Source organism: Euleptes europaea, chromosome 3 (assembly GCF_029931775.1).
Source record: "Euleptes europaea isolate rEulEur1 chromosome 3, rEulEur1.hap1, whole genome shotgun sequence".
NCBI classification, from domain to species: domain Eukaryota; kingdom Metazoa; phylum Chordata; class Lepidosauria; order Squamata; family Sphaerodactylidae; genus Euleptes; species Euleptes europaea.
The window spans coordinates 117,954,428-118,098,606 of NC_079314.1; the positions used below are offsets into that span (position 1 = coordinate 117,954,428).

Consider the following 144,179-nt stretch of genomic DNA (forward strand, 5'->3'; position numbering starts at 1 on the left):
ACAACCTATGCATCTCAAAGGCACAAATCTGTTTTTTTTTCCTTTTACGGGAAGGATGGTGGATTTAACCAGCAGTGAATGACAACGTTGCTAGAGTTAAGTACCGCAGTAACGGCTCTTAAAATATCCTCCCTCCTTTAGCTATTTCATCTCAAATACTTACAAGGAGGGGGCCTTTAACCTTTACCACAAGTCTTCCCCCCCACCACACGCCTGGTGGGAATCTTTTCCCTCCTCCCTCCTGAAATCGGAAAGGGTCCTGATGGAATCTCTTTCCAGGACCCCTTTTGGATCACCAAGAGATCTCTCCCCACCCTCAGCCCGAATCCAATCAACAGGGCAATGGACAGAAATGCACAGGACCACTCCACACGCATTTTCAAGCATCGGCAGCTAAACATCGATCGGTGGCTGCCAGATCCCAAAACTTGTTCTTGCGGTCATAACTAGAATAGCTCCTCCTTCGTTGCAGGCTCTCTTTGGGGTTCCTGGTCTGGTATTTTGAATAGGGGAGGGATGCAATCTGGAGGAGTCCAGATTGGGGGTTGGGGAGGAGCAGAGGGAAATAAAAATTAAAGCTACAACCCCATCCCCCAGCCATATCCAGGGTTTTGAACACTCTGGACCCAACCAGAGTCGAAAGGGGACTCCACATCCTGTTAAATAACAGCAGTCTGGTTCATTCCCCACTTTGGAGAGTTCACCAGGTCCTGCCAGCCTGTTCTTTGTGATCCAGCAGGGCTAGAAACTTGGTTCTCATTGGGAGCCACCCCCCACCCCGCAAAAAACCCCCAAAACCCCAGCCTGAGCTCCTTCACTTCACTGGGACCACCGCAATACGATTTCTGAACATCTGTGCCCAATACACTCAGAACTGCTTGTACGGATCTCGAAAAGCAACAATTTTGCGTTCAGGTGGCCCAATTCTGCTTGCCTTGCTTAATGCTTAAATAGAGGCACTGTCTTGGGGGAAAGAACACACATATATATGCACATACAATTTTGCGTAGAAAGCTGGCGGGAGTGCTCTGTTTTCTTTCTCTTTTAAACAAGGTTTGGGCCAAGGCAGATGCCCAGTGTGAGACCCTCGGCTCTTACGGAAACGACGCTCCCCCCCTTGCTATGTCGGCACTTGCGGCTGCAATTTCAGTTTTCCATATTTTTTTTGCTTAGTGTGAAGTTAACGCTCTCTCTCTCTCTTGCTCTGTTTCTCTTTTTGTAATTATAAATGTGTGTCCTCTTCCTCCTCCAGATCCTCTTTCGTCAGGCTGTCCATGGGGACGATCCAGCTGTCCCCCAGCTCCCCGTTCAGGTTGACCTTTTTCTCCTGCATCTCCGACGAGGTCTCCATCACCTCCAGGGTGGGGTTGTCGTGGTAGCCGTTCTCCATGGTTTGGAGCTCTTCCGTCAGACGTTGCTGTAAAACGGGAGGAGAAAGAGGATGGAGGCCGAGCCCAGAAAGGAATAATCGAATCATAAGAGTTGGAAGGGACCCATGGGGTCATCTAGTCCATAAAAGATAAAGGTAGTCCCCTGTGTAAGTACTGGGTCATTCCTGACCCATGGGGTGACGTTACATCCCTATGTTTAATAGGCAGACTATGTTTACCATTGCCTTCCCCAGTCATCTTCCCTTTACCCCCAGCAAGCTGGGTACTCATTTTATTGACCTTGGAAGGATGGAAGGCTGAGTCAACCTTGAGCCGGCTACCTGAAACCGACTTCCGTCGGGATCGAACTCAGGTCGTGGGCAGAGCTTGGACAGCAGTACTGCAGCTTACCACTCTGCACCATAGGGCTCTCTCGTCTAGTCCAACCCCTTACTTAATTAACAACTACCTCCCCTCACACCTCCAGTGACCCCTGCTCTATGCCCAGAAGATGGGAAAGAAAACCCCTGCAAGATCCCTGGCCAAAAATTCCTTCCAGCCCCCAAAGTGGCAATTGGCATTACCCTGGGCATGTAAGGAAGGGCCACGAGAGCCAAACACTGACACAACCCTTCCTGCCCTCCCTCTCATGATCTGCTTAAGTTCACAGAATCAGCACTGCTGACAGATGGCCATCGAGCCTTTGCTTAAAAACCTATTAAACTTAAAAACCTTTCCACATTCCTCTGGTACTCTTCCAAAAACAGGCTGACCAATGACCACCAACTACAACCTGAGGCAACCCCTATCTTTAAAACTTACGTGCAGGAGACCCCGATTATAACACCACCCACATCCTCAAGAAAGGTATATGAACCAGCAACCTCTGGGGGGGAAAAATCTCTTGTCCAACTCTTCTTCATCCCCGGGCAACATTAAAGAAGAAGAAGAGTTTGCTTTTATATGCCGACTTTCTCTACCACTTAAAGAAGAATCAAACCGGCTTACAATCACCTTCCCTTCCCCTCCCCACAACAGACACCCTGTGAGGTGGGTGGGGCTGAGAGAGTGTGACTAGCCCAGGTCACCCAGCCGGCTTCATGCGAAGGAGTGGGGAAACAAATCCGGTTCACCAGATTAGCCTCCGCCGCACATGTGGAGGAGTGGGGAATTGAACCTGGTTCTCCAGATTAGACTCCACCGTGCCAAACCGTTGCTCTTAACCACTACACCACGCTGGCTCTCTTGAACCTTTCCCCTTCCCTTCTCTGTTTCCTCCCTGTAGGCTGCTCGGGGCATGACCCTGTTTTTTCTTATTGGTGGCACTGTACGGACACCCTGACCCAAACCGGGCTCCCTGGTGAGCTAGCCCTCTGCACGTTTCGACAGGCGTTCAAATGATGACACAGCAGATTCTCACCGACTCGCTGTGGGAGAGAGGGTCGAAATCCGCGTTCTGAGCTGCTCCCCCTCCTGGTTAAGGCAGCTCTGAAAGTAACACAGGTGAAGCTGCCTTATACTGAACCAGACCATCGGTCCATCAAGATCAGTATTGTCTACTCTGACTGGCAGCGGCTCTCCCGGGCCTCAGGCAGAGGTCTTTCACATCATCTACTGCCTGCTCCTTTCAACTGGAGACGCCGGGGATTGAACCTGGGACCTTCTGCATGCCAAGCATATCCCCGTGAGCTGCCTTCTACTGAGTCAAACCATGGTTCCATCAAGGTCAGTATAATCTACTCAAGACTGGCAGCAGGTTTCCGGGATCTCAGGTGGAGGCCTTTCACATCACCTACTGCCTGGGCTTTTCAGCTGGAGATGCCGGGGATTGAACCTGGCACCTTCTGCATGCCAAGCAGATGCTCTACCACTGAGCCACGGCCCCTCTCCATGGCTCTCCAGGGTCTCACAGGCAGGGGTCTTTCCCATCATCTACTTGCCTGGTCCCTTTAAGTGGAGATGCCTGGGATTGAACCTGGCACCTTCTGCATGCCAAGCAGATGCTCTACCACTGAGCCACAGCCCCTCGCCCTAATGGAACTCCCACATAAAGCGGCCTTATACTGAATCAGACCACTTGTCCAACAGGGCCAGTACTGCCTACTCAGACTGGCAGCGGCTTTCCAGAGTCTCCGGCAGAGTGGTCTTTCCCATCACCTACTGCCTGGTCCGCTCCTTGCAACTGGAGAAGCTGGGGATTGAACCCGGGACCTTCTGCACAAAAAAATGGAGGACCTACCACTAAGCCATAGCCCCCCTACCTAAATTAAGCCCCAAAGGAACCTGTGCGTTTGTTGACTTCTTCACCATGTAATGTTACTCCAGCCCGGCAGAGATGTGGACAAGATTAAAAATGCCTCGTCTCCGGCACGAAGTTCCATTTGCGCACCACTGCAGGTACGGCGCTCTAAGGGCGCTCACTTTAAAGAGGGGAAAGCGGCCCTGTGCATGCAGAGGGTAACCCCCTCCCCCCTTGGCCCAAAGCCCTTTGTATGCACAAGCGCCCTCTAAATCTAATGGCTAAGGTTTTGATCGCTTGGAAATAAGCAAAGTTGCTGAGCTCAGCGAACAGAAAACTCTGTGGTGCTTCTGCCCTCTGGTGGCCATGTCAAGTAAGGCACCCAAAACGTCCAGAAAAAATAAACAAAAATTCAATGCCAAAGGTTATAAAATCTAAAAATTATGTAGTTACAAAATATGTCTATATTTATTTCAGGATAAAATCTAATACCACATATAACACATATAGGGCCCTGCAAAAACCTACCAAATTGACATGCTCATATAACACTACCAAATTGACATGCTCATATAACACTGTGGCTCAGTAGTAGAGCATCTGCTTGGCATGCAGAAAGTCCCAGGTTCAATCCCCGGCATCTCCAGTTAAAGGGACCAGGCAAGTAGGTGATGTGAAAGACCTCTACTTGAGACCCTGGAGAGCCGCTGCCGGTCTGAGTAGACAATACTGACTTTGATGGACCAAAGGCCTGATTCAAGCTTCATGTGTGTGACATAAACTCAATTAAACCATAAGCGTTTCCGCCATACAACCTTCTCCAATGGTCTAAGCAATCAACATTCCAGGCTCAAAGATATACATACATAGATTTTAAAAAATCTTTATGCCTATGCGTGCGTTGTTTTTGCAAGATAACAATTAAAATATGTAACTTAAAAACTTCTTCCTCCGTTTTAGGCTTCCGTGCACAAGGAAAACTAATCCTCGCGTGCGTGTCTCCCTCTTAAATGAGGGGATGTAACACTGCAGCCATAAATACAATTATCAATTTAGTCAAGAAATAGTCGCGAAGTCTGGAATAGTAATCAAGAAATACAAATTTTGTACTTACATCATAAATTTTAGATTGTATAACCTTTAGTCTTGGATGTTTATTTGTTTTTTTCTTGACCTTTTGGGTACTTAATTCTGTTGTTGGTGAACTTCAAGTAAAGCAGTAGCTGGCTCGGAAGCAAAGGGGGGAAGGTCCTGTGGTTCGGCGAGGCCCTGGCTGATTTGTCTCTGGCCAAATGGGGCGAAGGCAGGAAGGCGTGGAAACAGGGACAGACCCTTTCCTGCCTCGTCCAAAGGTCTGCCGCGTCCCCATCTGCCTTGACCTCTTTCCTGCTCTAGTCCCAATGGATCAACCCCTTCGGCTTCCTTACCGCTCCTGTCTCTGTGATGTTCTCTGTTGTCGGAAGCCGAAGAATTAATCCTGCCGGCGCTGCCCTTTCTCTGCTTTCTCCCCGCTCTGTATGGCTTCCTCTGATTTCTAGCCTCAGCTCCTCTGTTATCCTCGCTACCCCCACCCTGCCTCTGGGTGACCTTCTCGGCAAACCCTGAAAATACCCCCCAAAGCCTTTGAACATAAAAAAATGCTTTGGGATACGAGAAAGAGTTCCCTGCCCATTCTCAATGGCTGGCAGACACTTGGCTCTAGGAAGCTGCCTTCCACTGAATCAGGAAATCTGAACTGTAAGATCTTTCCCAAATGGTATGAATATATCACCGCAATTTAAGAAGGATGTTGACCAGCTGGAACATATCCAGAGGAGGGCCACAAAGATGGTGAGGGGTCTGGAGACCAAGTCCTATGAGGAAAGCTTGAAGAACTTGGGTATGCTTAGCCTGGAGAAGAGAGAACTGAGAGGTGATATGATAGCCATCTTCAAGTATTTGAAGGGCTGAGTTATGCAGAGTTGTTTTCTGTTGCCCCAGATGGCCGGACCAAAGCCAATGGGTTGAAATTAAATCAAAAGAGTTTCCGGCCAAACATTAGGAAGAACTTCCTGACATTTAGAGGGGTTCCTCATTGGAACAAGTTTCCTCGGGAGGTGGTGGGCTCTCCTTTTTTGGAGGTTTTAAAGCAGAGGCTCGATAGCCATCTGTCAGCAATGCTGATTCTGTGAACTTAAGCAACCCTTCCTGCCCTCCCTCTCATGATCTGCTTAAGAACGAAGCGGGTGAACCCAGCATTTGTTTATAACCTCCCCATTATTAAAATAAACCACGGTTTCATATTATGTATGAATTGAGCTGGCACCAACACCCTAGCAGTTACAATACGGTTCCGTTCCTGGACTGAGGCACAGAACATGCTGAATCGGACGATATGGCGCCCCAGTGGAGGCCTAGAAGGCATACGGCATGCTCTTTTGCAAACACATATGGAGGTGAGTTACCTGGTCCTTCCTTTGAGAAATGCGCTGGTGGCAACAGCCGTAGATGGCAGCCGCCAGGAGGAGAGACGCCGCCATGCAGACGATGGTGATGATCAAGGGCATACTGAACCGGTCCTCACTATCGATATCCGCATACTGGCCGGCGTAGCTGACGTTCAGTCCAAGCTGCAGCGGAGGGGGGGGGGGGGAAGAAGAAGAGTTGGTTTTTATATGCCAATTTTCTCTATCACTTAAGGGAGACTCAAACTGGCTTGCAATCACCTTCCCTTCCGCCCCCCACAACTGACACCCTGCGAAGTAGGTGGAGCTGAGAGAGCTGTGACTAGCTTGAGGTCACCCAGCTGGCTTCGTGTGTAGGAGTGGGGAAACAAATCCAGTTCACCAGATTAGCCTCCGCCGCTCATGTGGAGGAGTGGGGAATCAAACCCGGTTCTCCAGATCAGAGTCCACCGCTCCAAACCACCGCTCTTAACCACCACACCACTCTGGCTCTCAAGCGAGGTGGTGAAACGGCTGGGGGTGTCCTTGCAAGGGGAACAGAGGACCCGCTGGAGGGGTTACTGTTTATCACTGCACCCTGCGGGCTAGTCAGCAGTCTGGCCTTGGTTCCTTTTGTCTTTTCTGTGGTTATCCAAACCATGGTAATCCCAGAACTGCACTAGAACCGCTGGCGATCTGGGCGAGCAGTACAGGTTATGCTAATTCAGCCCCTGTGCATACATGGTCTAGTTTGGCATACTTTATTCCGCTTCTGCAGCTCATGGGAAGGCGTAAACTGTTACCCAAGGCCCGAAAAACCCTTTGGCCCCTGGAAAGTCTGCTCAGTGCCACCTGACCGCCTCTGAGTCTTGCTTGCAACGTGTTAACTGACTGAGTCACAAGAACTCTCCCAGTATCATTTGGCCACAATCGCCATGAGGACCTACCTTGTTCTCTATGCCTCGGCCGGGGCCCTCAGCCTTACACAAGAACATGAGAAAGGACCTGCTGGATCAGACCCAGGTCCATCAAGTCCAGCTGTCTGCTCACACAGAGGCCAACCAGGTGCCTCTAGGAAGCCCCCAAACTAGACGACTGCAGCAGCAGCATCCTGCCTGTGTTCCACAGCACCTAATGTAATAGGCACGCTCGTCTGATCCTGGAGAGAACAGGTATGCATCATGACTAGTATTCATTAGGACTAGTAGCCATGGATAGCCCCATCCTCCATAAGAACATAGGAAAAGCCACGCTGGATCAGACCCAGGTCCATCAAGTCCAGCCATCTGTCCACACAGTGGCCAACCAGGTGCCTCTAGGAAGCCCACAAAGAAGATGACTGCAGCAGCACCATCCTGCCTGTGTTCCACAGCACCTAACAGAATAGGCATGCTCCTCTGATCCTGGAGAGAATAGGTGTGCATCTTGACTAGTAGCCATGGATAGCTCTATCCTCCATGAACATGTCCACTCTCCTCTTAAAGCCTTTCAAGTTGGCAGCCATCACCACATCCTGGGGCAGGGAGTTCCACTATTGAACTATGCGTTGTGTGAAGAAATACTTCCTTGTCTCTGTTGTGAATCTCTCACCCTCCAGCTTCAGCAGATGACCCCGCGTTCTGGTATAATGAGGGAGAAGCCTTTCAGTGACCGGGAGGGACTCCAGCACAGGCTAAGATCCATCAGTCCTTCTGAGGTCCATTGGGAACTATCTGAAGGAAGGCCCTCGATCTCCCCTCACTTTCCCCCAGCACTTTAAAGCCGACGGTCGACAAGTCCCACATATCCGCTCCGTTTATCTTCCAGTATCCTTCCCAAAAGTGTCATTGGGGCAGGAGGAACGTCGGCTGATGCCGTGACCCCCAACCTTTTTGAGCCTGCGGGCACCTTTGGAATCCTGACACCACGTGGTGGGCACAGCCCCAAAAACAGCTGGCAAAAATTGCTGCCGCAGGAGGTGGAACCAGCCACAAAAGGGCCGCTGCAGCTGGCCTTCAGTCCCATGGCGAAGATCCTTGTGTTGTGGTGGCAGCTGCTGCCAAAGCAAAATTGTGGTGGTGAAGAGTGGTGGTTTGGAGCAGTTGACTCTATCTGGAGAACCGGGTTTGATTCCCCCACCCCTCCACATGAAGCCAGCTGGGTGACCTTGGGCTAGTCACAGCTCTCTTAGCGCTCTCTCAGCCCCACCTACCTCACAGGGTGTCTGCTGTGGGGAGGGAAGGCGATTGTAAGCCGGTTTGATTCTTCCTTAAGTGGTAGAGAAAGTCGGCATGTAAAAACCAACTCTTCTTCTTTAAAAACCTGCCTGGCTGATCAAATCTCCAATGGCCAATCAGAAGCCTCTAAAAACACCTGGCAGGTGCCAGGAAAGTTGTCGGCCGGCACTATGTCACCCATGGGCACCACCCTGGAGAGATTGGTCTAGATATTTTAAAGGGCAGAAATCATGCAAGTATTATTCTCTTACCTTTTTCAATTCTCCTTCCTTTATTTTCAGAGATTCAAACAGCTCATCAGCCTCAGAATTTACTAATGGGAAAAGCAAAGGGTGGGGGGAAGAGAAAGTTACTACGTCAAAGGATCCCACAGACGTAAAAGGCCTTCCTAAGAATCACAGAATCCTGGAAGGGACCACCAGGGTCATCTAGTCCAACCCCCTGCACAATGCAGGAAATTCACAACTACCCTAGTAACCCCTACTCCATTCCCAGAAGATGGTGGGGGGGGACCTTCCTGGATCCCTGGCCAATCTTACCCAAGATGGGCAAGAACACAGCCAGTTATTACAACAAAAAGAACCCTAAAAATACTCTTAAACAATAAATAAGTGACCAGCCAGACCCTAATGCTTGGGTGATCGTAATATTACACTCAAAGAGGGATCCAGTCCATACCAAATCATAGAAACATAGAAGGGACCTCCAAAGTCATCTAGTCCAACCCTCTACACAAAGCAGGAAATGCACAGCTACCTCCGTCCATACCCACAGTGACCCCTACTCCATGCAACAAAAACCCTCCAGGACCCCTGGACAATCTGGATCCCAAAGAGGTGATCAGCATTACCCTGGGCATGTAGGAAAGAGCCACGAGAGCAAAGCACTGATGGAACTCTTCATGCCCTTCCTCCCAAGGTCTGCCTGAGTTCAGAGTCAGCATTGCTGACAGATGGCCGTCTAGCCATAGGTGTAAACTATTGGGGGGGGGGCTGAGGGGCTCCAGCCCCCCTGAACTTGGCCAGGGGGGGCTGAGCCCTCCCGGGCAACCAGTGCCCAAATGAGGGGCTCAGTTACAGTGGCAGCTGGGGAATCAAACCTGGCTCTCCAGATCAGAGCCCACCGTTCCAAACCACTGCTCCTAACCACTACACCACGCTGCCTGATTGTGTGGTGAGCCGCCCTGAGCCCGGCTTGCCAGGGAGGGCGGGATACAAGAGCAATAAATAAATAAATAAATAAATTTCATAGTATAGTTGAGTTCTTTCCCACCCAACCTTTGGGTACCCAGGGAGCCCTGATTGGCCATCTAGAAGCCTATATGGTATCACCAAGGCTGCCGGGATGGTGGGGAATGACGCTAGATCCTGGGAGGAGACCATAGCCCTGGTAACTTTTTGAGGGCTCAGTGGTAGAGTATCTGCTTGGCATGCAGAAGGTCCCAGGTTCAGTCCCCGGCATCTCCAGTTAAAGGGACCAGGCAAGTAGGGGATGTGAAAGTCCTCTGCCTGAGACCCTGGAGAGCTGCTGCCAGTCTGAGTAGACAATACTGACTTTGATGGACCGAGGGGTCTGATTCAGTATAAGGCAGCTTCGTGTGTTCATGTGAGGGCGCAGCTCATGGGAAGTTCTGTGCAAACGGTTGCAGGGCCCAGATCTGAAGTTCTTGGCTTCAGCCCTCACGGCTCCTGAGGATCGACCTAACACTTACTCTGCACAGACGCACCGACGATAGCCAAGGCGTTGGGGTTGCCGGTGACGGGGGCCAGCCTCACCAGGCAGTGGTCTCGGCTCCGGTTGAAGTTGGGTTTCAGAGTTTTGCAGATCATGTTGAGCAGCGGTTCTTCCAGGGAGCTCTTTATGAAACTGTCCTGCAGGGAGCAGAAGGTTAATCAACGTAAGGGTTTTGTGGGCTGCAGTCTGATGTGCCGTTACAACTCCTGAGGAGATACCCTGGGGCACACCCTGGGTATGTTAAGGGAAAATGATAACTTTCAAATGACAGAAATGTGCTGGTTCATGCAAGGGGCTCCGTATATGAGGGACCACCTCTCCTGGTAGAAGAAGAAGAAGAATTCATGTGCCTTCTCATAGTGTGATGAGCTCCGCAGGAGGGCGCATATAGATATTAATGTCCTTACTATAAGGCACCTAGACTAAAAATTATTAATCCGCTATTAGTTAGGATTTCGGGTGAAACTGATAAAATTAAATTGGACTACTTGCTGTCAGATAAGAACTCTCAGACATTGCGCCAAGTTGCCAGATTTTGTGTTTCGATAAGTAGGATCCAGAAAACTATAGTTGCAGCAGATTGTAAAAGGTCTTAAATGTTTTTTTAAAAAAGGACACATTTTAAATTTATCTCCATAAGCTAAGTTTTGTGCAATTGGACTGGTTTTTATAATTGTTTGTAATGCTGTTCAACGCCCGTAGTAAAGATGACTGATTGATATTAAATAACATCGGGGATAGAATCGACCCGAGGAACCCAACAACGCAGGGGTTGCCTGATCGAAACCTCGTCCCCGATGGCTACCCTCCGGCTGCGTCCCCAGAGGAAGGAGATAAACCGCACAAGGGCAGTGCCACAAAACCCCAGGGAGGCTGGGCGGCGGACCAACACGGGATGGTCAACAGCATCAAATAGTAATCCAAGAGAGATGGAAGTTGTTCTATCAATATTACTGATTTCATTATGTTTATCTTACAATGAAATTAGAGCTTATAGTCTTAGAGCTTATTAGATATTAGAGCTTATAGGCAGCAGGAAAAGAGGAAGACCCAACAAGAGATGGATTGACTCAATAAAGGAAGCCACGGCCTTCAATTTGCAAGATCTGAGCAAGGCTGTCAAAGATAGGACATTTTGGAGGACTTTCATTCATAGGGTCGCCATGAGTCGGAAGCGACTTGACGGCACTTAACACACACACACAGTCTTAAATCATATTGTAAATGTCCACTTGCGATTTTACATATATAGGTATGTCCCGTTGTGTTATTATGTTTATCCCAACCCAGTTTGGTTACAACTGAGTTTGTGCATTAAGAAGAGAAGGAAAGTGTAGATTGTAAAAAGCATGAGATCGCCGGAGACAAATGGATCACAATATACATTCACAGGTGGAGACCTGCCCTAAAGCAAGATATAGCTGATACTGATCCAAATGTAACCCTCGCCGTGGCAGAATTTTTATCTATGTTTTTTTTTAATGATACCTCTTTTTAACTGTACTGTTTAGATATTATATTTTTGTATGTTTGGGTATTTGTGTATTATGGAATTTGTTTTGCTCATGACCTGTCGGTCCATGAGCATAAAGAATGGAATAAAGGAGTAAGAGAAGAAAAGAAGACAGGACAAGAAATGTTGAAAACATCTGATATTATTTTTAATAGGTAGTTTTTAATGTATTAGTCAGTTTACCACAACATATTCTGGGTGCCGAGGAAGGGGAAAAAAGAAGAAGAAATTTTGAACGTATTGTATAAAATCCGTTTTTACCTTTTCCTAAATTTCCCCCTCCCCTTTTCTTTTTGAATTGTCTTTTTCAAAACGCTGCCTGTCCTCATCAAGATGGATCTGCAGGTCGTCCCCGAGGGCTACGAGGACCGTCTCATCCCAAAGTCCGGCCTGAAGCCAGACTGGAACGGATTAAGTGCCGAGGCTTCATCCGGGAAGGTCTGGAGCTGACTGGCGACGGCTCTCTCAATTACCTTTCCCAGAAAAGGAAGACTGGGTACCGAGCGGTAATTGGCCCGGTATTGTATTACAATTGTAGATGGTAATCTGCTCAGGACTGTCTCTCTTTGTTATTCTGTCAAGTGTTATGCACTTAAATAAGAGTTGTTCAACAGGGGAATCGGATACCTAGGGAGGCGGTGAGCTCCCCCTCACTGGCAGTCTTCAAGCAAAGGCTGGACAAGCACTTGTCAGGGATGCTCTAGGCCAGATGTTCCAGAGTCATGGAGCACTTTTCAGGAGAGAAATTCGTCACGGAGCGCTAATTTTCACCTAGCACCTATATCAGGGGTGGGGAACGTCAGGCCCGGGGGCCATATAAGGCCCGCGAAATAATTTGGTCTGGCCCTTCATGGGTCCTAGCAGATCTCTAGCTCAGAAGGATGCTGTTCTGCCTGAATCTCTTGGGCCCAGCTGGGGACAACAGAGCGAGTCGCTCTATGTGGCAGACACTCAGAGCCGTCTCCAGTCGTGCCTCTTGGCTAAATGTTTGACCAAATATAGCAGGCAACTTTTTAAGTTGATAATTTTGTATGGCCCGTGAATGATGTTACAAATATCCAAATGGCCCTTGGCAGAAAAAAGGCTCCCCACCCCTGACCTATATACTAAACCGGACGACTGTAGTATTTTTCTTTCCAACCTCTTCACGGAGCACTAGGAGATGTTTCGAGGAACACCAAATGCTCCATGGAGCACAGTTTGGGAACCGCTGCTCTAGGCTGATCCTGCATTAAGCAGGGGGTTGGTCTAGATGGCCTCTATGGCACCTTCCAACTCGATGATTCTGTGAGTCTAAATGGTGCTGTATTGTGTGTGGTGATGACGACGACGACTCCACCTGCATCTCTTAAGATTTTCATTTTGGCCAGCCAAAATGAGGGGCGGCAGAGCATATGTGGACTGAGCGAACCCTGTTACTGCTTGCGCCACACCTGTTATCACAGCAAACTGTTCCCGATCGTAGGAGCCGATTTCCTCACCTCCCCTGCTGACGTGATTTCTGGGCTGAGAGCGTTCAGAGAGAACTGGGACTGGCCCAAGGTCACCCAGCAGGCTCCCTGTGGAGGAGTGGGGGAACCGAACCCGGTTCTCCAGATTAGAGTCCGCCACTCAAGTGGGGGAACCAAACCCGGTTCACCAGATTAGAGTCCGCCACTCTTAACCGCTACGCCATGGCTCTCAGTTTGGCTTGCAATTGGCCATTTGGAAATGTGATCGGCTCTGCAGATTTTTTTTAAAAACGTTGCATTGACAGCAGCTGCCCCCAAGGATTTTCGCTGTGTGACCGACGAGAAGCCATTTTTCGTGGCCGGCTCCGCCTTCGCCAGCAGCCATTATGAGCCCTTTGTAGCCCCACCTGCCCTGACCTGGATGGCCCAGGCTAGCCTGATCTCGTCAGATCTCAGAAACTAAGCAGGGTCAGCCCTGGTTAGTATTTGGATGGGAGACCACCAAGGAAGTCCAGGGTTGCTGTGCAGAGGAAGGCACTGGCAACCCACCTCTGTTAGTCTCTTGCCATGAAACCCCCCCAAAAAGGGGTCACCATAAGTCGGCTGCGACTTGAAGGCACGTTACACACACACAGCCCCACCTACCACAACTGTGCCAGAATTTCAAAGGCGCCCGCAGGCCCAAAAAGCTTAGGGCTCCCCGATCCAGAAATCAACCACCTCTGCCCTCGAACATGTACCAGAAACATCTGCAGCGTGCTGCACGACCGGTCCAGATGGGTTAAAGTCAACAAGATGCACGTTCGACAAACCATAGCCTGAGGTCAGACTTTGAGGCTAAGCCATCTAACAGCAGTGTGCTGCCCCAAAGTCATCTCTTCTTCTTTTTTTTTAAAAAAACCCTCCTGAAACACAACAGGCTGGCTACACACTCAGGCGTCCCTTCGAGGTTTTATCGCAAAGCTGCAGCTTGGAGAGTTCCAGGAATAGCAGGTCACAAAGGGATTTGCCATGGAGCCGGGCAGGGGGGAGGACTTGCTTCCCGCCCCCCAAAGGCTGGATTCCCCCAAAAAAGAACTATGCAAGCAGGCGTGGCCGCCCTCCTGCTCAGGGAACAATAAACCAGATGTGCCGTCTCTTCCTCTGGCTGCACAACAATGTCTTGCGCTTCCAGGGAGCCTCGATTTTTGAACCTCTCCCGCTGAGATGATACGAGGCGGCTCGTTTTATATTGCATGGAAATTGGAAGGGGAGGTTCTGAGAATTGGACTATAGCAAGCATGCAAGTTTTCAGAGGGTTCACAGCACCTCACACACATGCGCCTGGCAAAATATTAAGATCCCCCCCCCCGCTTATCCTTCTCCAAGAAGCCCATAGGAACGTAAGAAAGGCCCTGCTGGATCACACCAGCATAGTTGACTTGTGGAACTCCCTGCCCCAGGATGTGCTGATGGCTGCCAACTTGGAAGGCTTTAAGAGAGGAGTGGACATGTTCATGGAGGAGAGGGGGTATTCACGACTACTAGTAAAAATGGATACTAGTCATGATGCATACCCATTCTCACCAGGATCAGATGAGCAATGCCTATTTTATTAGGTGCTGTGGAGCACAGGCAGGATGGTGCTGCTGCAGCCGTCTTGTTTGTGGGCTTCCTAGCAGCCCCTGGTTGGCCACTGTGTGAACAGACTGCTGGACTTGATGGGACTTGGTCTGATCCAGCATGGCCTTTCTTATGTTCTTACGGGATCCCATGACCCCTCCTCTGAATTTCCCAATGCTGAGAAGAGGAAACAGCTTTATATTCAGGGACAAAACGCACGCAGAAAGGTAATGTTGGGAGTGGGTAAACTCCTGTTTGCGCACTAGGGTTGCCAGGTCCAGGTTGGGAAACTCCTGGAGATTTGGGGATGGAGCCTGGGGAGGGCAGGGACCTCAGTGGAGACAATGCTATGGAGTCCACCTAGGCTTACCAGGTCTCACAGATCCACCGGTGGGAGATTTTCTTTGGTGCGCGATGCACACGCGAGCCTGGCATGATGCAGCGATGTGGACGCGCTATCATTCTCTGCCGAAACTCTGTGGTTTCCATGGAGTTTCGGCAGAGGCTGCTAGAGCGCCTGCGCCACTTCCAGGTAAAATCAAAAGGGATGTGGACGCGTCGCACGGGCGCACATGCACGCGTTGCCCACCGGCCCTCAGGTGGTTGGTGGGCAGCCCGGTGGATTGGCAGGATTTTACCTGCCACCACCGGGCACTTGGCAACCCTAAGTCTACCCTCCAAAGGAGCTGCAATTCTGGGGGGATCCCCAGGTCCCATCAGGAGGCCGGCATCCCTACGGGGCACTCTCCTACACCTACGGTTTTGATCATTTCCAAAAGGCACAGATCTGCTCCACCATGCGCTTCGGCCCTTCCCCGTGCTCATTGGCAGCTGCAAAGGCCTTGCCTCCCCCCAGGAGAGGTGGGGTCCATCAGCTGAATGCATTTATGCAGAAAGAGCTTCCCTCCCCAATCTTCTTCCCCAGGGATCCCTGGTCTCTCCCAGTTTTGTCTAAACGTTTGCAAAAAGGCTCTCTGGAGGCAGGGAGGAGGTGGGCAGGATGCAGAAACCGGGCAGGAAGTCGTGTTCTCCGGGCACAGAATAGGAGGCGGTTCGAAATTGTTAGACGGTTAACTGGACAGTGGAAACGGGGCGGGGTGGGTGGGATGGAGCCGATCCTGAGCATTGCCCTGTTGCTCTTACCCACAACATGAGGTCAAAACTGGACAGTGGAAATGGGGCGGGGTGGGTGGGACAGAGCCGATCCCGAGCATTGCCCTGTTGCTCTTACCCACAACACGCAGTCAAAACTGGACAGTGGAAATGGGGCAGGGTGGGTGGGACGGAGCCGATCCTGAGCATTACCCTGTTGCTCTTACCCACAACACGCAGTCAAAATTCAATCAATCAATCGAGCTTCATTTCGGTACAATATCAGCTCTGCATAAAAATCAAAGTTAGGTTAAAATAATAAAACAAAATAATAAAAGTTGATGATTTGGGGAGGGATGATTTGAAGAAGAGGTGGAAAGGTCTTCTATGGGGAACGGTTTTCAATTAGCCGTTTACGAATCCTACTAGACCGGAGGCAGAATTTGGCTACTTGAATGGTCATCTCCCGAGAGGAGTCTGCTAAGAGAAGGGAAACTTTAGCTTCTTCCGATCTCCCAGGAAAGGATGACAACATGGGGATAACATACTGCGATCTTATGTCGCTGTAGAAGGGACATGGCAGCAAAACATGTTCTGTTGTTTCCACTTTCTCTGTTTTGCACGGGCATAGTCGTTGGTGAAAGGGAGTACGGAGATACCTGCCTTCCAAGAGAGCTGAAGGTAAGGAATTGACACGTCAGTCAAAATTCAACTTGTAGTGTAGGATTTGGGTTGACATTTGTACAGGGAGAACATGGAGGAATTGAGGGGGGGGGGAAACAGACCGCGGGCCTCCTTTTCCCTCTCAAAGGCATGTTAATTAATTAATTGAATTCATTTCTATCCCGGCTTTCTCCCCAGTGGGGACCCGAAGCGGCTCACAGCATTCTCCCGTTCTCCATGTTCTCCTCCCAACACCCCTGTGAGGTAGGTTAGGCCGAGAGAGTGTGACTGGCCCAAGGTCACCCTAGGGCTGCCGACCTCCAGGTAGTATAATTATCACAAAAATCCACCTCTGGTGCTGGAATAATTATTGGGAGATAATACAGCACTCTTGCTCAGTATTATTCATAAAAATAAAAGATTTTTCAGCACAAACTTTATCTGTTATATTTCAATAAGTTCAAAACGCGGCAGTGTTATATCCCCTTTGCCGGGGACATAAAGTGCAATTTGCACTGGTATGCACCTATCGCAATCTACTAAGGAAACTGACATGCGCTACTTGAAGTGCATGAGTGAATGAAACTGACACGCCATTGCTGCGGAGCCTCCAGACCAGAACTCTTAACTATAAGAATTAGAACGGGCAGATTGGAATAGCAACCAAATAGTTTTGTTTGTGTTATATTTGGCTTTATTTGGTCTATATTATTGAAAGTGTGATTTGAACACTGCTGCGTTTTGAACTTATTGAAATATAACAGATAAAAGTTTGTGATGAAAAATCTTTTATTTTATGAATAATATTGAGCAAGAGTGCTGTATTATCTCCAGGTAGTAGCTGGAGAGCTCCCGCTATTACAACTCATCTCCAGCTGACGGAGATCCGTCTCCCTGGAGAAAATGGCCGCTTTGGCCATGGGACTCTATGGCATTGAAGTCTCTCCTCTCCCCGGGCCCCACCCCAAAAGCCTCCCGCCGGTGGCGAAGAGGGACCTGGCAACTATAGGTCACCCAGCAAGCTTCCATGGCACAAGCGGGGATTCGAACCTGGATCTCCCAGATACTCGCCTGACACTCTTAACCACTGCACACACACACCGGCTCTTTTAAAAGACCTTATCTAATGCATTTTTATCCCACCCTTCTCCCAAGGAGCTCAGGGTGGCATACACGGCTCTCCCACCTTCCCTACTTTGCCCATCACAACAACCCTGCAAAGTAGTTCTCTTACAAAGGAATTTTAAAGGGAGATTGGAAAGAGAAACTGCTGAATTACAGTTGATATTCAAACTAAAGTCAATGCATTTACCTGGGCTGAATAAAGACCTTGCATTCATGGCCCATGACCAATGCTGATTTCTCCTCACCCATCTCTCCCCTGGACATCACAGACTCTTCTGCATACCACACCTAATCCCATCACGCCTGCTATTCACATTGACATACTGTTAACATTTACATGCTGATGCTTGTCTGAATTCACTCTCCTCTACTTAAAGACAGATGGATTCACATTCTAGCTGTATCTGAAGAAGTGAGCTGTGGCTCACGAAAGCTCCTACCCTGCCAGCAAACATTTTTGTTAGTCTTTAAGGTGCTACTGGACTCTGGCCCTTTTTGACTCCTGCAAAGTAGGTTAGTCTGAGAGAGAGCGACTGGTCACCCAGCAAGCTCCACAGCAGAACGGGGAATCTGAACCCGGGTCTCCCCTCTCTTCTTTTATTCATTTTGAATACGTCTATGCCGCCTCTTCAGAAACCTGCTCGAGGCTCTCCTATCCCAACTCCCTAAGCATGACGCCAAGCACCACGCCAGACTACGGCACACGGAGAATACTCTCGAGTAACTGGTCCACGGCTTTGCCACCTAAGGCCGGATCCATGCATGCTGTGGGACGAGGAGGAAAAGACCGCCCCGTTTCAGGCGGCAGGTTAGGGATGCATTTCTTTTCTTTTAAAAAGTTATATTTTAAAGCTCACAACGAACGACACATAAAAAAGCAACAAAACGAATTACAGTTGTTTCATTTTATTCATTTGTACCCTGCCTCTCTTCCCAATGGGGACCCAAAGCGGCTTACGTTTATTCTCCTCTCCTCCATTTTATCCACACAACTACCCTTTGAGGTAGGTTAGACTAAGAGAGAGCGAGAGGCCCACGGTCACCCAGCGAGCTTTCATGGCACGGGTGGGAATTCGAACCTGGGTCTCCCCAATCCTAGTCTAACACTCCAACCACTACACAACACTGGTTCTCATAGCAGGACCAAAAAAAGTATAAAAGATTGCCATGACGCAAGACAAATAATTTATTATTTATTGACCATTAATACACCTCCTTCTTCCCTGATGGGACCCAAAGCAGCTTATATCACTCTCCTCTGTTTTATCATCACAACAGCCCTGTCAGGTATATTAGGCTGAGAGTGTGGCCCAAAATCTGCAATGGAAGCTTTCTGGGTGAGAGGGGATTCGAACCTGGGTCTCCCAGATTCTGGTCCGACACTCTTAACCACCACACCAGCGACGTGGGTACATGTGACATTATGCATGTGGTTTTTTTTGGTTTTGCCTTTGTAGTATATAAAACTGATTCAGAAAACATACATCTGGGGGGAGAATCGGAGTAAAAGCAAATTCTCTGCACGCGAAAGGAAACAGAGGGAATATGCACCAACTTCGGTCTCTTCCAGCATCTCCTGACCTGACCTGACCAGCCAGCGTGGTGTAGTGGTTAGGAGCGGGAGACTCTAATCTGGAGAACCGGGTTCGATTCCTCACTCCTCCACATGAGCGGAGGACTCCAATCTGGAGAAGCGGGTTCGATTCCTCACTCCTCCACATGAGCGGAGGACTCCAATCTGGAGAACCGGGTACGATTCCTCACTCCTCCACATGAGCGGCAGACTCCAATCTGAAAAACCGGGTTTGATTCCCCACTCCTCCAAATGAAGCCTGCTGGGCAACCTTGGGCCAGTCACAGTTCTCTCTGAACTCTCTCAGCCCCACCTACCTCCCACGGTGTCTGTTGCGGGGTGAGGAAGGGAAGGAGACTGAAAGTCACTTTGATTCTCCTTCAAAGGTAGAGAAAGTAGGCATGTGAAAACCTCCTCGGCGACTTTCCATTACTATTGACCATCATCGGCTTCCCTTTCCTTGCACCCCCCCCCCCAACACGCCCCGTCGGCCTTTCAAGCGTTTGCACATTCGTTGGCTCGAGTTAACAGGCTCTGACAATCTGAGCTCATCTCGGTTCCCACATGGGTGGGAATCTAAAACTAACATCCCCACCAGGATGAGGTAATGGCACTTGAGTCAACAAAGCGAGCCCCAAACCGCCGCGCACGAGGGGGGGAGAGAGGAAAACTCCCCCCCCCCCGGCGTGCTCAGAAGTCGGCTCTCGCACCGGCTGGAGCCGTGGGCTGGTGCGAGTTCCCAGGGTCCGATCGGGTTTGCAAGCGAAAGGGCAGGAAGCCCAGCCAGGGAAAAAAGAAACCCGAGATCATCCGAGGGTCATGCGAACATCGCCTGTGGCAGGATAGGCTTTTTCGAAAGAAATGTTCGCAGGTGACGGGTATTTACAGGGGGGACTGGCTGGTGGGGAAAGGTCCGGTCCCCCGAGACTCATTCTCCCCTGTAACCTGCTGCCGCGTTCCAGACTTGGGGAACCACGAGGGGTTTGTTGAGCCTGGAGAGGAGAAGACTGAGCGGTGATATGATAACCATCTTCAACACACACACTGCATCCATGGTACACCCAAATCAACCAAGCCCCAAAAGCAGAGGACTGAAATAGTTGATAACACTATAAAAGAACCCGCAATTTAAGAAGGATGTAGACAAGCTGGAACGTGTCCAGAGGTGGGCAACCAAGATGGTGAGGGGTCTGGAGACCAAGTCCAGTGAGGAAAGGCTGAAGGAGCTGGGTATGTTCAGACCGGAGAGGAGAAGACTGAGAGAGGATATGATAACCATCTTCAAGGACTTGAAGGGCTGTCATGTAGAGGAGGGTGCCAAGTTGTTTTCTGTTGCCCCAGAAGGTCGGACCAGAACCAATGGATTGGTATTAAATCAAAAGAGTTTCCATCTATACATTAGGAAGAATTTTCTAACAGTTAAGAGCGGTTCCTCAGGGGAACAGGCTCCCTCGGGAGGTGGTGAGCTCTCCTTCCCTGGAGGTTTTTAAGAAGAGGTTAGATGGCCATCTGTCAGCAATGCTGATTCTATGACCTTAGGCAGATGATGAGAGGGAGGGCATCTTGACCATCTTCTGGACATGGAGTAGGGGTCACTGGGGGTGTGGTGGGAGGGAGGTAGTTGTGAATTTCCTGCATTGTGCAGGAGGTTGGACTAGATGACCCTGGTGGTCCCTTCCAACTCTACGATTCTGTGATTCTAAAGCTTGGTAAAGAGGGACAGTTTGTGGAAAGAAGTTATGGGATGGGGAAGGATGAAGCACCTCCCACCCACTCATTCTCTCCCACAGATTTCCCCTTCCAGCATGTGTGGCAGTGGTTAGAGTATTGTATTAGGACCGGAGAGCACTGAATTAAAAATCCGACTGGGAGGGTTGTCAACTGGGGAGGGGGGGTTGGAGATCTCCCAAAGTAGCAGAGTTGGGATCTTAACTCATGTCTCCTGCATCCAGCTCACTAACCCCTTCATCACTACCTCACCAGTGTGGTGTAGTGGTTAGAGTGTCGGGCTAGGATCTGGGAGACCCAAGTTCGAATCCCCACTCTGCCACAGAAACTTGCTGGGCGACCTTGGGCCAGTGACACTCTCGGCTTAGCCTACCTCACAGGGTTGTTGGGAGGATAAAATGGAGGCGAGGAGAACCATATAAGCTGCTTTGGGTCCCCATTGGGGGAATAAGGCAGGGCACAAATGGATTTAATTAAAGAATTAATGGCCTCCGAAAAAAGCAGGAGATAAATAAAGTAAATAAAAACTCTCAAGCTGCAGCTAAACTGTGCTATCTCTGTCTTTCTCTAGCCCCCAGGTCTACCAATCCTCCAGGCACTCTTGAAACATGGAATTTCCCTGCCCATAGGTGAGGTCATATCCTTAGCTCCTCCTCTTCTTGTCAGGTGACTGTAAAGGTAAAGGTCCCCTGTGTGCAAGCACCGGGTCACTCCTGACCCATGGGGTGACGTCACATCCTGACGTTTCCAAGGCAGACTTTGTTTGCGGGGTGGTTTGCCAGTGCCTTCCCCAGTCATCTTCCCTTTACCCCCAGCAAGCTGGGTCCTCATTTTACCGACCTCAGAAGGACGAGTCAACCTTGAGCTGGCTACCTGAAACCGACTTCCGTCGGGATCGAACTCAGGTCGTGGGCAGAGCTTGGACTGCAGTACTGCAGCTTAACACTCTGCGCCACGGGGCTCCTCAGGTGACTCTAATGGGATGTAATTTCCCATTTTGCAGACTGGGCATTAAAGCTGAGTCTAGGAAGGCTGAAGGCCCCCAGGCTAGAGCCCAGGCTCAATTTATTCCCTTCCCTCCCAGAGACAGGGCTTCTGCTGTCTGACACAGGCAGCAATTCCACCGGTGCAGCTTCCATGGCCGTTTTGCTGCGGGGCGGGGTGAAAAAAACAGTCACTGCGATTAGGGCAAGAGCTGTGAGAGGCGGGAAGGCAGCTCCGGCAGATGGCACGGCTCAGGAATGTAATTAGCATTTGCCGCTAGCAGCCTTTCAGATAATTAGTGAGCATCTAAGAAAATCAGAGCGGCCGAATTCCTGACTCGGCTGTTGGAGGGAACGATATCACAGCTGCCCGAAATGGTCGGAAGGACCAGAAGGACCAGAAGATGCCAAGCACCGAGATCCGCTCGTTCAGAGCCGAGAGACAGCCTCCCCCGTTCTCCAAAACGGCCAGGCGGATGGTTCCACAACCCGTTCCCGCTGCTGCGCATCTTTGCCTGTCATTTACCATCCTGCGGTACATCCGTCGGAGCTAGGGTTGCCAACCTCCAGGTAGTAGCAGGAGATCTCCTGCTATTACAACTGATCTCCAGCCGATAGAGATCAGTTCCCCTGGAGAAAAATGGCCGCTTTGGCAATTGGACTCTATGGCAGTGAAGTCCCTCCCTTCCCCAAACCCCACCCTCCTCAGGCTCTGCCCCAAAAACCTCACGCCTGTGGTGAAGAGGGACCTGTCAACCCTAGTCTGAGCGCATCAGTCCAAGCACTTCGTGGAGAGAGGCTTTATGCATGTGTGTATGCACATGCCCTGACTTGGATAGCCCAGGCTAGCCCAATCTCTTCAGATCTTATGAGCTAAGCTAAGTCGACCCTGGCAAGTATTTGGACGGGAGACCTCCAAGGAATACCAAGGTTGAGACGCGGAGGCATAAGAACACAGGAGCATAAGGAAAGCCCTGCTAGATCAGACCAAGGTCAATCAAGTCCAGCGGTCTGTTCCCACGCAGTGGCCAACCAGGTGCCTCTAGGAAGCCCACAAACAAGACGACAGCAGCAGCACCATCCTGCCTGTGTTCCACAGCACCTCATATAATAGGCATGCTCATAAGAACATAAGAAAAGCCTTGCTGGATCAGAATAAGTCCCATCAAGTCCAGCAGTCTGTTCACACAGTGGCCAACCAGGGGCCTCTAGGAAGCCACTAACAAGACGACTGCAGCAGCACCTCCTGCCTGTGCTCCACAGCACCTAATACAATAGGCATGCTGCTCTGATCCCAGAGAGAATAGGTAGGCACTGGCAAACCACCTCTGAACGTCTCTTGCCTTGAAAACCCCATGGGGTGGCATAAAGTGCTGTCAAATTGCAGCTGACTTGTGGCAACCCCAGCCAGGGGCTTTCAAGGCAAGGGAAAGTCAGTGGGGGTTTGGCATTGCCTTCCTCTGCAGAATTTTCCTTGGTGGTCGCCCACCCAAACACCAACCCCACTTCGCTTCCGTGATCTGACGAGACTGGGCTATATCATGCTGTTTTCTCTCCTGTTTTATACATAACAACCATTAAATGACCAATCCCAGCAGCAGCAGCAGCAGCAGGAGGAGGAGGAGGAGGAGGAGGAGAAGAAGAAGAATTATTTCTCTGCCACTTAAGGCAGAATCAAACCAGCTTACAATCACCTTCCCTTCCCCTCCCCACAGCAGTGAGGTAGGTGGGGCTGAGAGAGCTGTAAGAGAGCTGTGACTAGCCCAAGGTCACCCAGCTGGCTTCGTGTGGAGGAGTGGGGAAACCAACCCGGTTCACCAGATTAGCCTCCGCCACTCGTATGGAGGAGTGGGGAATCAAAGCCGGTTCTCCAGATCAGAGTCCACCGCTCTTAACCACTACATCACGCTGGCAGGAGGAAAGGCTGAACTCTAACACACACAACACCCCTGCAAATTTCACTCCCGGCCATTGGAACCACTTTCCCTGTTATTTCCGAGGAGCGCAGCACTGCTCATATGGGCCAGAGGGTGGCAGTAGCGGGCAACCAAGGATGCCGCAGAGCTTCTTATGGTCCAGGCTCACTGCAGCCAAAACATGGTACAGGCTAACCGGATATCATCAGATCTTGCAAGCTAAGCAGGGTCGGCCCTGGTTAGTACTTGGATGGGAGACCACCAAGGAAGTCCAGGGTTGCTACGCAGAGGCAGGCAATGGCAAACCACCTCTTTTTGTCTCTTGCCTTTCAGGGGTTGCCATAAGTCGGCTGCGACTTGACGGCACTTTCCATCACGACTCTTGCTGTCCACGGCGCTGCACATTACATTAGAGCAGTGGTTCCCAAACCTTTCAGGCCACCGCCCCCTTGGTTCCACAAACTCAACCCTACCCTATCCTATAAGCAGCTTTATTCAAAATAGGGGTTTGCACGACTCACTAAAGAATAACAATAAAATTTTTGAAACAGTAACAATTAATTACACATCTATTCAACATCAAATTAAAACTTTTTAGTTGAAATGTATTTAACAAACTTGATCCAGTGGTACTAGCTCTTCAAAGTCTGGAAAAAAATTCCGATAGTTTCCACCAAATTTGCCAGCATGGTGCCACAGCTTGATCTATTGTAAATTAGTGAACAACACAGTTGAAGGGCCCCCACCTCTACTGCCCCCCTGCTGCCCCCTTGCCTCTTAGTGCCCCCCTAGGTAATCCCACTGCCCCCCAGGGGGTGATACTGCCCACTTTGGGAACCATTTCTTTCTTTCTTTCTTTCTTTCTTTCTTTCTTTTCTTTCTTTTCTTTCTTTCTTTCTTTCTTTCTTTTTCTTTCTTTCTTTCTTTCTTTCTTTCTTTCTTTCTTTCTTTCTTTCTTTCTTTCTTTCTTCCTTCCTTCCTTTCTTCCTTCCTTTCTTCCTTCCTTCCTTCCTTCCTTTCTTCCTTCCTTCCTCTCCTTCCATCTTTCTTTCCTTTCCTCTGTCTCCTTCCATCTTTCTTTGTCTCTCTTTTCATCCTCCTTCCTTCCTTTCTTTCTTAGAATATTTCCATGCCATCTCTTTAGTCCAGCTCAAGGCAGTTTACAATTAAAAACCACAGTGTAAAGCCACGAGCCATTAAAAAAAACACAAGCAATTAGACTTAGACATCAACGGCCACTACACGTCACAGCGGTTTGGACAAAGGAGACCCTGGTTTGGACAAAGGAGACCCTGGTTGCAATAAGAACACAGGAGCATAAGGAAAGCCCTGCTGGATCAGACCAAGGTCCATCAAGTCCAGCAGTCTGTTCACACGGTGGCCAGCCAGGTGCCTCTAGGAAGCCCGCAAACAAGACTACTGCAGAAGAACCATCCTGCCTGTTTTCCACAGCACCTAATATAATAGGTATGCTCCTCTGATCCTGGAGAGAATAATAAGCATCATGACTAGTACCATGGATAGCCCTCTCTTCCATGCGAATGTCCACTCCCCTCTTAAGCCGTCCAAGTTGGCAGCCATCACCACATCCTGGGGCAGGGAGTTCCACAATTTAACTGTGTGTTGTGTGAAGAAATATTTCATTTTATCTGTTTGGAATCTCCCACCCTCCAGCTTCAACAGATGACCCCGCGTTCTGGTATGATGAGAGAGGGAGAAAAGCTTCTCCCTGCTCACTCTTTCCATCCTATGCATGATTTTATAGACCTCTGTCATATCTCCCCTTACCCGCCTTCTTTCCAAGCTGAACAGCCCTAAGCGTTTCAACAGCTCCTCATAGGGCAGTCGCTCTAGACCCTTGATCATTTTGGTTGCTCTTTTCTGCTTCTCCTTCTGTGGGAGCCCAAATCTCCTGGCCATTCCTGAACAAGTTGCAGTTTCTCAGTTACGACTGAGGGCAACTTGGGGAGACGAATGCGGTAAAAATGATTTGCATGCAGCCGGCACACTGTGGTGGTTCAAAACCCCTGAGCCATACACGTAAAATACGAATTATAAGTGTTTTCCTTTACAAAGGTGCAACAAAAACCCTTCTAAGAACAGAAGGGGGGACCAGCTGTCACCCTTCGCGATGTACTTACACACGGCGTGGACTGGTTGAGAGTCAGAACGACGGCCTGGCTTGTCGAGGGGATCGCCTCCTCACACACGAACTGAAAAGGCAAAAGAGGTTCAAAATGCAGAGCGAATTGTCTACTGGATGTCAAAACCCCATCCACATCTGTAAAGCTGGGCTGAAATTCATCCCGTTCTCTCCTTGTTTTCAAGCGTCTCATCCCTGGCGCTTTCAACTTGAAACCCCCCCCCCCTTTCCCATTTTTCTTTCTCCCTCACGGGAACAGAACTCTTGATGAGCTCTGACTCTCGAAAGCGTGTCGCCCCGAAAATCTTGCTGGTCTCTAAGGTGCTGCTGGACTTGAATCCCCTCAGATCCCATAGGGTAAAAAAGTTGGACAACACACAGACTGCATACATGATACACCCATCCAACCAAACCCCAAAAGCAAAGGACTGAAATAGTTGATAACACTATAAAAGAAAGCACAATTTAAGAAGGATGTAGACAAGCTGGAACGTGTCCAGAGGAGGGCAACCAAGATGGCAAGGAGACCAAGTCCTGTGAGGAAAGGTTGAAGGAGCTGGGGATGTTTAGCCTGGAGAGGAGAAGACTGAGAGGGGATATGATAACCATCTTCAAGTACTTGGAGGGCTGTCATAGAGAGGAGGGTGCCGAGTTGTTTTCTGTTGCCCTAGGAGGTCGGACCAGAACCAACAGGTTGAAATTAAATCAAAAGAGTTTCCGTCCGGACATTAGGAAGAACTTTCTAAAGGCTAGAGCGGTTCCTCGGTGGAACAGGCTTCCTTGGGAGGTGGTGAGCTCTCCTTTCCTGGAGGTTTTTAAGCAGAGGCTAGATGGCCACGACTCTCAATTTGCAAGATCTGAGCAAGGATAGGACACTTTGGAGGACGTTGATTCATAGGGTCGCCATGAGTCGGAAACGACTTGACGGCACTTAACACACACAGAGATGGCCGTCTGTCAGCAATGCTGATTCTGTGGCCGTTAGCGGATGATGAGAGGGAGGGCATCTTGGCCATCTTCTGTGCATGGAGTAGGGGTCACTGGGGGTTTGTGTGGAGGAGGTAGTTGTGAAATTCCTGCATTGTGCAGGGGGTTGGACTAGATGACCCTGGTGGTCCCTTCCAACTCTATGATTCTATGATTTCTTTAAAAACCAAAACCCACAGCTGTGCTTTACCTGAGTCTGGGTCAGAAGCCACGTATGATTGCCTTGGTCACCAGGAGGTGGGCCGCCCTGGGTTGGGCGGGCCTCGGTAGCCGTCGTTACGACCGTGGCCCCTGGGCTCAAGGTTGCGGGTTGGGAACCCTTGTCGTGCGATTGGTGGACTGTAGCCCCGGCCGTTCCTTCAGGTTTTGCGCTTGTGCTCGCCTGTGGGACCTCAGATGGCGTATTTTGCCTCGCCGTGGTTGGTGCCACGGATCCCCCCAAGCTGCTGGCAGACTGTCCGCTTGCCGTGGTGACGCTGTCCTGGTTGACAGCGACGCCTCCGGGAGTCGTTGCGCTGGATCCTTGAGTCGGGGCTGAACGCGCTGTCGTTTTCTCTTAAAAAAGGGACAAAAAGAAAGAAAAAAACAAACCAATATTTTAAGAAGTTCTGTTCCCCCCTTCCAGCCACGCATTTTTTAAAAATTAGTTATTTATTAAACAATACAATAGAAACATAAGAACATAAGAAAGGCCCTGCTGGATCAGGCCAAGGCCCATCAAGTCCAGCAGTCTGTCCTCACAGGGGCCAACCAGGTGCCTCTAGGAAGCCCACAAGCAAGACCACTGCAGCAGCACCATCCTGCCCTTGTTCCACCGCACCCAAAATAATAGGCATGCTCCTCTGATCCTGGAGAGAATTAATAATTCCCCATTCCCCAAAGCCTGCAAGTAAGTGGCAAAAAAAAACACAAGGCAAATCCATTCACAAATCTCTGTCTGGCACCTGGTATGCCCCCAGGGGTCCACGTAGTTCAGTATCCTGCTTCTGTAATGCCAGCTACATGCCTTGTCCCTTCATCACCAACACCTGACAACCAGTGGTACACTGCCTCTAACAGTGGAGGTTCCCTTTGCCACCCTGTGGATAATATCTGCTTGGCAGTTCAATTAATTTGTCTAATCATTTTTTTTTTTAATCTAGCAGCTGCCAAGACATCTTGTGACCCTGGAGACCAGGGCGGGTAAGAGAGTTTCCAAGCCCTGGGAGAATAATTAACTTGTGGAATTTGCTGTCACAAGATATAAGGATGTCTTTCGGCTTAGCTAGCTTTAAAAGGAGATTAGACAGATTCCTGAGAAAGGGCAGATGGGTATTCACCGTGCTAGCAAAATGGAACTTCCATGGCTTAAGGCAGTATACCTCTGGAAACCTGTTGCAGGTGGGGGAAAAGAGAGAGGCTTGTGATCTTCATACCCTGCACATGGGCTTTCCAGGAGGCAATGTGGCTGGCCTTGGCTGGGAACAGGAGCTGGAGGGTGAGATTCAAAACAGATAAAAGGAAGTCTTTCTTCACACAACGCAGAGTTAAATTGTGGAACTCCCTGCTTAGGGTTACCAGCTCTAGGTTGGGAATTACTGGGAGATTTTGGGGGTGGAGCCTGAAGAGGGCAGGGTATGGAGAGGGGAGGGACTTCAGTGCCATAGAGTCCAATGGCCACAGCGGCCATGGTCTCCAGGGGAACTGATCTCTGTCGGCTGGAGATCAGTTGTAATAGCGGGAGGTCTCCAGCCCCCACCTAGAGGTTGGCAACCCTATCCCTGCCCCAGGATGTGGGGATGGCTGCCAACTTGGAAGGCTTTAAGAGGGAAGCGGACATGTTCATGAAGGAGAGGGGTATTCATAAAAGGTAAAAATGGATACTAGTCATGATGCATCCCTATTCTCTGCAGGATCAGACGAGTGTGCTGAATATATTAGGTGCTGTGGGACACAGGCAGGTTGGTGCTGCTGCAGTCATCTTGTTTGGGGGCTTCCTAGAGGCACCTGGTTGGCTGCTGTGTGAACAGACTGCTGGACTTGATGGGCCTGGATCTGATCCAGCAGGGCCTCTCTTATGTCCTTATGTTCTAAAGCAGTGGTTCCCAATCTTTTTTTGACCAGGGACCACTAGGACTTTTTTGTTCGGTGCAGGGACCCCAAGATTCAAAATAAAAATTCAGAGAATTTGAAAATAAACTTTAATCATAACTGTTAGTTAAACATTAAACTTAGAATAATATTTGAATATATATTTTTATAACAGAGAACTTTTAATTGAAAATATTAATTTATTATGGGTTTATAACTTTGTTTCGCGGACCTTAATTTAGTTCTCGCGGACTGCTGGGGTTCCACGGACCCCTGGTTGGGAACCAGTGTTCTGAAGCATTTAGTCAATCAATAAACCTTTAATGGCATATCCAATATTACAAAGAGGGGGAAAAAACCCAATATAAATACACTATCAGCTAGAAAAAGCTAAAACAAACATAAAATCATAACACAGAGTTTCCCAAATTTTTCATTGTTAACACATCGACTAAGAAATTGGCCACCGCCACAGGGATCTCTACTGTTGTATCGTTCAATAAATTTGACATTTTATTTTATTAGGAAGATAATATTTAGAATGTATCCAAGTATTTAACCATTTCTTCCTAGCGGACGCGTATAGTGAGCAATCTAGCAATATGTGCTCGATTGAGTCCAAAGAGTTAGAGCCACATTCCCATTTCCGTTCATGTTTAGGAATATTTTGAAACCTTCCATATAACAACTTCGATGGGAAGGCATTTACTCGCGCAAGAAAAAAAACTCTGCGGTGGCTAGGACTATCAAGATGGTATAGATAATGGGGGATACATCCCGCAACCTTCTTAAGTTTTAGTATAGCTGATGAACAGACAGGGGGTTGAGACGGCTGTATTTTTTGAAGTTCAATATCTAAAAGCCTCCGTTTAATTGTCTTAAAAATATAAACTTGCGAGGAGAAAGTTAACTCCTCCAGGGAGCATTTAATCAAACACCTGAACCCGGTGAAAATTAGCATATTTGCACATTAGATTAGAATGTGTAATGAGAGTTCTTGAGGGTTTTTTTAAATTAGTTTCCATGGGCTTGGCATATGTTGGGCCCCTAACTAGAAGAAGCAGGAGTATTGCATAATCGACACAAAGACCCGAAGTCGTCGGAGGGGTGACAGCGACTGAAACAGCCATGCACAAAAGGCCTACCTTGAAGGAGTCTCCGAGTAGTTTACAATCACCTTCCCTTCCTCTCCGCCCAACCGGCACCTTGCGAGGTTTGTGGGGCTGAGAGTTCAGGGGGAACTGTGACTGGCCCTAGGTCACCCAACAGGCTTCATGTGGAGGAGCGGGGAATCGAACCCGCGGTTCTCCAGATTAGAGTCCACCACTCTGAAACCACTACGCCAAGCTGGGATCTAGGAGAGCACGTATGATTCTCCCAGCACTGAACCACAGGAGCTGGGTATATTTAGCCTGAAGAGAAGACTGAGAGGGGACATGATAACCATCTTCAAGTACTTGAAGGGCTGCCATAGAGAGGAGGGTGCCGAGTTGTTTTCTTTTGCCCCAGATGGTCGGACCAGAACTAACGGGTTGAAATTAAATCAAAAGAGTTTCCATCTAGACATTAGGAAGAATTTTCTAGCACTTGGAGCGGTTCCTCAGTGGAACAGGCTTCCTCGGGAGGTGGTAAGCTCCCCTTCCCTGGAGGTTTTTAAGAAGAGGTTAGATGGCCATCTGTCAGCAATGCTGATTCTGTGACCTTGGGCAGATCATGAGTGCATCTTGGCCATCTTCTGGGCCTAGAGTAGGGGTCACTGGGGGTGTGTGTGGTGGGGGAGGCAGTTGTGAATTTCCTGCATTGTGCAGGGGGTTGGACTAGATGACCCTGGTGGTCCCTTCCAACTCTATGATTCTATTTTTCCAGGAACGAATGTATAGCATGTTTCTCCATTTCCAAATGTTCCCTAAAGTAATACCTGTGGGGGTTTTAGATGTCTTCGGGGCTGGAGTGATATTTGTCGCTCCCGCAGCTGAAGTACTGAGAGATGACGTCGTCTCCTTTGAACCATCAGTGGGTGAAGGGGCGCCTGGTGTTTGCGGTGGCGGCGTGGCAGTTACACTGGTGGTGGGCAGAGAGACGGGACCGGGGGCGGTGGTGATCTTGGCTGACGCAGTGGTCTTCGCCGTGCCGACCCCCGTGGGCGATGTCGCCGGAGCGTTTGAGGCCTTGGTGGGTCCATCTGTCGATGTGGGTGTTTGTCTGGACGCCCCTGTTGGCACGCTGGTTTGGGTGGGCTTGAGGGAAGGCGCTGCGGGAGGTACCTTGGTTCCTGGCGTGGTGGCAGCGGACGGGGAGGATGAAGCGCTGGCTTTTGTCACTCCAGAAGATGTTGTTGTTGCACCCGTTCCCACCGTAGGAGACCCTTTCGCTGTAGTGGCGGAGGCCGTGGTGGTATCAGCGTGCCCTAAAGAGACAGATACATAGGAGCTGGAAGTGATTAAAAATAAATAGGACTACAAACTGCCAGATGAAAGGAAACTGTGAAAGAATATGAGTTTTAAAAACTCTTTAGAATTGTTTGGAAGAAGGAGGCAAGGCGAATCTCATGTGGAAGGTTTCTGGGGATGCTACCAAGAAGGCCAAGCTGGTCTCTTTCTGGGATGGAACCCAATGCAAGGTTACATACGGCTAGTCAGTAGTAAGTTAATAAACATTACTCTGCCCAGTTGGACATCCTCGTGAAACAATGCCGTATTATTCCCTTTTGACTGCTGTGCCCTGTGCTGTCAATGTGGGGGATTCGAACCCAGGTCTCCATTTTTGTGGACTTTATTTATACCCCGCCTTGCTCCCCGTTGGGGGGCCCGCACCAGCTTGCATCTTTCAACTCTCCTCCAGCGCATCCTCTCAACAACTCTGTGAAATAGGTGAGGCTGAGAGGGTGTGACTGGCCCATGGTCGCCCAGCGAACTTCCATGGGAGAGCAGAGACTCGAACCTAGGACTCCCAGATCCTAGCCTGACACTCCAACCACTACGCCACGCTGGCTCTCCATTGGTCCCCATCCGTCACGTCTGCAATTTAAAAAATTCATTCTAAACCTATAAGGGAAGCCAAATTAAGAACTAAGCCCCTCAGGGGAGGGACTGTGGCTGGGTGACATGCAGAAGGTCCCAGGTTCAATCCCCGGCATCTCCAGTTAAAGGGACTAGGCAAATACGTCATGTGAAAGACCTCTGCCTGAGACCCTGGAGAGCCGCTGCCGGTCTGAGTAGACAATACTGACTTGGATGGGCAAAGGGTCTGAGTCAGTAGAAGGCAGCTTCATGTGTTCACGTGTTCATAAGAAAAGCCACGCTGGATCAGACCAAGGCCCATCAAGTCCAGCAGTGGCCAACCAGGGTTGCTACGCAGAGGCCTTGAAAACCCCTTGAGGGGTCGCCATTAAGTTGGCTGCGACTTGACGGCACTTTCTACCACCATCCTTGCTGTCCATGGCGCTGCTGCACCTCACCTTAGAGTCATTTCAAGGACTGCAAGCTAAATATGTATTTCTTTCTTTCTTATTTAGAATATTTCCACGCCACCTCTTCAGAGTCCTGCTCAAGGCAGTTTACAATTAAAAACCACAGCATGAAGCGACGAGCCATTTAAAAAACACAAGCAATTAGACATCAACGGCCACTACACGGCCACCATGTCATAGTGGTTTGGACAAAGGAGACTCTGGTTGACATAAGAACATAAGAAAGGCCCTCTGGATAAGACCCAGGCCCATCAAGTCCAGCAGTCTGTTCACACAGGGGCCAACCAGGTGCCTCTAGGAAGCCCCCAAACAAGATGACTGCAGCAGCATTATCCTGCCAGTGTTCCCCAGCACCTAATATATTTGGCATGCTCCTTGATCCTGGAGAGACTAGGGATGCATCATGACCAGTATCCATTTTTACTCTCTCCTCCATGAACATGCCCACTCCCCTCTTAAAGCCTCCAGTCCACCAGTCTGTTCACACAGGGGCCAACCAGGTGCCTCTAGGAAGCCCCCAAACAAGACAACTGCAGAAGCACCATCCCGCCTGTGTTTCACAGCACCTCATATATTCGGCATGCTCCTCTGATCCTGCAGAGAAGAGGGATGCATCATGGACTAGTATTCATAAGAACATAAGAAAGGCCCTGCTGGATCAGACCAAGATCCATCAAGTCCAGCGGTCTGTTCACACAGTGGCCAACCTGGTGCCTCTAGGAAGCCCACAAACAAGACGACGGCAGCAGCACCATCCTGCCTGTGCTCCACAGCACCTGAACACATGAAGCTGCCTTCTACTGAATCAGACCCTTGGTCCATCAAAGTCAGTATTGTCTACTCAAACCGGCAGCGGCTCTCCAGGGTCCCAGGCAGAGGTCTTTCCCATCACCTACTTGCCTAGTCCCTTTAACTGGAGATGCCGGGGCTTGAACCTGGGACCATGCTCCTCTGATACTGTAGAGAACAGAAAATGTGTCATGGCCAGTATCCATTTTGACTAGTAGCCATGGATAGCCCTCTCCTCCACGCACAGGTCCACTCCCCTCTTCAAGCCTTCCAAGTTCTAGCAGAGAGAGCGAACAAGGCCCAGGACTGAGGTCGGTTTGCGGGAATAAGTGTAGACTTTTATCTATTCAGGGCCATCCTGGCCGGTTAGAACGGCACCGGAGCCAAGAAAGGACCATCCCTTCCCTTCCTCCTCCACCTTCGTCTGAGCTTCAGAGGGCCCTGCCTGCGGGTTCACTCCTCGCCCGAGTCCCTTTATTTCCTGCCGAGAGGAGTCGCTTTCCCTTCCAGCCACCTCGGTGACACAGCTCGGCTTGGCGCGGGATCTATTAATAGCGAGAAAGGGAAATGCCAAAGAATAACTTCGGAAACGGAGGGAGAGACCGGCCGGGTGGACCCTACTGAGCCCTCTCGCGGCGGCGCTGGCGCGGAGCCATGATAGCGCAGGAGAATGGCGGGGAGGAAAGCGATTCGGCTGAGCGCAGGGGGGGACCAGAGCCTGACTTGGAAATCCCCGCTTCCCCTCGGCAGCCTCTTCTGACTAAGTGGGGGCGAGGGGTTAATTTCATCAAAGGGAGTCGGAAACCCCACCGGGGCATTCAGGGCAAGAGGCTTGTTCCATTATAAGAGGCGATCTCTGGATATAAGGCCTTTGGGTTGCCAACTCATAACATAAGAAACGTAAGAAAAGCCCTGCTGGATCGGACCCAGGCCCATCAAGTCCAGCAGTCTGTTCCTACAGGGGCCAACCAGGTGCCTCTAGGAAGCCCACAAACAAGACGACTGCAGCAGCATTGTCCTGCCTGCGCTCCACAGCACCTCATACAATAGGCATGCTCCTCTGATCCTGGAGAGAATAGGTGTGCATCGTGACTAGTATCCATTTTAACTAGTAGCCATGAATACCCCCTCTCCTCCATGACCATGTCCACTCCCCTTTTCAAGCCTTCCAAGTTTGCAGCCATCGCCACATCCTGGGGCAGGGAGTTCCACAATTTAACTACGCATTGTGTGAAGAAATATTTCCTTTTGTTTGGAATCTCTCACCCTCCAGCTTCAGCGGATGACCCCGCATTGTGGTATTATGAGAGAGGGAGAAAAGCTTCTCCCTGTCCATTCTCTCCATACCATGCATAATTTTATAGACCTCTATCAGGTCTCCCCTTAACTGCCTTCTTTCCAAGCTAAACAGCCCTAAGCATTTCTAATTCCTGGAGATTTGGGGGTAGATCCTGGGGAAGCCGGCGTTTGGGGAAGGGAGAGACCTCTATGGGAGATAACGCCATAGAGTCCATCCTCCAAAGCAGCCATTTTCTCCAGGGACACTTATCACTGTCATCTGGAGATCAGTTGTAAGTCTGGGAGATCTCCAGGCCCCACCTGGAGGTTGGCAACCCTGGTGCCAGCAAAGGTGTCTGCACGCACCATGGGGACCCCTGCTCTTAACAACAGAAGCAGAAAGCAGCAGCCTAGAGAGAAACAGCTCTCTTTGAGCTTGAGTGAGTAAGCCCAGCCACAGAGGGGACATTCAACTAGGTTGCCAGTTCTGGGTTGGAAAACACCTGGAGATTTTTGATGTGGGGCTGAGGAGGGCGGGGCTTGGAGAGGGGAGGGGCTTCAATGCCACAGAGTCCAATTGCCAATGCAGCCACTTTCTCCAAGGGAACTGATCTCTATCGGCTGGAGATCAGATGTACTAGTGGGACATCAGCCACCATCTGGAGGTTGGCAACCCTATGACCAACCCCCTCCAAGGTCATCGGAGAAAATTGGGAGTTTCCAAGTGCCAGTAGGGGAGGGCAGGAAGCAGCCCGGGCGCTTTCCCATTGTGCCTGGATGCCGCTCCTGCTGAGAGCCCCCCTTCCCCAAGGAGCTTTTATGCAAAATGTTAATTGTTATCCGATTCCCGCAAGCTACTTTGGAGGGCAAATGTGGCTGAAAACTCAGATATAAATAAACACGCCCCAATGAAAAGGGGTTGTCCCCACTGCAAAGTGGTGGATCAATCAACCCTGGAATAAATGCCCCCTTCCCACCCGAGCCCTGAAATGTACGGTTGCCAACCTCCAGGTGGAGCCTGGAGCTCTTCTGGGAACACAGCTGTTCTCCAGACGACAGAGATCAGCTCCTCTGGACAAAACGGCTGCTCCAGAGGGTGGACTCTATGCCGTTTTACCTTGCCAAGCTCCCTGCCCTCCCCAGGCTCCATCCCCAAATATCCAGGGCATTCTGAAGCCGGGAGCTGGCAATCCTACTCTGCGGTACTCCCTGCTAGGGTTGCCAACCTCCTGGTACTAGCTGGAGTTCTCCTGCTATTACAACTGACCTCCAGCTGATAGACCAGTTCACCAGGAAAATGGCCGTTTTGGCAATTGGACTCTATGGCATTGAAGTCCCTCCCCTCGCCAAACCCCACCCTCCTCAGGCTCTGTCCCAAAAACCTCCTGCCAGTGGTGAAGAGGGACCTGGCGACCCTACTCCCTGCCGATGGGAGCATAACTTTGGTCAAAGCCATTCCTGAAAAGCAGTTCTTCTCCAAAATCTTCCAGGGTGATGGGTAAAAGCTCTGGCCTCTGGGTCCAAAATGTTAACAGCATGTCGCTGCATGAGCCTAAGGTTAACGCAATAAAAACACATGCCCTGCAGCTTCTATCCACGATCACGAACAAACCCGAACGCCGCACGCTGCCTTGGAGTCGGCGGTCCTCACCCGGCCCGGAAGACGCTTCCAGATAAACCCGTTCCTATTTTATGCCAAAGGAGGAGAGGACGCCGCGAGCCTTCTCCCTCCGCTTTCCTCCCTGCCAGTCGATTCAGCTCTTATCACCCCTAGGCAGATGGGGCTGGCGTAATAAAAGGGTCCCGAGATGTCACGCTTGACGAGATGGCCCCGGGCGGTGGAGAGCACTGATGGATGGCTTGACGGGACACTGAAGAGGGGATCGATGGTTGCCAAACGAAACGGGGAAGAAAAGCACTGGTAGGCCTGGAAACCGTGGGGTCTGTTAGTGGGGCAGGACACAGGGTGTGGGGATGCCAGCCGCCCAACCTCTTATAAAATGCCCCATCCTTCTTGGACACAGCCCCAACTCTGTCTTATAGGTGAGGAAGAAGAAGAGTTGGTTTTTATACCCTGCTTTTCTCTACCTTTAAGGAGTCTCAAAGCAGCTTACAATAGCCTTCCCTTCCCCTCCCCACAACAGACACCTTGTGAGACAGGTGGGGCTGAGAGAGTTCGGAGAGAGCTGTGACTGGCTAAAGGTCACCCAGAAAGCAGCATGTGGAGGAGTGGGGAATCGAACCCGGCTCTCCAGATTACAGTCCACCGCTCTTAACCACTACACCCCGCAGAAGGTGAGAGTACGTGTCTGAGAGCATGTGCCCGAGGTCTTCCAGAGATAGGGTGCCAAACTCCACTTGAAGAAGAGAGCCAGCATGGTGTAGTGGTTAAGAGCAATGGTTTGGAGTGGTGGACTCTAATCTGGAGGACCAGGTTGGTTTCCCCACTCCTCCACATGAATCCAGCTGGGAGACCTTGGGCTAGTCACACTCTCTCCGCCCCACCTACCTCCCAGGGTGTCTGTTGTGGGGAGGGAAAGGCGATTGGGAGCCGGTTTGATTCTTCCTTGTGGTAGAGAAAGTTGGCATATAAAAAACAACTTTTTCTTCTTTTCATACCCAGATTGTCTCTGCCTTTAAGTCTCTACCCAGATTGTCTCTACCCAGATCAGATTCCCTGTGAGGTAGGTGGGGTTGAGAGAGTTCGGAGAGAAATGTGACTGGCCCGAGGTCACCCAGCTGGCTTCATGTGGAGGAGCAGGGAATCAAACCCAGTTCTCCGGAGTAGAAGCCGCCTCTCTTAACCACTACGCCATGCTGGACAGAATATAAAGCTGTAAAAAGCAGCCATGAAACCTCACTGGAGTCTCGGAGTCAGTTCTGGAGCTGATCTTCGCTAGAAGAGCCCTGTGGGAGCAGAAGAGAAGTCCATCATGCCCTCCACCCAGTTTCAGCGACACGATTTATTTATTTAATTCATTTATACCCCGCCTTCCTCCTCAATGGGGACCCAAAGCGGTCAGCCTGACTGGCCCAAGGTCACCCAGTGAGTGGGGATTCGAACCCAGGCCTCCCCGATATGAGTCCGACGCCCTTAAGCATTACGCCAAGTGTCTTACGTGGTGAAGATTAACAAATGGAATTGGTTAAACGGACAGGCCTTATGGATATGGATTGTATTTGATAATAAATTTACTAGTAATATTTCATTGAATTGGTGTTAGGGAGGAAGGGAGAATTTAAAATGAATTGAATTTCTTAATGGAAGTAACTAATGCTACTTTGTTCTACTAATCCTTTTATTATTATATTCTTTTCTTTGATTTTATTATATTATAAGATAGAATTAATTCCTAACCCTTTTTTCTGGTTTCTTTTTGTTCTCTTTTTTGTTATAGTAAGGGATAGATAAATAATGGAAATAAATATGAGGATTAGAAGTTTTATGCAAAAGATTATACAAATATATTTTGAGATGGAGGAGGGTGTAGGGGAAGTTAACGAATGATTGAATGTAACAATCTTGGCGAATGTTTTTTTTTATCTATCCTGATGTTTACTGTTTATTTGTATTGCTGAAATATGTGGTTAATAGTTTAGAAAAATAAAAAAAATGTATTCTAAAAAAAAAAAAAGCATTACGCCAAGCTGGTGCTAGTGGGGGGACCTTAAAACTTACTTCTGCTTCTCTCTTAAATATTAGAATACAGTGAAAAAAATATTAGAATAAGAGACAGCGTAGGGTAGTAGCCAGGGTGTACGTCTAGGACAGTGATGGCGAACCTTTCAGAGACTGAGTGCCCAAACTGCAACCCAAAACCCACTTATTTATCACCGAGTGCCAGTGTGGCAATTTAACCTGAATACCACCCCCAGAGGGGGCCCAGAGGGAGAGGCTAGGGTTGCCAAGTTCCTCTTTGTCATGAGTGGGAGGTTTTTGGGGTGGTACCTGAGAAGGGCAGGGTTTGGGGAAGGACTTCAGTGCCATAGAGTCCAATTGCCAAAGTGGCATTTTTTTTCCAGGGGAACTGATCTCTATTGGTTGGAGATCACTTGTAATAGCAGGAGATCTCCAGCTAGTACCTGGAGATTGGCAACTAGTTGCTTAGTGTTTTCTCTCTACATATCAAGACAAATGGAAAGGTGTTTGGAGGATGGCTTGTGGGCATTTCAAAGGTGGAAAAGGACTGCACGCCCCTCCGCCCGCACTGACCCAGAGGGTGCCGAAGAAGCCGCTGGAGGGAAAGAAGGAAGGAAGGAAAGAAGGGAAGGGAGGGGGAAAGGGAAGGGAGGGAGGGAGAGAAAGAAAGAAAAAGAGAGAGAAAGGGAGAAAGAAATGGAGCGAGGGAGAGAAAGAAAAGTAGGGAAAGAAAAGGACGGAGAAAGAAAGAGGCCACTCAAGCATGGGAGGTTTTGCCTTGGATTTGCCACTCTCCAGATGCACATTTTCCCCCATCCGGGGCAGGGCAGAGCCGGAAAGGCCAGCGGCTTGGAGGAACCGCACGTGCCGGCAGAGAGGGCTACGCGTGCCGGAAGTGGCACCCGTGCCATAGGTTCGCCAACACGGGTCTAGGATCTGGGAGACCGGGGTTTATATTGTCGCTCCACCGAGAATGCCACATTTGATTTACTTGTCGTGCAAAGAAGAACATTCACTGGAACGGGTGGTGAGGGGGAGCTCTCCTTTGGCGTGGAAGCCGAACACGTTTTCTTCCCGCGGAAAAAGGTGCGTTGGGAATCCGCCCGCTGTTGGACAACACAGCTCAGAGAACGGGGAACAACTGAAAGCCCGGGAGAGTGAAAACAACACGAAAATATTTTTCCCCCATCTGTAGGACTGGAGCAGAGACATCGATACACCTTCACCCTGGACGTATTTCCATTGAAGCCGGGAGGGGAAAAACCTACCCAAAGCTTCCGCTAGGATGGACACGGAAAGAAATGACTCGCTCCGCTCGGGAAATGAGGGAGGAATTGCTGGACAGGAAGACGAGGGGATGCGATCCAAAAACGGAGGCTCTGCTAAGCTGCACGGGGCCGACGGCTGCGAAACTTCATTCCATAAAGCCTATCCGTCTATCTCTCATAAGAACATAAGACCCCAAGAAATGCCATGCTGGATCAGACCAAGGCCCGTCAAGTCCAGCACTCTGTTCCCACAGTGGCCAACCAGGTGCCTCTAGGAAGCCCCCAAAAAAGACGACTGCAGCAGCACCATCCTGCCTGTGTTGAGAACCTAAGAAAAGCTATGCTGGATCAGACCCAGGTCCATCAAGTCCAGCAGTCTGTTCACACAGTGGCCAACCAGGTGCCTCTAGGAAGCCCACAAGCAAGACGATTGCAGAAGCACCATCCTGCCTGTGTTCCACAGCACCTCAAATAATAGGCATGCTCCTCTGGTCCTGGAGAGAATGGGTATGCTTCATGGCTAATCCCCTCTTCCATTTTATCCTCACAACAATCCTGTGAGGTAGGTTAGGCTGAGAGAGTGGGACTGGCCCAAGGCCACCCAACGAGCTTCCATGGAATGAGTGGGGACTCGAACCTGGGCCTCCCAGGTACGAGTCCCACGCTGCCAGACTCCAGTTTGCTTTATATTTAAGGCATTGTGTGGACACCAAATGAATTCCAGGGCTCAGTGCTTGAGACTCTAAAATCGGAGACTGAGAAAGGGGTGTTAACAGCTAGTATTTAATTAGCAAGTAAAAATATGAACACATGAAGCTGCCTTATACTGAATCAGGCCGTTGGTCCATCAAAGTCAGTATCGTCTACTCAGACCGGCAGCGGCTCTCCAGGGTCTCAGGCTGAGGTCTTTCTCGTCACCTACTTGTCTGGTTCCTTTAACTCACTGGTTCCCAACCGGGAGTCCACGGACCCCCGGAGGTCCGCGAGAACTAAATTAAGGTCCGCGAAACAAAGTTATAAACCCATAATAATATAATCTTTTCAATTAAAAGTTCTCTATTATAAAAAAAAAATTCAAATATTATTCCAAGTTTAATGTTTAACTAACAGTTATGATTAAAGTTTATTTTCAAATTCTCTGAATTTTTATTTTGGACCTTGGGGTCCCTGCACCGAACAAAAAAGTCCTAGTGGTCCCTGGTCAAAAAAAGGTTGGGAACCACTGCTTTAACTGGAGCTGCCGGGGATTGAACCTGGGGACCTTCTGCATGCCGAGCAGATGCTCTACCACTGAGCCACAGCCTCTCCCACCCCAAACACTTTGATTATTTTTTTTAAAAAAAAAAGACGATGAAGCACAGGTAGGGAAACATCTTTAAACATTTCGAGCGGCTGTCAAAGTCCATCCTGCGTCTCCGCAAACCTGAACTTTGTTTCGGGTAATTTTAAAAAGCCTGGCAAAAAAAAAAAGAGAGAGAAAAGAACAGGAAGGTAACAGCGGCTCTTTGTTCCGCGCAGCCAGTGGTCCGGCCTCTGTAATTAACAGAGACGCTGCCCGCCTTCGGTGGGCCGAAAATAGTGGGGTCCGTGTGGCCGTGCAGGGAAGACGCCGCGTTCTAATTCCCCGGTCGGTTTGACGTCTATAGAGAGCTGAACAGTGCCCCACTGTGAATGGGGTTTGCTCCTCCTGAAAGATGCAAGAAGCTCTCAGGGGTACATGGCAAAGGTATGCGTTCCGATCGCCACTGCGCAAGCCGGAACGACTCCAAGCGAGCTCACGGGTAGGGTTCCCAACTTCCAGGCGGGACCTGGAGTTCTCCTGGAATTAGAGCTGATTTCTAGGCTACAGAGATCAGTTCCCTCGGACACACAATGGCAATGGCAATGTCAAAAGCAAGTAAATGGCATTAACAGGTGTGATTGGGTTAGGTGTGATATGCAGAGGGTTAGTAGGCGTTGAGGAATTAGCACTGGTAAATGAGACAGGAATCCCAGCTCTCTGTTCAGTCCAGGAGAATGCATCGTCTTGCGCTTCATTATTAGTTGTAATTCAGCAGTCTCTCTAATCTCCCTTTGAAATCCCTTTGTAAGAGAACTGCTGCTCTTAAATCAGCAACTGAATGTTTGAATGTTGTAAGTCGCTGGGACACCCACATGAACACATGAAGCTGCCTTATACTGAATTAGACCCTTGGTCCATCAAAGTCAGTATTATCTGCTCAGACCGGCAGCGGCTCTCCAGGGCCTCAGGCAGGGGTCTTTCCCATCACCTACTTGCCTAGTCCCTTAAACTGGAGATGCCGGGGATTGAACCCAGGACCTTCAGCATGCCAAGCAGATGCTCTACCACTGAGCCACGGCCCCTCCCCTCTGGTTGAGTGGTGACTAAAAAAATCGAATACATTTTTTTAAAAATTAAAATATATTTATAATGAAGCCTTCCTCTACAAATGGCGAGGAATACTTTTCACTTCCCATCGCATGTTCTCATATTGAGAGCTAGCATGGTGTCGTGGTTAAGAGCGGTGGTTTGGAGCGGTGGAGTCTGATCTGGAGAACCGGGTTTGATCCCCCACTCCTCCCCATGAGCGGTGGATGCTAATCTGGTGAACTGGGTTGGTTTCCCCACTCCTACACTGGAAGCCAGCTAGGGGACCTTGGGCAAGTCACAGCTCTCTTCGAGCTCTCTCAGCCCCACCTACCTCACAGGGTGTCTGCTGTGGGAGGGGAAGGGAAGGTGATTGTAAGAGGGTTGGTTCTCCCTTAAGTGGTAGAGAAAGTCGGCATATAAAAACCAACTCTTCTTCTTTCTTCTTCTTTCTTCCTCTTCCTCTTCTCATGGGAGCTTTGGTCAAAACAAACAACGGTCTTTATCCAGTTACGCCGCAAAATGGCTTTTATTATCATGACAGCTAGCAACGTTTTGGCCCGGAAGGTCTTTAAATAGATCTGAATAAGAGGGAAGGCAGGCTGGGCCCTTCCTTTCCTAAAGCCATAGTCACTGAGAAGAATGGGACAATCTCCTGCCAAAACCGTCCAGGATTTTGTGGGTCGGTGGAAGATTTGCTGTAAATGGCTCCTTCAAGAGATACACTTGGCAGGGTTAATGGGACCGTGGAAGAGGCTCCATCACAAATGGTCAGGTTGCCAACCTCCAAGTGAGACCTAGGGATCTCTTGGAATTACAACTGATCTCCAGATGACGGAGATCAGTTCCCCTGGAGAAAATGGCGGCTTTGGGAGGTGGGCTCTATGTCATCAAACCCCTCTGAGGACCTTCCCTTCCCCTCCTCAAACCCCAACCTCCTCAGGTTTCATCCCCCAAATCTCCAGCTCAAGCTGGAGTTGGCAACGGCAATAAGAAGAAGAGTTGGTTTTTCTATGCCAACTTTCTCTGTTGTGGATGTGCATGTAGGGCAGTGGTTCCCCACCTTTTTTTGACCAGGGACCACTAGGACTTTTTTGTTCGGTGCAGGGACCCCAAGGTTCAAAATAAAAATACAGAGAATTTGAAAATAAACTTTAATCATAACTGTTAGAATAATATTTGAATATATATTTTTATAATAGAGAACTTTTAGTTGAAAAGATTAATTTATTATGGGTTTATAACTTTGTTTCGCGGACCTTAATTTAGTTCTCGCGGACCCCTGGGGGTCCACGGACCCCCGGTTGGGAACCAGTTATGTAGGGGAAGGGAAGGTTTGATTCTGCCTTAAGCCGGTTTGATTCTGCCTTAAGTGGTAGAGAAAGTTGGCATATCAAAACCAACTCTTCATCATCATCACCAATAATTTGTTTTAAGAGAAGGAAGCAAAAAGCTGTGCTTTTCATAGGGCGGCAAGCCAGCCCAACCGATTCAAAACCAGTAGATTAATCAACTAAAAACTTCAGTAGAAGGAAGCAAAAAGCGGTGCTTTTCATAGGGCTGCAAGCCAGCCCAACCGATTCAAAACCAGTAGATTAATCAACTAAAAACTTCAGTAGAAGGAAGCAAAAAGCGGTGCTTTTCATAGGGCTGCAAGCCAGCCCAACCGATTCAAAACCAGTAGATTAATCAACCAAAAACTTCAGTTGATTAAATGGCCATAAGACGATGTTAGTCTGCTTCTGGCCTATTTTGTTTGCTTCCACGCTGTCAATTTAGAGTTGGTTTTCAGGCATGTCCTGGTAATAGGGGACAAGGAAGTAACAGAAGACGGCCTCTCCTCGTAAAAATAAAGGATAGCTTTTCTAGATTAAGTGGGACAGTTGTCTCCAGAGGACGGCCGCGTAAAGACGGTTAAGTAAAACTCACATTTATTTTTGTTTCACTGACTCAACCAACCCCTTAAAGACCAGCGGACGATTCTGTTCGGGCACCGAGAAGCCTTTTAAAGCGTCCCAACAAATTAAAATTTATTACTAGGCAATGCTTGCTGTGGTCCTTGTAAGCAGTCGTAGTGGGGAAGGGGGTGGAAGAAAAAAGATCTGGACATTTTCTCCCCAGCCCCAAATCTCTCCTCTAGGATGCCATAAATTCTCAGGGGCTTAAGGAGCTGGTTTCCCCATCCCCCTCTGGTTTTCTTCCTCCTGGACACAGGTCCCAATATCCTGAACACTCAGCCACGGAGGGGGTGCACATCTTTTTTTAAAAAAATGTACAAACCTCTTTCTGCATTCTTTGTATGTGCCTTGAGTAGGTAGAAAACTTTTCTTTACAGGTAGGATGGTTTCACTACTTTCAAAACTGGCACTCCCCATTACTGTTACTTCAAATTAAGAACAATAATGAGGTTTATCCCATTATTTGTCCCAGGTTATTTGTCCCAGATTTTATAGTCTTTGGTAAGGAAGGAAAAGAGATGAAGGTTTCATTCAACGCATTTCATTATCTACTGCATTCTACCCATTTCGGTTCCCAAACACAAACTGCCTTAGGGCCAAACACACTGTGCGCCGGGAGATTCACGATTAGGGTGGCCAGGTGGCTTGGATTGGCAGGCCATTGCCCACCAATCCATCGGCAGGCTCGCAGCGGGGATTGGCCGCATGTGACGCAATTGCACCACTTCGAGGTTTGCCCCCGGAAATGCCGCATCACGACGGGATGCTTTAGCATTCAAGCCCCCAAATCGTCACCCCAGTCTCGCCCTAAAAACCTCCCACTGGAGGAGAGGGGGGACGGACCTGGCAGCCCTATCCACGATTGAAGTTCCCAGTGAAGTGCTCCTGCATTATTATATTAGTAGCCAACGATAATAACACAGTAGGAGGTTGATGGTTCAAAGCAGTCTGTTTATTAGGCTCAATCTACACACCGGGTGAGGATTGCCCCAAATGCGCAGGACAACTCACACACACGAACAAAGGATTGCAAGAACCTTTATCACTTCTGGTCAGGGGTGCTACAATTGCATAGATTCAATGCACATTGGGTGTCTACTCCAATATCTCATTAGAATATCCTATAGATATTGCCCGAGGCGGTCTTTAAGCAAGCACTTGGTCTTGTGATCCCCATTCCTAACAGTGAAGTAGTCAAAAAGGGCAAGAGTCCAGTAGCCCTTTTTGACTACTGCAAACAGACTAACACGGCTACCCACTGTGAATTATCTAACAGTGAAGGTAAGACACTGTTTTTCTCTACTGGGGAAAGCCCGTACCAGGCAAGTATGTAACTGTTGGCTTCTTATAGTTGTGGATGCCAACGTTCCCAAAGCTTCCATGTGTGTGCAGAATATATGTGTGCCTGAGGCTATGCTCTATACCTGAGCATAGCACCTCATAAACCTATGAGTGTTCGTACATGTGAAAGAATATATGTTTTCCCATAAATGAAGTTTATAGGCACTTCACCAGTAGGGTTGCCAACCACCAGGTACGAGCTGGAGATCTCCTGCTATTACAATGGATCTCCAGCCAATAGAGATCAGTTCACCTGGAGAAAATGGCCACTTTGGCAACTGGACTCTATGGCACTTTGGCAACTGGACTCTATGGCAACTGGACTCTATGGCCCTCCTTCCTCAGGGCTCCGCCCCAAAATCTCCAGCTGGTGGCGAAGAGGGACCTGGCAACCCTAGTCCCCAGTGATATTAAAAAAAAAATTTTTTCCAGACATGCAGAGGTAACGCCATCATGTGGCATCAGGTCCATTTAACCCAGTACCGTCTATGGCACTGTAAGAACGTAGGAAGAGCCCAGCTGGATCAGACCAGTGGTCCATCTGCTCCAGCATCCTGTCTCACACAGTGGTCAACCACTCCCTCTGGAGGTCCAACAACAGGGCACAGAGGCCGAGGCCCTGATGCTGCCTCCTGGCACTGGCATTCCGAGGTTGACTGCCTCCGAACGTGGAGGTTCCATTTAGTCACCATGGCTAGTAGCCACTGTCAGGCCTCTCCTGCATTAATCTATCTAATCCCCTTTTAAAGCCATCTGTGCCTGTGGCCCTCAGTACATCCTCTGGCAGCGAATTCCACATTTTAATCACTCATTGTGTAAAAAAATATTTCCTTTTGTCCATCCTGAATCTACTGCCGGTCAGCTTCGTTGGGTGCCCTCGAGTTCCAGCGTTTTGGGAGAGGGGGGAAAAGTTCTCTTTCTCAACTCTCTCCACCCCGTGCATAATTTTTATAAACCTCTATAAACTTCTTAGTCATCTCTACACCAGCGTGGTGTAGTGGTTAAGGGAGGTGGACTCTAAACTGGGTCCGATTCCTCGCTCCCCCACATGAAGCCTGCTGGGTGACCTTGGGCTAGCCACAGTTCTCTCAGAGCTTTCTCAGCCCCACCTACCTCACAAGGTGTCTGTTGTGGGGTTAAGGGAGGTGGTTAAGGGAGGTGGACTCTAATCTGGGTCCGATTCCTCGCTCCCCCACATGAAGCCTGCTGGGTGACCTTGGGCTAGTCACAGTTCTCTCAGAACTTTCTCAGCCTCACCTACCTCACAAGGTGTCTGTTGTGGGGTTGAGGGAGGTGGTTAAGGGAGGTGGACTCTAATCTGGGTCCGTTTCCTCGCTCCCCCACATGAAGCCTGCTGGGTGACCTTGGGCTAGTCACAGTTCTCTCAGAACTTTCTCAGCCTCACCTACCTCACAAGGTGTCTGTTGTGGGGTTAAGGGAGGTGATTAAGGGAGGTGGACTCTAATCTGGGTCCGATTCCTCGCTCCCCCACATGAAGCCTGCTGGGTGACCTTGGGCTAGTCACAGTTCTCTCAGAACTTTCTCAGCCCCACCTACCTCACAAGGTGTCTGTTGTGGGGAGAGGAAGGGAAGGCGATCGTAAGCTGCTTTGAGACTCCTTAAAGGTAGAGAAAATCGTTAAAAACCAACACCTGGAAAGTCCCAGGCTCTTCATCCTTTCCTCATAGAGAAGGCGCTCCAACCCCTAACTGGCTTAATGGCCCTCTTTATGGGATGTTGGGTGTTTCCCAGCCCTGCAAGCAGAGATCTGTTCAACCGGAGAGGCTGTGGATTCATTGAACCGAGAATTTTTGGCCTATGCCCCATTGACGTGCCCCTTGCTATAATCAGGCTGGAGTCCATGAGTCATGGCTCACAGCTAAATTGAGGGGTGGGATCAGGTTTAAGAAAGAATCTAAGCAATTCAGCTCCGGGGATGTCCGAATCTGGTTCCCACAGCTCCTGCACAACCGTGGAATGTCGACACAGTACCTTTGGGGTATTTCCTGTCTAAAGCTTGGAGGAATGCAAGGCAATCAACAGGCTGGGGGTGGAGAGAAGCTATGCCGGAACAGCAAAATTCAGCCAAGCCCTGTTATGCTACTGGAAAAAGCACCTCTGATCAAGTTTGCAACTGGAAGAAGAAGAAAAAGAAGAAGAAAAAAAAAGAAAAAAAGAAAAAAAGAAGAAAAAGTAGAAAAGGAAGAAAAAGAAGAAGAGTTGGTTTTTATATTCCGACTTTTGTAGGCCATTTATTCATGGAAGGTTTTGCCTTGGAGTTGCCACTCTTTAGATGCACTTTCCCCCCATTCATATTCTCAAAACTCAACAATAAGCCCCCATGCAGAGTTTTGAGAATTCGGATGGGGGAAATGTGCATCTATAGAGTGGCAAATCCAAGGCATGAATAAAGGGCCGTACCACTTAAGGAAGAATCAAACTGGCTTACAAGCACCTTCCCTTCCCCGTCCCACAACAGATGCCCTGTGAGGTAGGTGGGGCTGAGAGAGTGTGACCAGCCCAAGGTCACCCAGCTGGTTTCATGTGGGGAAACAAATCTAGTTCACTAGATTAACCTCTGCCGCTCATGTGGAGGAGTGGGGAATCAAACCCGGTTCTCTAGATCAGAGTCCACAGCTCTAAACCACCGATCTTCACCACTACACCAAGCTGGCTGGAGGTACATTACAGCCCTGACCTGGATAGCCCAGGCTAGCCTGATCTCATCAGACCTCAGAAGCTAAGCAGGGACGGCCCTGGTTAGTACTTGGATGGGAGACCTCCAAGGAATACAAGGGGCGTGGCACAGGGGCAGGCAATGGCAAACCACCTCCGAACGTCTCTTGCCTTGAAAACCGTACGGGGTCACCATAAGCAGGCTGTGACTTGACCCCAGGGTGGATGGGAGGTACATCTGTTGCAATATAAATCCCAAGAGAGTTTAACATCTAATGTAAAAGTTGCACATAATTCCAGGAGTGCATAGTCATTAGGAGGGGTGCAGTTTTGGGGGGCATATGAATGCCCTTAAGCGGATGATGAGGGGGAGGGCATCTTGGCCATCTTCTGGGCGTGGAGTAGGGGTTACTGGGGTTGTGGAGGGGAGGTAGTTGTGAATTTCCTGCATTGTGCAGGGGGTTGGACTAGATGACCCTGGTGGTCCCTTCCAACTCTGTGATGCTATGCGCACACACAAAACACTCCAAGCAGCTCAGAACACAAAGGAAAAGTGCATTTCCCAGAACAACCAGAAAATGTGTTCCATTAATAAGAGACACGTATTGTCCAAAACATATTTAGCCTAAGGGCAGACAAGCCACAAGGTTTGTGTGTATGCGCACACAGGAGTGCATAGTCATTAGGAGGGGTGCAGTTGGGGGGGGGCACATGCATACGCACAAACACACCACACTTTCTTGGGTGAACAATCCAGCCAGACAAGCCAAGCGTGCTCAGAACACACAGGAATGGTGCATTTCCCAGCACAGCTGGAAAATGCTTTCCGTTAATAAGAGACGCAGGCTGTCCAAAATGCATTTGGCCTAAGGGCAGATAAGACACAAGGTCAGATAAATAGGTGTCTGGTTTAGACAGGGTGATGTTGACAGGCTAGAATGCAGGAAGAGGCCCACAACACCAGATCCAAAGTGCACCTCGGCCAGCATCCCATTGTGTTCCAAGAGGTCTCTCCAAGAGGAAGGAGAAGCAGCCATCACCACATCCTGGGGCAAGGAGTTCCACAATTTAACTGGGAGTTGTGTGAAGAAAATCTCCTTTTATCTGTTTTGAATATCTCACCCTCCAGCTTAAGCAGATGACCCCATGTCCCAGTATTATGAGAGAGGGGAAAAGCTTCTCCCTGTCCCCTCTCTCCATACCATGCATAATTTTATAGACCTCTATCATATCTCCCCTTTACCACCTTCTTTCTAAGCTAAACAGCGGTAAGCGTTGTAACCCCCTTTGGGATCTCATAACATCTTGGGCACCATTGGTGTACCTGTGTGTGCATAGGTACAAATCATGCTGTCTCTAGCCTGTCATTTTCAAAGCATGCATCCACAGCCACAAGCTCACCAGCACCCTTCAATGTCACGCTTCGCTCAGATCCCAGCATCTGCTAGGTCAGAATACCAGCCTACCTCACAGGGTTGTTGTAACAATGGCTGCGATAAAGTGGATGTGTTTTGAACCAGCGTGTAGTGGTTAAAGGGTCAGACTACGATCTGGGAAACCCCGGTTCAAATCCCCACCCTCTCATGGAAGTTTGCTGGGCGACCTTGGGGCAGTCACACTCTCAGTCTAACCTACCTCACAGGGTTGTTGTAAGGACACGAAAGCTATGTAAGTAGGGTTTGCCAGACGTGGGTGAAATACCTGGAGATTTGAGTGGTGGAGGCTGGGGAGGGCAGAGATTGGGGAGGGGAGGGACCTCAGCAGGGTATAATGCCATAGAGTTCACCCTCCAAAGCAGCCATTTTCTCCAGGAGAACTGACCTTGGTCGCCTGGAGATCAATTGTAATAGCGGGAGGTCTCCAGGTGCCACCTGGAGGTTGGCAACCCTAGATGAAACCCACTTTGGGTCCCCATTTGGGAGAAGAAAAAGAGTTGGTTCTTATACCCTACTTTTCTCTACCTTTAAGGAGTCTTACCATCACCTTCCTTTCCTCTCCCCACAACAGACACCTCGTGAGGTAGGTGGGGCTAAGAGAGCTCTAAGAGAGCCGTGACTAGCCTAAGGTCATCCAGCTGGCTTCATGTGTAGGAGTGGGGAATTTAATCTGGTTCCCCAGATTAGAGTCCGCCACTCGTGTGGAGGAGTGCGAAATCGAACCCTGTTCTCCAGATTGGCGTCCGCCGCTCTTAACCAATACACCACGCTGGGATATAAATACAGGAAATAAAAGGAAATAAACGAATACTTGCAATTCACCGTGTAAATGTGGTGTGTTATAATTAGGACAAACCATGCCCGGTTTGGCCAGGGAAGGCATAATCTTCATTTGCTGGGATCAATGTGAAAATCTGTGCATCCTCCAAGGTTATTTGGCTATTTCTCAGTCCACCCAGAAACTCCACTCTCTCCTGCCAAAGCGGTCTCTTGCCTTTCTCTCTCTCGCACTCATCCCATTACCAGAAAAGCAATAATCTGAACCCCCTAGAAGCCAATTAGTTCATAAAAGGTTTCACGGGCTCCTCTCCATGGCGTGGGAACCGATAACGGGAAACACACCGCAGCTTGGGAATTGCTCGTTCGTTCCTGTTGTGATGTTCTGGGCTGAGAAAGCGATAAGCCTTTCCAAGAGGGCACCCTGAGCCCAGATCAAAGGAAAAAAAACCCCCAAAAAAACCCTCCCATTAAAAAAATAAATCACAAAATCACAAATATATTTTTAAAAGGAAGGAGCCCGGCTGGTCATTAGTTTCATAGCCTTCTTACAGGCCAGACGCCTAAAGGGCTGAAGAGGAAATCGGCTTAAGAGCTTTGCAAAGCCGGAGGCAAATGAAGTCCCCCAGAAGACAGAGGGGCTTCTTCCAACTCTCTCAATATTTCTCTCTCTCTCGCCCTCCCTCTCTCATACACACACACACAAACGAGAAGAAAGGGGGGAGATACCTGAAAAAGAAATCCTCGGAAAAGAAAAGGGGGAAAGCTTATGCTGTCTGCTTGAACACAGATGCAAACGTACCCGTCCAACGTTTTCTTCAGCTGGGGTGTACTTCGGAAGTGCTTCCAAAGAAGAAGAAAAGGTGGTTTTTATATGCCGACCTTCTCTACCACTTAAGGAAGAATCAAACCGTCTGACAATCGCCTTCCCTCCCGCTCCCAACAGACACCCTGTGAGGTAGGTGGGGCTGAGAGAGCCGTGACCGGCCCAAGGTCACCCAGCTGGCTTCATGTGGAGGAGTGGGGAAAATCCAGTTCACCAGATTAGCGTCCGCCGCTCACGTGGAGGAGCGGGGAATCAGCCCCGGCTCTCCAGATCAGAGTCCACTGCTCCAAACCACCGCTCTGAACCACTACACCACGCTGGCTCTGCATGACTCGTCTGGGAGCTGGAGGCCAAACCAGATGGGCTGCATGCATAACCAAAACAAAGCCCAAAGCAGTCAGAGGCCTTGCATAAAACAGCCTTGCATAAAAAGCTTACAAGTTAAAATGCTCCAAAGTGTGATACAGTGCGTAAAGGGCTTACATTCTCTGCCAATCAAATGGCCGGATCATGCCCCAGGGCATTTAGTTTCAGAGGCACTGCTCTCTTTTTCAGTCGATCACGCTAGTCTTCAAGACTGCTGATAAAAACATGCCAGGATTTTTTTAAAAAAATTAAATTTAAATTTAATTAAAAAAATTAAACCAGGATTTTTTTTACAAAAAATGTGTGTGTGCGTTAAGTGCCATCAAGTCGCTTCCGACTCATGGCGACCCTATGAATGAAAGTCCTCCAAAACGTCCTATCCTTAACAGCCTTGCTCAGATCTTGCAAACTGAGGGCCGTGGCTTCCTTGATAGAGTCACTCCATCTCTTGTTGGGTCTTCCTCTTTTCCTGCTGCCTTCCACTTTTCCTAGCATTTTTAAAAAATAAGGTAAGGTAAGGGTCCCCTGTGCAAGCACCAGGTCATTCCTGACCCATGGGGTGACATCACATCCCGACGTTTCCAAGGCAGACTTTGTTTGTGGGGTGGTTTGCCAGTGCCTTCCCCAGTCGTCTTCCCTTTACCCCCAGAAAGCTGGGTACTCATTTGACCGACCTCGGAAGGATGGAAGGCTGAGTCAACCTTGAGCCGGCTACCTGAAACCGACTTCCGTTGGGATCGAACTCAGGTCGTGAGCAGAGCTTGGACTGCAGTACTGCAGCTTAACACTCTGAGCCACGGGGCTCCTCTTTTAAAAAATACAACCCCCAAATTCACAATGCTCAACAGCAACAAAACAAATCAAAATTAAAATGTACCCAAGTTGGAAAAAAAGAACGCACAGCCCGTTAAGTGCCTGGCTCCCAGGTACCGTGGTAACTTTCCCAGAAATGTGCTATATTTTTCGTTGCACAAAGAACAAATCTTTGCGAGATGGCCATTTTTATATGGAAGAGCACTGGAGGGACCAGACACTTTGCAATTCATAATTACACGTGGGATACACACCAACTGATATGTACACACCAGAGATTCCACTCAAGTCAATCCAATATTTCTCTTGCCTTCCACAGTGCCTGTTTAGCTGTACATCAGAATCCTTTGTGTTGTTTCATGTTTACTTATATGTGCTTTGCTGTGCTTTCAGAAATGAGACCGAGAACTTTGACAGAGCCTGCTCCAATGCATTATTACCGTAGGTCATGTGAACGGGAGAAACAGCTTTCCAAATAAATCACAGAGAAACAATGAAAAGCTAAGCAAGGTATCCAGGATATGGAAGGTTCTCCTCTTATTGAAGAAGAAGAAGAGTTGGATTTATATGCTGACTTTCTCTACCACTTAAGTAGTCAAAAAGGGCAAGAGTCCAGTAGCACCTTAAAGACTAACAAAAATATTTTCTGGTAGGGTATGAGCTCATACCCTACCAGAAAATATTTTTGTTAGTCTTTAAGGTGCTACTGGACTCTTGCCCTTTTTGACTACTGCAAACAGACTAACACGGCTACCCACTGTGAATTATCTACCACTTAAGGGAGACTCAAACCGGCTTACAATGGACGAGACAATCACCTTCCCTTCTCCTCCCCACAACAGACACCCGTGAGGTAGGTGGGACTGAGAGAGCTCCAACAAAGCTGTAACTTGCTCAAGGTCACCCAGCTGGCTTTGTGTGTAGGAGTGGGGAAACCAACCCAGTTCACCAGATTAGCCTTCGCTGCTCATGTGGAGGAGTGGGGGAATCAAACCTGGTTCTCCAGATCAGACTCCACCACTCCAGACCACTGCTCTTAACCACGGGAGGGAGTATCAATATGTAGGGTATTGGGAGGGAGTATCAATATGTAGGGTTGCCAGATCCCTCTCTGCTACTGGCGGGAGGTTTTGCACGTGGAGCCTGAGGAGGGCAGGGTTTGGGGAGGGACTTCAATGCCATAGAGTCCAATTGCCAAAGCGGTCATTTCTCCAGGGGAACTGATCTCTATCAGCTGGAGATCAGTTGTAATAGCAGGAGATCTCCAGTTAGTACCTGGGGGCTGGCAACCCTATCAATCTGTTATCAATGTATTATCAATATCCAACATGGCCAGACAATGTTTGGGGCTCAGATAGGAGGACGAGAGAACTGGGTAGGTTGTCCTAAGGTTTTCTTGGAGGAAAGTGATGAAAAACGGTTGCTGTTAGAACAGCAAGGAAATGAAAAGCTTGAAACACACAGGTCTAGAAACCTTAGCTAACCTTTAGAGGCTCCTTTACAGATCTACCCTTTGGGCAGGACTTCCTTCCTTCCAGGGCCAAACCAAAACAAAGCGCGCATCAATAAACTGTCCGTTAAATTACTGCTGATCCTCGTCTCCGTGGCCACCGATCAATGGTGCCTAGAGAGAGTTTCCTGAAGAGCAAATCCTTCCCAACTTAAGTGAAAACTTGCAAGCAATGAGCCTGAGCCTGAGCAAAGCGGGATTTGGGGAGGGAAGGGACTTCAATGCCAGAGAGTCCAATGGCCCAAGCGGCCATTTTCTCCAGGTGAAATGATCTCTATCAGCTGGAGATCAGTTGTAACAGCAGGATATCTCCAGCTAGTACTTGGAGGTTTAGGCACACAAAAATTAGCAAGCTGTGAATTAATTAGCAAACAAAAAAACAGCTTCAAACTGCAAAACATTACAAGTTTGTATTAACAACACATAAACATGTTTATTTTTGCCTTATATTTAGTGAGCCCCTGAGGAAGCCTGGGATAAGCTGAAACAGAAAGTGAACCGGACTTCTGTAGAACTGACTTATTACCTTACCTCTTGGAGAAAAAAAGATGCTCTCAAGCCCAGGATTGTAGATATTCCCTGCGGTGGCTTTAATTGTATATAGTATGTACTTGGTTGGACATTGTCCACGTTTGGTGTACCATATGTATGGTGCATGTTTATGTGTTGTTAATACAAACTTGTACTGTTTTGCAGTTTGAAGCTGTTTTTTTGTTTGCTAAGTACTTGGAGGTTGGCAACCCTATCTCTAGACCAGAAGTGTCAAACATACGGCCCACATCCACTCCCACAGTCTACAACTGGGATAGGTATGACCACTGAAGAAGGCCATTTGGCCGAAACGCGTTTGGTTTGGCCAAAGTCTAATTTTGTGATTTTATGTCTATTTGAGTTGTATGCTTTCATGAGCATGTTGGTTTGGTAGGCTGTTACAGGGCCTTATAAATGTTATTGATTTTAGCCTGTAATAAATAGATACATATTCTGTATTGGCCTAATCTTTATATGGTATAACCTTTGGATGTTGATTTTTTCTTGACCTTTGGGTACTTAATTTAATTACATTTACGTCATATCCAAATGAGTTTGACACCCCAATTGTTCAACCTTGATCTGTGCAGGCGTATGACCACTCAGGGCAAAAATGCATGGTCGCTTTAGCCTCCTTTATTCCCTGTTTCAGCCAGGATTCAGCCAGGATCAAAAGCACGTTCAGCGAAATGCATGAGTTCGATCCTGGCTGAAACAGGGAATAAAGGAGGCTAAAGTGGCTATGCGTTTTCGCCCTCAGAAGGAGAAAGAAAAACAGGGCTACACCAAGCAACATGCCAGCAACTTTACCGCACTTTCCACCACTATTAATGTGTGTCAACCCTGACCTGGATGGGCCAGGATAGCCCAATCTTGGTAGCTAAGTAGAGTTGGCCCTGGTTAGTACTTGGATGGGACACCACCAAGGAAATCCTGGGTCACCACACAGAGGCAGGCAACAGGAAACTTCCTCTGTTTGTCTCTTGCCTTGAAAACCCTCCTGCATTGCGATAACTTGGCTGTGACTGGACTGCATTTTCCACCACCATTATAACATATGTCAATCTTGATCTGGACGGGCCAGGGCAGCCCGATCTCGTGAGATCACAGAAGCTAAGCAGGGCCGGCCCTGGTTACTACTTGGATAGGAGACCACCGTGGAAGTCCAGGGTTGCTCCGCAGAGGTAGGCAATGGCAAAGAAGGGCTGTCATATAGAGGAGGGTGCCGAGTTGTTTTCTGTTGCCCCAGAAGGTCGGGCCAGAACCAGTGGGTTGAAATTAAATCAAAAGAGTCTCCGTCTAGACATTAGGAAGAAATTTCTAAGAGTTAGAGCGGTTCCTCTGTGGACCAGGCTTCCTCGGGAGGTGATGGGCTCTCCTTCCCTGGAGGTTTTTAAGAAAAGGTTAGATGGCCATCTGTCAGCAATGCTGATTCTATGACCTTAGGCAGTTCATGAGAAGGAGGGCATCTTGGCCATCTTCTGGGCATGGAGTAGGGGTCACTGAGTGTGTGTGGGGTAGTTGTGAATTTCCTGCATTGTGCAGGGGGTTGGACTAGATGACCCTGGTGGTCCCTTCCAACTCTATGATTCTTTGATTCTAAATCGCCTCTTAACATCTCTCGCCTTGAGAGGTTGCCATAAGTCGGCCGCAACTTGACGGCACTCTCCACCATCCACCAGAGTGTGAGGGGGCGGGGTGGGAGGACAAAATGACTGGACGTCCAGGAAAGTCTCTCCAGGACAGATTGATTTTTTGCATCAATGAACACAGTGGCGGGCCTCCTTTCCCCTGTCGACAGAAGCTGGAGCGTAGCATCCCTCCACCCACCGGGGTTAGTGATCCACTCATAATTGCGAGCGTACTCAACTGAGTCATTCTGTTTTGAAACGGGGCCCTGAAATTATTTACAGACGAGTCAACAGTCACGCAGGAAGCGTCATGTACAGGCACATGTGCATGAGCGAGACAGAGAGACTAGAGACAGTCAACATTTAAAAAGTGTCATACAATCCAGTGATCTGATGTAAAGCTTTCATAGAATCATAGAATCATGACTTGGAAGAGACCACCCAGGACATCTAGTCCAACCCCCTGCACAATGCAGGAAATCCACAACTACCTCCCCCCCTCACACCCCCAGTGACCCCTACTCCATACCCAGAAGGTGGCCAAGATGCCCTCCCTCTCATCATCTGCCTAAGGTCATAGAATCAGCACTGCTGACAGATGGCCCTCTAGCCTCTGCTTCAAAACCTCTAGGGAAGGAGAGCTCCCGAGGAAGCCTGTTCCACTGAGGAACCGCTCTAACTGTTAGAAAGTTCTTCCTAATGTCTAGATGGAAACTCTTTTGATTTAATTTCAAGCCGTTGGTTCTGGTCCGGCCTTCTGGGGCAACAGGAAACAACTCAGCACCCTCCTCTATATGACATCCCTTCAAGTACTTGAAGATGGTCATCATATCCCCTCTCAGTCTTCTCCTCTTCAGGCTAAACATACCCAGCTCCTTCAGCCTTTCCTCATAGGACTTGGTCTCCAGACTCCTCACCATCTTTGTTGCCCTCCTCTGGGCACGTTTCAGCTTGTCTACATCTTTCTTAAATTGCGGTGCCCAAAACTGAACACAATACTCTAGGTGAGTCTAACCAAAGCAGAGTAAAGAGATACCATCACTTTGTGTGATCTGGACTCTACATTTCTGTTGATACAGCCTACAGGCCAAGATCGCATTTGCTTTTTTAGCTACCGCATCACACTGCTGACTCATGTTCAGTGTTTGGTCGACTAAGACCCCAAGATCCTTTTCACACACACTACTGCTAAGACAAGCCTCCCCCATCCTATAATTATGCATTTGATTTTTCCTACCTAAATGGCCTAGGAACCAGGTCCCCCACCGGACTACCTTCACCCATATGTGCCTTAGCTCTTCTGCTGGGGGCACTCTCTGTGTGCCCACAGTATTGGAAGTGAGAGGACATACTAGATAGTCTGGAAGCGGGAGGCTGTGCCTCCATGGCAGAGCATCTGCTTGGCATGCAGAAGGTCCCAGGTTCAATCCCTGGCATTCCCCTAGTAGGTGAAGTGAAAGACCTCTGCCTGAGACCCTGGAGAGCTGCTGCTAGTCAGGGAAGACAATACTGACCTTGAGAGGCCAATGGTCTAAGGCAGCTTCATTGGGGAGGGGCTGAGGCTGAGTAGAAGAGCCTCTACACAGCATGCAGAAGGTCCCAGGTTCAATCCCCGGCATCTCCATCTCAAAGGGCCAGGAGGTAGATGATGAGAAAGACCCCTGCCTGAGACCCTGGAGAGTCACTGCCAGTCTGAGTAGACAATACTGACTTTGATGGACCAAGGGTCTGATTCAGTAGAAGGCATGCGTTCATATGACAGTTCCATTTATGGGAGGGGCCATGGCTCAAGGGTAGAGCATCTGCTCGGTATGCAGAAGGTCTCTGGTTCAATCCCCAGCCTACATAAGTCAAGACAGTTTACCCAACATAGAAGTATAGTTTACAGAAATGTCAAGAATTTGTCGATTCTGGCCTTCTAGCATCAATTGTTAGGGTCGCCAAGTGCCAGGTGGTGGTGGGCAAACCCCCACCAATCCACCTGGCTGCCCACCGACAGCTGAGGGTCGGCGGGCAACGTGTGCATGCGTGCCTGCCCACCACGTCACTTATGGTTTACGCCCGGAAGTGCCGCACTGCAACGGGCATTTCACCACTTAAATGTCCGGTTTGAGTGGTAAAAGGCCCCTTGTGATGCGGCGCTTCCGGGTGTAAATGCATCGCCAGGGGCCTTTTACCACTCAAACTGGAAGTTTAAGTGGTAAAATGCCCGCTGTGACGCAACACTTCCGGGTGTAAACTGCGATCACGTTGGCGTGGCTGCGCGCGCAATCTCTCCCTCACCTCCACCTAAAAACCTCCCGCTGGAGGAGAGGCGGGACCTGGCTACCCTATTAATTGTTCTACTGCTCTCTATTAAACCTTTATATGTTAAACTAAATCATGGGAATATATATATCCGTTTCTTACCGCCTGGCCCGCACCGGTCGTTTTTCTCAAGACGAAGCCAGCTGGGTGGCCTTGGGCTAGTCACACTCTCTCAGCCCCACCTACCTCACAGGGTGTCTGTGGTGGGGAGGGGAAGGGAAGGTGATTGTAAGCCGGTTTGAGTCTCCCTTAAGTGGCAGAGAAAGTCGGCATATAAAAACCAACTCCTCTTCTTTACGAATGACTGATTTTTCAAATGTTGCTAGCTTCTTTGGGCCTTTAAGGATAAGCCAAGTTCCACTTAAGAAAAAAATAAAACCGAAAGGCCCGAAGGTCACATTTATTTAAAATTCTCCACTTCCTTTGATTCAGGTCTACCCTGGGAGAGGCTTTTTCCTCACCTTCCTGCTCTTTAGATTGCAAAGAAAACTCCCTTCCGATTTGGCTGCAGAGGCAAACCTGTCTGAAGTCGGTTCCCCCCCTTCCTTCCCAAAATAAAATGGGCCAAACCAAGAGGTTTAAAAAGTCCTCTGGTCGATAAGAGCCACTGAAAACCACACATCGGATCCTTTGATCTCGCCGCACCTTTGGCCTCCGCGGGACCCTGCGGACAGCTCCCTCTGGCAACTGGCAGGATAACCCGAGGCGCAGACTCGATACCCCAAAAGAGTATTGCTCTGAGAGGGGACAGGATAACCCTCTTCAAGTACTTGAAGGGCTGTCATATAGGGGATGGTACCGAGTTGTTTTCTGTTGCCCCAGAAGGTCGGACCAGAACCAACAGGATGAAATTAAATCAAAAGAGTTTCCGTCTAGACCCCTGGTTCCCAACCAGGGGTCCGTGGACCCCCAGGGGTCCACGAGAACTAAATTAAGGTCCGCGAAACAAAGTTATAAACCTATAATAAATTAATATTTTCAATTAAAAGTTCTCTATTATAAAAACATATATTCAAATATTATTCTAAGTTTAATGTTTAACTAACAGTTATGATTAAAGTTTATTTTCAAATTCTCGGAATTTTTATTTTGAACCTTGGGGTCCCTGCACCGAACAAAGAAGTCCTAGTGGTCCCTGGTCAAAAAAAGGTTGGGAACCACTGGTCCAGACATTAGGAAGAATTTTCTAAGCGTTAGAGCGGTTACTCAGCGGAGCAGGCTTCCTCGGGAGGTGGTAAACTCTCCTTCCCTGGAGGTTTTTAAGAAGAGGATAGATGGCCATCTGTCAGCAATGCTGATTCTATGACCTTAGGCAGTTCATGAGAGGAGGGCACCTTGGCCATCTTCTGGGCATGGAGTAGGGGTCACTGGGAATGTGTGGGGAGAGATAGCTGTGAAATTCCTGCATTGTGCAGGGGGTTGGACTAGATGACCCTGGTGGTCCCTCCCAACTCTATGATTCTATGATAATCTCAAACTAACGACAAAAACTCCATCCCGCCAACCAATAAGTCACATCCTTAGAAATTGGACTGGATAAACAAAATGCTGGAACTAGCAGAAATGGCTAAACTTACAGCATTAGTAAATCTAAAGGAAAACACAGAATTTATGGGAGAATGGGAGGCATGGGCAATATATTGTGAAAATGAATTAAAGCTGGGAAGGCTTAAAGGTTATATTTTGATCTAATTCAAACGAGAGAAGTAGAAATATTATTAAAGATATTGATTTGGATTAAAAGAATTAAATTAAAAGAATTAAAAGAATTGTAATTAAATTGATATAAGAAATATATTATAATGAATTAGAATTTAAATGAAAAGGGGACAATTAAGTTATCAAATAGATAGGGGAGGGAAGAGGGGAAGTCAATGAAACACTAGCATTAATTAGTTATTTGGTTAAGAAAAATAATGTTTATATCATATAACAATGTTATTGAATGATGCAAATTATTGTGATATGAAAAAAAAAATTAATTTTTTTTTGGCCCTGAGCAGTTTTATTCCCTTTTGCTTGAAGTACATCCTAGGTGACGGAGTGTCCGAGCAGCTAACCGAATCTGCATGGTCAATCCAATCTCCAATGGCTGATAAGAAGACCTTCTTATTCTGTGATTCTAAGACCTGCTGGGTAAAAGCCTACCTGTCCCCACCCGTTTTCTAAAAGATGGGCACCATGAAAAGGGTCCGTGTGCACCATGCTGACCATGGGCATCACACTGGGGAACTCTGGGTAAGGGGCACTGGGGTGGGGGCTAATGCTGGACATTCTTCCAGAAAAGGTTGCATGGTAGCAAAGGCCCAATTTTGCAAAAAGCAGAAGGCACAGTTCAACATTTCCACGCCTGGGCTCATTGTACAGCTTGCACACAGCTGTTTATGACGTTGTGTGTCTTCACCGTTGGCAGATCACGGGCACGGTGGATAACGAAAGCATCCGTTTTGCACACAGAAGGTCCCCGGCTCAATCCCCACCATTTCCTGTTGCACGGAGCAGGTGATGAGAGCCAGTGTGGTGTAGTGGTTAAGAGCGGTGGTTTGGAGCAGTGGACTTTGATCTAGAGAACCGGGTTTGAAAGCACTCTAACCCCTACAAGACACTGGTTCTCTTGCAACCACTTCTGTAAGGTTATTGGGCTTGGCTTTGATGGGAGAGATCTGGGTTCAAATCCCCACTGTGTCATGAAACTCGGTGCGGCAACCTTGGCCAGGTCACCGTTTCTCTGCCTAGCATGCCTCGCAGGGTGGTTGTGAGGAAGGGGTGGGAGGGGAAGGGAGTTCCCCTGAGCTCCTCCACAGAAAGGATGGGAGAAAATGTTATCAACGAGGATTACCATGATAATGCAATGCAAAGTACTTTTAAACTGCCAAAGGCACTTTAGTCCTGCTAAGTACTATTATCTGGCTTGTAAAAATACCAATCTCTTTGCTCAAGTATATATCCAAGAGCATGGCTTCCATCATTAGGAAGCACTCATATTCTGAACACTGAAGAATCCGTGCACATTTTAATGAGCTGAATAAGTTTGCAGAGCATAAACGTAAAAGGAGGGTAGGTTTTCCATACCAAAAGGAAAACAAACTTTTAAAATCAAGTATCACCACTGCAACCCTTTCCAGTTTGAAGAAGTAGAATAGAATCATGGCAGGGACTTCCAGGGTCATCTAGTCCAACCCCCTGCACAAGGCTGGAAATTCACAACTACCTCCCCCCCACACCCCCAGTGACCCCAACTCCATGCCCAGAAGATGGCCCAGATGCCCTCTCTCTCACGATCTGCCTAAGGTCATAGGATCAGCATTGCTGACAGATAGCCATCTAGCCTCTGCTTAAAAACCTCCAGGGAAGGAGCGCATACCACCTCCCGAGGAAGCCTGTTCCACTGAGGAACCAGAAGAAGAGTTGGTTTTTATATGCCGACTCTCTCTACCGTTTAAGGAGAATCAAACCGGCTTACAATCTCCTTCCCTTCCTCTCCCCACAACAGACGCCTTGTGAGGTAGGTGGGGCTGAGAGAGTTCGGAGAGCTGTGACTAGCCCAAGGTCACCCAGCAGGCTTCGTGTGGAGGAGCAGGGAATCCAACCCGGTTCATCAGATTAGAGTCCGCCGCTCCTGTGGAGGAGTGGGGAATCGAACCCAGTTCTACAGATTAGAGTCCACCGCTCTTAACCACTACACCACGCTGGTGAGTGCTTCTTTGCTCCGACTGAGTAAAAGCGATCTGCTCTTGGAAACAGATCTGCAATCTAGGACCCTTCTTGGACTCCCCCTCTCTCCACAAAACAGGTCACCTTTGCCTAGTCACAAAGTCCTCTTTCCCTGCATCCCTTAGCAACCAGCGCTGGCAAAACCCGACATCCTCCGGCTCACAAAGCCCGTGGCAATCAAGTGGCAACCCAGGCCAGCCGCCCTCCGAGGACGCACCGTTCCACAAGCATATTGCAAACTGCCAACGGACGGGTTTTTACCGGAAGGCCGATTCCTCCGGGAGGTTAATTACAGGCAACTTGATCGGCGGCCGAAGGCAAAATTGCAACCTAGGAGGGACAGAAGCGGGCAAGGTCGGCGCGGCCGCCTGTCTCCTTCCAGAAGACGCCGTCTTTTGCAGGCCGGGGATGTTCCGGCTCGCTGGCTGGCAGCGGGGCTCGAGAGAGCCGAGATGCCCTCCCGAGGATTAGCTAACCTTTGCTCCTGCTCCGGGCATGGACACCCAGAGGCCTGGCAGAATTAATTGACATTCTCTCGGCTGCCTGCAGGATTGTGCCATGGGGCTTTGTGTCCTACCGCGGGCGTTCTCCGGGCTGCCGGGGATTTCGCTCGGGGGCGCCTGGACAGCGCGCTCAAGCATCTGGACGGCGTACCAAAGGAATCCAAAATTCAATCTGCAACTGTGCACAATCGGAGGCCCACCGCAAAAAGAGAAACAGCTTAGAACTGCCACTTATTTTGGCATGGATCCTAGGTCTTCAGCAGCAGCTGGACAAATGGCATCTTATCCTCGGATGGGAATACAGTGATGGGAAGGCTTCGCCAGTGGAATTTCTGCCTCTGCCCTGTGTTGATGACATGCCGGGTTTATTTTCTTCGTTTATATCCTGCCACACACACATGCCCCAGTGAGGACCCAAAGTGGCTTCCATTGTGCTCCTCTCCTCCATTTCATTTGTGCTAGTCATCCCAGGAGGAAGCAAAGATAGTTGTGCTGCATGTAAGAGATTGGATTGGTGTTGTGTGAGAACTGCAGAGCAAGTTGTAGAGAAGGCAGTTAAGGGGAGGCATGATAGAGGTCTATAAAATTATGCATGGTATGGAGAGAGTGGACAGGGAGGAGCTTTTCTCCCTCTCTCACAATACTAGAACGTGGGGTCATCTGAAGCTGGAGAGTGAGAGATTCAAAACCGATAAAAGGAAGTAATTCTTCACACACTGCATAGTTAAATTGTGGAACTCCCTGCCCCAGGATGTGGTGATGGCTGCCAACTTGGAAGGCTTTAAAAGGAGAGTGGACGTGTTCATGGAGGATAGGGGTATTCATGGCTACTAGTAAAAATGGATACTAGTCTCATAGGAGCATGCCTATTATATTCGGTGCTGTGGAACACAGGCAGGATGGTGCTGCTGCAGTTGTCTTCTTTGTGGGCTTCCTAGTTGGCCACCTGGTTGGCCACTGTGTGAACAGACTGCTGGACTTGATGGGCCTTGGTCTGATCCAGCAGGGCCTTTCTTATGTTTTTCCCTTGAGGACAGGGCGCCCAGGAAGACAGAGAAAGAGGCAGCCGCTGTAGCCATGCTGAGTATTGTGATGGGTGCATGGCGCATGCGCACCAGAGGTCCACAGTGACCAGGCTGCACCCACGCGCCATTGGATATTGCGCTCTCCTAGCCCCGAAAATGATCATTTGAAACTGGATTTCCCAATGTGGACAAGCCAATCTAGTTGCCAAGGATTGCTACTGTCATAGGCGGCCAATGCAATTCTGGGCTGCATCAATAGGAGTGTTGTGTCTAGATCTCTGGTTCCCAACAGGGGGTCCGTGGACCCCAGGGGTCCGCGAGAACTAAATTAAGGTCCACGAAACAAAGTTATAAACCCATAATAAATTAATATTTTCAATTAAAAGTTCTCTATTATAAAAATATATATTCAAATATTATTCTAAGTTTAATGTTTAACTAACAGTTATGATTAAAGTTTATTTTCAAATTCTCGGAATTTTTACTTTGAACCTTGGGGTCCCTGCACCGAACAAAAAAGTCCTAGTGGTCCCTGGTCAAAAAAAGGTTGGGAACCACTGGTCTAGATCAAGGGAAGTAATACTACCACTGTATTCTGCACTGGTCAGGCCTCACTTGGAATACTGTGTCCAGTTTTGGGCTCCACAATTTAAGAAGGATGTTGGCAAATTGGCGCGTGTCCAGAGGAGGGTGACCAGAATGGTCAAAGGTCTGGAATCCATGCCCTATGAGACTTAGGGAGCTGGGTTTGTTTAGTCTGGAGAAGAGAAGGTTGAGGGGAGACATGATAGCCATGTTTAAATATTTGAAGGGATGTCATGTTGATGAGGGAACTAGCTTGTTTTCAGCTGCTCCAGAGACTAGGACAAGGAGTAATGGATTTAAACTAAGAGAGAAGCGATTCCACCTAAACGTTAGGAAGAACTTTCTGACGGCGAGGGCGATTCGATGGTGGAATGCGCTGCCTCGGAGGGTGGTGGAGTCCCCGTCTTTGGAGGTCTTTAAGCAGAGGTTGGATGGACATCTGTCGGGAGCGCTTTGGTTGTGGGATCCTACATGGCAGGGGGTTGGACGGGATGGCCCTTGTGGTCTCTTCCAACCTTGTGTGATGTTGTGATTTTGTAAACTATGGGGGGGCTGAGGGGCTCTAGGAAGGGAGTGAGAGTGAAAATGTTCTAGATGGAAGACCTGTGACTCACAAAAGCTCATACCCTGCCAGAAATTTTGTTAGCCTTAAGGTGCTACTTGACTCTTGCTCTTTTCTACCGCTACAAAAACTACAGAGTTCTTCTGGATCACACCCAAGGTCGATTCAGGGCAGTATACCAACAGAGGCCAGCCAGCGGCTTCAAGGAAGCCCACCAGCAGGGGAAGGGGATGGAAGCATTGCTCCCCCATCGCTTATTACCGGCACCTGATGACACACTGCCCCTGAAGCTGGAGGCTCTACTTCACCATCGTGGCTAAGAGTTGCCGTTGATATTCCTTCACAAATTTATCCCCACTTTTTAAAAGAAACACTAAGCTAACCACCAGAAGTACATCCTGTAATATCTACCCTTACATTTAACCCTCTTTAAAAGAGGCAGCAACAACAAACAACCGCTCCTTGAAGAGCCTTTGTGACGCTACAGAGAAGGGAGCGCCCTCCCAACAGGAAATCCTTGCGATTCTGTTCAGCACAATTCCCCGCATGGGTAGCCAGAAAGAAAGAAAAAGCTGCAACTTTTACAGGACCAAAAACACACGAATTGTGGAGGGGAAAGTCATCCCGCATGCAAGAACAAAAGCGGAGGTCAGATTCTTTTTTAGGGGAGCTATCACGCAGAGGCAGGCAATGGCAAACCACCTCTGAATGCCTCTTGCCTTGAAAACCCTACGGGGTGGCCATAAGTCGGCTGCGACTAGACAGCACCGCACACACACACATCTTGATCCCAGACCGGGATGGCCCAGGCTAGCCTGAAATCGTCAGACCTCAGAAACGAAACAGGGTTAGCCCCGGTGTGTACCTGGATGGGAGACCACCATGGAAGACCAGGGTTGCTTTGCAGAGGCAGGCAATGGTGAACCATCTCCGTACACCTCTTGCCTTGAAAACCCTACGGAGTCACCGTAATTCAGCTGCGACTTGACGCTTTTAGGCTCTGACCTGGCTGGCCTGATCTCGTCAGATCTCAGAAGCTAAGAAGGGTCATTCCTTGGATGGGAGACCACCCAAGAAGACCAGGGTTGCTTTGCAGAGGCAAATAACCTCATTTTGTCTCTTGCCTTGAAATCCCCACCGGGTCTCCATAAGTTGGCTACAACTTGACGGCACTTTCCGCCCCATTATGGCTTATGGTTATTTCAACTATAAACCAAAGCAGAATCAGTGTTGTACAAACTCTGTGTGTGTTAAGTGCTGTCAAGTCGTTTCCGACTCATGGTGACCCTATGAATGAAAGTCCTCCAAAATGTCCTATCCTTGACAGCCTTGCTCAGATCTTGCAAATTAAGGGCTGTGGCTTCCTTTATTGAGTCAGTCCATCTACACATAATAAAAAAATAACAACACTAGGCTATTGTAATATTATGTGCTACTTCTACAAATATTTCTATCAAACATGTCTACACATCATAGAATATAAAGTATTCATTTCATATAACATTCACAATTGCACAATACCCAACCCTCCAACGGAGGTAAAAGCAAACCCGAGAGTTCAACAGGTACGGTAAGTAAATGAGCCTGCTACATTTTCTTCCTTCTTAGGAACAGAGTGCCAGGTAGGTCAGGTAAGTATAATAATCCAACAATCTTCAAAGACCCAGGGCAAGAGGTAGATCAAGAAGACGAGCTTTCCAGAATGTTATATGGAATTGTGAATGTTATATGGATACTGTGGGATGCCAAAAAAATAAATCAGGGGGTTACAGATCTAATCAAGCCTGAACTGACCCTAGAAGCTAAAATGACTAAACTGAGGCTGTTGTACTTTGGTCACATTATGAGAATACAAGAGTCACTGGAAAAGACAGTCATGCTAGGAAAAGTTGAGGGCAGCAGGAAAAGAGGAAGGCCCAACATGAGATGGACGGACTCAATAAAGGAAGCCACAGCCCTCAATTTGCAAGATCTGAGTGGGGCTGTCGAAGATAGGACGTTTTGGAGGACATTGATTTGTGGGGTTGCCATGAGTCGGAAGCGACTTGACAGCACTTAACACACACACACACAATGGAATGAATACTTTATATTCTATTATGTGTAGTCAAGTTTGATAGAAATTTTTGTAAAAATCGCACATAATATTACAATAGCCTAGTGTTGTTATTTTTGATTAGTTATTTCAGTCATTTCTGAAACACATCCTTGTTTATCTTCTAACCCTATCTGTACACTATTTATCACACTCACCTTGTGGCAATGAGTTCCACAGGTTAAATATATGCTCTGTGAAGTTGCAATTAGTTGTAATTTAAAGGTAAAGGTAGTTCCCTGTGCAAGCACCAGGGAGGGGCCATGGCTCAGTGGTAGAGCCTCAATGGCATGCAGAAGGTCCCAGATTCAATCCCCAGCATCTCCAGTTAAAGGGACAAGGCAAGTAGGTGATGTGAAAGACCTCTGCCTGAGGCCCTGGAAAGCCACTGCCAGCCCAGGTAGCCAATTCTGACGCAGACACCAGTGGCCTGATCTAAGGCAGCTTCATGGGGGGGGGGTATGGTTCTGTGGTAGAGCATCTCCTTGGCATAAAGAGGGTCCCAGGTTCAATCCCCGGCATCTCCATTTAAAAAGACCAGGCAATGTGAAAGACCTTGGCTTGAGAACATTTATGTTCTTATATTGTGGAACTCCCTGCCCCAGGAGTCAGTGATGGCAGCCAATTTAGAAGGCTTAGAAAATAAGAACATTAGAAAGGCCCTGCTGGATCAGACCAAGGCCCATCAAATCCAGCAGTCTGTTCACACAGTGGCCAACCAGATGCCTCTAGGAAGCCCCCAAACAAGACGACGGCAGCATCATTATCCTGCCAGTGTTCCCCAGCACCTAATATATTTGGCATGCTCCTTGATCCTGGAGAGACTAGGGATGCATCATGACCAGTATCCATTTTTACTAGCAGCCATGAATAGTCCTCTCTCTCCTCCATGAACATGTCCACTCCCCTCTTAAAGCCTCCCAGGTTGGCAGCCATCACCACATCCTGGATTGGCCACTATGTGAACTGAACTGATGGGCCTTAGTCTGATCCAGCAAGGCTTTTCTTATGTTCTTATGAGACCCTGGAGAGCTGCATCCAATCTGAGTAGACAATACTGACCTAGGGACCAGTGGTCTGATCTAAGGTAGTTTCATTGGGGAGGGGCTGTGCCTCAGTGGAACAGCCTCTAGGTCCCAGGTTCAATCCCCAGCATCTCCAGTTAAAGGGACCAGGCAGCGGGTGATGTGAAAGTCCTATGCCTGAGACCCTGGAGCACGTGAAGCTGCTGGACTGAGTAGACAATACTGATCTTGATGGACCAAGGGTCTGATTCAGTAGAATGCAGCTTCATGTGGTCATGGAGGTTCCCTCACTGCCAACATCTTCCCAGGATCCCCTTCTCCAAATCTGAAGCCAGCGCTGGTATAAGCTAGGGGCTTATAAGTCTTCAATGCCATAGAGTCCAATGGCCAAAGCAGCCATTTTCTCGAGGTGAACCAATCTCTAAATGCTTGAGATCAGTTGTAAAAGCAGGAGATCTCCAGCAACTACCTGGAGGTTGACAACCTTACTCAAATGGGGATTTTTAAAGGCGTCATACAAACAGTCTGATGGTAGCCTTGTGTGAGAAACCCCCGTGCAGAGGGATGATTTCTCACCTGCCAGGAACACAGTTAGGGACACATTCACCTTTCTCCCGGGAGGCATAAAATGCAAAGGAAGCTTCCATACAGATCTAGAGCGGCAATTATTCTATCTGAGCTATTAAAATCGACACACGCCTCAGGCTCATTGGAAACGTGCCTTGGAATAATGAACGCGTCATCTGGGGAAACGGGACGCGCACCCTCCGGAGAGCAAGACTGAACAGAGAGATCAGAATCCTTGGCTCGGTGCGGTTTGCGGTGATGAGATCTGTGTATGTGGGCAACCGTGATGGATTTGTTAAAGCGAGAGGATTAGATGGCTATCTAGGGAAAAGATCAACATGGGATGGCTAGTTTATGGAAAAGGATCTCTGGGTGGTGGAATTTAGAATAGAATCATAGAGTTGGAAGGGTACGCCAGGGTCATCTAGTCCAACCCCCTGCACAATGCAGGAAATTCACAACTACCTCCCTCCCACACACCCCAGTGACCCCTACTCCATGCCCAGAAGATGGCCAAGATGCCCTCCCTCATCATCTGCTTAAGGTCATAGAATCAGCATTGCTGACAGATGGCCACCTAGCCTCTTCTTAAAAACCTCCAGGGAAGGAGAGCTCACCACCTCCAGAGGAAGCCTGCTCCACTGAGGAACCGCTCTAACTGCTAGAAAATTCTTCCTAATGTTTATACAGAAACTCTTTTGATTTAATACCAATCCATTGGTTCTGGTCCGACCTCCTGGGGCAACAGAAAACAACTCTGCACCCTCCTCTCTATGACAGCCCTTCAAGTCCTTGAAGATGGTTATCATATCCCCTCTCAGGCTAAATTTCTATCATTAAGGACTGGAACAGACGGACAGAAGTGGTTTGCCATTGCCTGCCTCCGCATGGCAACCCTGGACTTCCTTGGTGGTCTCCCATCCAAACACAAACCAGGGCCTGCCCTGCTTAGCTTCCAAGATCTGACAAAACCTGGTTAGCCTGGGCCGTCGAGGTCAGGGCATTCTAATCCTACCGACGCCCCAAACCAACATTGCAAAGAAAGACAAAAATGAGGGCTGTACGTTTATTGCATCGCTGAAGGTGGAAACAGATACTAGACCGCAGTAAGAACCTGGATTAGACTGAATAAATCTGCATAGCAAAAATACTCTTAACCGATGAGAGCCCACCGGCTTTGGTGGAGAACTCTGAACCGGATGGCGATGAACTAAAAACCCAGTCTGCTGAGCCAGAGCGGAGGAGGAGGAGGAGGAGAGTTGGTTTTTATATGTCGGCTTTCTCTACCACTTAAGGAAGAATCAAACTGGTTTATAATCCCCTTCCCTTCCCCTCCCCATCACAGACACCCTGTGAGGTAGGTGGGGCTGAGAGAGCTCTAAGAGAGCTGTGACTAGCCCAAGGTCACCCAGCTGGCTTCATGTGGAGGAGTGGGGAAACAAATCCAGCTCACCAGATTAGAGTCTGCTGCTCCTGTGGAGAAGTGGGGAATCAAACCCGGTTCTCTGGTTTACTGAAGAAGAGTTGGTTTTTATATGCCGACTTTCTCTACCTTTTGATGAGAATCAAACCGGCTTATGACCTCCTTCCCTTCCCCTCCCCACAACAGACACCCTGTGTGGTAGGTGGGGCTGAGAGAGCTCTAAGAGAGCTGTGACTGGCCCAAGGTCACCTGGTAGGCTTCATGTGTAGGAGCGGGGAAACCAACCCGGTTCTCCAGATTAGAGTCCACGACTCTTAACCACCGCTCTTCACCACTACACCATGCTGGCTGACTGGAGTGTCACACTATGACTCAGAGACACAGGATCCAACCTCCCCTCTGCCACGAAGCTCCCTGGGTGATGTGGGCCTGGCGGCCTTTTTCTGCCTAACCTACCTCACAGGATTGTTGTGAAGATACAATGGAGAAGGGGAAAGAACCCTGTGTACCACCCTGAGCTTCTAGGTGGAATAAAAATGCACAGCTGGATCGCTCCGGATTTGCCTTCTGGGATACGTCCCAGACTTATCACAACAAGCACAAATGATCTTCAGGACAATTATCTTGCAGACATCTGAAATGCCTCCATCTCGTCTCCTGCCTCCTCCTGCAGCTCAGCCTCCCATTTCCAAAGCCCTGATCCAAGCAAACTCCGCCCAGCATAAGCAAAAGACAGCATCAAGTTACCACTTTTACAATTGTGGTGTTTTTTTTTGTGTTATTATATAATAGTGTGGAAGACACATAAGAACATAAGAAAATAACATAAGAAAGGCCCTGCTGGATCAGACCCAGGCCCATCAAGTCCAGCACTCTGTTCACACCGTGGCCAACAAGGTGCCTCTAGGAAGCCCCCAAACAAGACGACTGCAGCAGCACCATCCGGCCTGTGTTCCACAGCACCTAATACAATAGGCATGCTGCTCTGATCATGGAGAGAATAGGGATGCTGCATAACTAGTAGCCATTTTAACTAGCCATGAATACGCCTCTCCTCCATGAACATGTCCACTCCCCGCTTAAAGCCTTCCAAGTTGGCAGCCATCACCCCATCCTGGGGCAGGGAGTTCCACAATTTAACTATGCGTTGTGTGTATCACAGAATCGTAGAGTTGGATGGGACCACCAGGGTCATCTAGTCCAACCCCCTGCACAATGCAGGAATTTCACAACTATCTCCCCCACACACCCCCAAGTGACCCCTACTCCATGCCCAGAAGGTGGCCAAGATGCCCTCCCGCTCATCATCTGCTTAAGGCCATAGAATCGGCATTGCTGACAGATGGCCATCTAACCCCTTCTTTAAAACCTCCAAGGAAGGAGAGCTCACCACCTCCCGAGGAAGCCTGTTCCACTGAGGAACCGCTCCAACTGTTAGAAAATTCTTCCTAATGTCTAGACGGAAACTCTTTTGATTTCATTTCAAAATTAACTGATTTAAGAAATACTTCCTTTTATCAGTTTTGAATCTCTCACCCTCCAGCTTCAGCAGATGACCCCGTGTTCTAGTATAACGGGAGAGGTGAGGGAGGAAGAAACCCAAATGTACTCCGGGATCTCAGCAATTCAATATGGCCCAAGGAAAAACTAGGTCACTCTTCTTGGAGAAAACAGGAGGTTAAGAGGCAGATTCAGCATAGAACACACAATTCACTGGAGATGGGCAATTTGTATGAGGGTACATTTTTAAAAAATATGTGTAATCTGTGCTGCAAACTTTTTTGCAGAGAGAAGGACGGACAGCACAGGCCCTCTTCGAAAGAAAAGGGACCATTTCTGGAAGAAACTGCGAAGCACGGCAGATGGATTGAGAATGAAGGATTAAAACCATCTGGGTTGCCCAAGCCTGTCCAGTGCACCTCTTATGCTCAGGAATGTTCAGAGTGCTTCACAGATCTTAGTCCTTTGTACAACAACCTTGTAAGGTATGGGATTAGAATTATCCAAGTACTAAAGATTCCAGGGACCAAGACATAGAGACAGCAGCAGGCGTTAAGACTATTTAGCAAGTTCATGGCAGGGGTAAGATTTTTTTAAAATGAAAATGTTTCCTCTTTTTTAATTGAATTAAATATACTTTCATTTGTGCCATTAATGGCAGGGGTATGATCTGAACCCACAACACACTGTGGTGGTTTGGAGCGGTGGACTCTGATCTGGAGAACCGGGTTTGATTCCCCACTCCTCCACATGAGCGGCGGAGGCTAATCTGGTGAACTGGATTTGTTTCCCCACTCCTACACTATGAAGCCAGCTGGGCTAGTCACACTCTCTCAGCCCCACCTACCTCACAGGGTGTCTGTGGTGGGGAGGGGGAGGGAAGGTGATTGTAAGCCGGTTTGATTCTCCCTTAAGTGGTAGAGAAAGTCGGCATATAAAAAATTCCGGCATACCCCATTTCATTCATGTCTATTGATAGACTTCGATATTGATGTTTTGTTATTTTGACTAATTTTGGAATACCTGGAACGATCTTATATGCCAATAAAGGTTTTTGAATCTGAATTTGATATAAAACCCAACTCTTTTCTTCTTCCGCTCCCTCCACATCCCACTTTCCTCAGCACCAAAGGAGAATGCAGAGGTTTCTCTCCTGCCATGCCTACGTGTCTTTGACCACCCCCTTTCCAGCTCTCAGCAAAGGGCATAAACATGCTTGGCACACAGCTGCAGTACCCCCCTCTCCCCGTGACTGGTTGGCACAAGATGAAGCTGGCAGCCGAGACTGTTCGGAGACAGAACAAACAGACGGTGGTGGATCGCTCAGCTCGAGGCCGGCAGCTGGACCCTGCGAGCAGCTGCTGACCGGAGGCTGAGAAGGACACGCACAAACAGACTTCCAGAAACTCTGCCCCAGAAGCGATCCTCAAAAGGCAAGCCCTTCTGGGAGTTGCGCGAACGTGACAGTCATACGGACAAAGAGGAAAGGTGCCAAGTTCGGCAGATGCTCGGAAGCGCCCTCCTTTTAATGTTCTGAATCCTACTGAGCATGCACACTACCCAGTCAACGAACAGTGTCAGGCACCCATTCTCGTTCTTGGCAGTCCACAAAAAGAAAAGTAAACTGACCAGGTTCTCATTTTGGTATCTGAGAGATGGTGTGATGCATCATATCATAGCAACAAAGAGTTGGAAGGGACCACCAGGGTCATCTAGTCCAACCCCCTGCACAAGGCAGGAAATTCGCAACGACCTCCTCCCCACAACCCCAGTGACCCCTACTCCATGCCCAGAAGATGGCCAAGTTGCCCTCCGTCTCATGATCTGCCTAAGGTCATAGAATCAGCATTGCTGTCAGATGGCCATCTAGCCTCTGCTAAAAAACCTCCAGGGAAGGAGCGTTTACCACCTCCCGAGGAAGCCTGTTCCACTGCGGAACCGCTCTGTTAGAAAACAGAGGATAGAATGTTGGACAAGGATCTGGGGAGACCCGAGTTCGAATCCTCACTTCTATCACGAAAGCTCTCTGGGTGACCTTAGGCCCATCGCAAGCTCTCGGCCTGGCCTACCTGACCGGGTGGCAGTTGTGAGAAAATGGAGGAGGGAAGAATGATGCTCCAAAAGCCACATTAAATCCCAACTGGGGAGAAAAAGTGGGGTACAAGTAAATAAATAACTGCAAAAGCATGCATGCCGTTTGCGAGACTCGCCATCTAAACCTGGGGTGGCAGAGCTCCTTTATCAGACCACTCTCTCCAGGCACTCCCCCCCCCCACTCCCTGTTTATTTCATTCGCTTTTCAAACCAGTGCTCAAAGTGGATTATCATCTCAATGCGCGAGCATGGCAGCTAAAAAGAAAAAGGGCGGACGCCACAAAGCTCACATGTATCGTTGCCAAAAAGTCTGTTTCTATGATGCACTTTCAGTCTACTTTCAATGCACTTTAACAATAGTTTGCAACTGGATTTTGCCGTTTCACACAGTAAAATCCAGCTGCAAAGTGCACTGAAAATGCATTATTCAGGATGTGTGAAAGCACCCCCCAGGCTCAGTTCCTCACTCCACCATTAAACTCATTGGGTGACCTTGGAACTGTTATTTTCTCTTTGTCCTACCTCACAGGATTGTTGTGAGGATAAAATGGAGGCAGGAGATCTCTCAATTCCTTGGAAGCAGGGTGGGTCTAAATATCATTCCACAGGGGCATGGAGAGTTTTAGCACATTCTTTTAGAATAGTTTTAGCATTGTGTTTTAGAATAGTTAATTGTGGAACTCCCTGCCCCAGGATGTGGTGATGCCTACCATCTTGGAAGGCTTTAAGAGGGGAGTGGACATGTTCATGGAGGAGAGGGGTACTCATGGCTACTACTCATGATGCATCCCTATTCTCTCCAGGATCAGAGAAGCATGCCAAATATACGGTATTAAGTACTGTGGAACACAGGCAGGATGCTGCTGCAGTTGTCTTGAAGGTGGCCTTCCTAGAGGCACCTGGTTGGCCCCTGTGTGAACAGACTGCTGGACTTGATGGGTCTCGGTCTGATCCAGCTGGGCTTTCCTTATAGTCTTATGTTTTCTCAGAGCTGTGCTTTTAGGTTAAAAATAAATAAATAGGAATCAATTAGAAGAGATACTTAGGGCTTTTCTTCATTCTCAGTTCCCTTGCTTGCAAGTTCTAGTTTCTTTGGGAGCCCCCCCACTTTTCTGCACGTGTTTTGCTCAATTCAATATCACTGAGGTTTATGTCCAGCATAAAAACTTGCAGTTTAAAACAGCAGGAAGTTGTGCTGGACATAAACCTGTTGATATCAAATTGACCACTAGAGGGAGCAAAATACACACAGAACTGAACACCGCCCCCCTCCCCGGGAAACAGGAATTTACAAACAAGGAACTTGAGAACGCGGGAAAGCCGTAAGACAACCAAAGCTAAGCATGGTGTAGTAGTAAATTTCCATATACGATTTGGGGGACATGGATGCAGATCGGCACCGTACTGGGAAATCGCCAGGCTGACTTTGGTCAGTCGCCTTCTCTCAGTCTAACCCACTTCACAGGGTTCTTGTGAGGGTAAAATGGAAGAAAGTAGAATCACGTATGCTGCCTAGGAGGTAGGGCAGGGCAAAAACATATAAAGTAAATACGTAACTGCCCGGGGTGCCCTGTAATGACAATCAAAATATAAGAATAATCAGTAACAATTTGCAAACCCCCCAATTAGGGTTGACCCTTTTCACCACCAGGTGTCAGAGATCAGTTCCCCTGGAGAAAACGGCCTCTTTGGCCATTGGACTATCAAGTTGATCCATCAAGTGCAGTCTACCACTGCTTCTGTTGGATGTATTCACAGACTCAGGCTAAGGCAAGGTTTGCTTGCATCTCAGGTAGGGTTGCCAACCTCCAGGTGGTGGCTCAAGATCCCCTACTATTGCAACCTATCTCTAGCCGATAGAAATCTGTTCCCCTGGAGAAAATGGCAGCTTTTGTAATTGGACTATGGCATTGCAGCCCCTCTCCTCCCCAAACCCCACCCTCCTCAGGCTACACCCCAAAAAACCTCCCACCGGGGCCGGAGAGGGACCTGGCAACCCTACTGAGACCACCCCCCATCTGTTAGGCCTGTTTGTGGTCTAAGAAAATTCAGTAAAAACTGCACCCTTGTGCTCCGGGACCTGTTCTCCATTAAAATGCAAATTTTGGAGCTTTCCGGGACCTCCCACTCCTTGAGGAACAATTAATTAATTCAGCTTTCCAACAGCCCTGCTGGATCCCATCTTAGAGCAGGGAAGAGCTGTGAGCCTTAACTAAGACGTTAAGGTAAAGGCATTAAAGCGGGCAATGAAGAAACCAGAGGGACTCGGCTTCCCTTTTGTGCTTTGGAGAAGTTCGTGCATGCGTCTAGGGGTAAGTCACAGACTGTTCAAGCGTGCAGGGAGGAAAGTGAAAGGTCGGTTTGACTGGGCGGTGTGTAAGGAGGAAGATGGGAAAACTGTTGGCCCGGGATGAATCTTCAAGGTCACGTCATTTGGATTAATTACTCCTTTGTACTCTTTATCGCTAGTCTCATAATGAAAAGTAATCCGGAGTGATTTATCTATTGGATTCTACACACACACACACACACACTAACTAACTTCCAATTCAGGTTTCGGTATGAAGTGGGGATTCTACACTATGTGTGGAGGGGAGGGAATTCGCTTGAACACGGAGGAATGTCTACCCGGAAGGGGAGACTTTGGCTGTTACCGCACTTGTATTCCCAGCGATGTATTAAGAGTTTGAAAATGTTATAAAAAATACTGTTCGCACTTTCGATGTATTCCCACCGATGTATTAAGAGTTTGAAAACGTTATAAAAAACACTGTTCGCACTTTGTTTGGCCCCTTTAGCTGTGAAGACGTCTTCCAACCATTTATAAGCCGTGGTATCCAAAAACCCTTTTAAAGCGATGTTTTTTATTAACATTTTCAATGTGCGGTACAATACAAAGTGCGGTAGCCCCCATTCTTGTGCTTTAAAATGTGCCCCACTACTGTTGTGGGGCAGGCGTGGGTGAGAGAAAACACTGTTTAATTAAAACTAAGCTTGGTGGGCACCAGAGACGGGGCCTTCTCGTCCATGGCCCCCAGACCGTTCCCCCAGCGGGAACATTTTTAGGCCTTGGGGTTAAGTAGAAGTTTGAAAGTGGGAAAACTGTGTCAGAAACAATGCATGTAGGGTTTCTGTTTTATGGAGATGAGCTGTAATTCCAAAAGATCGCCATCCCCCCACCGGGAGACTCACAACCCTAGCTCTTATCGGTCGCTCTGCCCCAAACACGTCTTCGCAAGTTTTAAAATATTGTTTTTAACTTTGTATCGCTTATATCCAGGATGACCAACCTCCAGGTTCTAGCTGGAGATCTCCAGTTAAAGGGACCAGGCAAGTAGGGGATGGGAAAGACCCCTGCCTGAGACCCTGGAGAGCCACGGAGAGGGGCTGTGGCTCAGTGGTAGAGCATCTGCTTGGCATGCAGAAGGTCCCAGGTTCAATCCCCGGCATCTCCAGTTAAAGGGACCAGGAAAGTAGGTGACATGAAAGACCTCTGCCTGAGACCCTGGAGCACTGCTGCCGGTCTGAGCAGACAATACTGACTTTGATGGACCGAGGGTCTGATTCAGTAGAAGGCAGCTTCTCGTGTGTTCAAAAGTAAAGCAAAGAGCACTTTACGAGATCCTTAAGAATATCAGCTAATTTTTTTTTGTTGGGGAGGGGGAAGAGGAGAGGTTTTCTAGAGGGGCGGCGAGCCTCTGCCGCACCCTTTTGCGCTGGAGCAGTGGTTCCCAACCTTTTTTTGACCAGGGACCACTAGGACTTTTTAGTTCGGTGCAGGGACCCCAAGGTTCAAAATAAAAATTCAGAGAATTTTAAAATAAACTTTAATCATAACTGTTAGATAAACATTGAACTTAGAATAATATTTGAATATATATATATTTATAATAGAGAACTTTTAATTGAAAAAAATTATTATGGGTTTATAACTTTCTTTCACGGACCTTAATTTAGTTCTCGCGGACCCCTGGGGGTCCACAGACCCCTGGTTGGGAACCAGTGCGCTGGAGCAAAGGCCTGCGGGTTTCACCGAGGACGTCGCATCAACGCAAACAGCGGCTATGCACATGCGGCAATCTGTATTAATCTGTCTGTCTGTCTGGAACGCTTCCACTGAGTGGCTTCTCTCTGCAGCGGATTCCGCCTGCGTCAACAGATGGCCCCGCTTTGTGAAAACAAGCGAGGGACAGAAAAAGAGAAGGGCTGGCGATGTCTTCTTTGCACCCCCAGGCCAAAAAAAACCCCACTTCACACACAGGGTGTCCTTAGGACTGCAGCCCCCCCCCCCACACTCCCCAGAAGATTTGCCTGACTTTTACAGCTTGGCAGAAAAACAGATCCTCCAGCAGGCAGCAATAAGGGACACCTGTTGAATTTCTGCCTTTTGCATAACTGAAAAAGAACATTGTAAGTCCTCGTCTATTGCTTTGCCCTTCCCTTCCCCGGTTCCTTTTTACCAAGGTCATAGCACTTTCAAGCTTATGCCTAACCCTGCGGACTAGAAGCTCAAATTAAAAAAAGACAAAAAAAGAAATAGTCCAATTGTGCTGGAAGCTCAGAATCCCCCAAGAGCCACAGATGGCCTTTGGTTAATTCCTAATTGATAATTGCACCCATCTGTCTGCCCTGTTAGGTCACAGTAAAAGAAAGTTGAAAGTCATCCAGGTTACTTTGTGGCTGTACAGGGATTCAAACCAGGGCCTTCCAGCTCCTAAGCTAATACTCTAATCGCATACGTTATTAGTTACAATATTCATGAGACTCTAGAAAATAGGTTAGAAGAAGAAGAGTTGGTTTTTATATGCCGACTTTCTCTACCACTTAAGGGAGAATCAAACCGGCTTACAATCACCTTCCCTTCCCCTGCCCACAACAGACACCCTGGGAGGTAGGTGAGGCTGAGAGAGCTGTGACTAGCCCAAGGTCACCCAGCTGGCTTCATGTGTAGGAGTGGGGAAACCAACCTGGTTCACCACATTAGCATCCGCCACTCATGTGGAGGAGTGGGGAATCAAACCCGGTTCTCCAGATTAAAGTCCACCGCTCCAAACCACCGCTCTTGACCACTACACCACACTGCCTCTCAACTGGTCTGTATGCTGTCAGAAAATCTCCCCCAGGAGATCCAAACTATTTTTTACTGTGCCTGTACTCAGCTCACGATAAACATTTTTAAAAAGCCATAAAAGAATCCCACAATTATTTAGTTTGTACTTGGATGGGAGACCACCAAGGAAGACCAGGGCCTTTATGCAGAGGCAGGCAATGGCAAACCACCTCTGTTCATCTCTTGCCTTGACCTGGATAGACCAGGCTAGCCCAATCTCATCAGATCTTGGAAGCTAAGGAGGATTGACCATGGTTAGTACTTGGGTGGGAGACCACCAAGGAAGCCCAGGGTCGCTACGCAGAGGCAAGCAATGGCTGTTTAGCTTGGAAAGAAGGCGGCTGAGGGGAGACATGATAGAGGTCTATGGAATGGAGAGAGTGGACAGGGAGAAGCTTTTCTCCCTCTCTCATAATACTAGGATGTGGGGTCATCTGCTGAAGCTGGAGGGTGACAGATTCCAAACAGATAAAGGGAAGTATTTCTTCACACAAACGCATAGTTAAATTGTGGAACTCCCTGCCGCAGGATGTGGTGATGGCTGCCAACTTGGAAGGCTTTAAGAGGGGAGTGGACATGTTCGTGGAGGAGAGGGCTATCCACGGCTACTAGTAAAAATGGCTACTGGTCATGATGCATCCCTATTCTCTCCAGGATTAGAGGAGCAGGCCTATTATATCAGGTGCCGTGGAACACAGGCAGGATAATGCTGCTGCAGTCATCTTGTTTGTGGGCTTCCTAGAGGCCCCTGGTTGGCCACTGGTGTGAACATACTGCTGGAGTTGATGGGCCTTGGTCTGATCCAGCAGGGCTTTTCTTATACCTATTCTCTCCAACATCAGAGGAGCATGCCATTTACATTACATGCTTTGGAGCACAGGCGGGAAGCTGCTGCTGCAGTCGTCTTGCTTGTGGGCTTCCTAGAGGCACCTGGTTGGCCACTGTGTGAACAGACTGCTGGACTTGATGGTCCTGGCTCTGATCCAGCAGGGCTTTTCTTATGTTCTTATACCTATTCTCTCCAACATCAGAGGAGCATGCCATTTACATTACATGCTTTGGAGCACAGGCGGGACAATGCTGCTGCAGTCGTCTTGTTTGTGGGCTTCCTGGAGGCACCTGGTTGGCCAATGTGTGAACAGACTGCTGGACTTGATGGGCCTGGGTCTGACCCAGCAAGGCCTTTCTTATGTTCTTATGCCTCTGTTTGTCTCTTGCCTTGAAAACCTTAGGGGGTTGCCCTGAGTCAGCTGCGACTGGTCGGCCCTTTCCGCACACAAGAAATGTGAAGCTATTTTCACCCCTGCTTTAAAAACCGACCCTATTGCATGCCCCGCCCCCAGCACCCTGTAGTTACCAAGCATGCTGGAACTCATAGGGGAAAAAAACCCAAGTCCACCCATCCAAGGTCACCCAGGACCATGGAAGAAAGAACAAAGAGCCTCCATAACAAGCCACACGGCCGTCCTTCTTCACATTCTCATCGAAAAATTGTGGTGGCCGCGAAGTGTGTTCAGAGAATGAAAAGCTCTATTGTTGTTGGTCGAAACCCCAGGTATGTCTTCCAGTTGCTCTTGAGCGGCTACTTAAGGGAACAGGTGCTTAGCAACGTGCCGGGAGAGGCTGTGGCTCAGTGGGAGAGCTCCTGCCTCGCACCCAGAAGGTCCCCGGTTCAATCCCAGGCATTTGCACTTAAAAGGGAAAAAAAAGAATCTCAGATAGCAAGGCCCTTTCTCTGCCTGAGCCATCTGCAGTCAGAACAGCCTGAACCAAAGGTACGAAGACGCTTCAAACATGCAAACGGATCAATGCGGAAGATCTGGCTCTGAATTAAGATGGCTCTTAGGTGTGCATGGAGCCATAGCTCAAAGCAAGACAGCGCCAGATTAAGAACATAAGGCCATGCTGGATCAGACCAAGGTCCATCAAGTCCAGCAATCCTGGGCAGGGAGTTCCACAATTTAATTATGTGTTGTTTGAAGAAATGCTTCCTTTTATCTGTTTTTTGAATCTCTTGCCCTCCAGGTTCAGCAGATGAACATAACATAAGAACAAAAGAAAAGCCCTGATGGATCAGACCAAGGCCCATCAAGTCCAGCAGTCTGTTCACACCAGGAAGCCCACAAACAAGACGACTGCAGCAGCGTTATCTTGCCTCTGTTCCAAAGCACCTCATACAATAGGCCTGCTCCTCTGATCCTGGAGAGAATTAGGCATGCATCGTGACTAGCATTCATTTTGACTAGCAGCCATGGATAGCCCTCTCCTCCATGAACATGTCCACTCCCCTCTTACCTTCTAAACTGGCAGCCATCACCACATCCTGCATTACCTTCTAAACTGGCAGCCAGCACCACAACCCCACCCTCCCCAGGCTCCGCTCCCCAAATCTCCAGGTATTTCTCAACCTAGAGCTGGCCACCCTAGCCCTCTGTCCCCCCAAACTTTCCCAAAGCACAGTCCATTTAAGAGGGAGCCGGTGTATATTGTTGGACCTGGATCCCATGTTTATTAACTTCTGTATTCCTCCTGCCCTTATAAAGATCACCATCATAGGTATTTTCCCTAACCTATAAGTTACCATTTCTAATGCGAGCATTAAAGTCGCCTAACAATATTATTTGTGCCTTGGGATATTTAATGTCAAGTTCATAGCTGTAATTTTCCAAGTCACGCCAACGGTTCTCATAACAAAAGGTTGAAGGAACTGGGTATGTCGGTTCTTGTAGGTTATCCGGGCTGTGTGACCGTGGTCTTGGTATTTTCTTTCCTGACGTTTCGCCAGCAGCTGTGGCCGGCATTGTCAGAGGAGTAACACTGAAGGATAGCCTACAAGAACCGATGAACTCTGACCGTGAAAGCCTTTGACAATATTTTGAGCTGGGTATGTTTAGCCTGAAGAGGAGAAGACTGAGAGAGGACATGATAACCATCTTCAAGTCCTTGAAGGGCTGTCATAGAGAGGAGGGTGCCGAGTTGTTTTCTGTTGCCCCAGAAGGCCGGACCAGAACCAACAGGTTGAAATTAAATCAAAAAAGTTTCCGTCTAGACATTAGGAAGAATTTTCTAACAGTTAGAGCAGTTCCTCAGTGGAGCAGGCTTCCTTGGGAGGTGGTAAGCTCTCCTTCCCTGGAGGTTTTTAAGAAGAGGTTAGATGGCCATCTGTCAGCAATGCTGATTCTATTCTATGATCTCAGAGACCCAGGTTCGAATCCCTGCTCTGCTATGGAAGCTCACTGGGTGACCTTGGGCCAGTCACACCCTCTCAGCCCAATCTATCTCACAGGAACACCGTTGTGGAGATACAAGGGAAAAAGAGGAGAACACTGCAAGCTTCTTTGGGTTCCCACTGAGGGCCAAACGTGGGGTACAAACGAATTAAATCAACAAATTTACCGCCAATCCTATCTGCATAACTCTTGCCTAGATTCTGGTTCTTAGACACTAAATAGTATCTCAGAAAGGCAGCACAGAGATGGGGCCAGACAGGAGAGGCCAGGTTCAAAAGAGCCCCTGGCGCAAATCCAGCCCCATAGCGCAACCCACAAATCTCTTAAGCAGCTGCTTGCCATTGAACAGGGCTGAACACCAGCAACATCTTCAGCATAACCGACGTGAGGTTTGCAACCAGCAATTTTTGGATCCTTCTGTCTCCCACAACATGCAAAGCGCCAGATGGTCACAATCTCATTGTGTAGCAAAAAGGGGAAGGAAAAAAGTTGAGATCGTCTCAAGGGCGATGAAAGGCACCGAGTCGCGCGATCCTGGCCACAGCAGAGAGGAGGTCCTCAGACATCTGCAGAGCAGTAACTTAAGGAAAACCGCCAGCACCCTGAACACATGAAGCTGCCTTATACTGAATCAGACTGTCGGCCCATCAAGCTCAGTCTATTATAACTGGCAGGGCCTCTCCAGGGTCTTAGGTGGAGGTCTTTCCCATCACCTCCGACCAGATCCTTTTAACTGGAGATGCCCGGGACTGAACCTGGGACCTTCTGCATGCAAAGTAGAGACTCTTCCACTAAACCATGGTGCTTCCCCATGAAGCTGCCTTATACTGAATCAGATCATCGCTCCCTCAAGGCCAGTACTGTCTACTCAGACTGGCAGTGGCTCGCCAGGGTTTCAGGTGGAGGTGTGAGGGGCTGTGGCTCAGCGGCAGAGCATCTGCTTGGCATGCAGAAGGTCCCAGGTTCAATCCCCGGCATCTCCAGTTAAAGGGACTAGGCAAGTAGGTGATGGGAAAGACCCCTGCCTAAGACCCTGGAGAGCCGCTGCCGGACTGAGTAGACAATACTGACTTTGATGGACCAAGGGTCTGATTCAGTATAAGGCAACTTCATGTGTTCATGTGTCTTTCACATGACCTACTACCTGATCCATTTAACTGGAGATGCCAGGGATTGAATCTGGGGACTTATTGCATGCCAAGCAAATGCACTACCACTGAGCCATGGCCACTCCCTATGAAGCTGCCTTATACTGAATCAGACCCTTGGTCCATCAAGGTCAGTGTTGTCTACTCAGACCAGCAGCAGCTCTCCAAGGTCTCAGGCAGGGGTCTTTCATGTTACCCACTTGCCTGGTCTTTTTAACTGGAGATGCTGGGGATTGAACTTGGGACCTTCTGCATGCAAAGCAGATGCTCTACAAGCCGAACCATGGTCCCTCCCTTAAGCAGTACCGGCACACCCTAACTCATATCATCTGGCTTATAATGTGTCAAAGGTACAGCAAACTAGAGTGGATTTTCACATGCACTTGAAGTTTAAAAACCTTTTTGCCAATACGTCCCAACAGTCCTTTTAAAGTATCCCATCTGACTATCAGCTAGTCCAATTTGGTTGTTTTAAACAGCCAACACATTTGGGTAAATTTAAAAAATAACCCAACTTTCTGAAAACAAATTAAAGGCAGTCATGTAGACTAGAAGGAAGTGCGCTGCTCACATGTCCGAGGAGAAATTTGATGGATTGTGTGTCGTTGGGGGGAAAAAAAGACACTTGTTGGATAATTCCCACTTGCCAAGATCCCAAAGCCAGCCAGCTAAAACCTTGCCATAGTTCCAGATGTGCCTGAGCAGGTTGCACTTACTCGGAGGGTGATGTGAGAGGCACTCAGCACATTCTCAGAAGCACCCTTTTTATTATTGTTAAATATTCCTTTGCTGAGCTGCGGCAGGCTGAACTCATGCAAAACCTCGATTACAACCCCCTAAGGGATTTCTGCTAGGCAAGAACTGCATGAAGCGAAACGTGGGATCAGACCTTTTCCACACTCTCAGATCCACAAACTAGGGCGCCACCTCACCCTGCCAAGGCTTGAGAGGAGAGCAACCGTTCTGCAACCCACACAGGGATTTGGACCCAGAACTCCAGGGCCAACAATCCCCACCACTATTTTAAAAACAATCTGGATCTCTCCTTTGCCAGTTGCTCCGCACCAGTCCAGGATGGGCTTCTAACCATACCCGCTTCTACAACCTCCTGGGGCTCCAACCTAGGGTTGCCAGATATGGGGTGGGGCATTCCTGGAGATTTGAGGGTGCAATCTGGGGAGGAAAAAGTTTGAGGAAGGAAGGGATCTCAGAGGGGGATAATGCTATACAGTCCCCCTTTCCAAAGCAGGCATTCTCTCCAGGGGAATTGATCTCTGTTGTCTGGAAATCAACAGCAATCCTGAGAGATCTCCAGCTCCCACATGGAGGTTGGCAACTTTACATACTCTCCAGGGGAACTGACATCTGTCATCTGTCAATCAGTTGTAATCCAGCTCCCACCGAGAGGTTGGCACCCCACCAGTGGGGCTTGCCTGGGCACCTCCCGCAGATCTACCACTGAGCTACGGCCCCTCTCTTTGGCTCTCCAGGGTCTCAGGCAGGGGTCTTTCCCATCACCTACTTGCTTAGCCCCTTTAACTGGGGATGCGGGGAATCGAACCTGGGACCTTCTGCATGCCCATCACCTCCTTGCCTAGTCCCTTTCACTGGAGACGCCAGGGACTGAACCTGGGACCTTCTGCACGCCAAGCAGACGCTCTACCACCGAGCCACAGCCCCTCTGCAAAGCTCTCCAGGGTCTCAGGCTTTCCCATCACCTGTTTGCCTAGTTAGTCACTTTAAGTGGAGGTGCCGGGGATTGAACCTGGGACCTTCCGCACCCAAGCAGACACTCTATCACCGAGCCACGGCCCCTCTCCATGGCTCCCAAAGCAGGGGTCTTTCCCATCACCTACTTGCCTCGTCCGGAATGCCAAGCAGTCTTTCCCATCACCGATACTCGCCCGGTCCCTTTAACTGGAGATGCCGGGGATTGAACCTGGGACCTTCTGCATGCCAAGCAGACGCTCTACCACTGAGCCACGGCCCCTCTCCATGGCTCTCCAGGGTCTCAGGCTGGGGTCTTTCCCATCACCTACTTGCCTCGTCCGGCATGCCGAGCAGACGCTCTACCACTGAGCCACAGCCCCTCTCCTTGGCTCTCAGGAAGAGGTCTTTCACATCATCTCCTTGCCTAGTCCCTTTAACTGGAGCTGCCGGGGATTGAACCTGGGACCTTCTGCATGCCAAGCTGGTGCTCTACCACTGAGCCATGGCCCTTCTCCCTGGCTCTCCAGGGTCTCAGGCTGGGGTCTTTCCCATCACCTCCTCGCCTGGTCCCTTGAACTGGAGCTGCCGGGGCTCGAACCTGGGACCTTCCGCACGCCGAGCGGACGCTCCCCCACTGAGCCAGCGCTCCTGCCCGGCCGCCCCCCATCCCCGGGCCAACTTACCCCCGCGGCTCAGCACGCCGAGAAGCACGGCCAGCAGCAGCAGCGGCGGGATGGGCGAGCGCATGGCGCACGGCTGGCGGGGGGCCGGCGAGAGCCTTCCTCCTCCTCCTCCTCCTCCTCCTCCTCCTCTGCACCAAAGGCGCGCTCCGGAGCCGGGGCCACGCCGAGCGCCTCTCCCGGCGCCGGGATCGAGCCCCCACGCCGCCTTTGTCCGGAGGGAGGGAGGGAGGGAGGGAGGAGACCCGGGACAGCTCAGCGGCGCTCCTCCGCCCGCCCGGCCTCCGCTCCGGGCCCCCGCCGGGCCGCTCGCCTCCTCGCCACGGGGGTCCGCCACCGGAGCCCACCGCCGCCTTTGCGCATGGGTGCCGCTGCCGCCGACTGCAGCCCCGCGAGCGGCGTCCAGGTACGGGTGGGAAGGGAGGGGAGGGGGCGGGGACGCCGGGCGGGGGGCTGCCACCCGATTGGTCCTCGGCTCCGCCGCCGCCCCCGGGACTGGCCAGCCCGGATCTGGAGCCGCGATTGGCCCGGCCGCCTGCACGTCTCCCGGGCTCCCGCCCCCCCTGGTCCCCACCCCCCTGGCCCCTCTGGAGAGGATCAGAGGGTTGCCAACTCCCGCCTGGGGAATTCCTGGAGGAGGGGGCTGGGGAGGGCGGGGTTTGAGGAGGGGCTAGTGCCTCAGTGGCAGAGCCTCTGCTTGGCATGCAGAAGGTCCCAGGTCCAATCCCCGGCATCTCCAGCTAAGCAAGGAGGTGATGGGAAAGACCCCTGCCTGAGACCCTGGAGAGACATGGAGAGGGGCCATGGCGCAGTGGTAGAGCATCTGCTTGGCATGCAGGAGGTCCCAGGTTCAATCCCCGGCATCTCCAGTTAAAAGGACAAGAGGCAGGTAGGTGATGTGAAAGACCCCTGCCTGAGACCCTGGAGAGACATGGAGAAGGAGGGGCCTGGGGAGGGCGGGGTTTGAGGAGGGGCTAGTGCCTCAGTGGTAGAGCATCTTCCTGGCATGCAGAAGGTCCCAGGTTCAATCTCCAGCCTCTCCAGCTAAGCAAGGAGGTGATGGGAAAGGACCCTGGAGAGACATGGAGGAGGAGGGGCCTGGGGAGGGCGGGGTTTGAGGAGGGGCTAGTGCCTCAGAGGTAGAGCATCTTCCTGGCATGCAGAAGGTCCCAGGTTCAATCTCCAGCATCTCCAGTTAAAAGGACAAGAGGCAGGTAGGTGATGTGAAAGACCCCTGCCTGAGACCCTGGAGAGCCGCTGCCGGTCTGAGTAGACAAAACTGACCTTGATGGACCGATGGCCGGATTCAGTAGAAGGCAGCTTCGCGTGTGTTTGTGTGTTATTTTGGGGAGGGGCTGTGGCTCAGTGATAGATCCTCTGCTTGGCATGCAGAAGGTCCCAGGTTCAATCCCCGGCATCTCCAGTGAAAGGGACAAGGCAAGTAGGTGATGTGAAAGATCTCTGCCTGAGACCCTGGAAAGCTGCTGCCCATCTGAGTAGGCAATAGTGACTTAGGGAGGGGTTGTGGCTCAGTGGTAGAGCATCTGCTAGGCATGCAGAAGGCTCCAGGTTCATCTCATCTCACCTTTATTGGCATAGACGGTCCCAGGTTCAATCCCCAGCATCCCCAGTTAAAGGGACTAGACAAGTAGGTGATGTGAGAGACCTCAGCCTGAGACCCTGGAGAGCCATGGAGATGGGCTGTGGCTCGGTGGAAGAGCATCTGCTTGGCATGCAGAAGGTCACAGGTTCAATCTCCAGAGTCCCCATTTAAAGGGAATAGGCAAGCAGGTGAAGTGAAAGACCACAGAAGGTCCCAGATTCAATTCCCCGGCATCTCCCATTGAAAAGACCAGGGAAGAGGTAATGTCAGTAATTCTGATTCTATGACCTTAGGCAGATCATGAGAGGGAGGGCATCTTGGCCATCTTCTGGGCATGGAGTAGGGGTCACTGGGAAGAAGAAGAAGAGTTGGTTTTTATATGCCAACTTTCTATATCACTTTAGGAAGAATCAAACCGGCTTAGAATCACCTTCCCTTCCTCTCCCCACAACAGACACCCTGCGAGGTAGGTGGGGCTGAGAGAGCTGCGACTAGCCCAAGGTCACCCAGCTGTCTTCATATGGAGGAGTGGGGAAACCATCCTGGTTCACCAGATTAGCCTCCGCTGCTCATGTGGAGGAGTGGGGGAATCAAACCCGGCTCTCCAGATCGGAGTCCACCGCTCCAAACCACTGCTCTTAACCACTACACCACACTGGCTACCTGCCCCCATCCACTTCCTAAAAACACTTGATGGGCACCAGAAAAGGTGTTGATGGGCGCCATGGTTAGGGATCCCTGCCCTACAGGGTTCCATGAGTTGGCCATGACTTGATGGCACTTTCCACCACCACCGTGATGTGGAAGAGGGCCACTCCTTCTAAGTAATTAGTGTCTTAACCCGCAAGCTGCCTCGTGCTTCTTTCTTATCTCAGAGCAGTGCGGTTACGGGGAGCTTTTTAGCAGCATGCAAATTTATTCAAATGGGATTGAGTTATTATCACCGTCACTGTTGTTCAGTCAATCAATCTCCCTTTAGTGCAGGAACGAGGCTTGGAAATATACTCATATATCAAATGTATCCAAGCATTAGAGACACGGAAAACCCCATCTATCATTTTTGTTTGGCATTTCTAAAGTCTACCAGCACACGGCTCCAATTTCAAAGTGAGTTCTGGTTAATAATAAGGCCCGGCAGTTCACCGAGTACACAAAGACCAGTCTCTGTCCGAAGAAGAAGAAGAAGAGTTGGTTTTTATACCCCGATTTTCTCTACCTTTGAGGAGTCTCAAACCAGCTTACAATTGCCTTCCCTTCCTCTCCCTACAACAGACACCTTGTGAGGTAGGTGGGGCTGAGAGAGTTCAGAGAGAGCTGTGACTAGCCCAAGGTCACCCAGCAGGCTTCATGTGGAGGAGTGGGGAACCAAACCCGGTTCTCCAGATTAGTTTCTGGTTGGCCATTGGAGATTTGACTGGCTGTGCAGATTTTCTCAAATGTTGCTTTGGTAGCAGCTGCCACCACAGCACAAGGGTCTGCACTGTGTGACAGAAGGTCAGCTGCGGCTGCCATTTTGTGGCTGGCTCTGACTCCTGTGGCACCCCTCTTGTGGCTACACCCACCATGCTATGTCAGGATTTCAAATGTGCCTGCAGGCTCAAAATGGTTAGGGACCCCTCCCCCCATAGAGAGACATGGAATTACTCAAGGTCCTAGACAGCTCACGCTAACATGGGGATTTCCTGTCTAGAACCCTGTGAGGTAGATGGGGCTGAGACAGTGTGACTCGCCCAAGGTCACCTAGCTGGCTTCATGCATAGGAGTCGGGAAGCAAATCCAGTCCACCAGATTAGCCTCCACAGCTCATGTGGAGGAGTGGGGAATCAAACCCAGTTCTCCAGAGTAGAGTCCACTGCTCCTAACCACTGCTCTTAACCACTACACCATGCTTGGATGTGACACTCCTTGCTCAAGGAAACTAGGGTACAGCTTGGACTTCATCGCTTGCACCTGCACACAAAAACTCAGCATGGCTCTGGCTCTCGTTGGAGCAACGTCTCTGCCTCAGAGCTGTCCAAGGTCCTGCAGCCTGTTTCTGATTGAGCCCAAACAGGCACTAACTCAACTTGTCTAGCTGCTTTCATCTGTTAGGGCCCTTTCCTTGAAGACTTTGTCTCTGCCCCCTATGCCTTCCCATAGCCCTAACATAGTCCTAGATAGGAATCCACCAGGAAGCCATATTTAAGCCATATTTTTATACGGATGATATAAAAAATGATTAACCAATTAGATGCAGGTGCTGGATTCCCCTGAAGAATAAAAGACTATCCCAACATCCAAACTAGAAATGGCCACCTAAGAGGCAAGGTTTGGGCCAATAAATTGATCTACAATGATAAGAACATAAGAAAAGCCCTGCTGGATCAGACCAAGGCCCATCAAGTCCAGCAGTATGTTCACCCAGTGAACACATGAAGCTACCCTTGGTCCATCATTGTCTACTCAGACGAGCAGCGGCTCTCCCGGGTCTCAGGCAGAGGTCTTTCACAGCACCTACTTGCCTAGTCCCTTTAACTGGAGATGCCGGGGATTGAACCAACCAGGTGCCTCCAGGAAGCCCACAAACAAGATGACTGCAGCAGCATTATCCTGCCTGTGTTAAGAACATAAGAAAAGCCCTGCTGGATCAGACCAAGGTCCATCAAGTCCAGCAGTCTGTTCACACAGTGGCCAATCAAGTCCTCTAGGAAGCCCAAAAACAAGACAACTGCAGCAGCATCCTGCTTGTGTTCCACAGCACCTAATATAACAGGCATGCTCCTCTGATCCTGGAGAGAACAGGGATGCATCATGACTAGCATTCATTTTTACTATCGGCCATGGATAACTCTCTCCTCTATGAACATGTCTGATCCCCTCTTAAAGCCTTCCAAGCTGGCAGCTATCACCACATCCTGGGGCAGGGAGTTCCGCAGTTTAACTTTGTGTTGTGTGAATGATGGGTGGGATGGATGAGGAACTACCAAAGGGATCTCATTCATGTGTCAGATGGAGGTGAGAGGGAGGCCATGTCGATATTTTACCCCAGGTGCCAAAATGTCGACAGCTGATCCTTCATGAGTGAACTGGGAGGGAAGTGGTTACCCCTTGACACCACTTCATACCATCCTTGCCCTTTTCACCATGAAAAAAGTTGAAATGTCACTTTTCTAACAAAGCCAGGTTTCTGTACGTGAACCATGTTTGTTTACCACTGGAGCACTGAAGTCTCCTGACATCTGCAGACAGCCGTCAAGACTTGCTCTGGGAACAGTTGTTTAAAAAGGGCAAAAACGAGTCATCCGTCAAATCCCTCAGACTTGTGGTGGCACAAGCTGACGTTTTGTTCCTCTGGAGAAGAACCTGGAAATCATCTTTAGAATCATAGAGTTGGAAGGGACCACCAGGGTCATCTAGTCCAACCCCCTGCACAATGCAGGAATTTCACAACTACCTCCCCCACACACAAGCCCAATGACCCCCTACTCCATGCCCACAAGATGGCCAAGGTGCCCTCCCTCTCATGATCTGCTTAAGGTTATAGAATCAGCATTGCTGACAGATGGCCGTCTAGCCTCTGTTTAAAAACCTCCAGGGAAGGAGCACTTACCATCTCCCGAGGAAGCCTGTTCCACTCTGAACAGAGGAACCACTCTGTTAGAAAACTAACAGTTCTTCGTAAAAATCCTTCAATGGTCGTTTCCTTGGCTTGGGCTGATCACCTTTGCTTGAATGGATGTCAGAAGGATGCAATGCTTGGAGAGCTCCAGCCAACTATGGCCATTTATGCATGGGTACTTTCACTCACGTTCGCCCCTTGTCTGACTCGGTCATTCCTTGGAGTTTTGCATGGCTTTTCTGTTCATTAGAGATGACCTCGCAGCCAGCCCTCATAAATCCCGGGACTTCCTGTTACTCTTTTAACCCGATTCTTCCCTCTCCCCTGAGCTCAGCCTGGGTGAAATCCCCATGCATAAGGCAAAGCACAGGACACAGAAGCTTGGTTTCTCTCACAGCCAATTACAAAGCAGCGTGTAAAGAGGCGGTGATTCAAATGCTTCCTGCTTCCTCGGAGCTCTTTCTGAGCAAAAGACAGACTTTTTAAAACCGACTTGAATTTCTCCCCCCCCCCTTCCTTTCAGATTGCTCAGTTTTTTGTTCTTAAAATGCTTTTTAATGCCGCAAATGGGTTTGGGGGGGATTTTCTCTCACAGTGAGCGCTGCGAAGTAAGCCAATTACAAAGCAGGATTTCAAGGGGCGGGGACTTGATTTGAGCTTGGAGACTGCTGGTACAGAGATTCCCAACAGGAAAGTGTGGGTCCAGCCAGCAACGAACCTCAAGTAAAACCCCCATGCATAAATGGCCCATGTTAATTTAGTCCTTCCTCAGTGTGACAGGTTGTGGCCTGGCTGGGACAGTCCAGGAAGTGCTGAATGTTTCTTATGAAGAAGCAATGGTTTCACCCCCCATCTGAAGAAATCTGGATTATCCTGTTGGATGAGCTAGCCTTGGAGATAGACAGTGGAATGTAATCTTCTTAATGCTCCTGGCTCCCTTGGTAGCTTCCAAGACCATCAAAAGTTCCTTCTGGTTGTGCTGGGAATTGGAGTCACTATCAGACCTATGACCTATATACTGTGGTACTGGGGAACATTGTTCCACCCCATAGAATTTGTCTTCTGGGGTGACACAAGGTGCTGTTTTGTCTCCTGAGCTTTTTTAGCATACATAAAACTGCTGGGAGAGAAAGGTAGGCCTTCCGATCTGCCCAGTTTTACCTGCCCTTTACCAGCTCAGAGCAGGGTAGATGGTTCATCCCCTATTCTATCGTACCAAGAACCCTGTGAGGTAGATCAGGTTCAGAGAGAGATTGTGACACACCCGAGGTAACCGAGTGAGCTTCCATCTGGGAAGCTGGAAGCAGGAGCGGTGGAGGGCGTGCCGGCAGGTGAGCAGGGAAGGGCACACAGGTGGCAGAAGAAGTGCATGGGTGGGGGCCAGTGATAGTAGGCCCTGGTAGCTGCCCCACCTCAGACGATGCTGTTGCCTTACCGCCTGTCCTCCTCTCCTTCCCTCCCTCCCTCTCCTTACTCTCTCCATCCCTTTCCCTCTCTCTCCATCCCTCCCTCTCTCCTTCCACCCTCCCTCTCTTCCCTCCCTTTCTCTCCCTCCCTCTCGCCTTTTCTTTCTCTCCCTCCCCTCTTCCTCCTTTTCCCTCTCTCCCTCCCTCCCTTTCTCCCTCTCCCTCTCTCCCTTTCCCTCTCTCTCCATCCCTCCCTCTCCCCTTTCTCCCTCTATCTCCATCCCTCTCTTCTTCTCCCTCCCTCTCCTCTCTCCCTACTCATTCTCCCTCCCTCCTCCCTCCCTCTTCCTCTCCTCTCTCCCTACTCATTCTCTCTCCCTTCCCCTTTCCCTCTCTCCTCATCCCTCCCTCCTTCCTCCCTCTCTCCACCCCTCTCTCCCTCTCCATCCCTCCTTCTCCCTCTCTCCTCCCTCCCTCTTCCTCTCCTCTCTCCCTACTCATTCTCTCTCCCTCCCCCTTTCCCTCTCTCCCTATCCCTCCCTTCCTCCTTCCTCCCTCTCTCCACCCCTCTCTCCCTCTCCATCCCTCCTTCTTCCTCCCTCTTCCTCTCCTCTCTCCCTACTCATTCTCTATCCCTCCCTTCCTCCTCCCTCCCTCTCTCCCCATCCCTCTCTCTCTCCATCCCTACTTCTCTCCCTCCCCTCCTGCCTCTCTCTCGCCCTCTCCAAACCTCCTTCCCTCCTTCTCCCCCTCTCTCCTCCCCCCTCACCTCCCCATAATGTCCTTGACAAATCCCCCTTTAGCCTCTTTACAATATCTACCATCAGGTGCAGAGCGGTTCGTTCCTTCAGAAGTGGTTAGCAAGATGATAGCACACCGTGTAATTCCAAGAAGCCGCTCACTCCGGCAATAGACACGCAACGCACACTTGTACTCTGAGTTCATTAACTGTGTGGCAGTTCCACCTTTAGCGCTGTGCTAGAAGAGATTACCAAATTCCAGCGGGGTAGCTTCATCGGCCTCTTGCAACAAACAGAAAAGAAGAATCTCGGGGAGGGCAAAACGTGTCCAAGAATAAACCTTATGCCATAAATCTGCGAGTCATTAATATGCCAGGAGGCTTGTTTTCTTTTCTAAATGGGATTAGAATTTGCATCCACCCTTAAAAAAAAAAAAAGGGATAATGAATAAAATCAGCTGGTAATAATAAAATACTATTACCAGCTGCTGCTGGTGAATAAGCATCAATGTTTGTTACCTGGGAATCTTTTGCAGGCTACACTGTTTACATTATTGAACAGGCTTATCTGAGTCCCCTAAAAGCTCAGAAATGAAAGTATACACAGAGCTCTACAATAAGATACATAAAATGCCGAGATGAGAAACCGTGTAGAATCTCATTTCCCGGCCCTTTGGAGCTGTGGCAGGGCAGGGTACGGCTCCAATAAATACACAATTTGCTCTGCATCTTTTCTGTCGAAGTATTTCTAGCGTAAGATCCAGGTCATGTAGCTCCGGTTCTGTGCATACGTGCCGTCAAGTCGCAACCGACTTATGGCGACCCCAGCAAAGGGCTTTCAAGGCAAGTGAGAAGCAGAGGTGGTTTCCCATTTCCTCTGTCTGCAGAGTCTTCCTTGGTAGTCCACGTACTGACTCAGCTTCGCTTCTGAGATCTGACGAGATTGGGCTATACCATGCTGCCTTTCCTATAGCTTCAGTTACCAGATAAGCAAGGAACCCTCCATGCGATCATTAAAAACAAAACAAGAAGAAGAGTTGGTTTTGAGATGCTGACTTTCTCTACCACTTAAGGAAGAATCAAACCAGCTTACAATCACCTTCCCTTTCCCTCCCCACAACAGACACCCTGTGAAGCAGGTGGGGCTGAGAGAGCTGTGACTAGCTCGAGGTCACCCAGCTGGCCTTATGTGTAGGAGTGCGGAAACCAACCCGGTTCACCAGATTAGCGTCCGCCGCTCACGTGGAGGAGTGGGGAATCGAACCCGATTCTCCAGATCAGAGTCCACTGCTCCAAACCACCGCTCTTAACCACTACACCATGCTGGCTCAAAAAAAAAAAAAAAAAACACACCTTGGGATTTTTGAACTCCACCTATTCTTTCTTTATCTAAGTTTCTGTTATCATCTTGGAAATTAACTGCATTGTCCACTTTGATGATTATCCTGACATATACATTATTTATTTAGGAACTGCCTATGCCTTCTCTCCTGAGAAACTAAGTTGGAAGGCCTTACAGAGTAAAACATAATATAAAAATAAAATGGCATAAAAGTAGGGTTGCCAACCTCCAGGTACTTAAGAACATAAGAAAGGCCCTGCTGGATCAAACCAAGGCCCATGAAGTCCAGCAGTCTGTTCACACAGTGGCTAACCAGGTACTATCTGGAGATCTCCTGCTATTACGACTGATCTCCAGCCAATAGAGATCAGTTCTCCTGGAGAAAATGGCCGCTTTGGCAATTGGACTCTATGGCATTGAAGTCCCTCCCCTCCCCAAACCCCACCCTCCTCAGGCTCCGCCCCAAAAACTTCCCGCTGGTGGCAAAGGGGGACCTGGCAACCCTATATAAAAGTTGTTAACAATTAAAAACCCAGCCTTGAAAATCCTCTTTTTTTCATTTTTAACTTTCTCATATTTTCTTCTCTCATTGCAATACTTACTTTGTTTCCAGCCGCTCGCCGCATTTCCCTAACTGGTTCAAGCCATTCAGGACGATTTCTTTCTTTCCCCCTTTTCCCCCTTCCCTGTAGTTTTCCTTCCCTCCTACCTTGAACTAGTCTATAATTTCTTAAAATCTGCCCTGCCAATTTCCTCTTCTTCATACCCTGGGGGACGTCTCCTCTGTCTCCTGTCTGTTTCTTTCTCTCCAGTTTGCCTTCTGCGTCATCTCTGATGTTGCGTTTCCAAAACTCCCTTTCCTTTCCTTGGGTTATTCAGTGCAATTTGTTTAAAGTCCTTTTCCTGCTGATTGTCTCATCTGGACACAGCGTGGTGTGGTGGTTAAGAGCGGAGGTTTGGAGCGGTGGACTCTGATCTGGAGAACCGGGTTCGATTCCCCACTCCTCCACATGACCGGCGGAGGCTAATCTGGTGAACTGGATTTGTTTCCCCACTCCTACACACAAAGCCAGCTGGGGGACCTTGGGCTAGTCACAGTTCTCTCAGCCCCACCCGCCCCACAGGGTGTCTGTTGTGGGGAGGGGAAGGGAAGGAAATTGTAAGCCAGTTTGATTCTCCCTTAAGTGGTAGAGAAAGTCGGCATTTAAAACCCAACTCTCCTCCTCCTCCTTCTTAACCTGAAAGAAGGAAAGAGCAAGAGAGAATGAAGATAACAGGAGTTTGCAATGTCCCACCCAGAGCCATCTGCATTTGGCAATCCAGGGTGGCACCAGACAGGTCAAAGGAAAAAAAAATCCTGTACCTTTTGCAAGGTTTGAGTCCTGAGGCCAGACCCAGATCCAGGCATGGCTCACTGGACTCTCTGTCTGGGCTTTCCAGTAATCTCGTGCTATTGAATGTCATCACCCCGCCTCTTAGAGCGGCAGGACCCAAAGTAATAACGTTTGGAATTCAAACGTGGGATTAAGGGCGGAAGATGATCACAAGGGCAGCGACTTTTTGGCTAGCTACCTCTGCAGCCAGCAGAAGGATGGAGAACGGGGACTGTGCACGAGGCTGAGATGACCTTAGGGTTAGAATCATAGAGTTGGAAGGGTCCATACAGGCCATCTAGTCCAACCCCATGCTCAATGAGGATTCCTGACAAGTGTTTGTCCAGCCTCTCCTTAAAGACTGCCAGTGAGGGGGAGCTCACCACCTCCCTGGGTAGCTGATATCACTGTTGAACAACTCTGACTGTTACAAATTTTCCCCTAATATCCAGCCGGTACATTTGGCCTGCAATTTAAACCCGTTATTATGAGTCCTATCCTCTGCTGCCAACAGGAACAGCTCCCTGCGCTCCTCCAAGCGACAGCCCTTCAAATACTTCAAGAGAGCAATCGTGTCCCCCCTCAACCTCCTCTTCTCCAGATGAAACATTCCCAACTCCCTCAGCCTATCCTCGTAGGGCTCGGTCTCCAGGCCCCTGATCATCCTCGTTGCTCTTCCTCTGCACCCGCTCGCATTCTGTCCACATCCTTTTGGAATTGAGGCCTCCAGAATGGCACACAATACTCCAGGTACGGCCTGACCAATGCAGTGTATAGCAGAACTATGACATCTTGGGATTTGGATGTGATGCCTCAGGACACATAGTTAAATTGTGGAACTCCCTGCCCCAGGATGTGGTGATGGCTGCCAGCTTGGAAGGCTTTAAGAGGGGAGTGGACATGTTCATGGAGGAGAGGGGTATTCATGGCTATTAGTTAGAATGGATACTAGTCATGCTGCATGCCTATTCTCTCTAGTTTCAGAAGAGCGTGCCTATTATTTTGGGTGTGGTGGAACACAAGCAGGATGGTGCTGCTGCAGTCGTCTTGTTGGTGGCTTTCTGGAGGCACCTGGTGGGCCACTGTGTGAACAGACTGCTGGACTTGATGGGCCTTGGTCTGGTTGGCCACTGTGTGAACAGACTGCTGGACTTGATGGGCCTTGGTCTGATCCAGCAGGGCCTTTCTTATGTTCTTATGATGCACCTCAAGATCGCATTAGCCTTTTTTTGTCGTTGCGTCACACTGGCTGCTCATATTTAACTTATGGTCCACCTGAACCCCAAGATCTTGTTCACTCACACTGCTACCCAGAAGCGTATTCCCCCATCCAGTATGCATGTTCCTCATATTTATTACCCAGATGTAGAACCTGACACTTATCCTTGTTGAATTGCATCTTGTTCACATCCACCCACTTTTCGAGTGTATTCAGATCTCGTCGAATGCTATCTATGTCTTCTGGGTTGCCAGATCTCCCCTGGCCACCAGCGGGAGATTCTGGGTAGGGTTGCCTCAACCAGGATGGGAAACCCCTGGAGATTTGAAGGTGAAGCCTGGAGAGTACAAGGACCTCAGTGGGTTACAATGCCAGAGAATCCACCCTCCAAAGCACCCATTTTCTCCAAGGCAAATGATCTCTATAGTATGTGTGTGTGTGTGTGTGTGTAAAGTGCCTTCAAGTCACAGCTGACTTATGGCGACCCCTTTTGGGGTTTTCACGGCAAGAGACTAACATAGGTGGTTTGCCAGTGCCTTCCTCTGCACAGCAACCCTGGTATTCCTTGGTGGTCTCCCATCCAAATACTAACCAGGGCCGACCCTGCTTAGCTTCTGAGATCTGACGAGATCAGGCTAACCTGGGCCATCCAGGTCAGGGCTCTCTATAGTATGGAGATGAGCAATTCTGGAGGATCTCCAGGTCCCACCAGGAGGCTGGCATCCCTGGATGATCAAATCTAGGTCAGGAGTGGCTGGGCATTCATCTTTTAGCTAATTCAAAGATATTCTTAATAAGAATAACATTCTAGGTTAACGATTGCTCATAGCTAAAGTTACTATATTTGAAATATCTACTCCATCGACATGATAAAGATACTATTAAGAAGCTATAACATCTATCTTAATATAGGTTTCTCCATATCAATATTTTACTTTATCATCGTAATTGCTTTGCCTGATCATAATAAAGTCCTCATTTTCTTTGCAATTCCCCCAGGGGTCTTTTGTTCAACAGTTTTACTGCACTCTAGATGCACATTTCCCCCATCTGAATTCTCAAAACTCTACATAGGGGCTTATTTTTGAGTGTTGAGAATTCGGATGGGGAAAATGCACATCTAGAGAGCGGCAAATCCCAGGGAAAACCTCCCGTGCATAAATGGCCGATGAGATCAGGCTAGCCTGGGCCATCCAGGTCAGGGCGTGTCTGTTTACCCATCTCCATTTCCCAGTTTCGGTCCCTGGGAAATTGCTGTCCTGACTTTGCCTTTGAGGGATTTTTTTTTTTTTAATGTAAGGAGCACCTGCTTTCCTTCCACTGTGTTAGTAAACTGACTACAATGAGAAGCCTGTTATGGTCACATTGCTGACATGTTCGGCCTCAGAAGCCAGTGCCTCCCGGGGAATTGCAGGGGAACAGAATTCCTCAAAGCTAAGCTTGCCCGTGTTTCAGTCGGACCCCCCCCCCCCAAAAAAGCCGTGCCTATAATGGAAGAGGAAATCCAGACCTGTGAGCAGGTGATAAAATTGATCTAAATGAGATGATCGAGCCACAGTTAAAGGCCCGACTGGTAAAAAGTTGGCAGCACTACCCAGAACAAGCTTGCTCGAAAATGCAATATCTGTGAAGTGCAATACAGCGAAGTGAAATAAAACGAGGTATTGTCTACTCAGGCGGGCAGCAGCTCACCAGGGCCTAAGGTAGAGGTCATTCACTTCACCTACTATCTGGTCCTTTTAACTGGAGATGCTGGGGATTGAACCAGGGACCTTCTGTACGACCAAGCAGAGGCTTCTAACACTGAGCCTATGAAGTCCATCACTGAAAGTAACTGAATAATAGAAGAGCAACTTCATGTTTTCTGGGAGAGCCGGCATGGTGTAGTGGTTAAGAACAGTGGTTTGGAGTGGTGGACTCTGATCTGGAGAACTGGGCTGGTTTCCCCACTCCGGCACATGAAGCCAGCTGGGTGACCTTGGGCCAGTCACACTCTCTCAGCCCCACCTACCTCACAGGGTGTCTGTTGTGGGGAGGGGAAGGGCAGGCGATTGTAAGGTGCTTTGATTCTTCCTTAAGTGGTAGAGAAAGTCGGCATATAAAAACCAACTCTTTTCTTCTTCGGCTCCCTCCACATCCCGCCAACCTCCAGGTCCGCCCCCCCCCCCAGAGTTCTCCTAGAATTACAACCATCTCCAGACTACAGAGATCAGTTCCCCTGGAGAAAATGGCTACTTTGGAGGGTGAAGAAGAAAAAGAGTTGGTTTTTATACCCCAATTTTCTCTACCTTTTAAGGAAACTCAAACGGGCTTACAATTGCCTTCCCTTCCTCTCCCCACAACAGACACCTTGCGAGGTAGGTGAGTGAGGCTGAGAGAGTTCGGAGAGAACTGTGGTTGGCTCAAGGTCTCCCAGCAGCCTTCACGTGGACCAGCGGGGAAACCAAACTTGGTTCACCCGATCAGAGTCCGCCTGCATGTGTAGGAGTGGGGAATCAAATCCGGTTCTCCAGATTCCACTGATCTTAACCACTGCACCACGCTGAACTCTATGGCATTATACGCTGCTGAGGTCCCTTCCCAGGCTGCACCCCCCAAATCTCCAGGGATTTCTCAACTCAGAGCTGGCAACTATACTTTGAAGTCAATTGGAAATAGGGTTGCCAGGTTCCTCTTCACCACCTGTGGGAGGTTTTTGGAGGTGGAGCCTTAGAAGGGCGGGGTTTGGGGAGGGGAGGGACTTCAATGCCATAGAGTACAATTGCCAAAGCGGCCATTTCCTCCAGGTGAACTGATCTCTATTGGCAGGAGATCAGTTGTAATAGCAGGGCATCTCCAGCGAGTACCTGGAGGTTGGCAACCCTAACTTGTAACTAGGGATGCCATCTCCGGGTTGAGAAATACCTGCAGATTTTGTGGGCGGACCCTGAGGAGGGCGGGGTTAGGGGAGGGGAGGGACTTCAATGCTATAGAGTCCAAATTGCCAAAGTGGCCATTTTCTACAGGGGAACTGATTTCTGTTGGTGGGAGATCACTTGTAATAGCGAGAGATCTCCAGCTACCACCAGGAGGTTGGCAACCCTAGTGGAAACCCAAGTTTATTCAAGGCCTGGAAGATCCCGACAAGAGAGGAACAGGGCCGGTCTTAGCCCTGGGGCATCTCAGACAGCTGCCCTGGGCCTCCGGACCACCCACAGCTCTGCCTCCACAGGGAGGGGACAGAAGCCACCTGCAACTGTGCTTTTCCCCTCCCCGGGGGCTCAGGCAGCAGCTGGTTGGTGCATGAACACACCTGCTCACCACGGCCTCGGGAAGACACAGGCCGGCTTGACAGCTGCCCTCCCCGGGAGCTCAGGCAGTGCCATCCGCCACGCGTGCATGCCTACCTTAAGAATGGTAAATATTTGCCCGAATCAATATGGATTTAAAATAATTCTCAGCTCTGGTCCAAATGAGTTCCAACCTCTAAGGGTGGCCAGGTCATCCTTGGTCTCTGGTGGGGGGTGGGGGTGGTAGGGTTGCCCGCTCCAGTTTGGGAAACTCCTGGAGATTTGGGGGTGGAGCCTAGGGAGGGCAGGGTTTGGGGTGGGGAGGGAGCTAGGGTTGCTAACCTCCAGGTACTAGACAAGAAACCTATGTTGTATATACAATAATTGTGATAAACAACCACACACGCGGCTTGTAATAAACGTCAATTTTAGCGACCGAGAAGATAAATGTAACAAAAGCACAACAAATGAACAATGAATCAATAAGCAATAAATGAAAAAACCCCAAGAGGGGTAATATCACCCAAGTCTGGAGAAGGTAAGTCGGGTAGAAAAGGGTTGCGTCACCCTATAAACTAAAGTCCAATGGAGTGAAGGTTGCGTCACCTCAAGACGGTAAATCCAACACGGAATACTGGTGGATTAAGTTCATCCAATATAATTATTTTCCTTCCCAAGCGTTGAAAATTTGATAAATCCAACTGAATGGATAATACGTTGTTCAAGCCGGGAGCAGAAGAAAACGAAAGCAAAAGAAGAGACGAGCCCTCTAGATCTGTGGTCGTTTCGCAAAGTGGAGCTTCTTCAGTCAGTTTTTCTCATTATGAATGTTATCTGGGCGTAAGCCTCTGTAATAACATGCACATAAGTATATACACAGTCTAACATTAATTTCTAACAAAAAGCCATTATAACTGTACTAAAAAGTATTATTTCTTACCAGAAGTGGAGTGAGTAAGACCCGCCTGGGTTCTCTGTGTAGGACGTTTGTAGGTCTCTGTGTAGACACGTGTAGGACGTTTGCTAATTAAATGCTAGTACCGGCAGAGACCAGCTGTGTTAGATTATGGGCACTCTTAAAGTTACAAAAAACACGCCAAATCAAACTCATTGTTAAGGCCAGCCGGTGCCAAGGTTTTAAATAAAAATATCATTTTCATTTCTTGCCTGTGGAGTATTTTATTAATATCTTGAAGCTTGTGTGGTTGTGGTTTATATTTCCATAGGACAAAAAAATCCGATGTCGTCGGCGGAATGTCCTTTTTTAAGGAAATGTCCTGTTAAAGGGGCGTCCAAAGTCTTCGAGCGGACGCGCACCCTATGTTCCCCGATCCTCAGTTTTGATTGTCTAGATGTGGACCCAATATAAATTAAAGAACATGGACAAGAAACTGCGTACATGACATTGGAGGAGGAACACTTGCTGAAATTTTTTTAGCTTGTATTTAAAATTAAACGCGGTAGAACTGATCTCCTTGACTGGGAGGCTTAATGAGCAAACCGAACACCCTCCGCACTTGTAATGTCCTGTGACCTTACTGTCAGGCTTCTTTGGAGAAAATTCAGTTTTAACTAGATAGTTGCCAAATGACTTGGTCTTTCTGAGCCCAAAAAGTGGTAATTGTTGATGTACCAGGTTGATGTACCAGGTTGTCAACAATTACCACTTTTTTTAAAAAAAACAACAACACAATTAATTTGGATGATAATTCACAGTGGGTCTGAAGTGATCTGAAGCAGTGAGCTGTAGCTCACAAAAGCTCATACCCTGCCAGAAAATATTTTTGTTAGTCTTTAAGGTGCTACTGGACTCTTGCTCTTTTCTACTAATTTGGATGATACATTGATAACTTTTGTGGATGGTATAGCAGTAAAAAGCTGGCTAAATTGACAAGTAATTCACCTATATGTGCTTCTTTATCACATGGTGGTTGTGCTTTACCACCTGGAGGTTGGCAACCCTAGAAGGATCCTTAACCCCCCCCCCAATATAGGGTTGCCAACCTCCAGGGACTAGCTGGCGATCTCCTGCTATGACAACTGATCTCCAGCCGATAGAGATCAGTTCCCCTGGAGAAAATTTCCGCTTTGGCCACTGGACTCTATGGCGTTGAAGTCCCTCCCCTCTCCGAACCCCGCCCTCCTCAGGCTCCACCCCCAAAACCTCCCGCTGGTGGCAAAGAGGGACCTGGCAACCCTACGTATGACCCCATGCTGATTCTCAGCTCTGCTGTCAGCAGTGAATACCTGCTTGTTTATACTGTGGATTGCACACAAAATAATAAAACGAGAATCATCAATGCACAACCCAAAAACCCAGTTTTCCGGAATGTGTGAGCTTAACAGCTCTGCATTGCCTTTCGCACACGCTGGTCGGATTAGTTGAATAAGAGAGGCGCAATGTGCATCTCAAACACAGCTGTATTGTCGCTTCTTCATTGGGCTGGTCTCATTTTACCGTCTGACCTCATACGTTGGGCTTTATATGTTGAAAGGCGTCCGGGCTCAAACGTGGCAGGGGCTAGGATTCCCTGTGGGACTAAAATTCCCTATGGTGAGAAGACGACGACGATGAAGGAATCAAACTGGCTTATAATCATCTTCCTTTCCCCTCCCCACAATGGACACCCTGTGATGTAGGTGGGGCTGCGAGTAGGGTTCCCAACCTCCAGGTACTATCTGGAGATCTCCTGCTATTACAACCGATCTCCAGCCGACAGAGATCAGATCACCTGGAGAAAACGGCCGCTTTGGCCATTGGACCCTATGGCATTGAAGTCCCTCCCCTCCCCAAACCCCACCCTCCTCAGGCTCTGCCCCCAAAATCTCCTGGTAATTCTCAACACGGAGTGGGCAACCCTAGCTACGAGAGCTCTAAGAGAGCTGTGACTAGCCCAAGGTCACCCAGCTGGCTTCATATGGGGAATCAAACCCAGTTCTCCAGATTAGAGTCCACCGCTCCAAACCACCACTACACCACAGATTAGGGCCACAGATGGATACGGTTGATGCAGTCAATGGAATCCAGAGGAGGAGCTCTTTCTGGTCTCTGCCATTGTAAGTTAAAGGTTGGAGGTTTGCATGTTTGAAAACTTCCTCTTGGAAGGGAAAAAAGTCTTTCTACCACCACAACAAGAACATTTTAGGGTAGGGGGGTCCCTAAACCTTTTGAGCCTGAAGGCACTTTTGGATTGGAATTCTGACATAGCGTGGTGGGCACCACAAAAAAAAATATGGTTGCCATAGGAGGTGGAGCCAGCCACAAAATGGCTGCCACTGGTTATTTTCAGTCATACAGTGATAGGGTTGCCAGCTCCGGGTTGGGAAATACCTGGAGCTTTTGGGGGTGGAGTCTGAGACGGGTGGGTTTTGCAGAGGGGAAAAACTTCAGTGCCAAAGAGTCCAATTGCCAAAGTGGCCATTTGCTCCAGGGGGACTGATTTCTATCGCCCGGAGATCCAGTTGTAATAGCAAGAGATCTCCAGCCACCACCTGGAGGTTGGAGCAACCCAAAACAGCACTATAACACTATAAAGCAAATAAGTGAATTTTATAAAGTGCAAAGTGAATAAATATATACAGTGGGAGTACAAACAGATACAAAATTTACAATAACAATCCAATAAGTATGACTTATCAAGAGGATGCCAAGGATCCTGATTCAACAGGTAAGTTCAAGTAATCAACCAATTAAGGTATCATTTGATATTAGAATTTTTTGAATCATTCAAATTCTTTTTAGGTTGCAATTATTGGAACAAAGCCACAGGAAAAAGATGTCAGACGTGTTGTCTAGATCGGGACCACGTTTCGCATATGGCTTCTTCGGTGACCTGTATCTGTGTATCAAAAATGCATGTATTCAACTAATAAATCAACATTTATAATAGACATTAAAACATTATTTAATCAATAATAAAAAGACTGCAAGCATAAATATTCTTACCAATAATAGATATAAGTATAAGTGCCTTAGTAGGTGTTGTCTCATAGGGACCGCAAAGATTTGTATCCAGGTCTCCAAAAGGACAGAATAGTCAAGGAAAGATAAGGATGGTATTTAAAAGTAAAAAGGATTTGGCTCTTAAATGATCGCAGCTGTAGCAGACAGGCTCAGAAAAAACTCAGAAAAAAGGGTTCTTAAAGTGATGCTATCCTAAAAAACAGGAATAATCTAATTCATTGTTTAGACCATTGGGAGACAATGTTCCCATAAGGAAAATAAGTTTAGTCTCCAACAGATGAAGCCAATTTCTCATGGATTGTAAAATACTGCGATGGGTTACTTGGCATGGTGCTTTGATTATTTTAATATATGCCTTAGGATTATTGAATTATTTAATGCATCGCTTTGAATCGTGGCTGATCCCCCATGGAAGCGAATGAATGAATTTGTTCCGTGTGGAACAAATTGCTCTCAATCTCCGCTGCAAAGCAAACAGTCCTTGCTTCGACAGCCCAGGTAGAGAACCTTGCCTGCGTGTTGCCATGGTTTAGAAATAACCCCATTCGAAGAGCCGTGCGGTCGCCCCAATCCTCCGTCCCTCACCCGACTGAATAGGCATCTCTCGTTCAAGGTCAGCGCCAATGGAAAGTTTTCTCTGAGCGGTGAAAAATTATATTCTTCCCCACGACAAAGGCCCGGTTCCAATGCTATACCCAACGCTGCACGATGCCAAGGCCTTTTGGGGAATAAAACAACAACATGGCTTTTCTTTTCCTTTTCACCAACGAACGGGCAAGCCGACCTGTCAACGGTGGCTCTTTGGGTGTGAATGGAGGGGTGGTGGTGGTGGTGGTGGAAACAGGGACAGGCTGTTTTTTGTTTGGTTTTTCATTTGAATTGTTTTATGGAAGTATGCAAAGTATTACAGAATGTGCCAAAATATACAAAAAAAAAAATAGTACACAAAAAAGAAAGAAAGTGAAGGGAAAAAAAGAAAAGAAAAAGTGAAATATAAAACAATACAAAAACTGACTTCCCGCTCTCCTCATACAAAACAGAATGTTATAGATATTATTTCTTTTGTGAATAACTTTGATTTTATCTGTTTTTACTTTAATTATTATTTAGTTATTTTCATCTTAGCCTACAGTTTAGTAAGTTTAGGTTCTAAAACCAAAGGTCATTTTTTTATCCCTAAAACACTGGTTTATATATATTGACCATACGTTCCAGTCTTTATCAAAGTTGGAAATCCAGCTATCTTTTATATATTTACTTAACTTGGCTATCCTGGCCAACTCCATAACTTTCTGATGCCATTCATGCAATGTGGGTACTTCTTCTATTCTCCATTTTTTGCCTATATGATTCTTGCCGCTGTTGTTCAATCTCTAAAGCTATCTCCCAACTGTTTTTCTAATGCCCCCACCCCGCACCTTTAGGGGCAGGCTGTTGAACATTCAGTAGTTCTCTTGGGGATCTCCCAAAGACGCCCACCCAGCGGAGAGGACTCCCTCCTCCTCCAACGGCACATGGGTTTCCATGCCTTTCTTCCTTTCTTCTGTGGTGCGCCTCCAAAATGCCAGAGGGTTTCCAGGGTAACACCTTCAGCCCCAGGCCCTGGTTAGATCCTTTTTGAATCTTGACAGCCCACCGGAGGAATTTGGCGATTTGTTTTCAGGATAAAAGCTGCCAGCTTTCCTGCATTCTTCTCTGGTTTCTCTCGGGTGGCACCCTCCCCACCCGTCATAACGCAAGCATGCGGGGTTGTGAGAAACAGGCAACTGCCCTTAGAAGTTTGGAATGTGGCTATTCAGGAGACCAAAGACAATGAGTCCTAAGACATTAGGAGACCGATCCTGCAAACGGTTTGGCTGCCGAAGTGCCATCTATAGGGTTGCCAACCTCCAGGTGGTGAAGGAAAATAACAAGCACTGATGGCTACTGGAAACATCAATAAGACTTTTTATAATTCAGTCATAAAAATCAAACCTTATACAGTGAAACAGAAGCAAGCAAAGTCCCGTGGTGAAAATAAATTCCGCCGGGTGAGGTCTCCCGGTTGCCAAGTTCCAGGTGAAGGCTGGAGAACCGTTCACTGGGGCGGCACTAGCGGCATGCCGAGCCGCAGATGAAACAGGTACTGCAGGCAAAAGTAGTTGCAGATCGATGTTGGCTGTATGTAGCCAAAGAATTTTGAGCCAAAACTTGATTTTAAAGTATATTGTAAGAAAAATTAGGGCTAAATTGCCCTTTACTTTGAGGAGAATTTCCTTAAAATATTTTAAGCCCGAAATAGGATTCCGGTATTTTCCTATTTCGCTGATGCTTTGTCCATCGGGCTTAAGGAGGCTTGAGCAAGTATATTTGACTCAAATGCCAGTGAATAATATCACATCTGTCATGAGGAAGGCTTGTAGCGTTCTAGACCTCCTGCTAGTACAACGGATTCTCCAGCCGATAGAGATCAGTCCCCTTAGAGAAAATGGCCACTTTGGCAATTGGACTCCATGGCATTGAAGTCCCTCCCCTCCTCAAACCCCGCCCTCCTCAGGCTCCGCCCCTAAAACCTCCTGTTTTCCCGCTCCTACGCATGAAGCCAGCTGGGTGACCTTGGGCTAGTCACACTCTCTCAGCCCCACCTATCTCACCGGGTGTCTGTTGTGAGGAGGGGAAGGGCTGTTCGAAGGTGGAATGTGCTGCCTCGGAGGGTGGTGGAGTCCCCGTCTTTGGAGGTCTTTAAGCAGAGGCTGGATGGCCATTTGCCGGGAGTGCTTTAATTGTGGGATCCTGCATGGTGGGGGGAGGGTTGGGGTCACTGGGGATGTGGGGGGGAGGTAGTTTCCTCCATTGGGCAGGGGGTTGGACTAGATGACCCTGGTGGTCCCTTCCAACTCTATCATTCTATGATTTAAAGTGACCCTGTAGGGTTTCGAAGGCTTTGGAGGTTAGAGTCTTTGGCATTATACCCATTGAGGCCTTCCCTCCTCAAAACCTATTCAGGATCCACCCAACATTTCTAGGAATTTCCCAACCCAGAATTGGGCAACCCTACATGTGTGTGTCTGTGTGGGTCCAAGGATTACTTTGAGGGAACTGCCGTTGCTTTGTAGACTAGGGTTTCTCTGAGCATCTGTCTGTCCTGCTCAGCTTGAGAATTTGAACGTAAAGAGACACAAAAGGGCCTGGCAAGGCATCATGGTAGAGAGAGGAACAATTTGGACAACCCACCAAGCTTTCCCCTCTAGGAATGTCTAAGCTTTCAGAGATCTGAGCAAGCTAATCGCTCCATGCCCCCACCTTTCTCCTTAACTGACCCTCAGCCACTCTAAACATCCCATCCCTTTCGGGGAATGTTTACTCCTCATCGGGCCATGCTTTTACAATGTGTTTGTTTGTTTTCCTTTTGGTTAATTTTCAAAGTGGCATTTTTTTTCCTGCATACCTGAGGACATTCCCTGAGTAGGTAGAGATCTCTTCCATACATGCAGCCTGGTTTCGCTTTACCACACAAGGAGGTCGTGCTGTTTGGCCCAAAGAACAAAGCTAAACTGCAGCTGCAGCATGGTGGTGTAGTGGTTAAGACTCTAATCTGGAGATGGACTCTAATCGGGAGAACCGGGTTTGATCCCCCACTCCTCCACATGAGTGGGGACTCTAATCTGGTGAACTGGGTTTGTTTCCCTACTCCTACGCATGAAGCCTGCTGGGTGACCTTGAGCTAGTCACAGTTCTCTCCGAACTGTCTAAACCCTATCTACCTCTCAAGATGTCTGTTGAGGGGAGAGGAAGAGAAGGCACCCTGTCAGCTTTCTAGATGATTGAGGATTTGAACCCAAGCCCTAGGCTAACATTCTCCCACAGCAACCCAGCTCAGTGGTAGAGTGTTTGCCACAGGTAATAATTTATCATATAACTTTCAAGTCTCCGAAAACCCATCACCTGCCTCCACCCATGGTCTTTTCTGAGTGTAAGAGTCTACAGTCTGAAAACTCTCCCTTGGTAACTGTGTGCTTGAAAGAGTTCACGCTGAGCTCATAAAATCATAGAATAGCATCATAGAATCATAGAGTTGGAAGGGATCACCAGGGTCATCTAGTCCAACCCCCTGCACAATGCAGGGACTATACAACTAGCTCCCACCCACTAGATGGAAACTCTTTTGATTTAATTTCAACCCGTTGGTTCTGGTCTGACCTTCTGGGGCAACAGAAAACAACTCAGCACCATCCTCTATATGACAGCCCTTCAAGTACTTGAAGGTGGTTATCATACCCCCCCCCCCAGTCTTCTCCTCTTCAGGCTAAACATACCCAGCTCTTTCAGCCTTTCCTCATAGGACTTGGTCTCTGGACCCCTCACCATCTTTGTTGTCTTCCTCTGGACACGTTTCAGCTTGTCTGCATCCTTCTTAAATTGCGGTGCCCAAAACTGAACACAGTACTCTAGGTGAGGTCTAACCAGAGAGCAGAGTAAAGCAATACCATTAGAGTTAGAGCAGGGACCATCTGTGAGGTCTCCGTTAGTGTGATTACTATATTGTGGGAACCAGGCTTAGCTTGGTATCCAACTGTGCCTTTGGTTTTCTGTATATGTCCCATCCTGCTTGTTTCCCCCCCAGTAGAGTCCTCGTACCTTCCCCTGTAAGTTCCTGCTACTCACCTTATGCTTCCCAAATAAACCAGCCTCTTAGAATAACCTGTCTGGACGTTTGGTGATTGGGATTCAACAGGTGAACTCAGACCTTACACCATCCTCTCTATGACAGCCCTTCGAGTACTTGCAAGCTCCTTGTAATGAGTGAAAACACCATTAACGTCAGGGAACGGGGTAAGAAGCTGGATAGCTGGAGGTCCCATTTCAGAGGTTTTCTGCCCATTCAAAGCACTCCTTAAGTTGTTGATATACAGGATATGGAGATATAATGAGATTTTCCTTCTAGCAACAGAGACCTCAGCAGAGAGCAGTGTAGGTAGGTGCTTTTCCCTGCTGTGACCTCAGCAAGCACAAAGGTTGGAGCCAGTCCAATCCCATTCCCATTTTCCTGTAATTTCCCTTGATTGTTGCCTTTAAAAAGTAACACCGACAGAATGCTACCCCACAGCGGTCTCATTCCCTTGAGCCTGCCTTTTCCCAGAAAAAATTCTCATCTGGACTTCGTTCTTGTCCCTTGACCGAAGAGAACTCTTCAGTGCAGTTTTCGGCAGGCCCCAGCTGCTCTGATTGTTAGTGGTAGAAGAAACTGTCCTACACCTCTACGCAGTTTGCGCCAAAGACTTACGCGAGCTAGCAAAATGGCAGAAAGCTGGGCTGGGTTGTGCCTGGGCCTGGCGGTGCCTCTCTGAGCATTTCGGGAGCCCTCAACGAGGCAAGACGAAGACGGTGAATCTCGATCCATCTGCCAAATGCCAATCGCAGATTGCGTGGCCTCAATTGGCCTCAGGGCTGAGCAGGGAAAGGGGCAATTCAACCTCCACTCAGTTTCACTGCTCAAAACCAGCTTTCTGTTAGAGTGGTGTAGTGATTCTTCTTCTTCTTCTTCCTCTTCCTCTTCCATCGCTCCCATCGCAGAACACACACCTAGCATTGATAAATGGCAGCCTATTCATGCAGGGCTGCAATTCTCGTTTATATCGCAAAGCTTTCCATGCCTTGAAAACATTACATCAATGAAGCTGACCCCCTTTTGCCCGTTTTCCTCCCCCCCAATGGTTAATTGTGGTCCTCATTTAGTAATCTTGTTTTTGAACGCAAGCCAAGGGGAAAGGGATGCTAATCAACATCCTGCCGCACAAAGTATTTTTAAATAGGGGTGATTAATTTAGAGTTCAATGTCTACATGTCAGCCTCATCAGTATTAATGGGAAACACAAAGACATCAGCGGGCAGAGCTGGGCTCCGCTTAATCCCATGAGCCGGACGAGATAAGCACAAATTATAGCCTGCTTGGTTATGGCATGGCATCTTAAATGCCTGGTGACGTGGCAACCTTTACTTCGGTGCCTGCTCGCAAGCTGCCGGCGTGAATCACAAAAACGAGCAGGCCTGTAAAATGCAAAGCTTACAAGCATGAGAGCCAGCGTGGTGTAGCGGTTAAGAGTGGTGGTTTGGAGCAGTGGACTCTGATCTGGAGAACCGGGTTTGATTCCCCATTCCTCCTCATGAGCGGTGGGCGCTAATCTGGTGATCCGGGTTGGTTTCCCCACTCCTACACATGAAGCCAGCTGGGTGACCTTGAGTTAGTCACAGCTCTCTTAGAGCTCTCTCAGTCTCACTTACCTCATGCTGTGGGGAGGGGAAGGGAAGGTGATTGTAAGCCAGTTTGATTCTCCCTTAAGTGGTAAAGTCGGCATATAAAAACCAATGAGAAAGGGTTAGGCTTGCCGACTCTGGGTTGGGAAATAGCTAGACATTTTGGGTGTGGAGCTTTAGGAGAACAGGGTTTGGGGAGGAGAGGCTCCTCAGTGGGGTATAATACCCACAAAAAGGCCCTGCTGGATCAGACCAAGATCCATCAAGACCAGCAGTCTGTTCACGCAGTGGCCAACCAGGTGCCTTTAGAAAGCCCACAAAGCTTCAATGGGGTATAATGACCACAAAGCTTCAATGGGGTATAATGCCATAGATAGGGTTGACAACCTCCAGGTACTAAACAATAGCACTGATGACTAAATGGAAACTATACAATATATATAACAATAAATGATTATTTATAACAAAAGCCACGATTGGGTCTGTATTTTTATCACAAACTGCAACTGTGCAATGTATGTACTCTTAGAGAATCATACTCATTAATATATAAGGTTACAACACGTAACATACAAACATGCAAAAATTACACCAGCAAACTGTAGCAACCAACTTTGCAAAATGCAATTAACAAGGTCCATAAGTGGTAACCCAATAGGTTCCAGCACTGTTCAATACTCCTGAATTGGAAGAAGAGTCTAGAAAAGATTGTAGTGAGACCAACAACGAGAAGGGGTTCTGGTAAAAGTCCCTTTTCACCAAGGTTTCTTCAGCCATGGTGGTGGTCTTCCACTCAAAACCATAAACTTGTGCAAAATGCATGCCAATAAAGTAGACTCCACTGTCAGTCACTCTGAATGGACGGCATAGTAACCTCCTCAGGCTCCGCCCCCAAAATCTCCAGGTACTTCCCAACCCAGAGCTGGCAACCCGAGGGTAAGCCAGTGCAAACATCAAGATGGCCACCCAACAAACCACGTCCATGATACAAAGTACTATTGATGTTGTTCAAATATATTTTAAAAACCCCGTGGAAATGGGGTGGTGAAAGGCCGTGCAGTTGTTCCCAACTCTTCGAATAAGCGAGAAGCTTGGTAGAAGGCAGAGGGAGAGTATAATGTTGGGAGAGAGAAAGACAGCAATAGAGAGGTGATAAACCTCTGTCCTGTGAAATTTCAGCAGTGGGTATCTCTCTCTTTCTCTCTTTGTTCGGTTCAACGAGCAGAAAGAAAGGTAGAAAAATCCCAAGAATTTCCCAGCCTGCTCCCCCCCCTCCACAATTGCTTCATCCAATCACTTCTCAAAGCCTACAGTAGCAGGCATTTGGTGAAAGAATCCCAGCAGAGGAGAAAGACTCCATGACAGAAGATACAGGGCTGTTCCCCGGAGAGGGTTTTTCTGTTTTGTTTTGTTGGAATGGCTGAAATCCCCTTCCAAAATACTTTTCTTCATTGAGGCTGGACGGAAAAATCGCACCACTTGGTAGCCTCCGGGTCGCAAGAGAGGTTGCTTTGATCCGGAAAGGCTTAGGATGGACGTGACAGCTGGAGCAGAAAGGATATGATAGCTAGGGAGGATGGGAATGGAGCTGAGGGCCAGGCACAGATCTGGACAGCATCATTCTAAACCTGGCTGTTTGTTTCCTGATCTCACCGGTGCACGAGAGAAGAATGCAGGCAGGCACAAGAAACCGAGCACATTAACAGGAATCAAACAGCAATTAGAACATAAGAAAAAGAACATAAGAAAGGCCCTGTTGGATCAGACCAAGGCTCATCAGGTCCAGCAGACTGTTCACACAGAGGCCCACCAGGTGCCTCTAGGAAGCCCACAAACAAGACAACTGCAGCAGCACCATCCTGCCTGTGTTCCACGGCACCGAATATAATAGGCATGCTCCTCTGATCCTGGAGTGAATAGGTATATAGCCCTCTCTTCCATGAACATGACCACTTCCCTCTTAAAGCCTTCCATGTTGGCAGCCATCACCACATCATGGGGTAGGGAGTTCCACAGTTTAAATATGCGTTGTATGAAAAAATACTTCCTTTTATTTGTCTGGAATCTCTCACCCTCCAGCTTCAGCAATTGACCCCACATTCTAGTATTATGAGAGAGGGAGAAAAGCTTCTCCCTGTCCATTCTCTCCATAACATGCATAATTTTATAGACCTCTATCAGGTTTCCCCTTAACAATTAGAGTGGTTCCTCAGTGGAACAGGCTTCCTCAGGAGGTGGTAAGCTCTTCTTCCGTAGAGGTTTTTAAGCAGAGACCAGATGGCCATCTGTCAGCAATGCTGATTCTATGACCGTAGGCAGATCATGAGAGGGAGGGCATCTTGGCCATCTTCTGGGCATGAAGTAGGGGTCACTGGGTGTGGGGGGGTAGTTGTGAATTTCCTGCAGTGTGTAGGGGGTTGGACTAGATGACCCTGGTGGTCCCAACTCTATGATCCTATGATTCTATGATTCATCTTCGTCTTCTCTGTGTCATCTAAGGATGAGGCTACTGGGAGGGGAGGCAATTTTTCATGGAAACTTTTTGCAAGTGTAGAAAAATAAGATATACATTTCCAAAAAACTAAAACTAAATGAGCAATGTAAGCCAAAATCCCCATAATAAAAGCATTGTGTATGGTTGGTTTTTTTTGGTTTTTTTTTGTTGTTCCTCTGGTTGGCAGGGAGTGGCCACGATGCTTTCCTCTCCTTCCACCAAGCGTTTTAACCCCAGAGTGACTGCAAACCAGGACAGTCCTTCTATGGAAAACAGTTGCTATTTCTCCTCTGTTTGTCTGGGCAGTGGCCATCGCTCCCTTCCACCCCACCCCAGAGCCTATGTTCTTCCGGTGCGCATCACTCTCTACCCCGCAACCTCCCATTTTCACACAAGGTGTTTCCTCTTCTGATGTCGATAATAAAACTCAGGCTATTTTAAGTCCCGTGTTTTTGGCCCGGCTCGGTGTGATGCTGGAAGGCAGGATCTGAAACACAATTAAGCGTGTGAAGACAGAAGTAACGTTTTTTTGCATGGCAGAAGTGGCGTCAACAAACATCCTTCTGGAATGCAAACTCCGTTTTCAGAAGGGATTCATAGAATCATAGAGTTGGAAGGTACCGCCAGACTCATCTAGTCCAACCCCCTGCACAATGCAGGAAATTCACAACTATCTTCCTCCCACACCCACAGTGACATAAGAACACAAGAAAGGCCATGCTGGATCAGACCAAGGTCCATCAAGTCCAGCAGTCTTGTCACACAGTGGCCAACCAGGTGCCTCTAGGAAGCCCACAAGCAAGACGACTGCAGCAGCATCCTATCAGCTTTCTTCAACGTCCAGCTTTCACACCCATACATAGTAATCGGGATTACGATGGCATGAATTAACTTGATCTTGGTTGCCAGTGTCTGTGTTGTAGGAAGGATCAAAAAAGTAGGTGGGCTTTGGGGACAGGATCTGTTAAAAAAGGTAAAGGTCCCCTGTGCAAGCACCGGGTCATTCCTGACCCATGGGGTGACGTCACATCCTAACGTTTCCTAGGCAGACTTTGTTTACGGGGTGGTTTGCCAATGCCTTCCCCAGTCATCTTCCCTTTACCCCCAGCCAGCTGAGTACACATTTTACCGACCTCGATACGTTACTTAATTAGGTTTAACTATCTCGATCTGTTTCTTAGAACAGACCATTCTTGGCTGGTGGGCCTTAGTACAGAAATATCATTGGGCTGGACATTGTTAATACATCCAAGAGGAGAGGGCAGTGCACCAATAAATCTTAGTAAAGAGACGGAAGGAGGACTTTGTTCGAGACTACATTTGTTCTCCATCAATTCCATGGAGTGGATTTTCCTGAAATGCTCTACCACTGGGCCATGGACGTTCTTCAGAGATCAAATGCTTGGCATGCAGAAGGAGCTGGGTTAGGGTTGCCAGGTCCCTCTTCGCCACCGGCAGGAGATTTTTGGGGCGGAGCCTGAGGAGGGCGGGGCTTGGGGAGGGGAGGGGCTTCTGTGCCATAGAGTTCAATTGCCAAAGTGGCCATTTTTCTCCAGGTGATCTGATCTCTATCGGCTGGAGATCAGTTGAATTAGCAGGAGATCTCCTGCTACTGCCTGGCAGTTGGCAACCCTAAGCTGGGTTCAGCCCCTTTTGGTGGCGGCGAAAAGCGCCATCCAGTCATAGCCAACTTATGGTGACCACATAGGGTTTTCAAGGTAAGGGGTGTTCAAAGACCTTTGCCATTGCCTGCCTCTGCACTGCAACCCTGGGCTGACTTGGTGGTCTCCCGTCCAACTGCTAAGCAGGGCTGACCCTGCTCAGCTTCTGAAGTCTCATGAGATCAGGCTAGCCTGGGCCATCCAAGTAGGTTTGCCAACCTCCAGGTACTAGCTGGAGATCTCCTGCTATTACAACTGATCTCCAGCCAAGAGAGATCTGTTCACCAATGGCCGCTTTGGCCATTGTACTCTATGGCATCACATTGCTGCCTCCTGTGTAGGGTTGCCACGTCCCTCTTCGCCATTGGCGGGAGGTTTTTGGGGCAAAGCCTGAGGAAGGTGGGGTTTGGGGAGAGGAGAGACGTCAATGCCATAGAGTCCAATTGCCAAAGCCATTTTCTCCAGGGGAGCTAATCTCTATAGTCTGGAGATCAGTTGTAATAGCAGGAGATCTCCAGCTAGTACCTGGAGGTTGGCAACCCTATGCGCCCACCAAGCTGTGTCACAATTCCAAAAGTGTCCGCACACTCAAAATGTTGGGGATCTCTGGCTTAGAGCTTATACAAGGCATGCAGAGAGTCCCAGGTCAAATGCCTAGTATCTCCAGCCGGGAGGCACACATGGTGTATGAGCAAAGAAGAAAAGACTTCAGCTGCCTTCCACATGAAGAGCTGTCGCTGGTCAGAATAGATCTGGGCCGCATGAAATGGAGCAGTTTCTTGACTCAGTTTGAGATGGCTTTATGCATTCTTGAATTATGCATCAATGTGAAGAACGGCTTCCTTTATTTTAATGTCATAGGAACAAACTGTGCGCCGCACGTCATTGGCTGACGGAGGACACGGCGAGGAGTCTGTGAAAGTCAAAGGCACAGCAGAGCAGAAGAGAACAAGACAGGGAGGGCGTTTGAATGCCAGTGGTAGCAGCAGCTATGTCTAAGGTTGCCAACCTCTAGGTGGGGCCTGGAAATCTGGAATTACTGCTGCTGTTAGGGTTGCCAACCTCCAGGTGATGTCTGGAGATCTCCTGCTATTATAACTGATCTCCAGGCGATAGAAAGCAGCTCCCCTGAAGAAAATAGCTGCTTTGGCAATTGGACTCTATGGCATCGAAGTCCCTCCCCTCCCCAACCCCCACCCTCCTCAGGCTCCGCTCTCAAAATCTCCAGGTATTTCCCAACCCGGAGCTGGCAACCCTCGCCATCACCATGGCATTTTGCACCAGCTGGAGCTTCCGGATCAGTCTCAAGGGCAGCCCCACGTAGAGTGAGTTGCAGTAATCAGCCCCACATACCTCACAAGGTGTTTGTTGCAAGGAGGGGAAGGGAAGGTGATTGTAAGCTGGTTTGAAACTCTTTAAAGATAGAGAAACGCAGGGTATAAAAACCCAGCATCTCTTCTTAACAATACTATGTGTGTGTTAAGTGCCGTCAAGTTGCTTCCAACTCATGGCGACCCTATGAATCAATGTCCTCCAAAGTGTCCTATATTTGACAGCCTTGCTCAGATCTTGCACATTGAGGGCTGTGGCTTCCTTTATAGAGTCCATCCATCTCTAGTTGGGTCTTCCTCTTTTCCTGTGGCCTTCAACTTTTCTTAGCACGATTGTCTTTTCCAGTGACTCTTGTTTTCTCATAATGTGACCAAAGTACGATAGCCTCAGTTTAGTCATTTTAGCTTCTAGGGTCAGTTTAGGTTTTTTGATCTATAACCCACGGATTTGTTTTTTGTTTTTTTTTGGCAGTCCACGGTATCCGTAACACTCTCCTCCAACAACACATTTCAAAGGAATCTACTTTCTTCTTGTCAGCTTTCTTCATTGTCCAGCTTTCGCACCCATACATAGTAATAGGAAATACCGATGGCATGAATTAACTTAATCTTGGTTGCCAGTGACACATCCTCACACTTAAGAATCTTTTCTAGCTCCTTCACGGCTGCCCTTCCCAGTCTCAATCTCCTTCTGATTTCTTGGCTGCAGTCTCCCTTTGGGTTGAGGATGGAGCCAAGGAATAGAAAGTCTTCAACAATTTCAATTTCCTCATTGTCAACCTTCAAGATGAGTAATTCTCCTGTAGTCATTACTTTTGTCTTCTTGATGTTCAGCTGTAGTCCTGCTTTTGCACTTTCTCCTTTAACTTTCAGCTGTAGTCGTTTCAAGTCTTCGCTATTTTCTGCCAGTCATGTAGTATCATCGAACAATACTATAGATCACATCAATCTTAAAAGAGAGAAAAAGATAACTTCTGAAGCTCATGCTGACCTGGAAGTCTATCCCTTTGGGCTTGGAAGCACTAAGTCTTATTCAAGAGGGCTTCACACATGCTCAGAAGAAGTATAATTGCTTAGCGTATTCTAGGGAAGAAAGCTTTTATTGAAAAAGCTTTTATTCCAGCGGAAACCCAGCACAAATCAAGCCCTTCTGGGGGCATCTTAACACAAGCATGTCCTTAAATTCTAAGGATGTTGTTCAAAAGATGCTTTGTTGGGTTAAGATGTCCCTGGAAGGGATTAAGTGGTTTGTTTCTTGTTTCTGAACTGTTTTGCCACATATGTGTGTGTGTAAAATGCCATCAAGGCGCAACCGACTTATGTAGACCCCTTTTGGGGGTTTTCATGGCAAGAGACGAACAGAGGTGGTTTGCCAGTGCCTTCCTCTGCACAGCAACCCTGGACTTCCTTGGTGGTCTCCCATCTAAATACTAACCAGGACTGACCCTGCTTAGCTTCTGAGATCTGAGGAGATCAGGCTAGCCTGGGCCATCCAGGTCAGGGCTTTGCCACATATACACACACCCTAAAGCAAAAACCTGCTGGTTGTGATTTCAATCACATTTCTGATTCCCTCCTCCTCCTTATCAACGGTATCCAGGGCAGACCTGTGGCTCAGTGGGGTGTAGTGGTGAAGAGTGGTGGTTTGGAGTGGAGGATTCTGATCTGGAGAACTGGGTTCGATTCCCCACTCCTCCACATGAGCAGTGGACACTAATCTGGTGAACCGGGTTGGTTTCCCCCACTCCTCCACATGAAGCCAGCTGGGTGACCTTGGGCTAGTCACAGCTCTGTTAGAGCTCTCTCAGCCCCACCTACCTCACAGGGTGTCTGTTGTGGGGAGGGCAAGGGAAGGTGATTGTGAGCCGGTTTGAGTCTCCCTTAAGTGGTAGAGAAACTCGGCATATAAAAACCAACTCTTTTTCTTCTTCTTCTTCTTCTCCTGTTTGTTATCATTGGTTTGATTGGGGTTTGGAAGACTTGCTCGTGGGCTACTCAGGCTTCGGTGCCATCTTGGCCCAGTGGACCCAAATGAGTGCCAAGGCCCGCAGCCAGCTAATTAAATACAGTGGCTGCCATGCAAAGGAGGCGGCCGGCAAGTACCAGATCTGACAGGGATGCATAAAGGAATATGCGTGGGCCACAAACAAGGAACCCCAACCCGCTCCCATGCACCAAATTTGATACAGACCTCTAATATGCCCAGACATCCCTTGCTAATGAAGCCTCTCTCTCAAGAGCGATCTTATTATTGTCTCTTTGAGGGATGCCAGAAGGTTCCTCTCTACCAAATTCATCCTAGCCAGAGGGATCCTGACTTCAGAGGCAGTGTAGTGTGGTGGTGAGAGTGTCAGCTGAAGGTTTCCTATCATGGAGAGGGAGGCGACGTGTCTCCAACTTCCTGGAGAGCCAGCGTGGTATAGTGGTTAAGAGCGGTGGTTTGGAGCGGTGGAGTCTGATCTGGAGATCCGGGTTTGATTCCCCATTCCTCCACATGAGCGGCAGAGGCTAATCTGGATAACTGGATTTGTTTCCCCACTCCTATACATGAAGCCAGCTGGGTGACCTTGGGCTAGTCACACTCTCTCAGCCCCACCTACCTCAAAGAGTGTCTGTTGTGAGGAGGGGAAGGTGATTGAGAGCTGGTTTGATTCGTCCTTAAGTGGTAGAGAAAGTTGGCATATACAAACCAACTTTCTTCTTCCTCTACATGTGCAGACTCCTTGCTCACAAGCTAGCCAATGCATGCATGCAGGGGACAGAGCCAGCCCTCTATACGTGCTGATACCAATAGGACACAGTGTTGTATGTCTCCCTTAAACTTTGTTTCAGAGAGTAGTAGGGTTGCCAAATCCCTCTTTGCCACCAGTGGGAGGTTTTTGGGGCGGAGCCTGAGGAGGGCAGGGTTTGGGGAGGGGAGGGACTTCAATGCCATAGAGTCCAATGGACAAAGTGGCCATTTTCTCCAGATGAACTGATCTCTATTGGCTGGAGATCAATTGTAATAGAAGGAGCTAGTACCTGGAGGTTGGCAAGTCTAAAGGGTAGCCATGTTGGTCTGCAGCAGAAAAGCTAGAATCGAGTCCAGGAACAACTCAGAGACCAACAAGATTTGAGTCCAGTAGCACCTTAAAAACCTCCAAGATTACCAGGATATAAACGTTCAAGAGTCAAAGCTTCCTTTGTCAGATAAGGTGCTCCTGGACTCGAACCTTACTCTTCTATTGCTGACCAACACACCTCCCCACCTGAAACTAACTTGAGTTATGAAATTGGGGTTGGTACATTTATGGACACCCTGACCTGGGTGACCTAGGCTAGTTTGATCTTGGTCGTTTATGCATGGGTTCTTTCACTCATGTTCGCCCCCAGTCTGTCTCGGTTGTTCCTTGGAGTCCTGCATGAGTTTTCCCTCCATTAGAGATGACCTCATTGCCAGCCCTTGCAAATCCTGGGACTTCCCATTCCTCTTTCCATCTTCCCTGAGCTCAGCCCGGCTGAAGGCCCCGTGCGTAAGGCAAAGCAGGAGACATGCAAGCTTGGTTTCTCTCACAGCCAATTACAAAGCAGCGTGTAAAGAGGCGGGGATTCAAATGCTTCCTGCTTCCTGGGAGCTCTTTCTGAACAGAAGAAAAGCTTTTTAAAACCAAAGCTTGGATCCCCCCCCCCTTTCAGATTGCTCTGTATTTTGTTTTTTGTCCTTAAAATGCTTTTTTATGTGGCAATTGGGTTCTGGGGGGGGATTTTCTCTCACAATAAGCATTACGAAGGAAGCCAATTACAAAGCAGCATTTAAAGGGGCGGGGACTTGATTTGAGCTTGGAGACTGCTGGTGCATGGATTCTCAACAGGAAAGGGCGGGTCCTGTGGGCAACGAACCTCAGGTAAAACTCCCAGGCATAAACGACCTTTGTCACATTCCAGAAGCTGAGCAGGGTCGGTCCCGGTTAGTACTTGGATGGGAGACCACCAAGGAAGTGCCGGGTTGCTACACAGAGGCAGGCAGTGGCAAACCGCCTCTGTTTAGTCTCTTGCCTCGAAAACCCTACAGGGTCACCACAAGTCAGCTATAAATTGACAGTTCTTTCCACCACCACATTTAGGGATGTGGCCAGCACAGTGAGGCAGTTCTGAAAGAAACAGGCACATATCTTGGGGCTGTTTCCCCCCCCCCCAATAAGTGGAAGGACCAAAGGTGCAGAAAAGAGCCACCAAAATAATCAGGACACTAGAGTAAGTGCCCTGTGAGGAGTGGTTAAAACGCTTAGGGCTGTTTAGCTTGGAAAGAACTCGGGGTCATCTGCTGAAGCTGGAGGGTGAGAGATTCAAAACTGATAAAAGGAAGTATTTCTTCACACATCGCATAGTTAAATTGTGGAACTCCCTGCCCCAGGATATGGTGATGGCTGCCAACTTGGAAGTCTTTAAGAGGGGGAGTGGACATGTTCATGGAGGAGAGGGCTATCCATGGCTACTAGTCAAAATGGATACTAGTCATGAGGCATCCCTATTCTCTCCAGGATCAGAGGAGCAGGCCTATTACCTTGGGTGCTGTGAGACACACGCAGGACAATGCTGCTGCAGTTTTCTTGTTTGTGGGCTTCCTAGAGGCATCTGGTTGGCCCCTGTGTGAACAGACTGCTGGACTGGATGGGCCTTGGTCTGATCCAGCAGGGCTTTTCTTATGTTCTTATGGAGGATAGAGCTATCCATGGCTACTAGTAAAAATGGCCACTAGTCAAGATGCATCCCTATTCTCTCTAGGGTCAGAGGAGCATGCCTATTATATTAGGTGCTGTGGAGCACAGGCAGGGTGCTGCTGCTGCAGTCATCTTGTTTGTGGCTTCTGGTTGGCCCCTGTGTGAACAGACTGCTGGACTTAATGGGTCTTGGTCTGATCCAGCAGGGCCTTTCTTATGTTCTTAAGGACGGGGAAAGAATGCGAATGGGAGGCAGAGGAGGGGCCCTTTCCCTATGTGCCAGTGAGCTGATTCATACCCTGGCTGAACAGCCTCTCGCACCCTTATCACACGGGAGCTGGTACGAGGCGGAACACTGTTTAGACACCCAAAAATCTCTTCTGCGTCTGTGGAAGAGGCGAGCATAAATTACGGCGATGGGGAGGCTTGGCACGCAGCAAAGCGCGGAACGAAACGCTGAAAGCTTTTGCGTTTGAACTTGGTGAAGGGTCTGCCCTTGGGAGGTCTGGAGAGCTCTGCCCCCACCCCACGCTCTCGACTCTGTATAATTCAAGAGAGGAGAGAGAAGAAGAAGGGTTGGTTTTTATACGCTGACTTTCTCTACTACTTAAGGGAGACGCAAACCGGCTTACAATCGCCTTCCCTTCCCCTCCCCACAACAGACACCCTGTGAGGTAGGTACATCTGAGAGAGCTCTAAGAGAACTGTGACTAGCCCAAGGTGGCCCAGCTGGCTTCGTGTGTAGGAGTGGGGAAACAAATCCAGGACCCTGACTCCTCTTGAAGAAAAGGTCCTTAACTATGGTTTAGGTTTTGTGCCCACTCCCACCTACTCATCGTTTCAAACCCGTGTTGACCTTTTTAAGATGTTTAGACTGATAAAACTAAAGGATCATTTCAAATGCACTACTGGTCCTGTTACTCCTTTTCGCCCGAAATCCAAATTCAATCCTAACACCAGCAATCCAATGATTTCCGCCTTTCAAATGGCTGTTAATAGAGATGTCCAATTGCTAGAAAAAAGACATGCCCCTAAGCATTATAATCTTAGTGCAGCTGAAAAAACTGCCTTGGATAGAGATCAGTTCCCCTGGAGAAAATGGCCACTTTGGCAATTGGACTCTATGGCATTGAAGTCCCTCCCCTCCGCAAACCCCGCCCTCCTCAGGCTCTGCCCCTATAATCTCCAGGTATTTCCCAAGCTGGAGCTGGGAACCCTATTTTTTATGCATGGCTGTTTCCCTCGCGGTCACCCCTTCATAAAAGGCCTGAGACAGATATTGCTTTCTGTCCACCTTTCCCCCCCTTAAGAGCATGTCCAAAAGGAAGATGAATTGTTTCCTTCGGCGGCTACTCAGTGCGTTTCGCCCTTTCAGGGGTGCGTTTCTGGCACAACACACAGCGAAGCGGCTCATGTTTATGAGTAGCAAGAGAACAAATTTGCCACTCATCATTATGAGCAAGTGTTCGTGGAACTCAAAAGGGTGGAGATGACTTTGCTCGGTGAAAGCATGAGGAAGCCTTTCGCCTCGGGAACTCTATGCTCTTCAGACGCTTTGCACGTATTTATTCTAGATAGGTACTAAAGATGTGCAAGGAAATACTGGGCAGGTTATTTCAACTCCCGTCTGCCTATTTCTCTCTTTCTTTGGGTTGCCAACTCCAGGCTGGGAAATTCCTGGAAATTTGGGGCTGGAGCCTGGGGAGGAAGAAGAGTTGGTTTTTATATGCCGACTTTCTCTGCCACTTGAGAATCAAACCAGCTTACAATCACCTTCCCTTCCCCTCCCCGTAACAGACACCCTGTGAGGTAGGTGGAGCTGAGAGAGCTGTGACTAGCCCAAGTTCACCCAGCTGGCTTCGTGTGTAGGAGTGGGGAAAGAAATCCAGTTCACCAGATTAGCCTCCGACGCTCATGTGGAGGAGCGGGGAATCAAACTTGGTTCTCCAGATTAGAGTCCACCTCTCTGTGGAGGACATGGTTTGAGGAAGGGAAGAATTTTGGTGGGGTATAATGCCAGAGAATCTACCACCCCCTCACAAAGAAGCTATTTTTTTCTGTGTAGGGATGCCTTCATCCAGGTGGGACCTGGGGATCGCCTGGAATTACAGCTCATCTCCAGACTACAGAGATCGGTTCCCCTGGGGAAGATGGGTGCTTTGGAAGGTGGACTCTGTGGCATTGCACCCCACTGAGGTCCCTGACCTCCTAAGGCTCCATCCCCAAATCTCCAGAAGTTTCTCAACCTGGATCCGGCAACCATACCCAACTCCCCACTGGTGGCCACGGGGGGACCTGGGGACCCTACCTCCAGGGGGACTGATCTCTGTAGTCTGGAGATCAGTTGTAATTCTGGCAGACCTCCAGGCCCCACTTGAGAGTTGGCATTGCAACCCCAAGACTAATCCTTATTAAACTTTTAGTCAAGTCTTCTCTCTGGTTGGCTATTTTCCGTAAGAAGGAAATTGTTTGGTGTGGGTGAACATTCAATCCTGTGAGCCCTCACCTGCAGTCAGAAGTGGTAAGGATATAAGAACATAAGAAAAGCCCTGCTGGATCAGACTGAGGTCCATCAAGTCCAGCTGTCTATTCACACAGTGGCCAACCAGGTGCCTCTAACAGGCTTCCTCGGGAGGTGGTAAGCGCTCCTTCCCTGGAGGTTTTTAAGCAGAGACTAGATGGCCATCTGTCAGCAATGCTGATTCTATGACCTGAGGCAGTTCATGAGAGGCAGTTCATGAGAGGGAGGGCATCTTGGCCATCTTCTGGGCATGGAGTAGGGGGTCACTGGGTGTGTGTGGGGGAGGTAATTGTGAAATTCCTGCATTGTGCAGGGGGTTGGACTAGATGACCCTGGTGGTCCCTTCCAACTCTATGATTGACAACTGCAGCAGCATTGCCCTGCTTGTGTTCCACGGCACCTGATTTAACATCCATGCTCCTCTGATCCTGGAGAGAATAGGTATGCGTCATAATTAGTATCCATTTTTACTAGTAGCCACGAATACCTCTCCTCCTCCATGAACATATCCACTCCCCTCTTACAACCTTCCAAGTTGGCGGCCATCACCAAATCCTGGGGCAGGGAGTTCCACAATTTCTGGTGTGTGCTGGAAGCGAAATCACCGCATTTCCGGCAAATTGCTCTGCCATGCTGCAATGTGAAATCCTATGCATTTCCTTTCATCCACATTTGTATATAGGAGCATAGCTAATTTGGCAGAGGCAAACGCCAAACTGAAAGCAGCAAACTGAAGTTGTGTTTATGACGTCCTTTTCTTCCAAATCTCCACCAGGAACGGTGAATCCTGGCCCTGGAGACTCTCCCCGACTGATGGTTGTTCATCATCAAGCAGGCACATTTGAGATCTGGAGGCAGACAAATGGGCTTGAATTACCCTTTAAGGATGAATCTTCCTCTCACTCCCTGGCATATTTAGAATATTTTCCTCCTAACCTTTGCTAGGTCTGGCTGGCGCTTCCCTCCTTGGCCTGCAGTTATTGACTTAGCTGGCCTCGTCCTTCCTGGAATACCCAGGCAAGCAATTTGATTCTGATGAGTGGGTTGAACGCTGGGGGACCGGCCTTTAGAAAGGAACATAAAAGACCTGCCATGTTTGATGTGCAGGAGAAGAACCAAGAAGAACCTTTCTTTACCATCTCTCGTCATCTCCCACGCACTTCGGGGAGAAGGCCACGCCTTAGACATAAGACTGCCAAGTAGGGACGCCAGTAGGGTTGCCAACCTCCAGGCACTCCACAGAAAAAAAGCACCCCTGTGCTAGTACCATAAGCTTAGGAAATCAGCACAGAGATATCGGTACAAAGTGGACACAGTGTAGTGGTATTTAAACATATATTGAAACTAAGTGCAGTGATACATACAAGAACACATACGACTATATACAGATATACAATTCTTTTTCTGATGCAGTCTTTATGCAAAAAGGCATTCTTGTATGATAGTAATTGTAGGATAATTCTTAAAACAGTCCATAAGGTACTTCAATAAATATCTTCATAGGGAAATAGTAGATGGGGAAAATCTACTATTTCCCTATGAAGATATTTATTGAAGTACCTTATGGACTGTTTTAAGAATTCTCCTACAATTACTATCACGCAAGAATACCTTTTTGCATAAAGACTGCATCAGAAAAAGAATTGTATATCTGTATATAGTTGTATGTGTTCTTGTATGTATCACTGCACTTAGTTTCAATATGTATGTTTAAATACCACTACACTGTGTCCACTTTGTACCGATATCTCTGTGCTAACCTCCAGGCACTAGCTGGAGATCTCCTGCTATTACAATTGATCTCCAGCCAAGTGGGATCAGTTCCCCTGGAGAAAATGGCCACTTTGGCAATTGGGCTCTATGGCATTGAAGTCCCCCCCCTCCCCAAACCCCGCCCTCCTTAGGCTCGAAGAGGGACCTGGCAGCCCTACAAATAATATAGCCTGGTGTATCAAGGCACGTGTCCCAACACGACCTGAAATATATATTCCATTTGAAACTACCAAAACCAACCAACCTGACGTAACTGCAGAAGCAAATTAAGCCCGCGATCAATAAATAATCCGGTCTCTTTGGAGAAAGCGTGCTCTGTGACCTCCGCAATCAACAGGGGAAAGCAATCCGGTACTGCATAGTAAGCAAGAGCCTTTAAAAAATCCAGTGTGATTGTTTTTAAAGGACGTTTTTAAGACCAACTTAGTTTTATTACCTAAAAAAAAGTATATTAAAAGAGCCCAGGTTGGCTGGGAGTCGTCCCCCCCGCTTTTGCCGCACTGAAGCTGTTTGATAAGGGCTCCCCCTCCCTCTTTTGAAGTCAGTAGCAGTTTCCCCTTGAGGATGCAAAATGTTCTGAATAGGGAACTACGAGGAATAAACAAGGAATAGAACATTATTAAGAAGCTGCTCACAAAGGTTGGTGGGTTGGAGAGTCATGGGGGGGTGGAATTCCCTCTGAGGGTCAGCTTAGCTTAGAAACCAGATCTGGCTGTTCTGTGGAGGCAGAGAAAGCCGTAAGCCTCAGAGACAGAAGCCGAACGCTGCCGGGCGGCAATAAGTTGTCTAATATTTACTCATTTTAAAAAATAACTGAGTGCCAAAAGTGATTTTGTGTTTGTGTCCTTGTGCTCCATTTTGCAATTTATATTTTTAATTTATATTTATTGCGCATATGTCCCTGTGCTCCACTTTGCAATTTTGTCTTCGCTGCAGTCTGGAGTTGTACAATGGATTTTGTGCTTGCGGGGCACAGCTCTTAACTAATTATTTCAATGGGGCACTTGCGATAGTAAGTCCAGGGCCATTTATGCATGGCTGTTTCCACCAACTAGTAGCCATGGCTAGCCCTGTCCTCCATGAACACGTCCACTTCCTTCTTAAAGACTTCCAAGTTGGCAGCCATCAGCACATCCTGTGGCAGGGAGTTCCACAATTTAGCCATGCATAAATGGCCTATGTCTTGGCTGCGATATGACAGACTGCAGGTGGGAGACCAATAACAGCTGCTCAGTACCAAACCCATCAGTTGGGCATGCAGCCGTCTTGCCAATCTCGTTCTGATCACCAGTCATTGACCAAACTGTTCAAATGTTCCTAAACAAATGTGGATGCATCCATTGGCATGACAGCTGTCCCCCCCCAGCTCTCCATCTTTAGCAAGCCCCACTAGTTGTTAAATGGCACATAGTTAAAAGAAGAAAAAAGCTGTTTGAGATTTTTTAGTTGAGACTTACTACTTAGGTGTTACTGTGTGCCTTTAGTGACTGCCTAAGAACACTGCTAATCATAGAATAGAATCATAGAATCATTTTTGGCTAAACATGAAAATAAGGGAGCTCCATCAAGGTCAGTTCACCATTTCAACACAGCTAACATTTCAGTAGTGGGGACCACGTCAAAGGGAGAGGAAGGAAGGAGGAATGGGAGAGGAGAGTGCTTGCAGATAGCTATCACTGGGAGAGGGGGTAGACCGGGGGAGTTATGCCCCTGGTTGCTGTAGCTTGGAGTACTTTTGCCCAGCTTTGGCTGGTGTGCCCGCTGCATCCGTTCCTAGCTCATTCTGGCCACAGTGATCCATGCCTTAGTTACATCTAGACTGGACTACTGCAGTGACTTCTACTTGGGGCTACCCTTGAAGACTGTTTGGAGGCCTCCTCAGGCTCCACCCCAAAAACCTCTCGCCGAAGAGGGACCTGGCAACCCTATTCCTGGGGGTGTCTGGGAGGTTAGACTGGAATAATCTGCTAGTAGTTGTCAACTGCGGGTTGGGAAATTCCTGAAGATTTTGGGGTGAAGCTTGGGGATTTGGAGAAGGGAGGAACCTCGGCAGGATATAATAACATAGAGTCCACCCTCCAGTGCAGCTGTGTCCTTCGGGGGGAACTGAGGTCTGTCACCTGGAGATCCTTAGGCCCCACCTGGAAGTTGGCAACCCTACCCATTGGCTGCTTCAAGCTGGGCCTCAGTTAGGGTTGCCAGGTCCCTCTTCAACCACTGGTGGGAGGTTTTGGGGTAGGGCCTGAGGAGTAGAGTTGCCAGGTTCCTCTCTGCCACTGGCGGGAGGTTTTGTGGCTGAAGAGGGCGTGGTTGGGGAGGGGAGGGGCTTCAGTGCCATAGGGTCTGTCAAAGTGGCCATTGTCTCCAGTGGAACTGATCTCTATCGGCTGGAGACCAGATGTAGTACCAGGAGATCTCCAGCTAGTACCTGGAGGTTGGCAACCCTAGCCTCAATGCACCCCTTAAAGGTAAAGGTAGTCCCCTGTGCAAGTACCGGGGTCATTACTGACTTATGGGGTGACGTCACATCTTGATATTTACTAGGCAGACACTGTCTCAGCCTCACCTACCTCACAGGGTGTCTGTTGTGGGGAGGGGAAGGGGAGGTGATTGCAAGCCGGTTTGAGTCTCCCTTGAGTGGTAGAAAAAAAGGGCAAGAGTCCAGTAGCACCTTAAAGACTAACAAAAATATTTTCTGGTCAAATTTTGTTAGTCTTTAAGGTGCTACTGGACTCTTGCCCTTTTCTACTACTGCGGACAGACTAACACGGCTACCCACTGTGAATTATCTTAAGTGGTCGAGAAAGTCGGCATATAAAAACCAGCTCCTCCTCCTCCTCCATCATCATCATCATCATCATCATCATCATCATCATCATCATCATCATCATCATCATGGGATGGTGTGCCATTGCCTTCCCCAGTCGTGTACACTTTACCCCCAGCAAGCTGGATACTCATACACCCCTGAGAAGCAGGATATTTTCTTTTCATTACGGAGAGGATGCCCAGCCAGCTGTTCTGGGGTTCTGCTCACCTCCTCTCCCTCTGAGGCTTATGAGCATCCTGGGTCACAGGCCTGTGCCGGCCAGCTGCTTCGTTTCACTTGCTTGCTTAATTAGGGCTCCACCGCAATCACAACACAATCCACCTCCGAAGTAACTCTGGGGTTTGTCGTTGAGATGTTGACTTTCTCTGGGAATGGGAGGGGGCCGTCGTGCCTGCTTCAGCAGAACTGGAACCTTGAGGGCACCGTGTCAGCAAAACAGGGCTCGTCGCGCATGGGAGGGGTGTCAGATGGGGTTGCCAACCTCTAGGCAGTAGCTGGAGATCTCCCACTGTTGCAATTGATCTCCAGCCGATAGAGATCAGTTCCCCTGGAGAAAATGGCCGCTTTGGCAATTGGATTCTATGGCATTGAAGACCCTCCCCAAACCCTGCTCTCCTCAGGCTCTGCCCCAAAAACCTTCTGCTGGTGGCAAAGAAGGACCTGGCAGCTCTAATGCCAGAGCCTTCCTGTAGAGTATGGTTAAGGCATTGGGGTAAAGGCTGTGGGGAAAACATTCATTAGAGAGGCAGGTTAAGAGCCATTCCCAGAGGGCAGCTCGGTTGGGTATAGGGTTGCCAGGTCCCTCTTCGCAACCGGAGGGAGGTTTTTGTGGTGGAGCCTGAGGAGGGTGGGGTTTGGGGAGGGGAGGGACTTCAATGCCATAAAGTCCAATTGCCAAAGTGGCCATTTTCTCCAGTTGAACTGATCTCTATTGGCTGGAGATCAGTTGTAATACCAGGAGATCTCCAGCTAGTACCTGGAGGTTGGCAACCCTAGTTGGGTAAGGCATAGAAGGAGAAAAGATCAGGAAGTGGGACTGGCGAATGCCACAAGGATGCCAGCATTCCTTTTACAAATGCTGTGAGGCTGAAGTTTGGGGAGGATGTGATGTCATTTCCAGGTGACGTTCTAGGAATTTCTTGTAATCTCAATGGTAAAGACCATAGAGACATGGGGAAATTTCTTGAGTGTAGCTATGGAGGCCATTTTCTGGCCATTTTTTTCACCATCTTTTCATTTCCTCGAGGGCAGGAGTTTGAGGCTGAAGTTTGGCTGCTGTGAACAGGCATGTACTACGTACTGCAATCACAAATATCAAGCACACACATAAGCCAAACGCAATAGAATCAATTCACAAAACCATGATTTAAGTATGCAATAATATAAATATGTGTGTGTGTGTGTGTGTGTGTTAAGTGCCGTCAACTCGCTTCCGACTCCTGGCGACCCTAGGAATCAATGTCCTCCAAAATGTCCTACCTTTGACAGCCTTGCTCAGGTCTTCCAAACTGAGGGCTGTGGCTTCCTTTATGGAGTCAATCCATCTCTTGTTGGGTCTTCCTAAATATAAATGCACCTATACATACACTTACAAATCAGCAGTATCATACAATAATGTCATACAATAATACGTAACATGTAACACAACTCCACAAAACATGTAACACAACTCCAAAATAAATCAGCTCAGTTCCAACCGTAGCAACTTAGTTCCCCCCAAAGCTTAGTTCCAAGTGAGTAAACTCAGTTCCAAGCGAAAAACGGTCCTCTAGAGGCAATCTTAAGAGCCCCGTGGCTCAGAGTGGTAAGCTGCAGTACTGCAGTCCAAGCTCTGCTCACAACCTGAGTTCGATCCCGATGGAAGTTGGTTTCAGGTAGCCGGCTCAAGGTCGACTCAGCCTTCCATCCTTCCGAGGTTGGTAAAATGAGGACCCAGCTTGCTGGGGGTAAAGGGAAGATGACTGGGGAAGGCACTGGCAAACCACCCTGCAAACAAAGTCTGCATAGTAAACGTTGGGATGTGATGCCACCCCATGGGTCAGGAATGACCCGGTGCTTGCACAGGGGACCTTTACCTTTACAGGCAATCTTGCCGTTTCGTAGTCATACTTCGTCAGTTTCCTTTTCTTTCGGACACGTATGCATTCAATCCTATTACAATGAGGCCCACAGCTTACATAACCAGAATGATATATTACAGCATTCCAACCGGGTACCAGCTTGTGAACGGGCAAATGGCAAGCTTACCCAAAGTACCAGGAAAAGGCTTGTTGACTCAAGGTAACTGAGTAAAGTACAGACTATGTCCGCTGCGTGTGTCATCGTGCATATGTAAGGGAAATGTGTGAACTGGGAACTAGGATGTTGGTGAGCAACGTTAGGCAGGTGATAAGCAGATGACATCCATCGAGCTAATTACATACATTGAGCTTCACAAAATGGAATATGAGTCAGGAATTGAATGTGGTCCCATTCGGGATGCTGTTATAGGAGAATGTAAGAGCAGTCATGATTATTTTATTTTATTTAAAACAGGGGCATCATACATATGGCCTCGAGAGCTCTTATCTGGCCCGCGAGCCAGCCGAGGCGGCCACCCCCCAAGTCCCAATTTCTCCAGGGGAACTGATCTCGGTCGCCTGCAGATCAGTTGTAATAGTGGGAGATTTCCAGCCACCACCTGGAGATTGGCGACCCTATCCATTCGTGGTGGGCGGCAGTGACTATAGAAGGTGCCAGATGGCTACGGCTGCCAACCTCCAGTTACTAGCTGGAGATCTCCTGGTATTACAACTGATCTCCAGCCGATAGAGATCAGTTCCCCTGGAGAAAATGGCCACTTTGGCAATTGGACTCTGTGGCATTGAAGTCCCTCCCCTCCCCAAACCCCACCCTGCTCAGGCTCCGCCCCCAAAACCTCCTGCCGGTGGCAAAGAGGGACCTGGCAACCCTACCCTTCCCCCCCTTCCCCCCGCTCAAAGAGAGGGTGCAGGCTTGGGGTGGGGGGAGAGCTTGCCAGCTCCGTCTGGCTCAGGGAGATGCTTGCAAAGTGCAGAGGGCAGCGGTTTTTCATCTCTGCAGCTGGCTCCCCTTTGAATGCCTTTTATAAATCAACCAAATTAGAAAATTCCTCCCACCCGTCTTCAGAGAAAGGTTTCTCACCCCAGCCGAGGGGAAGGAAAAGAGGAGGAAGCCGCAGAGGAGGGTCGTGCGGAAAAAGCCAGGCGGGGGTAAATAGGATTCCTGGCCTGAACGAACCTGCTGGCTCGCCCTTTCTTGGGCAGGTGCTGTTTTGAAAATACAAGCGGGCTTTCTAATTTACTTTTCGTTTACGGGAATCGGAGAAGCTGGGGCCGTGGCACCAAGCAACAGGCAAACAGGAGCATTCCAGAAGGGGATTTAGGCAGGACAAGATGTTCTCTCCAGGAAACTCTTATGGATGCTGGAGATAATTCACAGTGGTGAATTACAGTTGATATTCCAACTGAAGTCAATGCATTTGCCTGGGCTGAATAAAGACCTTGCATTCATGGCCCATTACCAATGCTGATTTCTCCACACCCACCTCTCCCCTGGACATCACAGACTCTTCTGCATATCACACCTAATCCAATCAAGCCTGCTATTCACATTTACATACTGTTCCTCTACTTAAAGACCGATGGATTCACATTCTAGCTGTATCTGAAGAAGTGAGCTGTGGCTCACGAAAGCTCATACCCTACCAGAAAATATTTTTGTTAGTCTTTAAGGTGCTACTGGACTCTTGCCCTTTTGGATGCTGGAGATGTGTGTCTGTGGGGGGAACCTTGCTAAACTAACTGCCTCAAAGAAATCTCTTAGACAGGGGTAGCAAACCTGGCCTACTTTTCAGGGAGGCTTATCAACCTTTTGCACTTGCACCCAACTAGGGTTGCCAGGTCCCTCTTTGCTACCGGCAGGAGGTTTTTGGGGCAGAGCCTGAGGAGGGCGGAGTTTGGGGAGGGGAGGGACTTCAAGGCCACCGAGTCCAAAGGGGCCCTTTTCTCCAGGTGAACTGATCTTTATCAGCTGGAGATCAGCTGTAATAGCAGGAAATCACCAGCTAGTACCTGGAGGCTGGCAACCACAGAGAAGAGGGAGCCGTTGAACAATCCAGTCACCCGTAACACAACAAATGGACCCAACCCCAGCTAAGGCTAGGGTTGCCAGGTCCACATGAGCGGCGGAGGCTAATCTGCTGAACTGGGTTTGTTTCCCCATTCCTACACACAAAGCCAGCTGGGTGACCTTGGGCCAGACACAGCTCTCTCAGCCCCACCTACCTCACAGGGTGTCTGTTGTGGGGAGGGGAGGGGAAGGTAATTGTAAGCCGGTTTGATTCTGCCTTAAGTGGTAGAGCAAGTCTGCATATAAAAACCAACCTTCTCCTTCTCCTTCCCTCTTTGCCACCAGCGGGAGGTTTCTGGAGCAGAGCCTGAGGAGGGCGGGGTTTGGGGAGGGGAGGGATTTCAATGGCACCGAGTCCAATTGCCAAGGTGGCCCTTTTCTCCAGGGGAACTGATCTCTATTGGCTGGAGATCAGTTGTAATAGCAGGAGATCTCCAGCCACCACCTGGAGGTTGGCAACCCTACTTGGGGGCAAACCCAGAAGTGACGTGATTGCGCCGCACGGAGATGTGCGCGTGTGCTATCCCTGGTCCAGAGATGTCCGGTGGATTGGCAGGCAACCGTAGGTATTTTGTATAGTACATGCTGAAATCAGTGGGATTTAAAAGTGCTTCCCTGGGAACCAGATCATGCCCCCCGCGTTAGTGCTGTTGTGTTCATTTCACTGGCACTAAAAAAGAGACGCTAGCAGAAACCCATTAAAAAAAACACCAAACCCAGCACACTGCCTCTGCAGATCACCCCCAGCGGTTTCCGAGCCCTCTTGCAAATGCCTCCCGCTGCCAGGATTACAATTAAGCGATTTTATACATTCAACCCGCCAAATGTTACGGAGGATCTTTGCAGAGCCGTCGCAAGCGATGCGGAAAGCTTAACGTGTCAAACGGGTGGTCTAATGTAGCGGTAAGAGAAGCCGCTCTCCTGCGAGTTGGACGCCACCACCAGTTTCAGAGAGGAGGGATTCCAGAAAAGAACCGTCTTTTAATTTTCAGATCCATTGGTAGGGTTGCCAGGTCCCTCTTTGCCGTTGGCGGGAAGTTTTTGGCGTGGAGCCTGAGGAGGGCGGGGTTTGGGGAGGGGATTCAATGCCATAGAGTCCAATTGCCAAAGCTGCCATTTTCTCCTAGTGAACTGATCTCTATCGGCTGGAGATCATTTGTAATAGCAGGAGATCTCTAGCTAGTACCTGAAGGTTGGCAACCCTATCCATTGGGCAGTTTTTGACAAGAGAATTTGATTTTGAGCGCGTTCCCCAAGTGAATGTCCGTCAAAGGAAACCGTTTTGGGGGAGTCCCCTGATTTAAAATGCCTTCCCCGCTTTCCTAATAGGGTTGCCAACCGCCAGGTTGACGACACATTTTACCACCAAGAAGACAACGGTCCAGATTAACGCAAGGTAGGGTTGCCAGCCTCCAGGTGGTGGCTGGAGATCTCCCGGTATTTCAACTGACCACCAGGCAATGCCATAGAGTCATAAGAACAGAAGAAAAGCCCTGCTGGATCGGACCCAGGCCCATCAGGTCCAGCAGTCTGTTCACACAGTGGCCAACCAGGGGCCTCTAGGAAGCCCACAAGGAAGACGACTGCAGCAGCATTTATCCTGCCTGTGTTCCAATTAGGGTTGCCAGGTCCCTCTTTGACACCAGCAGGAGGTTTTTGGGGTGGAGCCTGAGGAGGGCGGGGTTTGGGGAGGGGAGGGTCTTCAATGCCATAGAGTCCAATTGCCAAAGCAGCCATTTTCTCCAGGTGAAGTGATCTCTATCGGCTGGAGATCAGTTGTAATAGCAGGAGATCTGCTACTACCTGGAATTCACAAGGAGGAATCTTGGCATCATTTTGATCACGTTTTGAACTACATTATCTACAAAACGGCGAATGTACTCTGATAGAGACTTTTTGAGATATCCATATAATTTAGGTTGACATGCTTGCTGCACCTTGTTATATTCAATAGGATAGTGGATTTTACATGTTGTACATATTGTTGTTGTTGTGTTAAATTAGTAACATTTATGATAAAATCCTTTTGCACTTTGTTAAGTTTCGCTCCTGTACTGATTTTCTAATCCCTGTGATACTGGTACAGCGGTGCCTATTTTCTGTTCTGCTACCTGGAGGTTGGCAACCCTAGTTCCAGTGCACCTAGTATAATTGCCCAAGCGGCCCTTTTCTCCAGGGGAACTGATCTCTGTCGGCTGGAGATCAGTTGTAATAGCAGGAGATCTCCACCTAGTACCTGAAGGTTGGCAACCCTGTCTAAAGACCAGGAATACGGCGTTCATGTAAAGCTTGAGAAGAGTCATGCCAGGTTGGGAAACTCTGAGCTTTGCAGTACATCGCTGCTTTGATTTGGATGCGGCCTGCATAGTGTAACCTTGCAGACCAAAGAGAATATCGGAAGGGCTTCTCCAATTTTGGGAGGCTGCGTTTGAAGAGCTCTTCGCAGCTGGGGACGGCTGCCAAGACCCAGAGAGTCAGAACAGAGCAGGTACCAGGAGCGAAATCTTAAGGTGAAATTCCTGGCATTTCTGGAATATCACCCTGTCCTGTGAAGTAGTCATTAGGAGCTTTCAAACGGGGCAGCTTATTCTCAGAAAGCAAGGGAGAAATGTTTGAAGGACATAAGGAATTCAATCGCGGGGCAACCGCCTAACTCACCAGCGACAGGACATCAGTCGGTCAAACGGTGCACCCCGAATCCTGGCATTTACTCACCATTTCCAATAATCGCCGGTTTTGGTCCAGGTGGGGGAGTAGCTAAAACGTGCAAGACATTTCAGAGGAGGTTACTACAGCTTCACTCTCAAGCCTTCTGTTTTCATTTGTGCATGCAAAAAGGACTTTGTTGACACCGGGAATTTGTACACAAACCCTGCCTTTGGCCACCCACACCCCCCACCCCTCCTCACATTGTCTTAAAAGCAAGAGAATTTTGGTGTGAAAGAGTGGTCAGGGCAGAGAGAAGTTCAGGCAAGATTAACCAGGCTCATGGGCAGATACCAAAGGCACACAGAGAGATCTAAGTAGTAAGTCTTAACTCCAAAATCTCAGACAGATTTTTTCCTCACTTTTAACTATGTGTTTTTAGCAATGGGAAGCAGAAGCAGCCAGGGTATGGTTGCCATGTATCCCATCGCAACCTTCAGGGGATGGAGAAGTGGGGGGAACTTACCAGCTGCAAATGGAGCATGAATACACACAAACCCATGGATATGCCTTACACAGAATCAGACCCTTGGCCCATTAAAGTCAGTATTGTCTACTCAGACTGGCAGCTGCTCTCCAGAGTCTTGGGCAGAGGTCTTTCACATCCCCTACCTGCCTAGTCCTTTTAACTGGAGATGCCAGGGATTGAACCTGGGACCTTCTCAACGCCAAGCAGATCCTCAACCACTGAGCTACGGCCAACATTTTAAAAAATCAGCAATCAAATCTCCAATAGTCAATCAGATGCTGGGCAAAAGTCCTACCTGGTCCCCACCCACTTCCTAAAAACACTTGGGGGCGCCAGAAAAGGTGTCGGCGGGTGCCATGGTGCCCACAGGCACCAAGTTGGGGATCCGGGATTTAAGGGATCCGTGCATGGGGAGCAACTACCACAAGAACAAGAGTATCCCTAGTATCAATGTGCTTTAGCTGTGGTGGTACCGACAACACCCGTACTTTTGCCACTGGCACCAAGAGAGGAACCACCTGATGAGGCAAAGGTTTAAGGAATGTAAGAAACTAAAAACCAAGCCAAATGCATGCTAATATGATGACAGGCCAACTCTTTCCAATTCTTTGAAGCTCTTGCCCACGAAGAAGGGAGGAGTGCGTGGAGATATCAGTGAGAGACGGGAGGAAGGTGCAAACAGAGAAAGTATTTGTAAAATGGATCCTCCACTGGCCATGCACTGGAACAGATCCAGGTTTGTGAATTTGGCCTAATAGAAGATATCCCATAAGAACATAAGAAAGGCCCTGCTGGATCAGACCAAGGCCCATCAAGTCCAGCAGTCTGTCCACACAGTGGCCAACCAGGGGCCTCTAGGAAGCCCCCAAACAAGACGACTGCAGCAGCACCATCCTGCCTGTGTTCCACAGCACCTAATATAATAGGCATGCTCCTCTGATATCGGAGAGAATAGGTATGCATCATGGCTAGTATCCATTTTGACTAGTAGCCATGAATAGCCCTCTCCTCTGTGAACATGTCCACTCCCCTCTTAAAGCCTTCCAAGTTGGCAGCCATCACCACATTTTGGGGCAGGGAGTTCCACAATTTATCCACCCTCCTCAGGCTCCGCCCCAAAGACCTCCCACCGGTGGCAAAGAGGGACCTGGCAACCCTAGCCGGACTGCCTCTTTCTATAGGCTCACCTGCAAAAATCTTCTGGAGGTGTCATCCTGCAATGGGTGTGATCAACAGTTTCCCATGGATTCTGTGCTGTGGCTCCCAACTGACTATCAAGTTCAGGAAGGCTCCCACACTACTATCATTGCTCAGAACGTACAAATTGAAAGTGCCAATGATAGGAACACAATTTAAGTGCCAATGAAAGGAACAAGTGGATTTAATGGATTTAAATTAATAGAAAAGCGATTCCACCTAAACATTAGGAAGAACTTTCTGACGGTGAGGGCTGTTCGACGGTGGAATGCGCTGCCTCGGAGGGTGGTGGAGTCCCCGTCTTTGGAGGTCTTTAAGCAGAGGCTGGATGGCCATCTGTTGGGAGTGCTTTGATTGTGGGATGCTGCATGGCAAGGGGGAAAGTTGGGGTCACTGGGGATGTGGGGGGAGGTAGTTGTGAATTTCCTGCATTGTGCAGGGGGTTGGACTAGATGACCCTGGTGGTCCCTTCCAGCTCTATGATTCTAAGTGTCAATGAAAGGAACACAATTTAAGTTGGTCAACACCGGATCAGCAACTGGTTTCTAGAGGCAATACCTCTTAGTGTTTAGAGTGCGTCTTGGTATTAAAATTGGGGGAGATAGATCGGAAGGAAAGAGAGTTCTCAAAACCAGGGAGAGGGAAGTCAACTCAGGGGAACCGAGTGATCCCTAAAGGGTTGAGGAGAAGTATTTCCCATAGTCAAGAGTGAAACACAGACCATTTTAGGATGCAAACGGTGAAGTGATTTCAAGCAGTTCCTTAACTCCAGAAACGGAAGTAACCGTGTGCTCCAAGTAATCTTAAGTGAAATCAACACAAGAAACTGTCAAACTTAAGCAAGCCTCTCAGGTATCTAGCATTTTTGAAGAGAACTGAGTTACCATCTGAAATAACCAAACCTCTCTTTTGTACATGTATTTACTGTGAAGCAGGTTCTACTTCTATTTTTTTTTCTGTTTACCTTACTGAAATCCAAGTTACCTGCCTAAACCCTCATCCTGCCTTTCCATTTTAAATAAATTCCTGTTGGTTTAAGCTTTTACCTCAAGCTTCTGCGTGCTGTCTAATTTCTGACAAAAATCCAAAGTTTCCCTTCGATCCGTCACAGTAACCATAAGTAAATGTGTAATATTAGACGTAGTTGCTGGGGACGGCATTCTGGATTCTTGAGATCTGGGATAGTCCCATCGAAAGCTTTGCTCCCTGATAAGATAGCCTGCGGTGTCAGCTGGAGATGGTTTTATGACAGTTCTTCCTATTCCTTTCTTTGGTGTAACTGTTGCTTCTGCAGACACTTCTTTGCAGTAGACCTTATTTCCTTCGCTGTGGAAGAAGAAGAGTTGGTTTTTATATGCCGACTTTCTCTACCCCTTAAGGGAGGCTCAAACCGGCTTGCAATCACCTTCCCTTCCCCTCCCCACAACAGACGCCCTGTGAGGTAGGTGGGGCTTAGAGAGCTCTAAGAGAGCTGTGACTAGCCCAAGGTCACCCAGCTGGCTTCGCGTGTAGGAGTGGGGAAACAAATCCAGTTCACCAGATTAGTGTCCGCCACTCATGTGGAGGAGCGGGGAATCGAACCCGGTTCTCCAGATCAGAGTCCACTGCTCCAAACCACCGCTCTTAACCACTACACCATGCTGGCTCCACACCAGGATCATAAAAACATAAGAAAAGCCGTGCTGGATCAGACCAAGGCCCATCAAGTCTTAGCCTGAAGAGGAGAAGACTGAGAGGGGATATGATAATCATTTTCAAGTACTTGAAGGGCTGTCATATAGACGAGGGTGTCGAGTTGTTTTCTGTTGCCCCAGAAACCCGGACCAGAACCAACGGGTTGAAATTAAATCCAAAGAGTTTCTGTTTAGACATTAGGAAGAATTTTCTAACAATTAGAACGGTTCCTCAGTGGAGCAGGCTTCCTTGGGAGGTGGTAAGCACTCCTTCCCTGGCGGTTTTTAAGAAGAGGTTAGATGGCCATCTATCAGCAATGCTGAGTCTATGACCTTAGGCAGATCATGAGAGGGAGGGCATCTTGGCCATCTTCTGGTCACTGGGTGTGTGTGTGCGTGTGTGGGGGAGGCAGTTGTGAATTTCCTGCATTGTGCAGTGGGTTGGACTAGATGACCCTGGTGATTCCTTCCAACTCTATGATTCTATGAAGTCCAGCACCCTGTTCAGGGGCCAACCAGGTGCCTCTAGGAAGCCCACAAACAAGACCACTGCTGCAGCAGCATCCTGCCAAGAACATAAGAAAGGCCCAGGTGGATCAGACCAAGGGCCCATCAAGTCAAGGAGTCTGCTCACACAGTGGCCAACCAGGTGCCTCTAGGAAGCCCACAAACAAGTCGACGGCAGCAGGTTGCTTACTATGGGTGAGGTAACGCAGGTATATCAAACTGATTCCTTCCGAGAAGAGTGAATACTCCCTGTTGTATTTGAGAAGAACCCTCATATGAAGATAAGAGGCAACCACCCATGTGGGTTAGACGAAGATTGCTAATTAAATAGCTGATGTGCTTCATAACCTTCGAGGATAGGTTGCAGCTGGATCACCCATAGGCTATCCTAATTTTGGGCGACTCCACCACGGCCACCTGGTAGGGTTGCCAACTCTGGGTTGGGAAATTCCTGGAGATTTGGGAGTGGAGCTTGGGGCGGGGCGGCCTTGTGGAGCCTGTAGACTACTAGTCATTCCTGGAGATCTGCAGTTCCACTCCTGGAGGTTGGCAGCCCTACTCTGTGGGGAAACAGGTTGGTGGATCAGATGGACCATTGGACTTATCCATGAAGACATGAAGCTGCCTTCTACTGAATCAGGCCCTTGGTCCATCAAAGTCAGTGTTGTCTACTCAGACAGGCAGCGGCTCTCCAGGGTCTCAGGCCTTTCACATCACCTGCTTGCCTGGTCCCTTTAACTGGAGATGCCGGGGATTGAACCTGGGACCTTCTGCATGCCAAGCAGATGCTCTGCCACTGAGCCACAACCCCTCCCCAAAGGCTCTTCTTACATTCAATCACGGCTCTTCTAATGTTCTTTCTCTTGTATTCACTTATGCAGTGCCCTGCTTTTTGTAGTCAGGGTTGCCAACCCCCAGGTGGTAGCTGGAGATCTCCTGCTATTACAACTGCTCTCCAGCCGACAGAGATCAGTTCTCCTGGAGAAAATGGCCGCTTTGGCAATTGGACTCTATGGCATTGAAGTCCCTCCCCTCCCCAAACCCCGCCCTCCTCAGGCTCCGTCCCAAAAATCTCCAGGTAATTCCCAACCCGGAGCTGGCAACCCTATTTGTAGTTGATTTTGTAGATTTGGCTGTATTATGTATGCAATTTTACATCGTTGATACAAATGTATGTAATAATTGGGGTTGCCAGGTCTCTCCTGACCACAAGCAGGGAGTGGGGGATAGGGATGCCAGCTCTAGGCGGGGAGGTCAGTCGTCATTCTGGGGGATCCCCAGGTTCCACCTGGCGGCTGGCATCCCTACTAATATTTATATATACCACAAATGCCATTTATATGATACATAACACAAGCCGTTGATTGATTGACGCACACATAACATTCAGGGTAAGGAAAGAGAAAACAGCTTGAAAAATAACCACAGGTTCAGTTTGCCCAAAGCAGCAGCAGAATCCGAAATGTAGATTTTGCAGGTCAAAACATCAGGAATGAAAATTTTGCAATCCTCCCTGGATTACCTGCGCAGGTAAATCTCAATGGAATTGCCTATGAAGCTTCTCGGGGGAGAAATGCAATCTCATAACTGTTCCTTTACCTCTGGGAAACCTCCCATCTCCTCATTAGGTTTATTCTTCATTCCTCTGGAGGCACCGTGGACTTCGGATGATATACGAACATCGCTTTGAAGCCCTTTGCGCTCCTGCCTGGTGCGGCCTGTTACCGTGGGTCTCGATAACTAGAGTGTCTTGTTTACCACATTCCTAGCGGTGCGGTCAGGTTATGGCCCACAAAGCTACCCGAAGGGAGGGGTGTCTCCTCTCCTGGGCCCTCTCAGCCTTCGGTTTGTGTTAAGTCAATGGAACAGAACGCTCCATGCTAAAGGGACTGGTCATCTTTAAGGTTGCCAACCTCCAGGTAGTATTCAAAAAATTGTAAATTCAACTGTAAATTGGTAGTATTCAAAAACACAGATGTAGGCTAATAATTCACTTTATATTTTATACATATATAATCTTATAAGATTGCACTATTACTTCATAGTGCCATTTCAACCAGCAAAATTAAATGTACAGAATTGTATATACAACAATGAATTATGTTACATAATTCATGAAAGAAAGACACTACAAGCTAATTGCTGATTTCTGTTGAACTTCATTAACTTTATTAATTTCATAAGAATATTGCCTTGTTGTATATACAATTCTGTACATTTAATTTTGCTGGTTGAAATGGCACTATGAAGTAATAGTGCAATCTTATAAGATTACATATGTATAAAATATAGATATAAGTGAATTATTAGCCTACATCTGTGTTTTTGAATAAACCTCCAGGTAGTAGCTGGAGATCTCCTGCTATTACAACTTATCTCCAATCGATAGAGATCAATTCACCTGGAGAAAATGGCCACTTTGGCAAATGGACTCTATGGCATTGAAGTCTCTCCCATCCCCAAACCCTGCCCTCCTCAGGCTCTGCCCCCAAAATCTCCGGCTGGTGGCGAAGAGGGACCTGGCAACCCTAATGATCTTGCAGGCTGGTAATCTTGTCAAATCAAGAATACCTTGTCGAGGTTCCTCTGGCTCCTCAGATTCTCTTTGGACTTCTCCTCTGTGGATTTGGCTGTCAGGTTTTATCGACTATATATTTGAAAAGATTTCCATCCTGGCACATCGCCCCAGGCTAGGGTTTAGGTTTGCCAACCTCCAGGTACTAGCTGGAGATCTCCTGCTATTACAGCTGATCTCCAGCCGACAGAGATCTGTTCCCCTGGAGAAAATGGCCGCTTTGGCAATTGGACTCTATGGAAGGGCTTCTTAAACTTTTTTCACTCATGACCCTCTTTCGCCCGAGAAATTTTTAAGCAACCCCGGGTATATAGGTTTATAAAATAGGTATACAAATCAAACATTTACTGATAATAAATCATAAAGAAATTTATTTTAAAACAATTCTTTGGTATACATATAATTTTACCATTTATTAAACACGAAAGCAAATTTGAATACTAATTTGCATACAGTACTGTTGCCAATTTTTTTGCAACCTCCACATTCAGTTACGTGACCTCATGTGGGGTCGCGACCCACAGTTTAAGAAGCTTTGCTCTATGGCATTGAAGTCCCTCCCCTCCCCAAACCTGCCCTCCTCCGGCCCCACCTCAAAAATCTCCAGGTATTTCCCAACCCGGAGTTGGCAACCCTACATTGGAAGTGCCGGAGGGGAAGAGGCGAAATTGCCAGGAAGTAATCCTGAATGGGCCAGCCGCTCTCCCTCAGCCTAACCTACCTTGCAGGGTTGTTGTGAAGACAAGAGGGAGAACCACAGACACTGCTATGAGCTCATTGGACGAATCAGACCATTGTCCTCCAAGGTCAGAATTGCCCTCCTCAGACTCTGCCCTCAACATCTCCAGGTATTTCCCAACCCGGAACTGGAAGCCCTAACCACTGAGCCATGGCCCCACCCTCTTATCACCAGGACTCCTACTTTGAAGGAACAAGGCCCTTCTGTTGTCTGTCTCCCCGACCACAAGTTCTGCCCCAAACCAATCAGTGTTTGCTAAAGGATCATGTCTGGTTGTACCAAAGCATTGTGTCTCATTAGGTTCTTACACCCATTGTTTAGTATAAATATTTGATGTTCCAACAGATGTCCACGTAGAGCATCGCCCTGTTGCCGTTGAGGTTTCATGCTGCAACGGATCCAGGCCAATCTTCACTCAAGTGCAAACCAGTTTGAAAATAATTGTAGTTCCTTCCAAAGTTCCATGAGAATTGTCCCATCATGAATGAGCTTTCATTCATTGAACTACAGCTGGGGTTCCCATTTGCCCGGTTTATTGGGGATCTTGTCCACTGATACTCACCTGAGTAGAAACTGGGGCCAAAGAGGGGGGCATGGTCGTCCCTGGGGAGAAAAACTAAAAAGAAGAATATGATTACCATAGAGTTTCTGGTGGTTGCTAGAGCCACCTTTGTCTTGGCTTCCTAGAGGCACCTGGTTGGCCACTTCATGAACAGACTGCTGGACTTGATGGACCTTGGTCTGATCCAGCAGGGCTTTCCTTATGTTCTTAGGGTTGCCAACCATCAGGTGGGGCCTGGAGATCTCCTGTTATTACAACTGATCTCCAGACAATAGAGGTCAGTTCCCCTGGAGAAATTGGCTGCTTTGGCAATTGGACTCTATGGCATAGAAGAAGAGTTGGTTTTTATATGCTGATTTTCTCTACCACTTAAGGAAGAATCAAATGGGCTTACAATCACCTTCTGTTCCCCTCCCCACAACAGACACCCTGTCAGGTAGGTGGGGCTGAGAGAGCTGTGACTAGCCCAAGGTCACCCAGCTGGCTTCATGTATAGGAGTGGGGAAACCAACCCAGTTCACCAGATTAGTGTCCGCCGCTCATGTGGAGGAGCGGGGAATCAAACCCGGTTCTCCAGATGAGAGTCCGCTGCTCCAAACCACCACTCTCAACCACTGCACCACAGTGGCTCTCCCTCCCCTCCCCAAACCCTGCTCTCCTCAGGCTCCGCCCCCAAAATCTCCAGGTATTTCCTAACCCGGGGCTGGCAACCCTACAAGGCAGCCATTTGCTCCAAGGAAAGTGATCTCTGTTGGCTGTGGACCAGTTGTTATTCCGGGAGATCTCCAGCCACCACCTGGGGATTTTGGCAATCAATATAACAACTGGTGTTCAAGATAGAGTTTTGGAAATCCAATATAGAACACTTATGGCACATTCATGCTATTGAAACTCTATCTTGACCTCCTGGGGGTTAGCAAGCCTACTTCTTGTGGGACCTCCAATCATTCGCTTCAAAGAAGGACTCAAAGATGCTCAGTGTGGAGTGCAGGAACCACTGGATACACAATTGTGTAAAATTCATGCTAGCAGTTCATCGGTCCAGAGTGTGTCTTCAGACAGACAGCGTATTAGCATGGAGGCTGGCAGCCCTAATCTTATGGGAATATTCAATCTGCATGTGGATTCTTCCCTGAGAAAGAACTGGGAGGAGGGAAAGTGAGAGTGCAGGAACTTTTCTTTCTCCGTCCCAAATGATAGTAGAGTGCCAGGTCAGATCAGGAACCAAGGCAAGCAGGAGCTGAGAAGAACCATCTGTCTTTGAAAGGAAAGGCTCAGGATGGCTTGTCTCCCTCTGCTGAAGCCAGTCTGGTGGGTTTCCCTTTCAGTGCTAAACACTCTCCTATCTGTTATCTGCTGATGCTCTCTGGACCCCTTTTCTCCCTACTGGAAGGAAATCTAAACAGCCTCAGATAAACACGCCGGCAGTTAAGGATAGGGTTGCCACAGAGAGGAAATACTTCTCTTGCCTCTTGGGAAAGACCCTGTCCTGGTGGGAATTCTCAGCAACGTGGCCTGGTTTGGAGGGGGTGGCCATTGTTCAGTGGCATGAGTTAGAATCATAGAATAGAATTGTAGAGTTGGAAGGGAACACCAGGGTCATCTAGTCCAACCCCCTGCACAATGCAGGACATTCACAAGTACCTCTCCCGCACACACACACACACACACACACAGTGACCCCTACTCCATGCCCAGAAGATGGCCAAGATGCCCTCCCTCTCATCATCTGCCTAAGGTCACAGAATCAGCATTGCTGACAGATGGCCGTCTAGCCTCTGCTTAAAAACCTCCAAGGAAGGAGAGCTCACCACCTCCCGAGGAAGCCTGTTCCACTGAGGAACCGCTCTAACTGTTAGACAGGTCTTCCTAATGTCTAGATGGAAACTCTTTTGATGTAATTTCAAATCACTGGTTCTGGTCCGACCTTCTGGGGCAACAGAAAACAACTCAGCACCCTCCTCTAGATGTCAGCCCTTCAAGTACTTGAAGATGGTTATTGTATCCCCTCTCAGTCTCCTCCTCTCCAGGTGAAACATACCCAGCTCCTTCAACCTTTCCTCATAGGATTTGGTCTCCAGACCCCTCACCATCTTTGTTGCCCTCCTCTGGACAAGTTCCAGTTTGTCTACATCTTTCTTAAATTGCGGTGCCCAAAACTAAACACATAACTCTAGGTGAGGTCTAACCAGAGCAGAGTAAAGCAATACCATTAGAGGTACAGCAGGGGTCCCCCGGGGCGGCATGGTGCCTACCGACACCTTTCTTGGTGCCCGCCAATTGTTTGCAGAAAGGAGGGGGGCAGGTGGGACTTTTGCCCAGCATGCCATTCTGACTTGGGAGAAAAGGCACGGGGGAAGTCCTTCACAATCCCTTTCCCAGCATCATGGTCCCAACCCAGATCATACCCCACCAGTGCTCTCGGAGAATTTCAAACACGGAACTCCTGTGGTCGCTTGCCAAACCTTGATGTTTGCTGTGTGATTTTCCGTTCCCATCCCCTTCGGCACGGAACATTCTCCCTTCAGAAATCTGGCAGGCTTCCTCCTTGTCCTCTTTCAGGAAATTATTGATTTCTCTCCTCTGGTGTTTCCCTCTCGGTGCTGTTCTGCTCGGATTCCTTTGATTCTTTTCTCACTGTTGTGCCTAATTAGTGTCTTTTTAAGTCTTTGTTTTTAACAATGTCTGGCTTTCCAAAGCATAAATGCAGACAAGTTGGTATATAAAACAATGATTACAGAGACAAGACCGTTGGGGAGGGG

The 144,179-nt window shown here is 48.7% G+C and overlaps 1 protein-coding gene across 1 annotated transcript; it reads right to left on the reverse strand.

Annotated features, from left to right (window-relative positions):
• Positions 1 to 1,220: 1,220 nt before the first annotated feature.
• On the reverse strand, positions 1,221 to 84,850 carry PODXL (podocalyxin like). The gene is made up of 10 exons (XM_056846624.1): positions 84,787 to 84,850; positions 38,996 to 39,110; positions 33,465 to 33,631; positions 30,747 to 31,235; positions 26,949 to 27,313; positions 25,770 to 25,841; positions 9,960 to 10,119; positions 8,500 to 8,561; positions 6,054 to 6,218; positions 1,221 to 1,417 (listed from the first exon to the last, which is right to left on the reverse strand). Exons 1-10 carry the CDS (start codon positions 84,848 to 84,850, stop codon positions 1,223 to 1,225), a joined length of 1,854 nt encoding a protein of 617 aa, XP_056702602.1. The 3' UTR covers positions 1,221 to 1,222.
• Between the last annotated feature and the right edge of the window lie 59,329 nt (positions 84,851 to 144,179).

What these genes read in the sequence shown, in the direction of transcription:
- PODXL (XM_056846624.1), bottom strand. Translation starts at nt 84,850, where the DNA reads ATGCGCTCGCCCATCCCGCCGCTGCTGCTGCTGGCCGTGCTTCTCGGC. An exon ending in CGGCGTGCTGAGCCGCGGGG is followed by an intron (nt 39,111 to 84,786) that starts GTAAGTTGGCCC and finishes GTTGTCCAACAG; the next exon opens with CGGGCGGATTCCCAACGCAC. An exon ending in AGGAAGGAGAATTGAAAAAG is followed by an intron (nt 6,219 to 8,499) that starts GTAAGAGAATAA and finishes CCTCCGCTGCAG; the next exon opens with CTTGGACTGAACGTCAGCTA.